Below are 115,252 nucleotides of genomic sequence, written 5' to 3' on the forward strand. Positions count from 1 at the left end.
AGGATGTTTAAATGCATAAAAAGCCCTTTAATACTAACAGACAGGTAGATTTTGGCGCGGCCTTCTACAATGATGAATGATAAGCTGCCAACATCATATCCCACATCATACAACAAACACATTTATCTATGAGGAACAGTGTCCGTAGAAAAAGGGTTGGCAAATATGAAAAGATTTTTAATTATAGGAAATCTGTAGAGAATATGTAACCATAGTTACATCACCGCAGAACACATTGGATTTGGTTAGTCTACAGAAGACAAAATGCTCAATTTGAGGTGATAATTAACAGATTTTTTTTTACTTTTTATATTGTAACCATAGAAAAATAATTCTTATAACAAATGTATTGTATTCACGTAGCACACAGTATACAGGGTTGTAATCTCCAATACACAAGCAAAACACAGAACAGGTGCGGACCCCACAGTGTGTTTTTTATAGGGGGGGGGGGGTGTATCTAATGTCAAACGGCATAAAACATATTTCCGTATCTTCATAAAGAAATTTATTTTTATTTAATAATGGAATATTTTCTTCTGCTCCTAGTACTGGCCCATGTCTGTCCGATCGGCCTTTTGCTCCATTTTGTGGACTGTTTGCAAATAACTAATAGTTCTTATTTGTCTGGTAAGTTATTGGATCTTTGGCAGCCGACGGCATTGCACTGGGGCAGACACTGCTTTTTCCTAGCCATGATCAGTGCTGGCAGGAGGCCAACATTTCTTGGATAAATTAATTTTGACCCCACCCCCCAAACTCATTTTCTTATTTTAATATTGTAAGTGCCGAGAAGTCATTGTAATAATATTTACATTATATGAAAAGTGCCCAGTTCCCTTTTAACTTTTCTTAGGATCACATCGACAGTGCTAGAACCAAGTGAACTGGTAACTCAATGGGCGCTCCATAACGCGCGTCAGGACACTCTTGCCTTCTTTATCCTGAAGCGTGTTTACAGTCATTTTTTGCAATCACTTTGGCCACCGTTTTTGTTTTTACTTGTCATGAATAAATTAGTGAGCGGAGGTCTCTTGAAAAAGCTCAAAAGACTGAACATATGCACAGCAATATAAAAATGGCTTGCTGTGCATACATTCATTCTACACTTTTTTTTTGGAGGGTTACAGAGCGAATGCGCCTTAAAAACCTTAAAAAAAAAGTGTGTACATACCCCTTAGTGTTCCTCCAGTTGCAATCTCCTACCCCATTTGGCATTGGGCATAAGGACAAAGCTGCATACTGGGCTCAAGGCAATTACACAATGCCCAACAAGTATGTTGCACAGGCTCTGTCATGTACAATAGGCACTTTCTGGGCTCTTTAGGTTTGCCATTGCAATGGTGATGCTGTGTAATTGAATCTTTCCATGGCGATATCATATAGGGCAAAAAAAGATAGCAGATGCAAGCACACTGAAAAGTGAACCTGAAAACCTGATTTTTGCTGCCCGAACCACATCTGAGAATCAGACACTGGCTCCAGGATTACAGCAATATCCATGTAGGTTTTCCTCTGAAGCACTGCAACACTTCAGAGAAAACCTACTTTGAAGAACCAGGCGAGGCCTATGCCTTCTCAGATGACTAATCTGAGACAGGTCCCTGGCAGCTTCTCTTCCTGCTCCCCTAGACAGACATCTCTCCCTATACACATGGGCTTTTTCCTATGAGACTAGGGAAGCCAAGGTATGTCTTCTCTGAAATGTCACAGCTTTTCAAAATGAAACATTCCTGACTTTTCCCTGCCCTATTCTCTTAGACTGATCTGGGTGCATCAGTCTTAAGGGAGCAGGGAGAGTAGAAGTTGTCGGCCGGTCATCCTCCAAGATGCGCAGTCCTTCCCCGGCCGGTCATACTCCAAGACGCGCAGTCCTACTCGGCCGGTCGTCTCCCAAGATGAGCAGTTCTCCCTCGGTCAGTCGTCATCTGAGATGAGCAGACCCTCCCACAGCCGGTCATCATCTGAGATGCGCAGTCCCTCCCACAGCCGGTCATCCTCCAAGACACGTAGTCCTCCCAGGCCGGTAGACATCGGAGACGTACAGTCCTCCTAGGCCGGTCGTCATCCAAGACGCACAGTCCTCCCCCGGCCGGTCATCCTCCAAGATGCGCAGTCCTCCCCCGGCCGGTCATCCTCCAAGACGCGCAGTCCTACTCGGCCGGTTGTCATCAAAGATGAGCAGTCCCTCCCACGGCCGGTCGTCATCTGAGATGCGCAGTTCTCCCCCAACCGGTCGTCATCTGAGATGAGCAGTCCCTCTCACGGCCGGTCATCATCTGAGATGCGCAGTCCCTCCCACAGCCGGTCGTCCTCCAAGACGCGCAGTCCTCCCAGGCCGGTAGTCATCTGAGACGCACAGTCCTCCCCCGGCCGGTCATCCTCCAAGACGCGCAGTCCTACTCGGCCGGTCGTCATCCAAGATGAGCAGTTTTCCCCCGGCCGGTCGTCATCTGAGATGCGCAGTTCTCCCCCGGCCAGTCGTCATCTGAGATGAGCAGTCCCGGTCGTCATCTGAGATGAGCAGTCCCTCCCACTGCCGGTCATCCTCCAAGACGCGCAGTCCTCCCAGGCCGGTAGTCATCTGAGACGTACAGTTCTCCTTGGCCGGTCGTCATCTGAGATGCACAGTCCTCCTAGGCCAGTCGTCATCCGAGACGCACAGCACTCCCCCGACCGGTCGTCATCCGAAACGTACAGCACTCCCCCAGCCCGTCGTCATCAGAGATGCACATTCCCTGGCCTGGTAGTCCCCACACCACTTTTCACATTATGTTTTCTCTGAAATGCCAGAGCGTCAACATACACAGCTGCAATAACTCAGCCAGTGTCTGATGCATACTGCCTGTGATTCGGGCAGCATGCATTGCCTGTGAAGTTCCCTTCAAAAGGTGTTGTCCAGCTTAAATACCCCCATTAGATAATTCCAAGCCAATAGGTGGAAGAAGAGAGCCCTCATCTCTTAGCAGAGCAGCCACAAAAAGCACCTCCAAAAGGATCCAACTAGTCAGTGCATTACATGAGCAGGCCATTTATTTCTCAGAACTGCATGTTGCTTCATTTTACCTGTGGTGGCGCTGCAGGGATACTGACCACGTACTGCAGAGTTTCCCATCAGATTACAGCTGAGTGTTGAGATTCCCAGTAACAGGGCGCTCAGTGACCATCTTATTGTCAGGGAATTGATGAAAGCAGACATCCTCAATGTAGAATACTACAGTTTCAGGAGCCTAAATCCACATTATTGTATGCACCATCATGTGGCAGAAGGCCCAGACTGGCCCTTAGCTGACCGCCTGCAGAATACATTGCTCGTAATTCAGCCCTAAATGACAAGCATGCCTCTTATGAGGTGTCGTGAAGGTGGTAGTCTGGCATGGCTGGATGATGGCCCTTATGGAGGCTGTAATGGCAGCTTGGTTAACGCCAAGTTTCCCAAAAGTTGTTTGAAGAATATGATGAATTATCGTGCGAGGATCACTTACTTTTTTTAAATTTCTTGGTGAAGAAATGGATTAGAATGTGCCAAATTAAATAAGGGGTGCACAGACATCTTTGACTGTCCTTAAACAAAAAAAAAATGAAATTGACACCTTTTATGAGCAGGCATAGATTTACACACACACCCACACCCATTTTATGGTCTCACCATTTTTTTCCGCTATTTTTTTACTTTGGAATCTGCACAATTTTGTTGCATTTATTGATTTGCGCCAATTTTTGGAACAGTTTACAAAGACTGGTGCAAATGATTAAAGACAATGAATGAAATGTATAAAAGATTTTGCTTCTTGGTGATTTCCAGTTTTTAGGAACAAAAACGCAAGTTAACTTTACATTACTGTACTTGGCACTGTGAGCATAAAAATCTGAAAAAATAAAAAAGAATCTAAATTATTGAAGAGATTATCTAGGATTAGAAAAATATGATCATTTATTGCAGAAATGGTTCTACACTTGTCCATGACTTTCTGCTATTGCAGATCACCAGAGATAAAACGATTTACCCGTGGACTCGCGTGATGCTGTGATTTGGAATAAAGTCCGCCCATTTTTCTAATCCAAGACAATTAATCTAATAGGGGGAGTTTTTGGAGATTTTTCTTTTCCCAAAAAGGGTATTTGAATTATGTTTTTGCAGCCTTTTGATTTGACCATTCCTACCAATTCCACCAGGATCCACTTCAAAAGACACAACATGCGCTCCCCCCCCTATCAGGCATTTTAGGGTACTGTGCACGAGGCATATTTTTGAGAAGCCGGCATATCCGCATCGTTTTTGAAACGGAAGATGTCGGCAGTTCATCTGTAAGATAGTGGCGACTTCCGAGTGGAAGCCACCTGAAGAATGGAGTGGTCACTTCTTGTAGCCCCTTCATGGCTTTCGAAGCCTGAAGAGGTTAAAAGAAGTGAGAAAAAAGGAAGAACATGTGCACAGTGCAAGTAGTTTTGACAGTTCACATGTTCATTCTTTTCAGCATTTTTTGCAGGCGGAATCCACCTGAAAGACGTCATGTTCACATAACCTTACAAAATGTAGGGGGAAAAAACCCTCAAACTCAAACAGCAAAAAGGATCTGAATAGAAAAAAAAAAAAAGTGTTTTCCCAGAGTTTGATTTTAAAATTCTCTTCAAAAATAAAAATGTAAATCTGCGCCAAAAAAATTCCATAAAAAAACCCTTCTGTGTGAACATTGCCTGTCTTTGGAAGATGTTTTTGACTATGGAAAAGTAAAGAATCGCAACACAACTTCCCTGATAATTATCAATGGACGAATTATTACAATACTGCATTTTATAGGCCACCATTAATACCAAATTTTAAGTTCATGCATTTATAATGAATACATCAATTAAAAAAAAAAATAGGCAGTCATTATATCAAGTGTCAATCACTCTCTCCAAAAAAGTATCAACAGGTACAGATTGTCTCTGAAGCATATAAAGATTATACTTTTACAAAACAGAGTAAATGTCGCTTTGTACATATAGTGTATATACATTGTCTTTTTTCTTTCCATTATAGAGCTATAGACATTTTATCATAAATTGTTAAAAAATATAGAACTCTTATGTGTAAGGTTGTGCTGTAAAGTAAATTCACACATTCTTTAAAACGCAAACCAAGTTAGCATAAGTGCATCACGTAATATTACAAGTTTATCTTGCTGCATTGAACAGCACATGTCGTGTAAACTCTGTAGAGGCGGCCACTATAAAGGCATCCAAATGCAAGCCAGGAACTCCCTTGGACCAGTAACACACTTTTTATGGCCCAAAAAAATCCAAATTATTTTATAGTAATTTTTATTTATTTTTGGGTACTTTTATTTTTTTAATTTAAGGTAAACCTGTAATTTCTCTTTTAAGTGAATATCAGATATCTCCATAATAAAACATTTTTTGAGTATTCTTTCCCTCTAGAATTCCTCCTGGAAGTACATCAATATATTTGACAACAAAGTGCTTCCATTCCTTTTTTTCCCCTTTCTTTCTTTTATACACACACACACACACACACACACACACACACACACACTGTATGCCCCTACGCTGACACTTTTGACAAAAATTGGACAGTCTCCATGTATAGGGTCATCGACAAGAGGAATAATGGACCCAGTTAATGATTATTTATGCATTTCTAAAGAGAAATAATGTAGAGTTCAAAAGCAAGATGCTCCAGAATTGTTATTTTACAAGAAATAGAAAGCTAGATTGTGAGGAGAGTTAATGAATAGTTGAGGGTTTTTTTTTTTTAGCCTTAAAGGGAATCTGTCAGCAGATTTTTGCTATGTAACCTCATCAGCATGTTGTAGGGTCAGAGAGCCTGATTCCAGCAATATGTCACTTAGTTTACTGAGTGCAATAGTAGTGATACAATCACAGTTGTCTCTGCTGCAGATCTAGCAGAGATCTGAATGCTGAGCTGTGTAGAACTCCGCCCACATCACTGATTGTACACTGTATATTGACAGAAAGTGGCCAATCAGTGGTGGAGGTGGGGTTAGACCAGGAGGCACGGGACATTAGTCCTGTAGGGAGTGATACATCGCTGGAATCGGGGGTCTCTGCCCCTACAATATGCTGCTATCAGAATTGCAGTTCAAACAGTACAAAGAAAGGTTATATATATATATATGTATCATAAAATTGTACTGTTTCTCTAGTCCTTTTCGGGAGCAGGCACAAGAAAGCCAAAACTTTGAAGAAGAAAATAAAAAAAAACCACATACATACATACATACATACATACATACATATATATACACACACATACATATTTAAATTTATTTTTTTTGTATATATATTTTTATTACATAAAAAAAATATGGACAATATATCTATTTTTATTCATCTTTTAGATCATTTATTTTTTCAAAAGTTTCAGTTTTCTTTTACCTGCCCTCAAAAAGGAGTAGACAAACAATACAGATGTTGCAGGTTTCAGACACTTACACACTAAGAATAAGCCTCAGATTGGATGGGTTGATCAATCTATCCTCCCACGCGTTTTATTTATTTATTTTTTTTACATTGGCAGGTTGCATTATCATATGATTGGCCAGTATAATGGCTGCCTCTAATGTGCTCCTTAGGCAGAGGGCTACAAGGCACACTTGATCACACAGATCTTGCTCTGATTGAACAGTCACTCCCAACATTTTTGGCAGCTTGCAATTATGCTGCAGTGAAGAAAGAGCCATAATGTCAGGCTGACCCAGATTAATGAGGATGTATCCCTGTAAGACGATTTGGGGAGCACTGCGACACACGTCAGGGTAGTATCGCAAACAACGTTGCACTTTCACCGCTGTCTGAATAGCCCTTTTGTTTTACCATATTGAAATATTTCAGTATTGGTGCTCGTAAAATAAAATGTCAAACTTTTGTAGTAGCGCACTCATGGGTTTGTGCAAAATTTCACATTGCTAAACAGTGAACGCTACTAAATAAAAATACAAATGAATCAATTGCACTTTACACAGTGACGCGATACCAAAGCAAGATCCACAACAGAAATGTTTCTTCGAGAAGTCTCCTTTTTGCAGTTTTCAAAAGGAAAGAAGTCAAGTCATGGCTTGCAGAATTCTTTTTTTTTTCTTTATGTAACTTGTCTTTACAGGAACAAAGATAGGATAGAAAATATGTATTTACTTTCCAAAAAAAGACACGATACACTGTAGACCATTTACCAAATAAATAGTTAATTTAAGAAGATAAAAAGTCCAGAGTCCACGATAAACTGTTCGGCAATTTGATCCTTGCAGAAATTGCAACATTCATTTACAAAAAAAAATTAATTGTAGGAAGAAGGTGAAGGGAATGAAGCGAGGTTCCAGCCTCACTGCGCCAGCGGAGCGCTCCAGTTATATCTCACCATCATCTGAACTGTCACAGCTCTCACTGGTGCTGCTAGTGATGCTCCCGCTGTCACTGCTGCTCCCGCTGTCACTGCTCTCTAGCTGACGGGATCTCGCATGTAAAGCCGCTCTAGCGGCGGCCGCTGCTGCCGCCTCACTCTGCTTCTGGGCTGCTGCTTTCTTTTCCTGTTCCGCGTGGCTCTTCATGTGTGCACTGCGGCTTTTTACTTTAGTGAAGACCCTGGAAGGAAAAAAAAGTACAGTATTGAGATTTGTTGTGCATTACCGAATATCAAAAGGTCACGTCACCTTTTAGTAATCTGCTTATATTGTGTCTTGAGCCTACAAAGGAGCTTAATTTATTGCAAAGCCTAGCCTAAAGGGACTACTGGACAGCCCCTTATCGATGGCCCAAGGATGAAAAAAAAAAAAATATCGAAGTGTTTTTTTGTTGTTTTTTTTTACCATTTTTAAACTTAACATTGAGCTATTGAGTAGGGTTTGTCCAGTAATAGACATGGTCCAAACATTGAAGTTACTGGGGGGTTATATTAATAGCAGGAAAAAGGAAAAAATATCCAGCACTCTTGAAAAATGAAAACTAGTTTTTATTGGTACAAAAATTCCATAAATGTTATAGCACATGAAGGAGGAACAAAAACTGAAACGTTTCGAACAGAAAAAAAAAAATTGTGTTTGAAACGCGTCAGGTTTTTGTTCTTCCTGCCATGTGCTAACATTTTTTTTATACCAATAAAAACTAGTTTTCATTTTTCCTATACAAGAGTGCTGGATATTTTTTCTTTTCTTGCCTACTGATCATGCCGTATCGGATGCGTGCACCTGTTTTTTGGCGAGTTGGCCGTCTCCTTCTTATTACCATATTAATAGAAGTTATAAAACCCTACGGAGATGTCCGGCCATAAATGAATGGTTAGAACTAGGAGAAATCTTATTTTTATTTGCAAGAATCCCTTAAAAAATTGCAGTGAAGACAGATCTATAAAAAGGTCAAACCTAAAGGGTTGTCAAGACCACTCATGTCATATCTCCAGAAAGCTGTTGACACGCTTGCGCGATCAACAGGCAGCATGAAAATGGCCTGTTCTAATAAATAAGACGTGCATGATACCTGCCAATTGGAGACACGTACCAGCAGGTATGAGTAGATGAGACGTGGTCAGCACCACTCACTTCTGGTGGAGAAGTGAGCGGAGCTGGACAAGCCCTTTAGAAGAATGGAGACCTGCCATGAACCCTTTGCAGTATGAGGTTATCACTTGGTGGAAGGTGCGGGCAGCCACAGATTTCTGCTTCACAAAGAGGAGGCCCTAGATAAAATCCAATGGATTGCCGTGGACAAAAGTCATCCACAATTGGACAACTACTACTCAAAAGAGTTTTTATTACTTTAGAATCATGCAATACATCACTTGCTACTCACCTGCCACATTTTTTACATGGGAAAGTGCCCTCTTGTGCTGGAGGCTTGTTTGCATTCTCAGCTTTTTTTGCATCATCTCCAGGAATACTCGCCTTTGGTCTTCGCCCCCTTGGCTTGGGGGTCTTTACTGTTAATGAGATGTCCGGGTCTTGATTTCTTAAGATGAGTGTATCATTTGACTGAGAGAAAATAGACAAAGTTATCCGTATGAATATCTGAACTAGATTTTTTTTTTTTTTTTTTTTGTAGTCTGTAAGAATAAAATGGATCATCTCACAAGAATCTATTGTAACCCATCATCTTCTAAAAGTCACAGTGATAGAGTCCTGTTCTTAATACATAGAAAACAATTTCTGTAGCAATTAAATATCATCACTAACCAGCCTACAAATGTAGACCTTTAAAAAGGGAAAATTATGAAAAATAGGCACGTACATCAGACCAGCACATGCCCTCCCATATTACCTTCTACTAGCTACATTTCCCATCACACCAGGCAGAAATCCAATTCATTTCGCTTGGAGGATTAACGTGATTATTTTTGGATCATACTTTTTGCAACACCTTGCCAACTGGGCAACATATGGTTGGTAGTCTATCATCATACAATCTTGCAGAAGACATGTGAGATGACATGTCCTTACGCAGCTACGAAATCCAATGTTATGTAGTTAGGGCTACAGCAGTAGACGACACTGCAAATAGTAGTAAAATAGCGTAGCCTTAAAGGGGTTGTCCGACCTTTGGTTACAAGTCTGCAGTCGATCTGTGTGACTACAGACTTGTGAATCCTCACATCGCGCGCACTGAGAACATTCCCCAGTTTCGGGAGTAGCGGGCACATGACCGCAAATATGACATTTATATACCTGCAGTCACGCGCCAACTAGACTTGCTTGGCACTCGCTGAATGCAAATGTATTGAGAGAGGCCTGACAAAGCCTAGTCGGAATGTAGCTTCGGGTATGCATACTTGCTGTCTCATGACTGTCAGCTCCCAGTGCCGCAGAATCCTCACAACGTGCAGTGTGCGTGACGTAAGGATTCACAAATCTGCAATTACATAGCTTGACCACAGAATTTTAGCCTAATGTTGGACAACCCCTCTAAAGAGGAGCTTTAACCAAAGTTTTTATGTTGAGCTGGATACATGATGTACTATTGGCTGCGGAACAGAATAAATAAACTTTGGGTGCGTGCACTCTATATCTATCTCTCTATCTATCTATGTACACACACACACACACACACACGTGTGTTTACATACATGTATAGAATATTTGGTTATTTTTTCTTTATTTAGCCTCTCCGTTGTGAAGATATTAGCAAAGTATTTGACACCTGATGAGTTAACTTTTTAGTTTTATTCCGTTCTGCAGACACCATTACATCATTTACCCAGCTCAATATGAAACATTGGGTGAAAGGTCCTCTTTAGATATCTGAGACTTACCTATCCTACCGAAAGTATAGTAATAAAGTTTCGAGACGATCTTTGGGTCACCCATTAATCCTGAGCATCAAGTGACCACAGAGCAAATTTACTGCTGCGTCCCCATTTAAGTTTGGTCTCTTCGGACAATGACCAGTTATAAATCCTCAGGAGATGTCATAATTTTATAACTGAGAAACTAGAACTGCCTGCTCCACCCGTTTGTATTGGAGTGCAGGGTCTCGGGACATCTTCAAACCCCCACCTATTAGATCTTTAAAACATTTCCTATGAATACACATAAATATCTGTCTATGATTGAAGTACCCTTCGTCCAGTAAATTTTTGAGAGTTCTTACTATTTCACTAGCTTGTAAAGTTTGTGTAACTTTTGTTTGGGAAGCCATCTTCTTCTTTTCATCCTCCTCTTCCGTTGCAGCATGCACATTATTTTCCACCTCTGTATCATTGCCTTCCGTGTTTTGGGGAGGAATACCTGGTCCAAGTCGCTGAGAACTCTATCATTTAAAGAATAAAAAAGAATCACAAGGTCGTAGTTAGGCCTGAAGGACATGTTTGGCACATGTAATACACTATGGTTTTCCTAGTGGAGGGGCTAAGGAGGCCGCACCCAATACTGGAGATTCTCTCTCCTTATCCTAGTATTATAAGATATAGGTATCAAAAGCAAGTCCTTAGTCTAGCCAAGAGGGTAAGGCAATAAAATCTTTAATTTTTCAATAGCCATGAAAAGAATTCCAAAACGGACACAAAACCAACGCGTTTCGAGCGGTTTAACAGGTTTTTTTTTTTATACCATAATTAAGAGCAGACAGGCTGCTCGAAACGCGTAGGTTTTGTACCTAATTTTTTCATGAGGTTGCTCTGCTGGAATTCTTTTTATGGCTACTGAAAAATATAAAATATTTTATTGCTTTATCCTCGTAGCTGGATGAAGGACTTGTTTTTAAAGCCTAAAATTGGAACGCTACCCAGGAGCGTAGTCTGTGCCTGGAATAGCGAGTATTCACGCCTGGTAAGCTGGTTTCTCTGTTTTATTCTAAAATATTACTTTCGCTTGGAGAATCATTATGCACAAAAAAATCCATTAATTTAAAAAAATGTAAAAAAAATCTCCGTACACGCTGCTCTGCTCAGAGGGGACGCTCTGTTTTAATTGACGGGAGCACAGCTTCCAACAACTGTTTTTTGTGCAATACTGCATTTTATTACTTTATCATAAAAGCAGTGCTGAGAACAATCACAATAACACAAAAGTATTTTTGTATTATTTTTGTTATGAATATCTTTTAATGATACTCAAACTTTATACTCTTTTTAACCAATTTTGAACTCTGCTTCCTCCTATTTATCAATAACACAAAAGTAGTAGGACTTAGGTGTGTGGCTTTTTTTTGCCGCTTGGTGATGACAGTTTGACATTGGCATTTCTTCTCTACAGATTTCTCAGGTATTAGGGACTCAGACATCACAGGACTTCAAGCGATTAACACCACCCTGGCATTAATGAAGTGCAACAGGACAGAGAGCAGATGTGTAAGAGGAGCTCCTGGCCATCACACTCCCTCCTCTACGTGGGCACAAACCACATGCAGCACTTGGCACGCACCTGGCTCCCACCCAGGGGGACGGGATTTACAACACTTGGTACATCAGTTTGACTCCGAAATGGTGCATTGCTTTAAAGAAACCAAACTTTAAGAAGCCAGCAACTAGTCCAAGTCAGGTTCCCAGCGGCTGCTCTCTGCCCCCATCCTCTAGACCGACAGGTCTCTCCTTATACTAGCTCATAGGGAGAGACCTATCAGTCTAGGGGAGCGAGGCAGGGTGAAGCTGCCTGGCATGGGCTTCTTAACTAGTCATCCTAGTCTCATGGTCGCCAGCCACCATATGTGGAAATGCTGCAATGTTTCAGAGTGAAACACCCATGGCTACAATCACATTCCCAGTGTCAGATTCCTTCTACCAGAGGTTCAAAAGGGGATTTCAGGTATAGGATACGCTTTTTTTTTTTTTTTTTTTTTTTTTTTAGGATATGCATTATACAATCCGCCCAATGACTTAAATGGAAACCGTGTAATGCTACATTTCCCCAGTGGTGACGCTACAACAAAACAAACTAATTAATTGTCAAACTCAGGATGCATTGATCACTTCATTATTGGGGTACGCTTCTCATGAAAATTATTTATCCAAACAGGCACCTTTTTAGTTCACCAACACCGCTCCACACGTCTAATGTTTGACATCACAACAGAACTTGGGATAAAATGACCACATTTCTATTTTAAAGTCTGAATGTTAAAAGATTTTTCGCCATCAACATTTTTAACTGAAGTATCATTGCTTAGATAAAAGTAATACCTTAATATCAATCTCAGAGTCCTCTCTGGGGTTTTTCTCATCAGCCAACGCTTCTACATCTCCGAATATCAGCATGCCGTTGCGTCCTATCTTCACCTGCTTCTTGTAGGTGTAGTAAAACTCTACACATTGAGCCACAGTTTTGGTTTTAATCTGGAATATCCACATCAGATGTGGTTAGTTCACGTGTACAAGTAGTGCAAGTATTCTGCACGAGTACGGTTCACTATTTGGATGTTTCCACATTAAGTTAAGTGACGAATTGCAACTCCACAGACAGACGGATATATTTAGGGAGTTTAGTCACTTGGGTAGCAATCACTTTTTCAGATTTTAAGCAACCTATCCAATAGTGGGTAACCCAAAATGTAGAAGCATATGGGGTTCAATCATCATAGCAGGAGTACAATCGTGCCGTAGAGCCCAATTCTCACTATGTATAATGTACAGAACATCATAAAGGTAAAAAAAATAAAGAAAGTTTCTTGTATTGATGTGCATTGATTATTACTTAGAACACTGAATATGTATTAAGAGCAGACAAATCAGGTCTCTACCTTTGTGTGCTTAAGGACCCAAAATCTAAATTTGAATTAATGGGAGGGAGGGGGGTCCGCCGACAGTAGTGCTCATGTCAGTTGGATGTGCGTTTGAGGACTCACATTCAGCTGAAAAGTATTACAGCACAAAGACCCGCCGGCTCCCTGCACGGAAATACATGACACTGGGCCAATCAGATGGTGGCAGCTGGCATCAGAGTGCCCGTCAGGGGTGGAGTGTCAGCTGCCGTCTCCTGCATCGGCCATAGAAGAGGATGCCACGGTTTGTGGAAACAGAGGACGGTAAGAAAAAAAAAATTCTAATGGTGTTGGATTGGAATGGGGAACATTATTACTGGAAAGGGCTCAGGATGAGGACAGTATACCAGGAAGGGGCCCAGGATGGGAGACATTATACCAGGCTAGGGGACAGTATACCAGGAAGGGGCCCAGGATGGAAGACATTATACCAGGGTGGGGAACATTGTACAAGGAAGGTGCCCAGATAGGAGATATTATACCAGGCTAGGGGACATTATACCAGGAAGGGGCCCAGGATGGGAGACATTGTACCAGGAAGGAGCCCAGGATGGGGGACATCATTATATTGGAGGTGGGGGGAGTGGTGAACCCATGTTTTCATGGCATCTATAACACTACAAGGGCCCATAAATCCGACCAACGATTTTGCAGTAAGAATTTTTTTTTTTTTTTTTTTTAATAAAATAAAAAAATCTGTCTATATATACACACATATACATTTTTTTTATTGCACATACTTTATTTTTTATTTACATGGGGGAACATATTTGCAGCCGGCTACATACCAATTTCTGAACCAGCAGAAAGTCCTTCTTGTAAATGGCCATTCCCTTGTTGAAGAGTCTCTTCTCATTTACAGACCACCTGTCTGACCCTGGACAGAACAATACATAAGTTATATAATAATGTGAGTCAACACATTGAACTGTTGCAACAACAGCAAAGAATAATTAAGAGGCAATTTGCCAAAAAGTCCAACTGCCTAACCCAGACACTTCTTTCTCCTTACCAGAGTAATGATAGTTTTCTAAGTGATGGCCTTTGTGTCTTTTTGGCTTCTTCAATAGCAGCTTGGTAAGAGCGGCCTGTAAAGAGAAGGGACATAGGAATTAAATAGTTCAATGTACTGTAATTTTCAGCAATCAAAGCTTAAATTACACTAATGCCACATATACAGTAGTTTTATGTATCTTACTTTCATTTTTTTTTTTTGCAACATTTTTAGAGTTTATTTTCATTCTTGAAGAAATATTTATTTCAAAATTAGGATCTGGTTTATTCATTTATTAGAAAAAAAAATTAAAATTTTTTATTTTTTTATTATGACGGAGCACAGACTTACCAAAATGTTCCCCTTAGACTCGTAAAGGTAATGAAGTGCTAGCTCCTGATTGGTGCCACCACCCGGTAAGATACTGGAACAGGCGGCTGTCAGCAACTGCTCAACTGCTGGTGGGAAAACAGGGACCATTAGGAACAATAGCATAGACCGTTCTCAATAGACCATAGACGGCTTATACATAGATTAGAGTCAGCCATATTTGGAGCAGCGGTGCCTATATACAGAGAAGCGGAGATCACAGCTATATCTAACATGCATTCTCTGATTGCACTATTATTTTAATAGGAAATGGGTATTACAACCAATTGGGCAACAAAAAGTCCGGATGTTATGTCTACTGATACCTGCCGGGACGCACATGTGATGGGCATCATGCACCTGTATAGTCAATTAGACAGGTGTACAATGCCTGTGGATCGCGCTGGCTTCCCAGCAGGTATCAGTATATGTCTTCACCAACTCTGCTAACCTCCCGATATGTGAGCAGAGCTGGAAGGGAAAAAAAAAAAAAAAATTAAGCTTACTACATTATAATAAGACACAAGAGACATCACGGTGCATAAACACTGCAGCTACAAAGAGGTAAATGAAGGATGCGGCAATGCTGCACCTGGCTGCGACCCAATTATTAAGATTGTATCCTTCAATATGGAGATTCCGAATACGGAATTGCTTTGACGTATAAATAATATTAATACAATAAATATTACGCAACTGTTGCAAAGCATGGAAAAAAAAAAAAACTTTCATCAAGGTAAAGCTTTTATAATATAATGTTGTCTTTATGAGGGAATCTGTCCGCAAATTTTTGCTATTTGATCTGAGTGCAGGATAATGTAGGAGCAGAGATTGCAGGGATGTGTCACTTACTAGGCTGTGTGTTGTAGTTTCAATACAATCAGTGTTTTATCAGTAGGAGATCATCATTGTAGGACTAGCTGTCACATGTCAAGCAGTCCAGCTATGTAACCCCGCCCTCCACAACTGATTGGCAGCTTCCCATGTACACTGTCAGCAAGCTGCCAATCAGTGGTGTGGGCGGGGTTACACACAGCTCAGCATTTGAGCACTGATACAGGTACAGCAGAGAAGACAGGGATTTTATCAAAACTGCAGCAAGCAGCCCAGTAAGTGACACATCACTGGAATCAGGCGCTCTGACCCTACATCATGTTGCTCTCAGATTACATAGCAAAAACTGCTGATGGATTTATTTTAAGGGTACATCCATGCAAAAATAAGAGTACCTGCAAAAGCTACATGTGGAATTGCTGTGGATGTCATCCTATGTATTGCAAAGGGTGATATCTGTAGCACAGATTGACATGTTGTGGATTTAGCATGCCACAGGTCAATTTGCACTTTGCAGATTTGACAAGTTCATCCACTTTGCTGCCACTTCAAAACACTGAAAATTTACTGTCTGAATAATACAAATGGAAAACCTGCCCTGTGTAAACCATCGCATAAACTTCTCAAACACAAGTACAGTTTGAACTCCCGGCAGCTGTGTCATGGTAGACATGCATGCTGTACAAGATAGACATGCAAGCTATATATAGAAGGATATTCCCATACAGATGGCTTGTACTTACATTTTGTATATTTTTAAATAAACTTTTGCCCACCTTGCTTATTCTCCAAATCATCCCAAGGACACCAAACCACGTCCGCTTTATATTTATCAGCAAATGCCAAACTCCTGTCTCTGAGATCCGGAATATCTGCCTGGAACCGCGCACCAATGTTAATGCGTCTAAAAAGGAAAACAGGATACAACTTAATAGTTTTACAACATATCAACTTTAATATGCCATTAACTTTAAAATGTATCAACTGTATTAATGAAAAACAGATCCTGGCAATTACAAAATAAGTGGTTAGCAAAAAAGTATAATTTTTTTTATTCTATTTTCTATACAGAATTATGGGAACAGCCATCCTGCCTAAGATGCTACTTTGTAAGCAACATCCAGTTATTTACAACAGCCACATGGACCATAGAAACCTGGGTGTCAGAATTCCAGTTGTCTTTCTACAGTTTGACCACTAGTGGCTGCTATTGTTCACCTTAATAATTACGCAGCAATCCCACTCCTTACCACTAGAGGCTGCTGTTGTGTTCTGCAATTGCCCTTTAATAAGATGGCAGATTCTGAACCTGTGGGGATGCATCTTGTTTCCCGTTTGGGCCTACTTAAAGCCGAATTGGATCTCTCACTCATTGTGTCTAGCGGTTAGCTTAGCTTCAGTCTCCAAGCTCCTGAACATTCTTTCCTAGATTGTTCTCACCTATCTACGGATTGTTTCCTAGAACTATTTTTGCTAACTACAAGAATTTCTACTACCACTTGCTGTTCTGCTTGTGCTCCTTCGGCCACTGGTTTCCAGCAGCACTATGCCATTATCGTAACACTGGGAGATTATATTTAACTTCTATGGGACATTGTTGTAAGCATGCTCTGTGAGCTATGCAGAGGTCACTGTGCAGAGAGGGAGAAAGAGTTTTAACACTCACCAAGTGTCATGAGGATACTTTCATTATAATCCTGCCAGGGGTTGCAAACGTAAAAGAAAAAAAAACAAGCAAATGGAACCAATGCTCACCCATCCCATAACAAACGCTGCCTCTCCGACAGAACTCCAGCCTTTGTTGATGGGCTCTAGATTGATGCCATTGCGGCAGCAGACAACCACTAGGCTCAGCAACTGTGCTGATGTAGATTGCTGCAGCCAGTCACCATTCTTAGTGTGCAGTCATTTGAGCGGTAGACATGACGACACAACTGCAGCCCATCAACAATGACTGGAGTATTAGCAGAGCGGCAGCACGGGACCCGGGAAGGTGAGTGCTAGTTCCGTTTCTTATTTTATAGGTCTGCAGCCATATGGACTGATACAACTTAAGAGTCCGACAATCCCTTTAAATTCATGCAGTCCCTATGAAACTGTATGTTTCCTCACCGCACCATTTTTAATATCAATGTTTTTAGAGATTGAATTGGTCTTGCGACATTCTGCAACATGTGTGACTTTTTGCATTTAAGACCCCCCAAAAAAAATATTGCTTTAACTTTGCGCAAACGTCATAAACAACTTTTGAAGAATTAGGTGCAAAAAAAAAAAAAAGCAAAAACGCCAGCAAATACCGTAAAAGAAAAAAAGAAAAAATAGCCTTAGTGTCACCATGTGTATATTTTTCATATGAATACAAAGTACCCCAGAAAATAGGAAGTGTAAAGGTCTTTTAAGCAATGTATAAAAGGGATCCTGCCCCCCCTTCACATACTTTTAGAAAATGCACAAATAATATATGATTGGAAAATACATGGGTCGTTTGTTCTGGATTCCACATGGTCACCACCTGGGACAATATAGACGGCAGTGAAAGAAGCAGACATGTCTACATGGTTTCCACTTTGTTCCAGCTGTAAAATTCTTTTATTGCAGCTTAGAATGTGTCATTATGGGCAAAGATGATATGTCTCAATCCTAATACTATACAATCGCAGCTGCTGAATAAGGGCTCAGCGATATATGAATGTGTTACAGAGACAAATTCTCCTGTGTAAATGTGTACTATATAGCTTTTCTTTGTCCATGCACAGTGTACATAATGTAATTTCTTTTAGAAAAACTTTTACATTTATTAATACTTAAAATCTAGAAAGGTTTGTAATGATACATAACTCAGCTCTGCTGTATGTCTAAACTGTAGCGGTCAGTCAGGAGAGGGGGCGTGTCATTTTCTCCCCTGCATGACACAGCCTGCTTATGATTGGTGAACCTCATGCAGGGGACAAAGTACACGCCCCCAGAAACAAATCTCTGTTAACGCCCGCTTGGGCTCATCATAAATTAAAACCTAAACTTTACAAGTGAATATCTCCACAACAGAGAATAAAACTTAAAAATAACTGTTTTACTCAGCTCTGCAGCCACCATTCCATGATGTGGCCAGTTTAACCTGCTCAAACTGGTGAAATTTTCTCTTAAAATGCCATAATAGGGATTATCAAAAGTTTTTTTTTTGTTGGAAACTTTCAACTGAGCTGCAGAATAAACAGTATACAAACGAGAAAATCTGAACCAAGCAACTACGTATATGCCAACTTACGGTTCAAGACTAACAGGCGTTGCTTCTGCTGTCAGTAAAGGCGGCATGTCCTCTCCACTAGCTGCAAAAAAAAATACAATTTAATTGCAAAACATATGTGCTCCATATACTGACCCAAATATATCCAAAGAAACAACTTAAATGGGTTATATGAGAATACAAACAAGGCTTTTAAAACATTACAAAATAGGTTACATAAGGAGATAAAAAAAAAAAAATTACAGCATTTACTTGAATTATAGTGAGCTGCAATACTACACCCAAGAATAAGAAGCCAATTTAACAGAAAACCTGGTCCATGTGTATTGGATCCTTTGGAAATTATGGGAAATTTGTACAGTTCTGCCACATTTAGAAACAAAAAAGAGGAAAATCAGCTCCGGATATCCAAGAATAAATCACTTACTAGATCTTAGCAGGGTTCTTGTGCTGCTTTTTGGTGTGATTGGTGGGGGCATTGAATGTGTGTTCGCAGATATGATGGCATTGAAGTAAAGTCCGGAGCCCTCACGCACAGGGCTGAGGATTGGAGGCGGTGTGTAAGGAGGCAACTCGAAGTTTTTGTCACCAACATGCTCAGGAACTCGAACCGGAGAGCGGAGGTGGCTTTGATAGGGAGTTATGTTGGCGTAAACTGGAACAACAAAGGTGCCAGACTTGGGAGGGATGAACAACGGTTCAGGCCTTGGTCGCTGCTTGGGCTTCCGGGAAGGAGTTTCTGACATCGAAGAGGTCTCATTGTTCTGCAGAGCGGTGAAGATAAGGTGTCAGCAGTATATGGCAAATTATTTTTGCTGTAAAATTATAAAAATGGACACTGCACATGGCAGCATTCTAGCTTTTCATATCAAACATCTACAGGCCATCAATAACTCTACTTCTATGTAAAGCCACCTTCATCCAGCAATGACTTGGCCCTTCCTGCATGTAATATTTTACCAGTTAGAACTTAATATTGTAACATGCAGGTAACTTGGGGCCAAATAAAAGCAGCCATAGAAAGCCACCGGACTCATCATTGATAGTTAACAAGCCACTTGCTTATTCTTGGATCCTTCGTGTCGCAACACTTTGGAAAACCAGTGTGCAATATCTTGAAGATTCCCAATTCTAAGCTCAATGGCTGTATCGTACCATGTATGGCCTGGTCAAGTGCTCGTGTGCATGACTGTTTATAATCAGACGAGTGCAATCCTGGTTTTATGCATAGCACTTGTACCTATGATATTCTATGTGGCTGTCCACATGTCCGATTTTTTGCTCTGACCTAGTGGTTCGAAGAAAAAATTGGGGACATGTTAGATTTTGATCCAAGTGTTGGATGAAAATCTGCAATTCAAGTCTATAGGTCAGTGAGAAACATCGGACTGCAGTCGGATGACATGCAAGTGCAGTCCGATTTTCACGGACTGACAGAATGGAGAAGTTAAGGAAACTTTTTTTTCTCTACACCTCAGGAAAAACTGATGCCACTCTGATCAAACTCAGATGAAAGTCTGATCAGAATAATCAGACGTTTTTTTCTTGGATAGAGAATTGTCGTGTGACCTATCCTAAGAGTAAGGGATCATCCACATGGCAATGCCACATGCACAGACCCTCATTGGAACATTGTTATTGCGGATCCATATGATGGATCTATAGGCACAGTATTTACCTCTGGGAAAACAATGGAGCAAGCCATAAAGCTTTCAAAATGTCTAATATGGCAAGGAGCATAAAGCCTTAGGCTGGCTTCATACAGTTGACATTGACGGACAGATAACAGACTGATGTACTGACTGGTCACTGATCACTACCCAAACTCAACAGCCTTCTTGACATCTATAGAATTTGTTAATAGAAACTGATGACCGTGACTCTGGCTGATTAAGAAGGTCAAAACCTCTGGGCTTACCTGTATGGCAGGCTCTGAGACACCTGGAGGACCAACCCTGTGTCGGGTCACTATAACAGTTGGCATTGAGGTAAACGGCAGCCTTTCAGATAGTACTGCTGCCCTCTGAGTCCTTTCATCATCTCTCTTTTCCCGCCCAGTATCCATTTTCACCGGTACAGATACCGGCATAACCAGGGGTCTCAATTCTCCCTCCCCTCGGGGCTTCTTAGGAGATGATGCTCTTGTAATTTCTACATTGCTTTTCAAAGTCTCATTCTTGTCTCTTAAAGTCTCATTATCCTAAAATATCAAAAAGAAAATCAAGTCAGCTTCAAGCTTTTATTCCATCGCAACCATAAAATATGTTCTGTACACAACAAAGGACGGATAACACTAGAGCGGAGTCAGATGTCAACTGGAAAAGTAATCGGAAATACCAAACCTTTAAAAAAAAGAACCAGTCAGATTAGGAATGGACAGCAGGGCTTAAAGAAGTTGTCCACTACTTGGACAAGTCTTGTTCATACCCCACGCTGGGGGACCCCAATAAAATAAAGCCTATCCTCACTTCCCATGCTGGCTCCGCTCCCGCGGTGGCACCCGATCAGTGCTGGTGTCACTGTCCCCGCCTCCTGTCGAATTGAGCATGAAGAGGAAGTCCGAAATCAGCTGCAGCCCGGACTTCCTCTTCATGTTTGATTTGTCTGAAGGTGGAGACTGACACCAGCACTGATTGGCTGCCGGCGTCACGTGTCACAACAACAGCACGGGAGTCCCGGGGAGAGCGAGTGCCGACGCCGTGGAAACTGTGCCGGCACCACGGGAACATAAGTTTATTTCATCTTGGCCAAACATTTTGATCAAGAAGGGGTTGTCCTAGTAGTGGAAAACCCCTTTAAAAGGCATTGTCAATCGAGCCCGTGGAGGTGGCACTAGATAGGGATTAATACAGAATCCGTGCACTTGCAGACCGATTTATATAAAAGATTCAAAGTTGATTTTCCCGGAAATGGACAATCCACTTGTCATCGGGAGGCAAGCGTGACATTTTCTATAAAAGTAGTCTGATGGTTGAACAACTATTGAATAATTATCTTTATAACATCACAACCATATTCGCTGGTTCAACCTGGCTATACCTAATCAATGTCACTGGGTAACAAATAACATTTTCCTGGGAATACTTTTTCTTTCACCCGACTAATAGGTTTAAAAAATAAAACATCCATCTTTCAAGTGTCTCTTTACAAACTGCCTTAGGAAAAATAAATCCCTGTATGAACACTAAAACCACAATGTGGGGCCGATCGGCTGTTGGGGCGCTGCCATCACTGTCTGCACAGTTTATGAGAAGGCTTGGAAGTCGCTGTTTTCTGCCCCATCTCATGATTGTAGGTCCTTGATGTTTTTGGAAACTCCACTTTTCACGATTATTCTGTTTTTAGGACATCATGAACACTGGTTATGTTGTATTCAAATATTAGATGCCCTGTCTACATGAGTAGTTATAATAAACAAACTACAAAATGCACCAAAATTTGTTTATATATACAGTTCTGTGCAAAAGTTCTAGGCAGGTGTAGAAACCAGGGCTGTGGAGTTGGTAAGCCAAACCTCCAACTCTGACTCCTCAATTTCCATTACTCCACGACTCCCTCATACATGACTCATGTTTAAGTTATAACTTTACTGTAACGCAGATTCAGCCCCGTAAAAGTCTAGACCCTAAGATCAGGAATAGGACAGACATTTATAGGACATTTCATAACTTTCCCAAATTCTTATGAAAAAATATTCACCACAAACTGCATTGAACTACTGTACCCAATTTATTATATATTTTAGGAGTCGGAGTCAGTCTATTTTATACCGACTCCACCAAAATGGGCTCAGAGTCCGACTCCACAGCCCCGGTAGAAACAATGCTGAAAAGTAAGAAAGGTTTAAAAAATAGAAGCGTTAGTAGTTTATATTTATCAATTACCAAAATGCAAAGTGAATTAACAAAAGGGAAATCTAACTCACATCAATATAATGATGAGACTGCCCCTTTCCTTCAAAATAGCAAATCCTTCTGTCTCTTCATGTAATCCCAGACAGACTGGATAATATTGAGATTAGGACTCTGTGGGAGCTATATATCACTTCCAGGACTTCTTGTTCTTCTTACTCTCTAAATAATTCTTAATGACATTGGCTGCATGTTTGGGGTCATTGTCCAGCTGCAGAATAAATTTGGAGCCATTCGGATGACTCCCAGAAGATCGTGCATGATGGATAAGTATATGCCTGTATTTATCAGCATTGAGGACACCAAGAAATTGGCAATATTGAGGACTGTAGATGCAGTGGTCATCTAAGGAAACAGTGCAGCAGATGAAAGACACGTTGTTACTTCCCTTCAAAATTGGAAGATGTCCAGCAGTGCCATCAGCTCAGAACTGGCAATAACTAGTGGGATCCAGCTACACCCATCTATGTCCAGAGAAATCTGTCCAGAAGTGGTGTTCATGGAAGAATTGCAGCCAAAAGCCATACCTTCAACATGGAATCAAAGCCAATCGACTCAACTAGGCATTAGATCACAAGAACTGGGGTGCAGAAAAATGTCAGCAAGTGCTCTGGACTGATGAGTCAAAATGTGAAATATTTGGCTGTGACAGAGGCAGTTTATTCGCCAAAGGGCTGGACAGCAGTACAATAATGTGTGTCTGCAGGTAACAGTGCAGCATGGTGGAGGGTCCTGCAAGTTTGCACCTACAGTTCAGCACATGGAGTTGGGGATTTGGTTAAGATTAACAATTTCCTCAATGTTGAGAAATTCAGGCAGATAGTAATTCATCAGGGAGACTTTGGATTGGCTCCAATTTTATTCTGCAGCACTACAATGACCCCCAAACATACAGCCAATGTCATTAAGGACCAACTCCAGTGTAAGATGAACAAGGAGTACTGGAAGTGATGATCCGGCTCCACAGAGCCCTGAACTCACATCATCCAGTAAGTGTGGGATCACATGAAGAAACAGAAGGATTTGCACAAGTGACATCCACAGAAGATCTGTGGCTTGTTCTCCAAGATGTTTGGAACAACCTCCCTGCTGAGTTCCTTCAAAACGATGTGCTTGTACCTAGGAGAACTGATGCAGTTGTAAAGGCAGAAGGTGGTCAATAAATATTGATATAATGTAGATTTCTCTTCTGTTCATTCACTTTATTTTTAATCAATTACCAAAATATTAAAACACTTCTTTTTTGGAAAGCATTTTTACTTTACAGATGTTTTGCTACACCTGCCTAAAACATTTTGTACAGCACAATATATATGGTCCAAGAAGATAAATCTCAAGCTCTCCATAGCAATTATATTCGTATGAAAGCAACAAATCATATGGAACCCGTTTATATAGGTTGGTGCCCCTTTAAAATGGGGTTTTCCAGGACTTTGATACTGTTGGCCTGCCTTCAATATCAGATGTGCGGTGGCTCAATTCCAGCTCCCCCAACCAATGAGGTATTTCATGAGGTCGCAATGCTCCAGTGAGATCATCAATATCAAAGTCTGAGAATGTCCCTTTAAGTGCAGTTTATCTTTTCAGACATTCCGAATAAATAAAAATTAGCAAAATTTGATTGATGTCAGTAAATCCGGACCCTTCTGATAAATGAATTGCATTTCAATGGTCACCACGGCTGCACAAAATCTCTCCCTGAACCCAGGTAAGATGTCAGTAAGAGATTGCTATATCACATGCATTATTCTTCCTTTTGGAAACGGGCCAGAAGCGTGTGAGCGCATCCTTCGCATCCTTTTCACGTGTTCCACACCACCCTGAAGTTTCATTACTGCACCTATTTATAGCCAGCAAGAAATTCAGTCTCATTCTCACATTGTAAGACAGCGAGCAATGTAATGACAGCAATGCTCAAGCTCACCAGCTTCATGGAGATATTTTTGGACGCTGTCAGTTCTGGTTGCTGTGACCCTGAGAACAGAGCCTGCTATTCTGGCTGTGATCCCAAGAACAGAAACGAGGGCTGAAATTGACTCTGGACTTGTACAATGATCAGTCATAACATTAAAACCACCAAGAATTGAGCAAGGTCCAGTCTGACCCATGAAAGCAAGGACTCTACATGATCTTTAAAAAGAACCAGTCCCCAGGTTGTCCCCCGAATAAACTAAAAGCTCTAAGCCCTCTTACACAACACTTCTGTAACGTGTATAAGCCCCCTGCTCCACCTTATACAATTCTCCCATTTGCTAATCGTTGAGGCCCATCCGATGGGAGTCACTGGTCTGTGCTCCGCGCCTCCTCTCTCGGGTCTTCCCACTGATCGACGTGAATGACATGTCCTACGTCATCCACTCGGCGATGCAAACCTCGAACCTGCGCAGTTGAAGCCTGGCGCGCTTCGTTCTGCTCTGAGGGAGCCAATAACCCATAAGTGAAGCCGGCGCATGTGCTTTACGGGACTCCACAGGGCAAAGCAAAGCGCGCCATCGCAGGTCTGTGCTTCAACTGCACCGGCTTGAGGCTTGCAGCGCCGAGTGAATGACACAGGAACACACAATGGCGCAGGCGCGCTTTGCTGTAATCTGTGGAGTCTAATGTGCATGCGCCAACTTCACTTCTGGGTCATTGGCTCCCTCAGAGCAGAACGAAACGCGCCAGTGCAGGTCTGTGCTTCAACTGCACCTGCTGGAGGTTTGCAGCGCTGGGTGGATGACACAATGTAGAAGACGTCATCCAAGGCCATCAAAGCAGGAAGGCCGGATAGTGCAAGGAGAGAGAAGGTACCAAGCACAGATCTGCGCAATCCATGGAAAGGGAGCATTATGAAAGGTATTTTCTTTGATCTGCGTGGTAGCTGGATATGCTCTCACCCAGTCATCTAGCCATCAAAATTTGGCCCTCGACATTGTCACACTCTTACCTTTTTTATTTTTTTTGCTTCAAAACCCATTAAACTTGGAGTATTGACAGATCACTTTTAGCTTAAACAGTATAATCAATGCTATTCACTTTACCCAACAGTGTTTCTATTGTCATGACTAATTTTGTATATACCTGATATTGTATGAATTGGAGTGATTGGAGTATGAAGGAGTATTGTATCAATTGGAGTGAATTGTGTGAATTGTGCACAAACTGCACGCTAATACATTATTGCAAGTATGACCCAAACGCTGGCCTAAGACCTTGGACATAAAGTTAGAGCTTCTCCAATCTAATAATATTTAAAAAAACTACCTGCCATTTGCCAGAATAGGTTTTTTTTGTTTAATGTCATGTAAATGCCGCTGTCCTCCCGAACCTGGTGTTTTCCTTTAGTTCCTGTGCCTCCCTGCTCCTGAGATACAGCCTCCTCTTCCCTGTACAGGGTGGGCCATTTATATGGATACACCTAAATTAAATGGGAATGGTTGGGGATATCAACTTCCTGTTTGTGGCACATTAGTATATGGGAGGGGAAAAACTTTTCCAGATGGGTGGTGACCATGGCGGCCATTTTGGATCCAACTTTATTTTTTTCAATGGGAAGAGGGTCATGTGACACATCAAACTTATTGAGAATTTCATAAGAAAAACAATGGTGTGCTTGGTTTTAACGTAACTTTATTCTTTCATGAGTTTTTTACAAGTTTATGACCACTTATAAAATGTGTTCAAAGTGCTGCCCATTGTGTTGGATTGTCAATGCAACCCTCTTCTCCCACTCTTGACACACTGATAGCAACACCGCAGAAGAAATGCTAGCACAGGCTTCCAGTATCCGTTGTTTCAGATGCTGCACATCTCTTATCTTGATGGTATGGTGTGGTATATGGGGTACAAAGATAGTGGGGCCATTCTTCATCAATGGAAACCTCAATGCCACTGGATATCTGAAATTTCTACATGATGATGTGTTGCCCTCTTTATGCACTGAAGATGGCACGTTCCCTGAGTTTTTCCAACAAGATGGTGCACACCACATTATGGGTGTCGGGTCCGAGCATTCCTACATGAACAGTTTCCTGGAAAGTGGATTGGTCGTCGTGGGCCAGTTGAATGGCCACCAAGGTCTCCCATTCTGACCCCCTTAGACTTTTATCTTTGGGGTCATCTGAAGGCAATTATCAATGCTGTGAAGATACGAGATGTGCAGCATCTGAAACAATGGATACTGGAAGCCTGTGCTAGCATTTCTTCTGCAGTGTTGCTATCAGTGTGTCAAGAGTGGGAGAAGAGGGTTGCATTGACAATCCAACACAATGGGCAGCACTTTGAACACATTTTATAAGTGGTCATAAACTTGTAAAAAACTCACGAAAGAATAAAGTTACGTTAAAACCAAGCACACCATTGTTTTTCTTATGAAATTCTCAATAAGTTTAATGTGTCACATGACCCTCTTCCCATTGAAAAAAAAAATAAAAGTTGGATCCAAAAAGGCCGACTTCAAAATGGCCGCCATGGTCACCACCCATCTGGAAAAGTTTTCTCCCTCCCATATACTAATGTGCCACAAACAGGAAGTTGATATCACCAACCATTCCCATTTAATTTAGGTGTATCCATATAAATGGCCCACCCTGTACATAATTTTTATTTTTTTTTATCCAAGTGGGTGCGGTTCTCAATTAACCTCCCATATATGGGGACTCTGCCCATTTGGCTAAAAAGACAATATACAGGGAAGATGAGGCGGTGTCTCAAGAACATAGAGGCGCAGAAACAAGAGAAATACAATGCCGGATTCAGGGGAACAGCGGCATTTACACCAGGTAAAAAGAAAATTACACGTTTATAGCGAGTGACAGGATTGGTATACAGACACTTAATAATGACATTATTATTTATAGATATACATTTGACCTCTACTTGCCTTAGTGTTCTCAAGATTTGGCATTTCTGCTGCTTTTTGGGCTAAGGTAAATAAATTGGCTTCTTGTGATATGCGGCGCCTTCTCCGTGTTGATTGGATCACGGTCACAGCTCCTGCCCCCGCGGGCAGTACTGGCACCATGGAGTTTTGTTCGACTGCCGGGACCTCTCTTGGTTTACCATTATGAGGTACGGATGCATTTTCTATATCATGGCGGCTGCCATGCTGGGTTTCATGTACATCTCTCGACATGAGCTGCTTGTACCTCTCCTGGGCAGCCAACTGATGAACCCCTTGTTCGTACTGGTGGTGTGGATAAGGGTTATTTGACTGGTCAACCACAGTGGGAGGTAAAGGTTCGGGTCCTTCTTTGGAAAGTCTTCGGGACCGACGTGGCAATGGTATTTGAGCTTTGGGCAGTACAGACTGCTGGCTCTGCTCTGCAAGAGCTTTCATATACTCCTCCGACGTGGGAACACGTTGTAGCTGGCTCATCACAGGTATCTTCTGCTGGGAAGCTGCATGTTGGCTTAGTGAAACACCCTGCTGCATGCTGTAGGCTGCCTGTTGCTGCTGCTGCGATGGGTAAAAACTCTCGAAAAGTTGCATTTTAGGAAGAGCAGTCTGTTTCTGCTGAGCGACATATGCAGCATTTGATTGAGCATCTGGAAAAACGTGAAATAAATTTGGCAAAGATGTTTTCTGACCCTGATGTCCAAATGCCGTTTGGAATGACTGCAAAGCAAGATGCTGATTTTGATGATGCTGTTGTTGCTGTTGCTGCTGCTGCTGTTGTTGTTGCTGTTGCTGTTGCTGCGCTTGCAAAATGGAGTTTAAATGGGCCTGCTGCCGAGCTAGTTGATGCTGCTCCAACTGTGTCTTTTGAGACATCATCTGCTGTAGAGCGTCTCCATAGATATCCATCTGGGACACCCCCACTCCCTTGTCTTGGCTTCTCTTGATAGGCTCATGATGGTTGTAGTAGGAAGGCATCAGTTGCATAGCATAACTTGCAGCATTTCGCTGCCACATATTTGTTTGCTGAGCTGCCCAGGTGGCCTCGTTCTGATCACCCACATTCCACTTTCCAGGAACTTGCTGCTGGTTAATTCTGATGCCGTCTGGTCTCTCTTGGGTGTACATGACAGCGTTCAGCATATTGTTAGGTGGAGCAGAATAAGTATTCACAGGCTGGCCTTGAGATTCATTAAAAAAAGTTATTCTTTTTCCTGTCCTTTTATTCGAAGCCTTCTGCTGAGGCTGCTGACTCATGGTAATCAAAACACATGCAAATCACAAGATTTCTCCAAAGTCATCAAATTAAAAAAAAAAAAAAAAAAGTTTTTGTAGGTTTTGATTGCGTAGATCTTCTATCACGTGATCTACTCGACTTCATCACCCATCCCGACAAACTGTATCTGCAGAACAGAAGAAAGTGATCAATCAAAATGTAATCTAGTCAACATAGAAGTAGTTTCATGTGCTGCACAGAATTCTGTGTCATTGTTAACACTTTTCTCTTGTACATTTTAGGAGGCTGGTTTTACACTTTCAACATTCACGTTCCAAGCACAGACTGCAATGTTTGGACCAATCGCAGGTCTACTGACCCCAACTCAACAGCCTCAGCCAAGAGACCCGCGGCCGGTCCATTCATTCTAAGACCTGAAACCCATAAACTGGCAAGTAGGAGTAGAGCAGCTCTCTACTGGTTGGATCCTCCACCAGTTACCAAACTAGAACTCCTAGCCAAAGGCTGTCAGGGCATGCTGGATGTTGTTGTTTTTCCACAGCTATAGAGCCACAGGTGGTAGATCAACGACCTAGAATCAGAACTTCATATTGCAATGAAGCTCACTCTTTCGGCTTTCTTACTGAACTAATGCCTTGAAGTATTGCAAGACAGTGGATGTCAATCTAAGTCGACATAAATAAGATTTAAAGAGCAAAACGTATTCATAATCAAATGCAATTTTTTTTTTTATAATAAATATATTTTAATTAACAAACAGCATGTTAATGTCAATAAGTACAATGTAATGTTAATTCACCCACTGATGGCGCTGCAAGGAAATGAAAAACCTATTGCCAGGTACCCACCACCATGTTGATTAGTAAATGTCCCAGCAGCAGGGAATGCAAAATGCTTATAACCAGAAGATCCTTATAACAAACAAGATTGTCTACAGTGGAACATGCCTGAATATAATGAGGGCACAAGAAAACCCAAAACAATTATAGTAGAACACACACACACACACACACACACACACACACACACACACACACACACACACACACACACACACACACAGTATCCCTGTAATGAGAACCCAACCTGCCGTTACCTTTATTATCTTTACCTCCCATTCAGCCATTTTTGTGGTGTTATATTTTAGATCCTGAACTTCCAGCAAGCTCTCCTTCTGTTCCTCTATACTACATTTCCCAAGAGGCAGAGCAGTATATGTCCCACCGCTCACACATGCCCACCCTCAGTGCGTGCCCACTTTACCTACCAAGCACCATCCTGAGACTCAGTCTCAGGATGGATAAATCTCTGCATACACAGTTTTTCCCTCCCAACATTCCCCTCACTTCACCTACTATGTGCTATCCTGAGACTCTGCTGCAGTCAAGGATGTTCCATACAAACTCAGTGCACTGTACGGGAGCCATGAGTCATAAAATGTATGTGTGTATTAGAATGTAATCTAGAATTCTGGAACACCAAGCACCATCCTTCTGGCCAAAGTCACAAGTAGATAAGATTACTTCTGTGTGGAGCCCACACATGTTGCCTCTAAACTTCTTCTCTCCCTTTTGCATACTTCCCCAGTCACTGTAAACTTGCAAAAGATCACAGGTCAACCCCCACCACATGACATCACCATTCAGAACACAATGCAGAGGGGGTGGCTGAGATGTTAAAAGCACAGAGTACTTTGAACAGCTCCACCACCAAATCTGCAGTCAGCAGTTGAAAGCACAGAAGGAAATCTCTACTCTGTGCTTAGATCTGACCATAGCAGGAAATAAGGAGCTGAAGGTCACATACCTACATTGTGACAGCTCAGAACATAGCAGAAGTTTCACAGCAAGTCAATGGGGCCTGGAAAGCCCCTTTAATATTAGAGAACTGACTATTATTAAAGTGTGTGCTATGCTAATGGAACATGCAGGATTCCCTTTAACCAAATTAAATACATTTAGACATCAAATATTCCTGTAGATTCTTGATTTACACCTAAAATATGCAGCTTGGAAAGGTAGCGGAGCACATCCAGCTCTGCAATATTCTGCCCTCCCATACAGGGACACCATCGCTCTGCTTACATCAGCTGTAACAGGATTCCTTCTCCTTTCTCAGCCTATTGTGGGGTGTCCAGTTACAATTATGGTCTTGAATAATATATTACCAGATCTGCTTTCCCCTCACAAATAACTAACAAAATAAAATAATTTGCTAAAATCGCCCTTGAGATATTGAAAAGACCAATTTTTATAGCAGACTCGGTCTCCATAAAACTGCCAAGAAACATTGCACTAAGTTACATTTCAATAATCTTCCATAATCTAGATGAATGTGACTTGTGTGCCGCTAACCAAGGCTATTTGCAGAACAAAATAAAAAATGAAACAGGTTTGCTACAGGAAACAGACTAAGCTGCGATAAATGTTATTAACCGTTTATGAAAAAAAAAAATTGCTGCAAATATTTCTGTACATGTGGTCATTTACAATTTTGACATACATAAGTTTTCCATGACCAGAGCTACATATATAGAGCTACAGGCTACATATGCCTGTGTGTTAAATCAGAGCAATACAGACGTGGAGACGGTATAGAGCGTGCATATGCCTTCAAAAAAAAGGAGTAGTGCACTGCTACCACCTTTAGAGGTGGCCTATCTCCTTCTTAGAGTAATGTGTCCACAAATATGAGATTTTGAATACTTCCAGCCACATTCCGACAAGACAGTGCACGTCTAGTCGGTATGTATGCAAAATGCATACTTGCAATCACGCACCCGCCTTCTCCTGGCACTGGAGGATCCTGACACCGCTCACACTGCATGCTGTGAGGATTCACAAGTCACAAATTGACTGCAGTCTTGAGTCCCAAGCCTGGACAACCCGTTTAAGTTATCCCCCAAACATAGGATGGGCAATAACTTACTGATTGCTGTGGTATCGACCACAGAGTCTCTGGAAAATAGCCTCCAGAGCCCAGGCTTGAATGGAGCAAAAGATGCACATTCTCGACCTCCGCGGCATCAGTCTATGGGACATGTCGGAAATAGCCAAGTGCCACACTGTGTTCAAAATGTGTCTCCGCAGAGCCCGGCTCCTGGATTCCAGATACTTAATCTTGGGATTAAAGAGGGTCCTAGCGGTTGGACCTCCAATGATCATTAAATTATCCCCTATTAACAAGGAAGGATGGGGGGTGGGGTAAACAGTAAAAACACAAACATGAATTTTTCAGATTTCACCTCTCTCATAAATATTTACATCCCGGTCATTGTTTAACGTGTTCATACTCTTGGAGAACATTCAGTATGGATTAGATCTATCCAGTTTCTATGGAGACCACCAAAAACACAGAAAAAGTTTAACTTCCAGGACTACGATTTAAGGATAAAGCAACAGCACAAAAGATGCATCTATTATTTATATCGTTACCAGCAGTAAATGTCCCATCAAAGCATACAATGAACAGATCACCGCGCACGTGCGGACACATCCCTCAATTATAAAGAAATAATACCCAGATTGAGCAGGGATCTTAGGACTTGTCTTTGCAAAAGGCTTCTGTTACCAACGCCCTCCCTAAACAACAAGGTAAGCCGGTTTTTAGTAGCGAGAAGTACAATTCCCTGCTCTGGGGCGAGGTACGCATCGGTGTAAAATGGGTCACAGTGCTTAGTCACATCCTTCACCCTCCGCTTTGCAAATGCTGAATCTCCAGACAGCTCCCAAATGGCTCCATCCATTACTAATTATTAATGAGGCGAGCTTGTGTGTGTCAGTCATGGATGTGAGCAAAAGGACAAACACGCTCAGTGCAACATAACAGAAGGAAACAGTCAGCATGGCCGTACAGAGGGAATCTGCTCACTCACCCCAGGCCTCACTGGTTTTTATTACAATCCATGCAGAAATGGAAACTATAAAAACAGAATAGTATTTTCATCAAATGTCCGCTGACCAACCACAGTTATGGAGGCACACCACCGGCATAGTGAAAGTCAGTATACTCCATAGCAATGAAGTGCAAACTGTGGCCGATGGGATAGTTCTACAGGCTTGGAGCAGCCCAGAGCAAAAATCAATGCTTTTACACAAGCCATAGACATGAGATAATTATCTGCAGACCACTGGAAACTCAAAAAATAAAAAAAAATGGGAAAAAGAAACAAAAAACTCTTGATCTGCTAATGGGTTTGGCCAATCGATCAGTTGACTCTCCCATACAAGGGAACACTCGTGAGCGCGCTACATGATTTGGCATGAACCAAAGAAATGGGACAGCACACGTTGGTGCACGTTCACACAGTGACCATTTAACAAACAGAACCTAAGAAAAACAAAATGAGCAAATGCCGTGTAGCAAATAAAAAAGTAACAGTAAATATATATATATATATATATATATATATATATATATATATATATATATATATAAACATAGGGGACTTTGTCGACACTATTTTGATTAAAAACAAGCGTAAAATCCATCCCACCACAACAAGGTGAACCCAATCAGGATGAACCCCAACACTTGTAGGTCACCTCGCTATGTGTCAGCAGACCTCAAAATAGATCGGGGCATGACAGTGGTTGTCGAAAATTTCCCCAGCCTGGGAAAACCCCTTTAAACCTCATCTTCTGACAGAGGTGATGTGTTGGATAAAGAATGTTATAGCACCCGGTCATTTCCGATTGGCACATATATTGTGCACGAAATTACAAAACTTTCAAGCTTCTTAAAGCGTACCTGTAATTTCATCTACGATTTTAGAACAGGCTATTAAATATAAGGAATAAACACTTTCTGTCCCTTATATAACTTGCATCCCACACTTTTTGCCTTTGCAAGCTCTCTCTTTAAATGTAGTTGTCTCTAAGCTAGTGGGTGAAGACTAATCGCTATGAAATCTACATAAACAGATGGTAGAGCAAGAATCTCTCATATCTCTATGTACTAAGTAGCAGGAGCGAAGAGGACATTTTACAACAGTGTAGCACGGTGGCTCAGTGGTTAGCACTGTTACTTTGCAGCGCTGGGGTCCTGGGTTCAAATCCCACGAAGGACAAAATCTGCAAGGAGTTTGTATGTTCTCCCTGTCCCGTTCTGTCACTGTGCTCCTCCTCCCCTCTCCATAGACTTCAATAGGCAGCTGTAAATCCTGTTTAACCAAGATGGATTTTAGCTGTTCTGCAGAGTTTAGGAAGCAGGGAAAGGAGAAGTGTTTCTAAGTGGAGAAAGAAATGCATTTCTCTTGTACGATTTACAAAATTTGCTGGATAAGTTTTGCAATAGTTTGTAAAGTGAAAGGGGAAGTAGATAAAATGTAATAATAATCCAGATTCACATCTGAAGTCTTTGAAAACTGATACAAAGTAGACAAAAAAATAGTGCACAAGTACAGTAACAGTCAATCAACACCAATCCTTGAATTTAGCTTTTTTTTTGCCTCCATGTGAGGTGATAAGGGTCCATGCACATTGCATAGGGGGAAGGGTTTTCAACGGTCTAGCATACTTACTGTGATATGTCTATAATTGTAGATAATCCTATACAAAACAGACAATATAAATACCGGGTTACTGTCATACAGGAATGTGTCCAATGAACAATGCTCATCTGACATGGCTGTAAGGGATGACGTGTGACATCCGTGAGCGCTATTAATTCACCGGCTCCTTGGTAGTTTACCCTCAAAACTTTTTTTCTTATATATTATGCACAAACTTTTCAAAGCCACAGGGTCTGAGACCATTAACACTTCATACTGCACTTTTTGATGCAGCTCTTTTTTCACAGTTCACTTGTTATATGTAAATGAAATAGATTTTAGAAAATCTCATCCGCAGCGCTAAGAACCTCTTCACACACAAAGCTACAAAATTACGTAAAGATTACAAAAACGATTAATAAGGTCTTAGCTCAAGTTTGCTGAAAAATCACAACAAAAAAATCCAACTTGTATAAAAGCAGCAAGAAGAGAAAGTAATGGGAGACCAAACTTGGGGCCCCGCAGCACCAGATAAGGGAATGTGAAGGCTCTGCAGAAAAAATATATTTGGAGTGGAGTGGGGCCCACATTTCACCTTTTGGACCAAAACCCAATCTTTTACCCTATTATGGAGACAGCTTTGCTAGGAAATCCTTAAGGGTGGGTTCACCCAATGCACCTGTGCATTGAGATTGCTGTAGTGTTGACGCAATTACATAATACAACAGCAAATAATGCACCAAGGGGGCGTTGTGTGAACCCTCCCTAAGGGCAGGTGCACATAACCGTATTTTCAGTCTGACAAAACATCAGATCACACTCGGACTAATGTTATTCTATGGGGCCGCACACATGTCCAATTATTTCCTTGGGCAGACTATAAAAACAGCAGCCTGAACGAGTTTGCTTCCGATATTCGAATCGCATTCAGCCATGGTAAATCATCGGACTGCACTCAGATGACATCTGAGGGAAGTACGATTTCCATAGACTGACAGAATGGCGAAGAAGGAGAAAATTTTTCTCCACCTTCTACGGATCCTATAGAATCGGATCACACTCCGATCAGAGAGTGTCATCAGCATAATTGAACAGATTCTCTCGCCTGAGAGAATATATAGCTGTCTACACCTGCCCTTAATGCTTCGACCCCATTTCACTAGAACTATGCTGCAATGTAGATCTGCAAAGTACTGGTTCTGACTTCCAAGTGGTTTCCAATGCAACTTCATTCAATTACATGATACTGCCATGTAGCAGCGGCACACAATAAATTTTGGCCATGTGACATGTGCCCCAGGAAAAGTCACCATGTAACCCGAACCTTAAGAATGATAACGAAAATCTCTTGTTTGCAACCAATGACATTAGAAACGTTGGGGCGCCAACACAAATACATGTCTAACCGCTGACTCACTCACTCCTGCAGTAAAGATGCTGCAAGAAACAATCCGTGCACCGCTGACCTCATTGTGCAGGTAATGGGCAGAGACTGCAAGAGCTGAATAGGAAACTTTACCCACACACATCCCGTTGGTGGCAAGAGCTTTTGTGAGCGCATGGAACGATCTCAGCTCATTTCACAATGGACAATGAAATGTGCCAATGCACTTACCATATTGTCAGGCTGACCTTGCACAGAAGCGTGGGGCACATTTGTTCAGCGCACAGCAGCAGAATTTACTTGCAGCTGCTCTCTATAATAAAAACCCATTAAATCTGCAACAATTTCAAGCAAAATACAGAAACTGCATGCTGCATCCAGAGCGGACAAGCTTACCCCGTTCCGGCTAGTAAACTTGTAATCTAGTGATTCACGATAAAATTACATTTCCATACTTATTTCTTATTGTTTTGATGTAAATTGGGATGGGCGATATCACACATTATTATGGCCCCCAGGCTCCTCAAACAATAAGCTTATAAATTGATCAACATTTATACTGTAAATTTGCTTTTACAAGCTAGGAACTTGTCAGTCAAAAAAAAAAAAAAAAAAATGTATAAGGATATAGTAATATTTTTTTCAACATGCACTTGGAAAAAGAAGGATAAGGTCTCATTCAGACATCCATTTTTTTTCACGCACCAGAACCAATTTTCAGCAGCATTTGGTCAGCTTTTATCATCAGTCATTTTCTTGTATGGGAGAAAAAAAAAATTGCAAAGTTAAAAAAGGACAGTACACGGACGACGTCAGTGTGCAGACCGTTATTGTCACAGACCCACAGACTTATATAGGTGATTCTGATCCATGACTAGGATAAAAAAAAAACAGACCCGTCGTGATTTATTTTATTTTTGATTTATTTTACAGACACGCCATCCTCAAAAAATTTATAAATAAATAAGTAAATCACCACAGACATGTGAAAAGCTCCACAGATTACAATGGGTACGTGAAAAAAACGGAATGTCTGAATGACGCATTAATCCACCAGCAATTTAATCCTATTGCAGAGTTTTTGGCGTTATCAGGAGCTGGGCAAACAGTAATTACTATATGCTTTACGGCCCATTTAGACGAGCCAATAATTTGTTAACAAGAGCTGGTAGGAACGCTCGTCCCCGGACTGGCAGCCCATATAAACAGGCTGGCAATTGCCCAACAAACGAGCAAAACCTTTGTTCATTGATTTTTAGGCTGGATTAAATTATCAGCATCACATCACCCCAATGTAAACAGGGAACGTTCTACCGATAACCAGATAGTCTATTGGCACAGAACAATCAATGATCGCCTGGTGTGCACAAAATATATGTGGGCAGATGAGACAGTTTCTGTAAGAAAGCAGCCATGTTTTTCAAATTGTACACAATCTTAAAGGGTATGAGGGCACGGTCTTTTCGTTGAGTTTTTGAATTAGAAACTCCTCATCATTAAAAGGGGGATTTGGAAAAAACGCAACAAAAAACCTCAGTACTTTCATGCACAACCACATTTTTGATGTCACCCAAAAAGTGTGCCTACATTAAAAATGAGTTCAGCAACAGATTGGCACAATACAACCATAAAGCACGACATCAGAGTTGGTTAAGCTTTATAACCCCGATCTTCGCGCCTTTTTTTTCTGGAGTCAAAATGGTTCTATTAGTGACTTTTGCGTTTGCATCTCATTTAATTTGCGGGTTTTTTTGTTGTTTTTTTAATCTAATCTTACTTGGTTTCAAGTTGATTATTTGTTTGATAATGTGGACGTGGTTTTCCTTATCCAGATGTTTAAGCTCAATTCATCTTATGTGACTTTTTGAAAGGTTAAATTCTTGAGAAATTGCACTCTAGTATCAAAGGAGATTACAAAATCTGTCTAATTTTATTTTTGCGCTGTTGAAAACTAATGTACGACTTTGAATTTTTTTGCGCAAAATTGGTAATTTTTTTTTTTTTTTGAGCATTTTTCTTTAGTCTGAATTCCCTCCTGCAGCTCATCCCTGCAACAACGTTCATACAGAAAATGCTTTGTGCAAATTGCACCAAGGTAGCTGAAAAAGCAGTGAATATGATTTGACTTTATAAAATATCAAAAATATATTTAATTCTAATAATCTGATGTCTAAGAAAAAGGGAGCACTGTTTGCTGACAGTACAGTATGAGGAGCTTTCACATTGCGATCAGACACTCTGGCTCTGTCAGAGTTTTAGGTCTGAACCACCCACAAAACACCAGACTATAATGGTGCCGACAGAGTGAACGTGCCCTCTACCGTGCATAATTTTCGAGCGTATACGCTTACTGGAGGTGGACACCCAGACGTAGTAGACTGCTGATTAAACGGATACCTTTGGTACTAGTATATGGCGCATTTAGGTTTAAATCTTCCTGATATCAAAAGTCCACCCTGGGACTGAGAAGGGACTGTCCGCTTCTCAAGGATAGTCATCTTATTTGTTGCCCTCCATTTGCCTTCTGCGGCCTCCTTCGCTCTGATCCATGTTCTGTTCCTCCCGCTTTCAAGTGGGCAACAGCAGTGACATGGGGAGTGCAGTGGTAAGCCTGCCCACGTCTCCCCCGCATTTACTATTGTAAAACACAAGGAAGACATGGTTCAGAAAAACCAACGTGCACTCAGCGAGGCCATCTTGAAATCAGGAGGAAAAGTACACCGATTGGAGTGCAGGAAGCAGCAGGAGGAAAATGGAGGACACCCGGTAAGGTGACTATATACAGTATAGGAGAAATGTATAGGTCACTTTCAGTCCCAGGGTGGAGGATCACTTTTATTACAGACTGTGCAGAATCAAATAAAATATTCATAGATTTTGAAGAACTAAAATAGTTTTGCCGATTCGGATCAAAACGCGTTGGTATTTCTGTCTTAGCAGAGGTTCACTTGATACCCGTGCCAAGCTCAGTGTTCTGCTCATTGATGAAGAATAAAGCCGAAAGAATAAATACGTCCAGCATTATATGGACCCTCACACGGGAGGGCAGAGGTCAGATCGCCAGCAAGTCAACTTGTCTCATTGCCAGGAAGAGGAATGCAGGGAGAGCAGCCAAGAGCGGAGCCCGGATGGATTGGTGTTAGACTTTGAGAAACAGCATGCTCAGTTAAAAGGGTTTTTTGAAGTTATCTTTTTTGCTTGATAAGGTTAAAAACATAAACCCAAAGTTTAGCCATCCAGCAAATATCCAGGGCTGTCTCACTCTGCTGCAGCCAATCTCTACTGACAGGTGGCAGCGGTGACCTCATAATTACAGCCCATGGGAATGCTGTAGCAAATCTCTGCTCTCAGTGCTGACAAGACTGCGGTGCCCAGTGATTGTCTGCAGAGTGGTCACCTGCAATGTAGTCATGACATCACAAAAGCAGCCTGTCAATATAGAAAAAGTGATGGAAAGACAGCGCTGGCCCGGTCCGTTTTTTTTTGTTTGTTTTTTTAACCTTGGGAAACCTATGGAATAAAAAACTAATTCTTGGAAAAGCCCCTACACGCTCCTTTCATTAAAAATGTCCTATCACTTAGCTGCTGCAGATTTTTTGGGAAGTTGCCTATTTTTGCATTTTATGAAGCAAAGTCAGATGTCCATAGTCTTAAAGTGGTTATCCTGCGCCACCAGTTTCCACATTGGAGGGTATCGCACACGTGCCCTGATCAATAGAATAGGACACGTGCACATGTCTCGGCAGATGTGCGCCCGATGCACCAATAGGTCACGGGGCCCAGTGTCATCCTAAAAGCAATTTCCTACTATCAATTAGATTGCTTGTAAGATCTTGAGCTAAAAAAAGTCATTGCTCACAATTACTGGTAATTTCCATAGAGAAATTATTAGGTGCTTTATGATGGGCTAAGGAACAAGATAAGAGGTGGACCCTATATAATATTGGAGCAAGGGCCTTCTACCACCTGTGTCCACCCCAACTCATAATATCAGCACTGCTTACTTCCCAATGTGGAGTTATGTGGCACCAGAGAGCATCAAATAATACCTTTAAATTCATTCCCGTAAATTTGTAAAATAATCCCTTTAAGTTAATTCCTGTACATTTGTAAGTGTTCCTCAAGTGCAATTAATCCAAACCAAGTGCATTTGGTTTACAGGAGAAGATAAGGGCCATGACGTGCACATTGAATCCATCAGCTGGTTTTTGCTATGTAATCTAATGTAGGGGCAGAGACCCCGATTCCAGTGATGTGTCACTTAAAGCGCTGCTTGGTTCAGTTGATAGAATCGGTTTTCTCTGCTGTAGATGAATACTGAGCTATGTATAATCCCGCCCACATCACTGATTGGCTGCTTCCGGTGTACACTGTTAGCAAGCTGTCAATCAGTGGTAGGGGAGGGGTTACACCAATTAGCCTGACTGCCTAGCATGTGCCACCTAGTCCTGCAGTGAATCTCCTGCTGAAAAAAACAAAAACACTGATTGTATTGAAACTAAAAACACACAGCCCAAAAGGTACACATCTCTGGAATCAGGGTCTCTGCCCCTACATCATGCTGCTCTCAGATTAAATAGCAAAAACCTGCTGGCAGATTCCCTTTAATGCTTTTTGGGTCCAGTTCACTCTCAGTTCATCCTTGTCACCCAATTTTAAAGTAACGCAATGCAAAAAATAAAACTAGTATTTTAGTGTAAAAATCACTTTAGAAGCTGCTTGTTGTAACATGCATATCTAATATGTACTGTCGGTTTACCAAGTTGCTGTTGCTGACTACAATCGAATCCAAAATTACCATAAATCTGCAACAGCCTAAAATTGATCAGCACATTTCATTTTTAGTTTATTTGTTGAGCAGAAATTGTAATTTTTTCTTTTGCTACAAGGGAAATGTAATTGTTTTTGTGATTTTTTCTTACAGCAGTCAGATGGAGCGTGTTGACATTTGGTGCATAACAAACAGAACCATGTCGGCATTTATCAGGTCTACATGACCCCACAATGCGTGCGGCATTCATTTCTCCTCTGTAAACATGTTCGCTTTTCTTCTCAAGTCCAACTAGAATCTAAACCAGATACCAAGGATCTATAAACAAAAAAAAGATGGTGAAAATCTGTGCGCTGCCCATAAACACTGCAATAACCATGTGATTGTATACGCACAGCGCTGGATTAAAGGGGGGTTTCATCTCCAGGACTTTAGAATTGATATCCTATGCTTAGCAAAGGTCATCACTATCAGAGTGATGGGCACCCGGCACTTCCCCTACCGCTCAATGCTTGCACTTGGTACTGCAAAACTTTCACAAGTGAGAACCTGCAGTACCGTTCCTGGCCACTAGGTAACGTACCATTGATCGGCGGGGGTGCTAGGGGTCAGCACCAATTTCAAAGTAGTTGAAAGAAAACTTTTGGGTTAAGATCTCACATTGAGATTTTGATGGTGCGTATTTTCGCTTGCAGGTACACTGAGTTATGTGCAGATTTTCCCCATAGACTTTCATTAGATGCAGAAAATGCACAGGTTAAAAAAAAACAAAACATTTAGTGTGTTTCCACACACGCAATAAAAACGCATGTTAAAAAAAGCAAGTAACCTAATTGGTGCGGAAAATCTGCAACATCAAAAACTCAGTGGGAAAGTAGCCTTAAAAGGGGTATTCCTATCTCAAGGATCCTATCCCAATATGTAGCAGGAGTAGTAGCACTATTAGCACATTCATCCAATTAGAAATGTAGTATAGTTTGTCTGATTCGCTCACCATGTCTCTTTCCTCAAGTGCAGGACACTGCAGGACCTTAGGTATCCATGGTTATGACCACAGATCTAGTGACAGCTAGTTGCTAGCGGTCGTAACTATGGATACCCAAGGTCCTGCAATGCCCTGAACTTGAGGAAAGATCTAGAAATGTAGACTAGTTCTTCTGATTTACTAACTGGAGATATTTGCTGCTGCTACATATTTGGATAGGCTCTTGGAGTTGGGAATACCCCTTTAAAGGCTTTATTCACACAACTGTATTTTTGATCAGTATTTTTATACAGAATAGGTGTCAGTCTTTTAATTACAGTTGTTCTATAAGTTACACTCCTGGTTTTGGCACATAAATACTGACGTGTGGGTGGAGGCCTCGGGCCTCCGGTTGGGGTGGGTGGAGGCCTCAGGCCTCCATCTGCTGTCACGTGTGTGTAACTCTCTCTATTTTTCCACAAAACCTAAATATTTAAGATGACAACAGTAAAAGAAAAGCGTAACAAAAAAAAAAAAAAAAAGTTTGGTAATGATATAGGCTTCTGATCCAGCCATTTTTTTTTTTTTACCAAAAGTGTCAACCAGTACTAAAATTACACACATTTAACAATGAAATCCTATTTATTGACTTGAGATTTAAAGTCAGAAAAATGGGTTTATCTTACATGTCCAAGTGCTTCAAATCAGTGTAGAACCACTTTTCACCTTTTATTATAAAGCATGTACAAATTTTGATTGGTCAGAAAGGAGTGCATTAAAATCCTAACCTGCTCCTGGAAAAGCAGTGCTACCCAGCTGCAGTTTTTTTTTTTTTGTTTGTTTGTTTTTTTTAAATAAACTGTTCACTACTTACCCTCCTCGGGTCCACCACCGAGTCTCCCCCGCTGATGCCAGAGTCTGTTATTGTCTTCGGTGCTGACATCATGTCGACAGCGCTGCAGCCAATACCTGAGCTTAGAGTGGATTGTGCCATCAACTCAGGCAGATCTGCTAAGCTCACTGATCAGCTGCAGCATCAAAGTGACGTCAGCACTGCAGACAATAAAAAGACACTAGGGAGCAACGACAGAGATTTAATGCTGGACCCGGGGAGGGCAAATAAGGCATCATTCAGACATATGGGTTTTTTTCACATACGAGAAAAACAGACCAATGACTTTGGTAAGAGTGTGGTCTGAGTGTCATCAGATAGTCTTAAATCTGGAGGAAAAAAAAATGAAATAAAAACTACTTTCCCCATGTGATGGCAGCAGAGTGCGGTCCCCTTTTTTCACAGACCCATAGACTTTGATTGCCGATTTTGATCCAACCCCCTGGTCAAAAATCGGACATGACTACGCAATTCTCAATGGACTGGCCGGTCCGTAAAAAAACTAAATCACAGACATGTGAATGGCCCCATAGACTATCACAGGTACGAGGGCTAGCCGTGAAAAAACACGGACAGCACTCTTACACGAAAATCGGACGTCTGAATAATCCCTAAAATGCATTATTTATTTTAATTGGTGGATAGGGGTTTACAAAACACCAAAGAAAAAAAAAATATTTAAAGACAACATGCCCATTATTACCCTGGATCACTAACACCACTTAGTCTACACTTCCCCTTCCCCCCCAAAAAAGGCAAAAACTTAATTTTTTAACAGCTCCCTACTGTAGTGTGTGAGCAACAACATAAAACAAGAAGCGATTAGAACCTGTGGATACATTTACATTAAACAAGTTATTGTGTAGCGCCGGAGATGGAGTTCAGTCTTGGGTATGGATCACTTTACATTTAACATCTTCTTAGGTCTTATTTCATGATGAGCGATATCTCCTTTAATCACCGAGCACACGGTTAACGCTAAAACCTGGTTACACAAGAACAATGTCTAAATGCCAAGTCATTTTGCCGTATGTGACATGTGATGCGGATTGATGTTACAGAAAAACCTCTTTGTTGTGCTTTCCAGCAGCCGTGCTCGGTGCATCACACACGTGGCATGGAGCAAGCCTGGATAATCCTCCTCCAGAGCCTCACATTTCCTCCACAATATTACTCAGTCTTCTTATACACCATTTACTTTTAAAAGAGAATTGTTAATTCCAATTTTGCAGATCCCTTTTCATACCGATAAACCAAAATCACATGCAATAAGAAAATTGCTTAAAAGCCGCACGGCAAACTAAGCCGAAGACATTCTAGTAATGGTTATGGCAAGAAGGTCTGGAGCACATGGCAAAGGCATGTGCACTGTCACTACAGCTCTGTAACGTGGTCCCTCAGGGATGCCTTAAAAGAATTTCGAGAGGTACTGTGTCTTCCTATGAAGAAATGTTCTTAGAATTGTCTTTACCTTAGAATTGTGTGATACATTGTGGGATTGAGCATGCAACAATTTTCCTGGAAATGCTTCTCCTTAACAGTATCCGTTTTGCAACAATGCGCGAACCAAGTCTTAGATACAGTGCAGAGGATTTTTTGGCAATAATGTGGTTAAAAAAAAAACAAACAAAAAAAACCCAGCTAATCTCCAGGTCATTGGGTTGCATGTACCATACAAAATCTTTTGGTGGGTGTTTCATCACAAGCCTTCATGAGAAGGGCATAACGATTTGTCAACTTCCCTTTTTCAGGATCCAGTCTAGATAAATCCACCTAATCCATAGGCCAAGGCTTCTCCATAAACACATGATACTGGCAGGTCTCCATATGCCACTCCTAAGAATCCCAGAAATGTTCAGCTTGGCCTCAAAATAGGGAAGTTTGATAAGTTTCTGCAAGGTATCTCTTCTTAGATGAAACAAAAAGGATTTTAGTTGTTGGATTCTTTTGCCCCCCCAAAATATTCCTATTGGGTTACTTATATAAATTCTTACTTTACTGGTTCACCTTTATTCTGAAAAGAAAAAGGAAAATTGTAAAAAGATACTGAAATGGACACTTTGCTAGTACCAAAAAGCTGCATTTTTTTTCTGTTAAAAAATAGTGCAATGTGTGAGATTTATTTTTCCTTGCAGATTTGAACCATCAAAGCATAGCATTATTTTTCAAATCTGAGTTTTTTGCAGCATTTTTCACTCAAAACTAGGCTGTGTGCACACGCTGCATTTTGTCGTTTTTTGCTTTTTTTGTGCGCACTTGTGTCACAAAACTTCAGGGGTTTACTGATGCCAGCAAAGTGAATGACATTAGTTAAGTCTCTTGCACACGTTGCTTCTTTTTTTTTTTTTTCTTGAGGATTCGGAGCAGAATCTGCAGCGTGTCAATTCTTTCAGCATTTTTGCTGCAGATTTCACCCATACTAATGAATGGAGAAACATCTTCAATGAATGGAGAAACATCTATTTTACGCTGCGTTTTTCCTTCCAAGAGATGCAGAAACGGTGTAGAAGTTTCTGTACCAAATACTTAACGTGTGCACGTACCCTTAAGCGGGAAAAAAAAAGGAAATAAAAAAATGCATGTAAAAAATTTTCCTGCCAAGACTGTTTTTTGGAGCAGAAAAATCTGCTGCAAAGCCTCAACGTGTGCACATAGCCATAAGATAACTGCAAAGAAGACAAAAAAAAAAGTCATACACTCAACAGGAGGCGGCCATTGTGGATGTCTATAGGATCTGTCAATCCATATCCTCTACAAAAGGGAATCTGACTGTGGTGGAAAAGCAAATTCTGCTCAGCCAGGTCCAAATACTAGGTTACGATCCAATATAAAAGCTATAAATAAAGCACGTGGGGCAATATTATCCATAAATAGATGTCTATAGCATTAATATTTTTTTTGCGCTCAATATAAACTGAAAAGGATAAGAAAGAGTCAAATACTTCTGACACTAGAAGAAACGTCTTAGATTAATAAGCCCCAGAAGAAGCAGTGTAATAAGATACGGTTGTGGCATTTCGCTGACTACTATTTCCGTTTATCTTTAGTAGGAATTGTTAGAGCAGAGCAATAATGACCAGGCTGGAGAGAGTAGAAAACGGGGGATATTGAGGGGAGGTAGGGGAAGGAACCCTACACAGGAGATGTCGTCAGTCCATCCTGTATTGTGACAATCCGACAAAATATTAGGATATTTTCCTACGTTGTACTTGAAAAGCATGAACTGGATTACAATAAAGCCATGAGCATTGGCTATAAGGGGCACCTGCTGAAGAGACCCCCACCGATGGCCTGGCCCCTGTGACTTGCAGCCATTAACAGTCCACATAAAAATTGCATAGCAAAGTTATATGGACAGAATATAGAATGACTATCACAAAACTATGCACAGATTCTGTATGGTGGACTTACTCTGCACTGCGGGGTGCTGCTACGTAGGCACTGTACAGTGCACTATTTTTCACTGGCGGACACAGGCAGAAGAGGTCCCTGTGCAAAAACAGTACATGGGCCCATTGCAGTCCAATAGTAGAGAAAAATAGGTAAAGGCAGCACTCATCGAATCTTCAGGGAAAAATCCTTTTTTGTTCAAATGCAAAACGTGGTGGAAGGCGGCATGTGGCACGATCCCCGGAGGGAGGTGAGGGGGAGAGGGGAGCAGGGGACAACCTTCCAGTGCTTCTCCGGGGGGGGGGGGGGGGATCCTGCCACATGCAAACCGCCACCATGTTTTGGATTTGAAAATAAAGGAGTTTTCCATGAAGATTCGGTGAGTGCTGCCTTTACCTATTTTTCTCTACTATTGAACATAAACTTGGCTATCAGCACCACCAGACGAATCTCCAAGCACATGAGCTGAGAAGAATACAGGTGTCTGCAGAGAGTGATGAAGGGTGTGGTGCCGTAGCACTTCTCTCACCCTGAACTGACCTTTGCAGTCCAATACCTCATCGTAATCCAATTCCACCAGCTTTTAAAGTAGAACTGGACCACCTTACCCCTTAGGTTTAGCCTGCGGCAGCACAAAGATGCACCAATTATATGTCCGCCCCTGGTCACACAGCGGGGGGCCGCACGACGCCCCCCAGATACAGCGAGACGCCACACGTAGCCATCTATACACAGCGGGAGGCCACACGGCGCACCCCAGATACAGCGGTAGACCGCACATAGCCATCTATACACAGCGGGAGGCAGCACAGCGGGCCTCCCAGAGACAGCGGGAGGCCGCACGCAGTCATGCACACACATAAAAATATACTGACATATACATACACGCATAAACACATTTGAAACACAAAAATACATATAAACAGACATCACACAATGATATCTGCCTACACACACACTCACACACCATTCCCCGGCTTGGCTCCAGTCGTCCAGCTCCTCTCCGATGCAGCAGTGCAGGGCGCACACTGCGTGATGTCATGCTAGCAGACACGGCTGCGCACAGGGCAGTGTCCCCTAGCTGTAACGCGGCCAGCCCAGCACACAGGGAAGTTAACAGGTGCAGTGTTGGCCCGGCCTAAGAAGAAGAAGCAGGGACCCTGCGCAGCTGCTGGGGGAGCGGTCCTGGGGCCCCCCCCGCCTCTGCCTGCCGGTATGTGCCACAGATATTATAATGAGGGCAATATGGGCTGGCCATGGAAACCCCCGGAGCATCGGGCGGTAGCCCAGATTGCCCTCATTATAATCCGCCTATGTATACACATTAGATAGCGGTTGACCGAATTATTGTTTTGCAAACTGCCATCTCTCCTAATTCCTAAAATACACAGTGGTAAACTCAACATGGAAAAAAAAAAAAAAAAAAATCCATGTGAACAGATGTATTTTCTCCAAGAAACATTTTTTTTTTTCACAAATAATTTCACGTTCTTTTTTTGCGCTCTCTGCGAGTACAAAGGTTTTTATGCACATCATCTGAACAGCCCCGAAGAGACATAGTCATTAATAATATTAAATTCAGTATTACAAAAGGTCGTTAATTTAATGTCTTCAGACGGACTACAGCTTTATGCAAACTAATCATTTCATTAGCAGGAGCTGACTTACAGTTTAACAATCTACCTATGTTGCAAAAGTACATGTGACACCCAACACCTCATATTTCAAGTTCTTCAAAGCCAACGAGAGGGTGGAGAAAACATAATAAAAGGGTTGCTCCACTTTAACATAGTAAAAATAAAAAAAATAAAACACACGGCATGTGCTAGATTGATTGGAATCTTCTAAAAGTTTTTTTTTTCTGCACCAGCAAAGTCATGATGATAAATTAAAAAAAAATATATATGGTCATAGTATAAGAGTGCTCTGCAAACAAATACCAGATTTCTTGTAAGAACATGTTTCAGTTCTTGATTTCATAAAAGTATGATGGGGTTTGTATGGCCGGGCGACAAATCTCCTAAGCCAGAGATTTGCATACCCATTTCAAAGGAACCCCAACAGCTGTGTCTTCAGATCTTCCCATTGAGAAATCATTAAATTATTCGTTTAGTGAGATTAATTCAAATCAGCGGTGAAACTTTTAAAAAGACACTGCAAACATTATTTGGAAGAACCGTAAGGGCCTGTGCACATATTCCAGATTTGGCGCCTTTTTTTTTTCTGCGCAGATTTGTCAAAAAAACTAAAGGGTTTCCTGATTCCAGCAAAGTGAATGAGGATCCAGAAGTCTCATGCACACGTTGCTTATTTGTGTCTTGCAGATTTAAATCTGCAGAGGGTCAATTCTTTCAGCTGTTTTGCTACAGATTTCACCCATACTAATAAGTAAGGAAAAATCTTCACCAAGAATGCAAGTAAAAAAAATAAAATAAAATAAAATAAAATAAAAAAACTATTTTACGCTGCATTTTTCCTGCCAAGAGATGCAGAAATTTCTGCATCAAATATCCTTAGGCGAGTTTTTTATGCTGCATGGTTTAGAAGAAAAAAAATGCAAGTTACCCATTTTACTTAATGGGAGCAGGAAATCTGCAACATGAAAAACTCACCAAAAGCACATTGTGGGAACATAGCCTAAGAGTTCGTGCACATGTTCTGCACTTGCAGCAGACAGTAATGACCCAAAAATGTGTCTCTTGGCAAGAAAACGCTGCATCAAGTTCTTTTTTATGCGTTTTTTTTCCCCCATTCATTCGAATGAATGAAAAACACTGAAAGGCCATGTTCACACACACGCTCAGCATTTAGTCAGTATTTCACATCAGTATTTGAAAGTCAAAACCAGAAGTGGGTGAAAAATACAGAAGTGGTGACATGTTTCTAATATACTTTTCCTCTCCTGATTTACGGATGTAAAATACTGACCAAATACTGAACATGTGAACGTGGCCTAAGGCTATGTGCCCACGATGCAGAAATGCTGCATATTTTTTTTCACTTCTCCATGGCAGGAAAAACGCATGCGGATTTTATATGCATTTTTCCTGCCAGGGACAAGCGGATGTGAAGCGTTCTTCACATGCATTTCTGCATGCGGGTTATCAAGCGCTTTTCCAAGCGATTTTAGCATCACTTGGAAAGTGCTTGACAACTTGGTCACACTATATAAATCCATGCAACCGGCATGGATTTATAGTAGTGTGACCAAGTTAGTTAAAAAAAAAAAAAAAAGTTTATACTCACCTTCCGTTGTCCTCCCGGTGTTATCTCCGCCGCGTCCGGTCTCTTGCACTGCTCGCGGTGGTGTGAAGGACCTGCGGTGACGTCATTCAGTCATGTGTCAGGTCACATGACTCAATGACATCATGGCAGGTCCTTCACAACAGCGCGAGCAATTGATTTCAGGACCACGGGGGAAAAGAAGGAGGTTGGGACATCTCTGTGTTTATATACCTATGGGACGGCTTGTGCCAGCCGTCCCTTTTACTTTATTGGTCCCGTCGGAGACTTCCTATTTCTCTCTGGCCAGTAAAGGGCGGCAGAAGGGACCACCAATCACCACGGCCTGGGGAGGGGCACTTTCCTTAATTAGTGCAGTGCCTGCCAAACTTCTTACAATTCCAGAAAACTGGATGTGATTTATAGAAATCTTATGTCAACTGTGGGTTTTTTTTCCTTCCTTTTTTTAAGGCTGCGGCAGGTTTCAGACCTGTAAGGCCATGTTCACACGTTCAGTATTTTACATCAGTATTTGTAAGCCAAAACCAGGAGTGGGTGATAAATACAGAAGTGGTGACGTGTTTCTATTATACTTTCCCTCTGATTGTTCCACTCCTGGTTTGGGCCACAAACACTGATCGTGTGAACATGGCCCAACCTGTCATTTTCCATTGCGAGTATGCTGAGTTTTAGGCGCGGATTTTCCTCATAAAAGAATCGTTTAATCTGCAGGTAAAGTTGTTCACTGTGGAAACACACTAATACCGCATGTAATCCGCACAAGACTATCGATAAAGTTTTTTTTGCAAGTCAAATACCAGGAAGTATCAAAAACAAAACAGCTTTATTTAAAACAAGAGACAAAAACGCAATAAAAAAAAATGCAAATAATCTAATAGGAGAAGAAAACCTGCAACAACAAAAAACTTGCCAAAATACTCATGGTGTGAACATAGCTGTACTTTCTGAAGTAACTATACCCTGAAGGAAATCACTACATGCTTTACTGGGCAATGATAAATAATATGATGAAAAAAAAAAAAAAAGATGTAGAGTTCAGATTTTTCCGGTAGACTTGTGTTAGTTGCAGAAAATTTGCAGGTAAAAAACGATTATGCGTTTTTAGTGAGTTTACGCTGCAGAAATTGCATAAACAAAATGCTTGCAATCCGCACATGACTATTAATAAAGCTTCGTCAAATACCAGGAAGTATCAAAAACAGAGCAGCTTTATTTAAAACAAGACATAACAAGAGACAAAAACGCAATAAAAAAAACATAAGTAACATCAAAAACCACACCAAATACTCATCATGTGAACGTAGTCTTAATGGCAGCCGCCCAGGCCTGTGCCCGCCCTCCTGTGATCGGCTCATTGGCTGAATGCTATGGAAAGATGTGAAAATCTATGGAGGGGGCAAAAATGACTTGGACGAGACATTGCAGCTCCGCCATAAAACAACTGCACAATGACCACATTGATAAATGCCACATGCAACTTTTATTACTGTCACAAAGGTCAAGCAACAAAGAAATATCGCATTTCACCAACGGCTGGTGACAAAGGTCTGAAGGAAATGGTAGTTACAGGGTGACATCACAGCAATGAGACGACTACACCGAGAATTATTTGTATGGATTCCCAGCATAACAAGACATGTTATAAGTAAATCCGCCCACACGCCAGTGCCGACAAGCACATAGCACATGCCAGTAAACACGCCCGTTATCTGAGGAATGTTCTGCACACGGATACACTATATACTGAGCAAACTGCAAGACTAGAGGCCCTGAATGGCTGCGTGCACTACAGCCTGCAGCAAGACTACAACTCCCAGCATGCAGGAGCCAATATCCAGATCAGACTTTAGTCTTTTTTTCTTCTTTCAGGCAGCATCTATTTCTGCAGCTGTTGTTCTCTTACAGCTTTTGCAGCTGTTAAGCAAGAGTAAGACTGTCCAGGGTGCAGAAAGTCCTCGAAGTAGTGCAGATTTCAACATGATTCCCAGAACATTCCCAAAGTTTTTTGCTACAGGACCCCTTTTTAATATTGAAAGGATAAAACAAAATAATCTGCGTGTTTAGCACGGTATGTAACAATATTAATCTTGGAAAAAAAGCAATCATGATTCTGCAAGAAAATGAGTGTCACCAGCAAAAAAACGTTGCTTGGTCTGGCACTATTCACATTGCGTTATTGTGCAATGTGAATAGTGTAAGGTGCATTCATCTGAATGCCCCTAACAACCGACAAGCTCTTTAAGGGTCCATAGAATGCAATAACGCAAATGGAGTTCATGCAAAGTTATTTCCGCAGTTTCTTTTCTGCCACGGACCGTCATTACCAATGAGCACACAAATTAAGCAGATTAATTCTGTGCCCCTCTGAAAACACAGGGAAAAAAAAATCAAACAAATTAAGTTCATTTTTGCATCAGTGCAGTCTATGAATAATGTTTTTATTTTTATTTCTTTATTTTTTTTTAGGTAGATTCAGGCAGAATTCCTGAACACACTGCAGAAAAGCAGTGCGAACATAGCCTAAGACTAGATCAGCCAAACAGAAGCTATAAGAAAATGTATCACGGTGGCTCATGCTGTATGGCAAATTGGGTGCATCTAGTTAGACAGGTGACACTTGAGTATGGCTGGCATACTATTTGCACGTTGCTCCATGCACCCTTCATCTGTCACATCTGCCAGTACGGTGCAAACAAGTGTGTAAAATATATCTGGTGCAAGGCATGTGACAAAAGGATTAGCAGCTGGATGCCCCAATCGCCAGCCAAGACTTGGCAGCTGCAAAATAACCCACCACCCCCAAAAAAAAAATATATATATATTATATATATATATATATATATATATATATATATATATATATATATATATATATATATATATATATATATATATAATTGGCTGTATACCAACTTCCATGAAGCTATCAATCTAAACAGGTTCTCCACTGTAAAAGCAGCGACTTAGAGCAGCACATGACCGCTTTAATGCAGCTCGTCCACACATCAGTCTTCTATTGTACTTTGTAATGGACACTGCCATGGTTCTGCATAGTACAGGGAAAAGACTGAAATGCTGCACAGCAAAGCAGCTTCTGGCTGCACAATACACACAGCACACTCATTATTATCATGCAAAAAAAGTGCCAGACTAGCCCACAAAAAGGAAGCCAGAACATGACCATAGCAAGTTGTGCAAGAAAGGGGTTCATAGAAATTACAAATTTACTGTACCCATAAATCATTGTGTACACCCTACACCCTGGAAATAACGGGTTTGTCAAGTTTTGTCAGGCATTCAAAATCATTACCACACATCCTTGTTGGATTGCTCTGGGTTTTCCCGTAAAAGAACTAGGTCTTATATAGATGTCAACTAATGGAGAATGGCAGATTCTGAATGGGCACGGTGGCACTGGCAGACACAGGCAGAAGAGGCCCCTGTGTAAGAACAGAATACGAGTCCTTTGCAGCATAAGAGCTCATCATAATGCACAATTCCACCTGCTTTGGGAGGTGGATGTGACCCCCGTACCTCTTGGGCCCCTATGCTGACACATAAGTTGCACCAACGATATGTCCGCCACTGAATAGTGGCCATATTTAGAGGACTGTGTACATGAGAAAATTATTAAGTTTCAATTTAGGATTGTCCCAAAATCAGTTTCATATGGAATTCTACCAACCATATATGTCTATGGTGACAGACTATAAGGCTGTGTGCCCACGTAGCATTTTTCAAGCGTATATGCTGCGGAATTTCCGCAGCGTAAACGCTTGAAAAACGCATGTATATCCGCACCCCATGGTCCCCAATGGGATTCCGCAAGTTCTATGCACATGCTGCGGATTTTTCCGCAGCGTTTATGCCGCGTTCAAAAATCCGCAGCATGTCATTTAATTTTGCGTTTCCGCAAGCGGAATTGCCTTTGTCCAATGCATAAAAAACGCAAAGGCAATTCCGCATGTGGAAAACGCGCGATAAACGCGTGCGGAATTCCGCATGCGTTTTTCCGGGAGAGGACTTGCATTTATGCAGCAGAAATTTTCTGCTTCATAAATGCAACGTGGGCACATAGCCTTAGTCCCATTCACCTCCATGGGACCCCATTATGGAGTTGTACAGCAGTTGTACATGATACAGCCAGGTGTATTATGAACAAAACTCACAGGTTAATCTAATCAAACAAAGGCAAGTAAAGATTTCCTGACCAAAGCCAATAATTCATGTCAGAATAACTGATCAAAATCGTCAGACAAAGAAGAAATTTTAGTTCCAAAACTTATGAAACTTTTCAAGTGTAGCATTTTAAAACATTGGGAAATTCTCAACATGTTTTTTGCCAAATGTGATGGTAGTCACAACAAAGTGAATCAATAAAAGCTTATCTGACGTGTTACAATGAACTGACTGACCCTACGTACCTGTACTGGACTTAAACACCACAGTGCCACAATAAAAATGTGAAGAAGAAAAAATATATAAGATCATCTCTTGTACCCATTCAACTCCCCCCATGCACAGTCTAGTTGGCAAATAATAACATCCGCAGCAACCTTACTTTAGAAACTTTTATACCGGAAGTTGACCACTAACATCAGTGTCATCAGTAAAGTGTCACTCATGTGACACCAGCTGTATAGACATGGCACAGAAATCCAGATACACAGATGTGACCGCGTGCCACTGAAAAGCTTCCTGCCAAGTCACTGACCTCTAATGCTTTTTGGGTTTTTGTTGCTAAATTATGTGATTAGAGCCCTCAGCTATGAGGTTATTCGTGACATAGCCACTTTAGCCACTCAGCACGAAGGCTGCAATGTCACATTCTAACATCAGATCTAATGATTCATAATTCTGTTAGGTTGTGACAGATTTATTTATTATGCGCTGCTTATATGACACCATCATATTCTGCAGTGCTTTACAGACATCACTGTCCCCATTGGGGCTCACAATCTACATTCCCTATCAGGATGTCTTTGGAGTGTGGGAGGAAACCCACACAAACACGGGGAGAACATACAAACTCCTTGCAGATGTTGTCTTTGATGGGATTTAAACTCAGAACCCCAATGCGAACTACTAAGCCACCGTACTACCCCAAAACATAACTCCACCATGATACAACAGTCACCCAAATAAAAAAAAAAATGCTGGAATTTTGGCCACAAGCAGCATCCAATCTTGCCATCATGTGCAACTGCAAATTATCAGTTTCTCCTACTGGTAAAATTACAGTTCTAAAATAATTGCACAACAGCAAGTTGAACATAATTTAGGATTGTGCAAGAGTTGAAATAGCAGAACTCAATGTCAAGGAGAATACCTAATCTAAAAATTCCGCAAAAGGATAAAATAAAAAAATAAAAAAGTTGGCATATTTCCAAAGTCAGTGCGACACGAGCCTAGGGAGCATTGCAGCTCTGCTACATTCACTTTACTGGAGCTTAGCATAACCCAAGGACAGGTATGGCACGGTTTCTGGGGGAAAAAAAAAAAAAGTAGCAGATATGTTTTTCTAATCCTGTGCAAATTTTTAACTTCTGAGGACCTTCACATTTTTTTTTCTTAGTTCACCACTTGCATAAAGACAACATGCTGTTGCAAAGAGCTGACAATGACAAACATGCAGCAGGACCTCCCACACATACACACATCAGCATTAGTTTCTGTTCCGGTTGCTTTGTGACCCAATATCAGCAACTGTCAGGGCCGCTCCTAGCTGAGCTTTTCTCCCCAGACATGTTTTACCGGATTAGAGTGAGCCAGGAAAAGTGACAAGAGCATATTTTCCTGGAATGGGCAGCTGCACCCTACAAGTCACGAATCCCAATGCGTACACAGGGGAAATTAAAGGTTTTGGGGAGGGGGAGCTTTCGACATGATCCCATAAAAATTCTCACTAAAAAATGATTGCCTAGGGAAAAATATTTGCCCAATTTCCTAGGAAGTCCCCATAAATCCATTCCATCTGCTCTGCTTCAACGTATAAGAGCACGAAAACTCAAATAATCTACCATAATACTTTACCACTTGACAGAGAAGAACCTATAGATTGTGATGTAAATGTTGATCGCTAGATTACAATCTCTAGGGTTTGTTCCGCCAATGTTTAAAGATGTCTCGGTCAATATTGGTTGCGCAACATATGACATGTTCGCCCTGATATAGCGCCAGCATATTCCATGTGCAATGTAAAAAAAAAAATGTAATATCAATGTCAAGGAAGAAAAACTTAGCTGTGCAACTGTACGGATTTACAAATACATGTCACGCTGCTTTCAAAACAGGAAACTAATATTACAGGAAATTGCAAAGTCAGAACAGAGCGAATGCAAGTGCAAGAATGCATGTACACCTACAAGCGCTCATTCTCTACAGAAATGACTGCGTCCTCTGTACTTCCCATACAATACCTTGTCTGATTCAGAGTGGAAGATATGAGCTTCATTATGCAAGTGGAAAAGAGAAAATGGTACCAAATCTACTAATTTCAGAAGTGTGAAGGAAATCATGCTAAATACTCTACTTATCCTAATAAAGTCTCATCACGTGGGTTCCCTATAATCAGTTATTATCCCTTATGGAACTATAAAAAGCGCTAGGAAAAAAAGTATACACGTTCTCCAATTCATTTTTTTTGGCTAGGGTACAAATTGAGATACCCTTTAGAAAAGTTTGACCTGCACATATGGAATATATATAGAAACAACCCCCTTAAAAAAAAAATTAAGTTTATCTTATGATGCAGCATATAACAAGACCATTTTCCCCAGTACAAAAGGCGATACTGTAATGTGCACAAGGCTTTATCTGTCCTGCTTTTATTTAAAACAGACAGTAATCTGTGGACAGCCACCCCCCCTCCCAACCCCAAACACATGGACTGTAATTCACTGCAAAGACTAGAAGGCCCCTCATGCTGGGAAGGACAGTAGGAGGGACTGAGAAAGCACAAAGTCAGAGGCATTCATCAAGATCTGAGCTGACTACTGCATGCTACACTCCAAAAAATAATACTATTACAAGTCAGTAGCACCAGTCCCTAAAAAAAGAAGGAAAGAACCCTCTTCCCCACAACCTCATGCTCATACAGTATTTTTATGTTTCAAGTTCTGATTACAGAGTAAATAAATATTTATCAACAATTACAATTCTGAAAACAAAACCTAAATACAAAGTTGCAGTTCCCTTTGACAAACCACTTTTGCAAACCCTTCCAAAACTGATGGAAAAGCATTTACCTGCAGTCCTGTGTAAATCTACACATTGGCAATGTCACAAAAGTGAAGCAAAAGCACAAACCTATTTGTATCCAGGTACAAAGAGGAAGAGAAAACAACATGCACATAAAAAAAGCAAACCACAAAACTCAAGTTCACCCCTTTATACTTAATGCACATGTTACCCAACCCCCTCCAAGTCTTCCCATAAACTCACCAAGTTCCTGCAAACAGGGGTAGAGCCAGGCTGAACATATCCAAGCTTTCCTACAATCGGAGGAAGAACCAACCAGTCCAGCAGAACCAGGGCTGACGAGTCCACCTCCAAGTCTGAGATCAGTACAAGAATGAAGAATCCTGCTGAGATCTGTGCAAGCAGCTCCAGCTACAAGGAGACTGTGTTTTCCCAGATCTTGCTATGCAGAGCCAGTAGCTGGGTGCAGAGTGGAATGACTGCATGGCTCTGACTCATCAGCTGAGCTCACTGCTTGCAACAACAACACACAAAATCCCCAGCAGTGAGAGTGTGAGAGGGAGGGAGGGAGCCACTGGGCTGTTCAATTACACAACACAGGGAACCCTCCCTCACTGTAAGAAGATTTACTCTGTGCTGCTCCCTGCAAACATCATTTCCTTCTCTTCAATTCTGAAAACTAGTTTTTGCTTTTTAGAGGCTTGGCAGTTTTTTTCTTTATTTTTTTATGGTTTGCAAATAAAAATGAACAAATATTCAGTAGGAAGCAAAAGGTTAGTCCTTACTTTCCCTATATTTGCACATTTGAAGAAAAAAAATATACCATATATATATATATTTTCTTCAATCTGGGTGCAGGTCATTACTCTCCCTAGCTACAGCTATAAACTAACCCCTCCCCCCAACTTCCTAACAAAAAATACAGAAAAAAAATGGCCCGCACATCTTTAGTGTTAAATAGGTCATCCACCTTTAATGCAGCAGCCACAATAATATTCCTGTCCAACCACTACACATATACCTCCACACTGTGCCAGTCATTGCACTGGTTGACCATCCGCTGCAGAATACATCATAAGCTTATCTTTCTCACTCACAAAGCTTTTCACAGTTCAGCACCACACTACATCTCCTCCCTCACCTCTGTCCAGGGCCGGCATTAGGGACAGACAGACTAGGCATCTGCCTAGACCCCCAACCAATGGCACGCTGCCGTGAGTCAGGGGGACACCAGCGCTCGCCCCCCTCCCCTCCTTCCGCATCGCACATCCAACTATCAGCATCTATGATGCCGTTACAGTTGAAAGCAATGATGGAGGAGAGAGCATGTCCAGGCATTGTAGGGAGGTCATACAGGCACGTGGAGGCCACACACAATACTGAGCCTCATTTTGACTTGTTTTAAGGACATTACAGCAAAGTTGGATCAGCCTGTAATGTGTTTTTCCACTTTAATTTTGGGGGTGACTCCAAATCCAGGCCTCCATTGGTTAATAAATTTGATTTCCATTGATGATTTTTGTGTGATTTTGTTGTCAGCACATTCAACTTTGTACAGAACAAAGTATTTAATGAGAATATTTCATTCATTCAGATCTAGGATGCGTTATTTGAGTGTTCCATTTATCTTTTTGAGCAGTGTATATGCTACTTTGTAACGTCTGATATTGTCTATACATGGTCCCTTTAATTGTAAAATGCTTCAGAATGTTCGAGCTATAGAAATAAAAATAATAATAATAATAAATATTAAATAGGCAGGTGCACAAATACTCTGTGGGCAATATACAAACACTATGAATCGGCACGCTGCAATAGATTTATACATGAACGTCAATATTGCAACAGTTTTTGATCAAAAAGTGCAAAAGCCACACAACCAAGTTAAGAAGTACCTTTTAAATGGAGGGTCTTTAAACACTTGTGTGTCACCTCTCTATGTGTCAAGCCCGGCCTGTAATTAAAACCTAGTTTGGATACATAAATGGTGCTGAACTCCTTCTCCATATAATAATAATAATAATAATAAAAAAGGCCCACACACCTTTAGTATTAAGTTAACGTACAGGTGCACAAATACATCTTGGCCAATATACAAACGAGCATTCATTTTTTGCAGTCTGCTGACGTGTAGTGTGCATCAGGGGCGGACATACCATTGGTGCAACTTGTGCATCCATACTGGGGGTCCCCTACCACCTCTAAAGCAGGTGGAATTGTACATTACGATGAGTTATTGGACTGCATAGGGCCCATATATTGCTCTTGCACAGGGGCCTCTCTTTTGTCTTAGTCAATACTGGCGTGTATATATAAGTTTGTATATTGGCCACAACGTATTTGTGCAGCTATGAATTAATTGCCCATGAGGCTGTAGAGTTCCGGTAGAGACACGTGACCGGTCCGTGTGCCCAGTCCAAGAATGACTCGGTGCATGTCCTATTCTGGTCCATTTTGGTGACTCAGGCTTGGACATTCAACTCTACAGAAGTGAGAAAAGAACAAAAAATATTGAAATGCAGGCTGAAGCTAATCTAACCATGTGCAATTTTTCACTACAAGAAAATTGGACGCAATCATGAGAATATAACCAAAGGCCCTATTCAAAATAATAATTTTCACTTGCAAGTGCAGATTGGGAAGCACCCATACTATTGCAGATGGGCCAGGCTGAGAAAATAAGGAATGCTGAAGCGCACCGTATTTATAGGATTCGGATCTGTGCTTTATTTTGTAATGAAAGCAAATCTTTTCAAAACTACAAAAATCTGTTTTATCCTCAGACCTCAAATCGCAAGTTGTTAGTACTGATTACTACAACATTTACAGCAGTCTAGGGGATTTGTTCGCTGGATCTAGAGTCCTATCTGCAGCTAGTTATGGAGCTGGAAGGAAACCAGAAACTGGAATTTCCCCTGCATTCAGCATGGTCTGTTTGCAACACAGCAAAATAAGTCCTGTTTGTTTTATTAACCATTTCCTATATAAAAAAAAAAGGAAAAATAAAAGTCAAATAAAAACTTTAAACTCTACTTTTGGTTTGTATAACACCTTTAGGGTAAGTTCACACATTGCGTTTTGCAACTTTTTTTTCCTACACGAAAAACCAGAGTGGTGGAAGGAAAAACACTGCCTAAACGCATTTTTTTTTTTTCCTTTTATTTTTCACCCATTCAGTTTAATGGGTGAAAAGCATTGCAAAAAAACACTGAAAAAATTGACATACTGCACCCTTGGCAAAAACGCAACATGGCTCAAACTCTGTGTAGAAAGAAATATGCAGTGTGCGCAGGAGATTTCAGAAATCTAATTGATAAATTTGCTGAGTAAAATACGCAGGGAAAATGCCACATGTGAACCCTTGGGCTTCATTCAGACAAATTTTTTTCTTCTTCTTAAAACGTAAAAATAAAATTTCATCAATGCGCTAGATCAGATTTTCATCAGTGATTGGTCAAATTTTACCATAAGTGTTTCATCAGCAATTTGCTAATATGTCAGAAAAAAAATCTTGTAAAGTTCCTCCAACTCATTACAATGTTACACACAGTGCGCTATTTGTAATTTTTACGGACCCATAGACGCATGTGTGTGATCTCGATTAGTGATGAGCGAGCGTGTTCTATTAACCCCTTTGGCGAGCACGCTCCGGTGCTTGCCGAGTATTTTGGCGTGCTCGGCATTTCTTTTAGTGTCACGGCTGTTTGACAGCTGTCACACATGTAGAGTTAGCCTCAGCTAAATTAGCAATGTTAGAGCAATCTCTGCCTGTGTGACAGCTGTCAGACAGCCGTGACACTTGCAGGCGCGGCGACATTAAAAGAAATGCTGAGCAGGCCAAAATACTCGGCAAGCACCTGAGCGTGCTCGCCTAAGGGGTTAATAGAACATGCTCGCTCATCACTAATCTTGATCTGTGGCTCAGATCAAAAACAGATGACATCTCAGTGATTTTTTTTGTATGAAAAACATGGATAGAACGTATACGTTAAAAAAATGGACAACTGGAATTGGCCTTAGGTCGATTCCATACAACGATGGTCCAATTATAAACCACGTTGCATGGACTGGTCGTGGGTCTCCTGGCCTGAACTTTATAGTCTCAGAAGGCATATATAAGGCTATCTAGTTTAGGTCAGGAGACTTGCGACCTGTCCATGCATCAGTCCATGCTCCGACTAAGGAACACAAATGTGTGAAATTGTGCTTAGGACTTCTTCAGACTTGTGTTTTGTTCTTTTTAGTTAAATGCTTGGTGGAAGTTTCTGCCGCTTTTTACTGTTCTGTGCTGAGTCACTCCATTGCAGAGATATTCACATTTGTTTATTTCTGGAGCGCACTATGTGAAATCTCTGCCTGCAGACCAACTGGGCGAGTCTTCTCTGGGAGCGTGCGCTGTCACTCCTCTCTCCTAGTCACTGACAATCGCAGCTCGACAGCATCGGAGACTCCTAGATCAGCTGCTGAGCTGTGGCTGGCATTGTCTTTGAGGAAGAGGTGACCACATATGACGAAATAAAAGACTCTCGTGAAATTTATGCTTGTAGTGCAACCGGGCATTTCTTCATACTGCGCTCCAAAAGCTGCAAATGTGAGTATCTCTACAATGGAGCGACGCAACGCAGAATGGAAAAAAGCGGTAGAATCAGGGGAGCTCAGGGATTTTAACCAGATATTGAACTTAATATTTTTTTTTTTTAGCAAGTGACCTCAAACTGATAAAGAGCATTGCAGCTTATATTCTGACTTGAAAGCATTTGGGAGGTAATATTAATCGCTGTGACTGGTACTGCTCTATGAAAAACGACAAGTCATTTCAGAAAGTCACGGTTAGTTTCACCAAGCAAATAGTCTTCTCTCCCACCTCATACTCCTCAAATGGAAAATCATGATGAAAGTAAGATTGCTCCATTATGCAAATGACGATTGTAGCTACTTAAACATATGAAAGTTTCCATACCTATAAAACTAAAAAGAAATGTATTTAGTAACCATGTTTTCAGTGGTGGGCGCATAGTTGCCTCTTTTATGTACTTTTGGCCTCACGAACATGATAAAGTCATGAGCACGTTATCCCTAAAGCTATGGGCACTCTATGTGGAACATTATTATTATGGTTATCCAGAAGTTTATTTCTTTACTATGGGCCTGAGAACTAACAGGCAGTTAGTTGCCTGTTCAGCCGACACAGACCTCTCCTGCTGGCTATTCTGCGCTTCCACTGACGTCACATCGGCAGAGCAGCGGCTTCTCTTACGCTCTGTTGACAAGGAGCGACTGTCGATGCCATGCAGATTGCTAGCCGGCTCCCTGCTGGCTATCAGAATGATGCGACCAGTCACAACCAAGCGCCTGGAAGAGGAAATGCTGCTCTGTTGACATGGAGCAATCAAATCGCCGGCAGTAGCGGTTGCTGACCGCTCAGAGTCGGTGTCGGGTAGAACAGACAGGTAGTTGGTAACTTTCTGCCTGGTCGGTTTTTTTTTTTTGGTCAATAGTAAAAAAAAAAAAAAATTAATAAATATAGTCCTTGATGGTCTTTCCCACACCTTGCGTGACAGGTTAAGTGAAACACTGAGGGTAAGGGAGCTCAGACACTAGGGAAAGGGGGAGTGGAGACCTCCTCGGCTGATCTGATATCACCCTGCCTCCCCCATCGTCCTTATATTGGTTCCTCACCAATGGCTGCACAGGAACCTAACACAGTGTATTTCCCTAGAGCTAAGCCCTGGCTAGGGAAGGGGGGGGGGGTGAACACTAGTCAGTCCCCACTAACAACTAAAGACGACAAGGTAGACAGACACGGGGGAAAATAACTTAGCTTGAGCCAACAATAGAGAGATTACACACACGTCCTCTTAGCACCGAGAGGAAGTAAACAGACTGCACTAGCTCCAAGCTTTCACAAGGGAACATGTGAATATCACCGGCACCTCCCTATCACAAACTAAGTATTTAAACACCCAGGCCAGGGTGTTAATCAGCAAGAGGGAGGTAGCCGCTGGATCCTAGAGTGAGACAGATCTAAGAAGGAGTCTGTAATGCAAAATGAAGAGATCTCCTGCAACCAACTGCAGGGCGACTGTCTCACATCTGACACACTTGTGACATAACCCCCTCTAAAAACATAGATTTTACCCTGAAATCAGTGCTTCTACACCAGACTATCTCCCTAATGCAACATTCAATGAGGAACGCCAATTTTTTCTTTTGGCCTTTTTATACATCTACATACAGGCCAAGAGAACAGCATTGAAATCTTATACTGATACAATGATGCAACTATGAATTCTACATTTTGGTTACTAATTAAATCTTTCACAGCATTAGGTTAGCAGATGATAGATTTGAAACCGTTCATCCTATTTAGCACATACAACAGGATTATCAGGCTCGTTGGAAAAGGAACTTTTGCATGGAAACACACTTTCAAACACTGACAAAGCGACCGACAAATACATCTCTACCAAACAAAACTTTTCATGCTTTTTCTATCATTCTTACTTCTCCCTTAAACCAGAAGAACGAAAGTGTGTTGTTGGAAAATTAATACACTTCTTTAATTTGCTATATCCTCCCATGAATTACTAATAAGGTCACATTCAGATGTTCATTTTTCTTTTTTTTTGGGTGTAAGAGAAAAGAAAGCGTTTTTTTTTGTTTTGTTTTGTTTTTTTTACATCAATGGGCGGATCCAATTTTTTACTAATTTTTGGTCCTTGTGTTAGGTTTTACCAACAGTGTAGCAGCCATTTTTCACATACGCAGAAAGCCAAAAAGCTCTTCCTTACCCTCAAAATAATAAAAACAGACTTCGCTTAGATGACAATTAGATGGCGACTGAATGCTATTTTTTTAGTTCCTTTTTTGTCCCCTTCACCGATTTGATCCAAAAACAAAATGATAAAAAAAAAAACACATCTCCATTTTTTTTTCTCCGGACATTTTATTCATTAAGCAGCCCAAAGGAAAATCTAAGATTTGTGCTGCTGTGGATTGGCATCCAGTTCGATCCTCCATGGCAGCAGGGCCAGGAAAATCTCCACGTCTGCGGATGGCATCCTTGGCACGGGTAGTACTCATGCAAAATTAGGACTTGTGTTGTGCCACCATATTATTATGTCGCCAAGGTCAACGTCAGAGGCTCCCAGAATGCCAGCCGCAGAAGTGAACACTGGGCTTATCTGGCTGTCACAGTGGAATGGGCTAGTCACCAGATCAGGGCAGTGCAAATTATTTTACTCAAGTTTACTCAATTATTTTTTGAGTATGGTTGGGGTGGAGAGAAAAAGAAAAAAGTCACAGCATGCATTAATCCTGTTAATTTTACAGATGAGAAAGTGATAATTTCAATCATGCATAGCTTGTATGCTGGTGTGCGATGAGAGTACAAGGATAGATTGTGACTAGTTGGTGAGTTGCCATATTTGTCTTAAAAGGGAATCTGTCAGCAAGTTTGTGATTTGAGAGCAGCATAATATAAGGCAAGAGAATCTGATTCTAGGGAGTGTCTTATTTGGCAGTGTTCTATAGTTTCAATACAATCAGTGTTTTATCAGCAGGAAATTATCACTACAGGACTAGGTCTCATGTGCAAGCCAGTTCAGCTAATCTGTGTAGCCCCGCCTCCACCACTGATTGGCAGCATTCTGACAATGTACACAGGAAGCTGCCAATCAGGAGTGTGGGCGGAGTTATACACAGTTCAGCATTTGCGCTTTGCTGCACTTACAACAGAGAAAACAGGGATTCTATCAAAACTGAACCAAGTAGCTCAGTAAGTGACATCGCTGGAATCAGGGTCTCTTCCCTTACATTATGCTGCTGTCAGATTACATATAAGAACACTGCTGAAGGATTCCCTTTTAAGGGGAATCTATCAGTAGGACCAATCTTCGCTTGCGATCACTCCTCCTGTAACTGTTAAATGTTATTTTGTATTGTTTTTACTGTCTGTACATGCCCCTGCTTAATTGTAGAGTGCTGCGGAATATGTTGACGCTATATAAAATTATTATTATTCTCCTAAGCCGTCTATATGGTCATGCAGGTCATATAAAAGCTGAATGAAATGACACCTTAATATCTGCTGCTATCTGATGCCTCATTCTAGAGAAATCCACATTTTTTATTATATGTAAATGAGCTCTTAAGATCTATGGGCCGGACATAGATCTCCTTGCGGATATCAAGGTATTATTTTATGTTTTGACTTGCAGGCCTATATAAACTTTTTAGGAGGATTGACCCTACTGACATATTCCCTTTAACAGAAATCTTTGTAAAATTGTTTATAGGGTTAGAGTAAGACTTCTATGAACATGGGGGCAAATTTAAAAAAAATAATAATTGTATACCCTGCTTTTTGAGTGCAGCTTGGGGCGACAAACAAAGCACAACCCCCAAACTGCAAATCTGAGAGAAGTAACTGTAGCACCAAAGTCCTTTTTCCAGACGGGATCCCTTTGCACATAAAACAGACACCAGTGTTATAAATGGCACATGGTTGTGGGGGCACGAAGCTTCAGGTTACAACACTGGTCAGCAGACGACTTTGTATGACAAATGGGCACAGACTACAAGTTGTTATAAGCGATGCATCAGCTGTTGTATCACTGTGCAGAGGATCCTAATAGACAAAATACCAGATTAACAGGAAGAAAAAAAAAAAGTCTAAATTTTTCTCTTTGCACTTAGATGATGAAAGTATTTTCTGGACATTTTCTGCAGCCATTTCAGCTCTTTAGCACAGCACAAAAGCACAAAAATTACTATGAAAATATTCACCTATTGACAGAAATGCAAAGTGCTTACACGCTGCCAACAGTCCTGAGTACACACAGTTTCAGGTTAACCATCCTTCCCAACAAGATCCTTATAGCAATTTCTCATCCAATATTTTGCTTGTTTAATAAAAATGTTGCAAAGTTGTTTTATTTTATGGAAATGTAGAATAAGTGAAAGAAAATAAGTCAGGAAAAGCGAGAAACAACTGCAAGTTTTTCATTGCCCACAGCAATGGGGGAATATACAATTTAGGGCCCCTGCAGACAAGCGTATGAGAAACGGTCCGAGTTTCATCCAGAAAACTCGTATTACTTTTTTCTAACTTTCAGCCACGTGTCCATTTTTTGCGCCCGTGTGCGGTCTGTTTTCATACATCTACACTAAAAATATACATGATTAAATACAGTTTCCTAGGTTTCGAATGGAATTGTATCCTTAAAACTCAGATGCCACTTGGATGTTCCATGTGAGATCTGATATATATATTTTTTTTAACGCACCCATAGACTTGACTCGATGAGTCTCATCCAAGACTCGGAATAAAGTAGCTCATGCTGTGATTTTCTATTTTTCATGGACAAATCAGACCAAAAGAAAAAAAAAGTCCCAATGAATAACATGGGTCAGTGTGCTATCTGATCAACAATCGGATCGCACACATCTAATTTATACGCTCTTCTGCATGAGCCCTTAACCAGACTTGGATCACTATAGTAATCTATGCAATGCCAATTTAAGTAAAAACCGAGTCCTCCAACTTCCCTTTGAAGTATGTATACCCACCATTTATGGCAAGATCATGCATATTCAGCCTATCCAAAAGAAAAAAAAGTGTACGTGGGAATAGAGGATGATTGCTGCCAGAAAGAAGGTTCCCATATACCATAAGGCTCACCCATACACATTAGAATAATGTTGGCTGAACTCTGATATCAACAGGTTTGGTTGATGGTCTAACATGTATGGGGGCACCGGCCGACAGATGGTCAGGAGAGATGTCCATCATGCATGTCCAATTTTGGACTGCTGCCCATATTGTTTTAAACAGAGATAAGCCGCAGGCTGGTATCTTTCTAATAGAGAACACAGGAGAGCACAGCCGATTGAGTGCTCCTGTGCAGCGTCGGACTGAGGTGCCAAGGGCCCACCAGTAACCAACTCCAGGGTCCCCCACTTGCAAATGTGACTTTATCCTCAATCACTAATTCATATAACAATGAACTGGGTAGATTGTTAAATTAATAAGATGCGGCCTTTGTCTGTACATAGTGATTCAAGTATATAGTGCTAAGTGCTGCTCATCTACTATATAATTGTCTTAGTCTGTCTGTCTGTCCTGGAAATCCCGGGTCGCTGATTGGTCCGGCCACGGCCAATCAGCCATGCGGCATTTCTGACAAACATGGCGGCCGTTAGCGGCTCATGTGCGGCACGGAGGTCAGCGGCGATGCAGCCAGGAGATGCAGCCGGCTACTCGCAGCATAAGTCCCCTGACCGCAGGCGCCGCTGACCTACATGCGGCTATCGTCGGGAGATCAGTGGCTACGGCAAGCGTGACGCCCCTCCCCTCCCCTCCCCTCGTCCCTCCCCCCGCTTGATCAGGACCCCGGCACCCGGCATCATACTTACCCCTCCCCTCCTCTCCTCTCCCCTCCCCTCTCCTTCCGTCCCTCCCCCCGCTCGATCAGGACCCCGGCACCAGCGTTATACTTACCCCTCCCTGTGCCTCCGCAGCAGCTCCTGCGTCTTCCGCTGATGCTCTGTGACGTCTCAGGTCAGAGGGCGCGGTGACGTCTTTACACCGCGCTCTCTCCTGACCGGTCACAGCGCACAGCGTGAAGATGCCGGCTACGCTGGAGTCCAGAGAAGCAGCTGAGAAGGGAGGTGAGTATTGGATTTTTTTTTTTTTTTTGTATGGGGCCATAGGGGACCTGCATGGGGCATTATATGGGGGAAAGGTCACATCCTACATGGGGCATTATATGGGGGAGAGGTGACATCCTGAATGGGGCATTATATACGGGGGATGTGACTTCCTGCATGGGGTATTATATACGGGGGATGTGACTTCCTGCATGGGGCATTATAAAGGAGGGTCGGGAGACATATGCTAGAATACCCGATGCGTTAGAATCGGGCCACCATCTAGTACAGTATAAGAGGGCCCACCAGAGAATTCTCCTGTGGGCCAGTCCAAGCCTGCTCCTGTGTATGCGAGAGATGGCTGTCGGCCAAACGATTGTCTCAAGCATCGGTGGGCAGACAGCCATCTAATGTATAGGACTACCCTAAGGTGTTGCCCAAACCAGTGTTCAACTGACTGCCATTTCCCGGTTACCACAGTGGAAACACAAAGCTGCATCAAAAGTTTTATCAAAGTTAAGTAACTGGAGATTAGTTGTGTTTTTTGTTTTTTTTAATGTAGATATAAAAAGTTAACAAAAAAAAAAACCAAAAAAAAAAAACCACACAACTACAAAGTAACCTAATTTAGCTAATGGGTTCAGAAAATCGGCAGCATCAAAAACAGACCAAACACTCATCGTGGAGACTTAGGCTAAAGGCTTCACAGAAGTATTCAGGGCTGCGGAGTCCTTGTTGCTAGGTACCATGTAGTACTTTTTAGATAAGAATATATCTGCAATTTATACAGAATTCTGTGGGTGCAGAATTACACCTTCACACACAGAGGGTACAATGCTGTTGTATGGCTGAGTTTACAAGTGCAAAAAATGTGTTCAGCTCACCTCCCATAGGCAATTAATCATAGATCCATGGAACAAGAAATCACAGCGAGAGAGGGATAGATGTGCATCAGGAAAAAAAAACCCAGATGAAAACATCACAAAACAAAATCACACAAAAATCATCAATGGAAATCAAATGCATTAACCAATGGAAGCCTAGATTTGGAGTCACCCTCAAAATTAAAGTGGAAAAACACACTACAGGCTGATCCAACTTTGATATAATGTCCTTAAAACAAGTCAAAATGAGGCTCAGTATTGTGTGTGGCCTCCACGTGCCTGTATGACCTCCCTACAACGCCTGGGCATGCTCCTGATGAGGTTGCGGATGGTCTCCTGTGGGATCTCCTCCCAGATCTGGACTAAAGCATCCGCCAACTCCTGGACAGTCTGTGGTGCAACGTGACGTTGGTGAATGGAGAGAGACATGATGTCCCAGTTGTGCTCAATCGGATTCCGGTCTGGGGAACGGGCTGGCCAGTCCATAGCTTCAATGCCTTCATCTTGCAGGAACTGCTGACACACTCCAGCCACATGAGGTCTGGCATTGTCCTGCATTAGGAGGGACCCAGGGCCAACCACACCAGCATATGGTCTCACAAGGGGTCTGAGGATCTCATCTCGGTACCTAATGGCAGTCAGGCTACCTCTGGCGAGCACATGGAGGGCTGTGCGGCTGTCCAAAGAAATGCCACCCCACACCATTACTGACCCACTGCCAAACCGGTCATGCTGAAGGATGTTGCAGGCAGCAGATCACTCTCCACAGCATCTCCAGACTATGTCACGTCTGTCACATGTGCTCAGTGTGAACCTGCTTTCATCTGTGAAGAGCACAGGGCGCCAGTGGTGACTTTGCCAATCCTGGTGTTCTGTGGCAAATGCCAAGCGTCCTGTACGGTGTTGGGCTGTGAGCACAACCTCCATCTCTGGACGTCGGGGCCCTCATACCACCCTCATTGAGTCGGTTTCTAATCGTTTGTGCAGACACATGCACATTTGTGGCCTGCTGGAGGTCATTTTGCAGGGCTCTGGCAGTGCTCCTCCTGTTCCTCCTTGCACAAAGGCGGAGGTAGCGGTCCTGCTGCACTGTTGTTGCCCTCCTACAGCCCCCTCCATGTCTGCTGATGTACTGGCCTGTCTCCTGGTAGCGCCTCAAGCCTCTGGACACCACGCTGACAGACACAGTAAACCTTCTTGCCACAGCTCGCATTGATGTGCCATCCTGGATGAGCTGCACTACCTGAGCAACTTCTGTGGGTTGTAGAGTCCGTCTCATGCTACCACGAGTGTGAAAGCACAACCGACATTCAAAAGTGACCAAAACATCAGCCAGAAAGCATTGGTACGGAGATGTGGTCTGTGGTCCCCACCTGTAGAACCGCTCCTTTATTGAGGGTGTCTTGATAATTGCCAATAATTTCCATCTATTGTCTATTCCATTTGCACAACAGCATGTGAAATTGATTGTCAATCAGTGTTGCTTCCTAAGTGGACAGTTTGATTCACTTGGAGTTATATTCTGTTGTTTAAGTGTTACCTTTATTTTGTTGAGCAGTGTATAATATATATATGTATATATATTAGTAATAATAATCACGTTAAAACAGGCCATCCTGAAAATAACTACTGGCCTATGCATCTTGAACCATGGCAAGAATACGAACCGTACAGATAGACCGATCGTGTGCATGAGACCTCGCTAACTCAACCAATGTTCATCTTTATTGCCAAAAATAACCATCTGGGGACTAAAGTAAGGAAATTAACTAACATTCTTAGTTGCATAGTACTGCAAACTAATCCAAAGCTCAGTATGTGCACAATGACACTGATGTAAGGTATATTCATGCAGTGTACACACACGTGGGGACTAAAGACAGATATCAGCTTCTTTCCTATTCAGCAGGTTTCACAATGATAAAAGGATATTCTCCATGTCACATCTGGGCACACTGTATTGTCTTCTTGCCAGCTAGATCCTTACAGCAAACACAATGATGCGTCTGTTTAAGTCAAGCAGCTCTTTTTATCCGCTGAATCCATGGGGGCAGCAAACACCATTTCTGCTGGAAAATAAATAAGCGATGTCCGTCATCAGCATCGTTTTTAGAACCTCTCCTCTTACCCGCTACTTACAGTGAAAGGTGCATTATATGTGGGTTGTAGCCACTGATGTTGACCAATAAGCTAAAAAGGCAAATCTGCTGGAGCAATATATTACAGTAATGGCTTCATAGCGCGTCAGTTTCTATGCTGTACAAATCAGCATTATATGGGTATATACAGTAGTGGTAGGTGTGTTACATTAGATAGAAAGATTAGGTCGTTCCCACTGATATTGGGTAATAGAAGTTTGCCAGTCACATGCCAGGAATGAAGCACCATTATATTGATCTGAAAGAAACCTTAAAAGTTAGTCTGTCAGCAAGTTGTCATGGCAGTAATTCGCATGCGCCTCAGCGCCACTCGACTCACCGTGGTCACCACGCTGCTTCTCCTAATGTCAAGCCGACTTGCTGAGTTTGCCTCTTGCACCACTCCTCAGCACTGCTGCATCCTGTCTCCACATGGATGTAGGACGATGCAGCCAGATCCTGCAGGAATTTAAACCTGTTGTGTCCTGCAGGATTTGGCCCAGCCAATCACCAACAAGCGCCGCCCTCCACACCTTTGCAGAGCTTAGGAACTAGATGCAAACTGGAACCTATCAAGGTGTTATGTCGTTTAGCACCCCCATTACTAATCCGGCTTGTGTTCTCGTCCTGTTTGCTGTCTCCGCTCCAGACCTCAGCTATGTATCCTGAACCTATGTTGCCTGCCCCGACCCAGGACCATATGACTACACTTCTGTCTTCAGGGACTGCCCTGGAGCAGTACCTTGTGTCATCACAGGCTCTAGTGAATACCCGGAAGACACTTACACTACCGTTCAAAAGTTTGGGGTCATTTAGAAATTTCATTATTTTTGAAAGAAAAGCATTTTTTTTTTTTCAATGAAGCTAACATTAACAATGTATGGAGTGTATTTCGGATTCATTTAATGTGGTAAATGACTATTCTAGCTGCAAACATCTTGTTTTTATTGCAATATCTACATAGGTGTATAGAGGCCCATTTCCAACAACCACCACTCCAGTGTTTTAATGGTACATTGTGTTTGCTAACTGTGTAAGAAGGCTAATGGATGTTTAGAAAACCCTAGAAAACCCTTGCACAAGTATGTTAGCCCAGCTGAAAATGGTTTGGCTGATTTGAGAAGCTATAAAATGAACCTTCCTTTGAGCTAGTTGAGAATCTGGAGCATTACATTTGTTTGTTCTATGAAACTCTCAAAATGGCCAGAAAGAGAGAAAATTCATGTGAAACTCGACAGTCTATTCTTGTTGTTAGAAATGAAGGCTATTCCATGCGAGAATTTGCCAAGAAACTGAAGATTTCCTACAACGGTGTGTACTACGCCCTTCAGAAGAGAGCACAAACAGGCTCTAACCAGAGTAGAAAGAGAAGTGGGAGACCCCGCTGCACAACTGAGCAACAAGACAAGGACATCAGAGTCTCTAGTTTGAGAAAAAGATACCTCACAGCTCCTGAACTGGCAGCTTCATTAAATAGTACACACAAAACGCCAGTGTCAACGTCTACAGTGAAGAGGCGACTGCGGGATGCCGGCCTTCAGGGCAAAGTGGCAAAGAAAAAGCCATATCTGAGACTGGCTAATAAAAGGAAAAGATTAATATGGGCAAAAGAACACAGACATTGGACAGAGGAAGATTGGAAAAAAGTTTTATGGACAGACAAATCAAAGTTTGAGGTGTTTGGATCACACAGAACAACTGAAAAGATGCTGGAAGAGTGCCTGACGCCATCTGTCAAGCATGGTGGAGGTAATGTGATGGTCTGGGGTTGCTTTGGTGCTGGTAAAGTGGGAGGAGATTTGTACAAGGTAAATGGGATTTTGAATAAGGAAGGCTATAACTCCATTTTGCAACGCCATGCCGTACCCTGTGGACAGGGCTTGATTGGAGCCTATTTCATCCTACAACAGGACAATGACCCAAAGCACAGCTCCAAATTATGCATGAACTATTTAGGGAAGAAGCAGGCAGCTGGTATTCTATCTGTAATGGAGTGGCCAGCGCAGTCACCAGATCTCAACCCCATTGAGCTGTTGTGGGAGCAACTTGATCGTATGGTAAGCAAAAAGTGCCCATCAAGCCAATCCAACTTGTGGGAGGGGCTTCAGGAAGCATGGGGGGAAATTTCTCAAGATTACCTCAGCAAATTAACAGCTAGAATGCCAAAGGTCTGCAATGCTGGAATTGCTGCAAAGGGAGCATTCTGTGACGAAAGCAAAGTTTGAAGGAGAAAATTATTCTTTCTAATAAAAATCATTATTCCTAACCTTGTCAATGTCTGGACTATATTTTCTAATCATTTTGCAACTCATTTAATAAACAAAAGTCTGAGTTTTCATGGAAAACACAAAATTGTGTGGGTGACCGAAAACTTTTGAACGGTAGTATAGTCCTGCCCGTCCAGTGTAAGCCCGGCCCGTGGTGCAATGCGTCCACACCCATGAGCGTTACACTAGTTTGTTCTATGAAATCTGAGAGCAGCATGATGTATGGGCAGAGACCCCGATTCCAGTGAGGTGTCTGGGCTGCTACTCCAGTTTTTTATAGAATCCCTGCTTTGTCTGATGTAGTGGTAGCAGAGCTAAGACTTCTGAGCTGTGTATAACCCCGCCCACACCTCTGATTGGCAGCTTCCTGTGTACACTGTCAGCAAGCTGCCAATCAGGAGTAGGGGTGGAGTTACACAGATTAGCTGGATTGACTGGCACAAGACATCGAGTCCTGTACTAATAATCTCTTGCTGATGAAATACAGATTGTGTCAATTACTAGGCTGTGTGCTGTAGTTTTAATACATCACTGGAATCAGGGTCTCTGCTCCTACATTATGCTTCTCACAGATTCCCTTTAAAAGATGTTGCCCTAGCATAGAATTTAGTGACATAAATGAGGTTAGAGCATCTCTGGAAATCATCTCTTCTCCCCTGCACTTTTTTCATGCGGTTGTATGGACAAACATTACAGTCAATGGCTAACCTCAAAGACCATCACCTACATCATTTAACTAACCTTGATCCCCACCTGCACATTGCTTAGGTTATTACAACTTTAGCATACAGGAGCAAATCGACTGGCAGGACACTAGTCCAGTGGCCACATCAATAGTCCATGGCTGTCATACGCGAGCCCTGAGAACCTTTTCATACTGGCATTCCCAATGCCTCTTCTGATTAGTAGGCCCGGCAGAACATCATGAGTCACCCCACAATGAGGATATCGTGCTGGACCTACAAATCAGATGAGGTGCTGTGAAAATCGGCTGGTGGGAAGCAGTTTGCAGTGCATCATATCTGCCTTGTATGAACATACGCCTGTCCAGAAATAAGAGATCACCAATAGCACTAACCATACCATAGTCAAATAAAGTATTTAACCAATTTCTACTTTAATTGAAGCACAGCTAATTTGCAGTGCAATTGCATTAATGCTACTACTTACAGCGCATATAAAAAAAAAGTCTACACACCCCTTTTAAAATGGATAATATAAGAATAATTTCAGAACTTTTTCAACCTTTAATATCACCCATAATCTGTACAAACCCACTAATAAACTGAAATCATTGAGGGGTACAATACTAAAATGATGTGGCTGCATAAGTATGAACACCTTCTTATAACTGGCTAATTCTGAGAGCAATCACATCCCCAATTACACTTACACTCATATTACATACTATTCAGTACACAGCTGCCATCATTTACAGCAATTTTGATTAACTCAATAAAAAGTTTAGCCATTCTAGGAAGATGTTTCTAACATTTGCCTAGTTGCATTTTGCAGTAGAAGCATTGGTTTATAAACAGCTTACAACACAGCAAAGGGATCTCCCTGTTGAAAGTTGTCAGGAGAAGGGTACAAAATGTTTCCAAGGCATTAGATATACCATGAAACACTAAAGACTGTCTGCAAGTAGTGGCTAAATTTGGCACAACAGTAACATCACCTAGAACTGACAGTCCCTCAAAAATTGGTGAAAACACAAGAAGAAAATTGGTCCAGGAGGCAGCCAAGAGGTCTACCGCAACATTAAAGGAGCTGCAGGAATTTTTTTGTTGTGTCCTGCATGTGACAACAGCCTCTTGTATTCTTCATATGTCTGGCCTGTGGGGTAGGGATGGCAAGATGGAAGCTTTTTCTTGCAAAGAAAAACACAAAAGCCCGGCAATGTTTTGCCAAAGTCTATATAAAGTCTACCATAAGCATGTGGGAAAACGGGTTATGATCTGATGAAACCAAGGTTGAACTTTTTGGACATAATTCCAAAGAGTATGTTTGGGAAAAGCCAACATTGCACATCACCAAAAGAACATCATACCCACAGTGATGCATGGTGGAGGCAGCATGCTGCTTTGGAGCTGTTTTTCAGTAACTGGAACCGGGGCTTTAGTCAAGGTGGAGTCAATTTTGACCAGTTCCAAATAGCAGCCACTTTGGCAACAGAACCTTCAGACTTCTTCTAAAATGCTGAGCTTGAGGATGAATTTTACCTTTCAACACGACAATGACACTAAGAATACCTCCTATCAACAAGAGAATGGCTTCATCAGAAAAAAAAGTTATGGAATGGTTCAGCCAGACCTTAATCCAATTGAAAACTGCGGGTGACCTTAAGAGGGCGCTGTACACAGGAGATGCTCTCGCAATGTGACAGATTTGGAGCTACTGCAAGGAAGAGTGGGCAAAGATTGCTAGTTCTACATGTGACCCAATAAGACTGAATGTTGTCATAAATTCAAAGGGTACTTCAACAAAAGTATTAATTCAAGGGTGCGTATATTTATTATTTTTTTAGTTCTTTAATTTTTCTTTTTCCACTTGAAAAAATGTTCAGTTTATTTTTCAATTTGATTGTACATATATGGATGATATTAAAAAGGTGGAAAAAGTTCTGAAATTATTTTTCGGGGCATTTTAAAACAGGGGTGTGTAGACTTTGTAAGTCCAGTGTATAACTTAGAATGCAGGAAAAACTAGAAGGTTGTTCCACAGATGGAAAGATATAAATTGCAGCTTTAAGTTTTAACATGGGGATGTCTAAAGAAACGACAGTGGGAATAATTTATATCATCACATAACATTTTCATACAAGATAATGTGTCCCCTTTAAAGTTTAAAACCCCAGTGTCTACTATTATATTTACAAAATATAAAGTCGTTTTATTTAACCTTTGCTGCTGTAGTTTTTGTTTGGCGGTACACACCCATGGAGGCAAAGCGCATTATGTAATCCCTGAAGTTACATTGTTTGTTCCACACTTTACTAGTGTAACAGATCTTAATCTTTTGTTTCACCTGCAGCGACTGCAATATGGAAAAGTCAGCAGAGCTGCACCTAAAGCTGCGGCAGCCCGGTTTAGGTCTGAGAAAATGGGAACTCCCAGAGAGAATATATACAAAACTTTTTATATTTCCTCAGAATTTAATGCAAAACCCAAAACATTTTTGGTAACCATCTAGTTCCTATAAAAATGTTTTTCCAAAGTTTTATTAGATTAATTACACAGACGCTGGAAAAATCCCAGGAAGCCATAGGCTTTTACTGCAGGAGTCCAAGTAGTATTTGTTGTACACAGCGTACACAGCAATTCTCTATGTCTGAGTAAACGTCAAAAAGATAAAGAAAATCTGCAGCAGAGATGATATAATCTCAGTAGGAATCAGGGGTGTAACAATCACGGTTGCAGAGGGTGTGAGCCTGCCGCTGGAAATTTCACCTGGATGTGCACCCTCAGATGCACATTCAGGTGAAATGTATTGCAGTGCAGAGACCCACCGGTCCCTGCAATATATACAGCACCAGCCAATCAGAGGCTGGCAGCTGATGTCTGCATAGCAAAGACGTGCGGCGTATGGCAGCAACGCCTGGCACGCGGAAGTCAGCTGCTAGCTCCTACGTCGACTACAGAAGAGGATGCTGCATGTTGTAGTAGCAGACGAAGGGGAGTAAAAGTGTTAGTTTAATTTTAAAATGTGCTGGAGAAGGGGACATTATACCAGGAAGAGACCTAGGATAGGGGAGATTATTACAAGAAGGAGCCTGGATGAGGGACACTAGTACATGGGGGGGGGCAAACACTTACCGTATGTCTTTATAAGATTTAGAACACTACAAGGGCCCATACATCTGACCAGCGTGCAGTTGGAAGCCCAAGTCTAAAATTATGCAACTGGGTCCATAGGACTGTAGTTAGAGCACTAGTAAAGAATTATATATTTAAAAAGATATATATTATTATCCATATATTACGTGCTTCTATATACCTGATTTTGCTTTTATAAGTAATGTTATACTGTGCACTGGCTGACTGTAGAGGAATATAATTAAAATTACTAGTAAAAAATATATTTTTTATTTTTTTGGAGGGGGTGGGGGATGGGGGGAGGTGTTTTCTTTGCAAATTGTTTGGACTTGGAACAGACCTGTCCTTTCACCCAAATGTCTGTTTCAGTAAATACTTAAATTCCCTTTAAAATACCAAATCTGGACATTTTTCTCAGAACCCTACATTCCCATGTACTACTTCCTGGAAATGTATGGATCAACTGAGACCAGTATAATAGGATTCTCCTTATCAATCAGGCGTGTCAGTACACAGATTGCTGCCAATCAGTACCGCGGGTCAGTCTGTGACATTCAGACGGAATGGTAATGATCACGTGTCAGTTCATATATTTCTATGCCGAATAACAGATACTGCATAACACAGATTTAGGATTACACTCCACAATAGTTATTTTACAGAGCCAAAATATACATTTACTAATATTAGATGGATTCACTAATTGCTACCATTTCATTAAAAATGTATAAAATATTTTGCAATGGATGCAGCAATAGAGGGGTTTAACATTTCTACAGTATTTTGTATTATTATATCTGATGAACCAAATGTGAAACCAGGAGATATAAGGCCCAGGTTAAAAACCTATGAGATAATAATAGAAGAAAAAAAAATGCCTGAAATACTAAATATTATACAAAAACATATTTAAAGCTAAAACCCATAAAAAGATTGTAAAACATGAGGTTTATTATGCAATTATTGTTCAGAATTTTAAATTATTTAGCTTTGTATTTTTTAGAAATATGGAAACCATCATTATAATTCCGACTAAAGGGAACTGGGCACATTGGATAACGCCATTAACCTACACTGATGCGCTGTAGAGCCAGCTGTCAGTCAAAGTGCCGGGGCGGACTTACAGATACCACTCAGTGCTGTTAGCGGTGGCTGTAGCTGCTCCAGCAGACATGAATAACTGAAAGCCGGCGTTTCTCGAGAGGATTAAAGTCAATTTTCTCCAGGGAGCTACGCTTTCATGAAGGCGGCTGGGCACCTTTCTAAGGGAGCAGTCAGGCTGTCGTGTAAATTGGAATGAGATAATCGGTCCGCAATGCTCGGACTGGCCGGCGGCTCTCCCGACCCAAGCATGATAACTTCATGCATTTCTCTGCAGCTGTCATGCTCGGATCAAGACAGCCGCCTGCCAGTCTGTGCATTGTGGTCCGATTTAAACGGCCGTCTGACTGCGCCCTAACACTACTAACCTGGAGGTCAATAGCATTATTGGACAAGAGACAGGTTCCCTTTAAACAATCTTAGTTATCTATGGGACTGCCAGAAATTGCCGAGCACTGTTCTTAGCAAGTCCCCTATGCAATGAATGGAGTGGAGCATGTGCGCCTCCTCCGCGATCAGGACAGGGTTGCTGTGACTTTTCCCAGCATCAACAGTTTAACAGCAGGGATGAAGGAAGCCTGACCTGTATGATCATCTGATGTGTATAGGGGGCTGCAGACTATTCTGATGTCATCCGTTGGAATTTTAATGGCTGATCCTTTCATAGTGGAGGGAGATAAGTGTTTGGCATCACCTTTCTCTTCTCACCCATTGAAGAAAAAAAAAAAAAAAAACGTTTGATCCATGTGTATGGGGGGAGTCTGGAGAGAGATCGGTCTGACAAATGACAGCTATTTCGTGTCAGATATGTCCTTATCTTATTTTTCTCGATACCCCAAGTATAGATCTCCTAGTGAAGATGTATCAATGCCTCCTATTTTATTAATTAATGCCTGTTTTATTTAGGAGGAATTGTAAAACCACAATTTAAAAATAATCATAATCTGTAATTTGGCTCCCTAATTAATTACATAGGTAATTCTCAGGGTGCACTATTAAAACACTAATTTCGTCATTTACAAATCCTATTCTCCTAAGGTGTGACCTACACTGGAATGAATAAAAGCCTAAATAATGGGAGGTAGGATTCCTGGCTCTATGAGCTGTCCTGTGGGCGTTTCACCTTTAACATTAAAGTGCTTTCCAATTGTAATCATATGGTGATTGCAACCACAATCCAGCTCTATTCACACAGGTCAGATTAGTTGCAGAATGATCTGTGACTGTTCCATAGGTTCAAGTTTAAAAACCCCCAACAGAATTGTGGAACAGATTTGTGATTGCAGAAAATGTATCTAAGTGTGAACATGCTCAGAAGAGTGGGATACCACACGTAACAGTTATAATCTATGGTGCTGCTGACATGTCCGTGTTTGCATGGACAGTATGTCTGTGAAAACCACAAGGAAACAGGTCTGTTTTTTAACCAGCAGCACGGGTAACAATGGCCAATACAAGTCTATGGATCTATGTAAATCACGTACAGCAACACGGATGACACCTAAGTGCTGTACGTGTTTAACATTTCAAATTATAGGAGAAGCTTTGGAATTGATTTTTTTTAAGCCATAAAGGAAAAAAAAAAAATAATAATAATATAGATGGCATTCTGATGACACAGATACTGTTTTTCCGGTACCGGTATTATATGGACGTGTGAAGGGAGCACGATTTAGTGAAAAAATATGGGAACATCTAGGACAATATCTGAGGAGGCGAGTAATTTGGATAGTTTCTCCTCAGATGGCAACTGACAAATGTGTGGCTGTATCATTAGGGTTCGTTGACACGACTATTTTCAGTTCGAGTGCTGTCCGTGAAAAAAGCAGACAGCTCTCGGATCAATGTTATTCTAAGGGGCAGTGCAGATGAGAGTTTTTTTTTTTTTTCAGTAGCCAAATATGCAAAAAAAATAAAAAAAATAAAATGTCAGCCTGTATTAGATTCTTCTATAAGGCTATGTGCACATGGCCAGTACTGTCAGCGCTTTGAATGCAGCATACACCATGCGGTGTCCAAAGCGCTGCACACACGTGAATCCGCATGTGTTCATTGAACCATGCGGATTCACCACATCCTGTACATTGCAATGATAGAATTTCTCTTGCGGAGACTAGCGGCTCCGCAAGAGAAATTGACTCAGGGCTGTGGAGTCGGAGCCCATTTTGGTGAAGTTGGAGTCGGAGTCAGAATAAAATGGACTGACTCCAACTCCTAAAATATAGAATAAATTGGGTACAGTAGTTCAATGCAATTTGTGGGGAATATTTTTTCATAAGAATTTGGGAAAGTTATGAAATGTCCTATAAATGTGTGTCCAATTCCTGATCTAAGGGTCTAGACCAGTGATGGTGAACCTTTTACAGACCGAGTGCCCAAACTGCAACCCAAAACCCACTTATTTATCGCCAAGTACCAACACGGCAAATTAACCCAAATACTGAGGTTTTAGTTTAGAAAAAACAACTGATACAGAGAGTAGGCGAGGGCAGCATAGAGCAGCCACAGAAAGGAGCAGGGGTATGAGACTGTAGAAATAAAGAATGTGCTTACCCCCCCCCCCCATCTTGGTATATGCCCCAAACCATGTATATATTCTGCCTCCCCCCCCCTCAATCCATGTATATATGCAGCCTCCCCCCCTCAATCCATGTATATATGCAGCCTCCCCCCCCTCAATCCATGTATATATGCAGCCTCCCCCCCTCAATCCATGTATATATGCTGCCTCCCCCCCTCAATCCATGTATATATGCAGCCTCCCCCCCCCTCAATCCATGTATATATGCAGCCTCCCCCCCCTCAATCCATGTATATATGCAGCCTCCCTCCCTCAATCCATGTATATATGCAGCCTCCCCCCCTCAATCCATGTATATATGCTGCCTCCCCCCCTCAATCCATGTATATATGCTGCCTCCCCCCCTCAATCCATGTATATATGCTGCCCACCCCTCAATCCATGTATATATGCTGCCCACCCCCCCCTCAATCCATGTATACAGTTAGGTTCATATATATTTGGACAGAGACAACATTTTTCTAATTTTGGTTCTAGACATTACCACAATGAATTTTAAACAAAACAATTCAGATGCAGTTGAAGTTCAGACTTTCAGCTTTCATTTGAGGGTATCCACATTAAAATTGGATGAAGGGTTTAGGAGTTTCAGCTCCTTAACATGTGTCACCCTGTTTTTAAAAGGGCCCAAAAGTAATTGGACAGATTAAATAATTGTAAATTCACGACCTCTTCATCACTAACCAGCTTTCCTTCCTCGGCATCACTGAAACCTGGCTCACCCCCTCTGACATGGCCTCTCCTGCTGCACTTTCCGGTGGGGCGGGGGGTATGGGAGAGGTGGAATCCGCCGTACGAAAGCACGGTGGAGGAATAGGTTTCCTCCTCTCAGATAACTGCTCCTTCACCCATATCCCACTGCCGCCCTCAATTACTCTCCCCTCTTTTGAAGTGCACTGTGTGCGCGCATCTACTCCCCCTCCAACCTCCAACTGGCTGTCATTTACCACCCCCCAGGATCAACCACCACTTTCTTTGACCACTTCACCACTTGGCTACTTAATTTCCTCTCCGTTGACATCCCCACTATCCTCACGGGCGACTTTAACATCCCCATTGACACTTCCCTCTCAGCAGCCTCTAAGCTTCTATCCCTCACTTCCTCCTTCGGTCTTACCCAGTGGTCTTCCACACCCACCCACAAAGACGGCCACACGCTGGACCTCATCTTCACCCGCCTCTGTTCCCCATCTAACCTCTCTAACTCACCTCTCCCTCTCTCTGACCACAACCTACTTACATTCTCTACCCTCTCCTCTCCAGGTCAACAATCCCCACTCCACAAACTTGCACACCCTCGCAGAAATCTCAGACACCTTGACCTACACTCACTCTCTGAATCCCTTCTCCCTCTTACAGACATTAGTTCCTTACATGATGCAGATGTTGCTGCCACTTTATACAACACTACAACAGCTGCAGCTCTCGATTCGGTCGCCCCCCTCACACATACTAAAACTCGCACAAACAGACAACCCTGGCACACCAGCGTAACTAAAGAACTGCGAAGGGCCTCCAGGGTTGCCGAGCGTAGATGGAAAAAGTCCCACTCCAATGAGCACTTCATTGCATTCAAACAATCCCTCACTACCTTCAAGTCCACACTCACTGCAGCAAAACAAAAATACTTCGCATCCCTCATATCCTCCCTGTCTCACAACCCCAAACAACTATTCAACACCTTTAATTCTCTCCTCCGTCCCGCAGTGCCTCCTCCCTCTCCTCTTATTTCAGCCGAAGACTTTGCTTCATTCTTCAAGCAGAAGATTGACACCATCAGACAAAGCTTTTGCCTAAAGCCCCCACAGCCCCTCCCCACACCTACTCAACCCTCTTCCTCCAAAACCACTTTCTCCACCATTTCTGAAGATCAACTTTCCTCTTTACTCTCCAAATCACACCTCACGACCTGTAAACTTGACCCAATCCCGTCCCACCTTATCCCAAACCTTACCACTATCTTCATCCCAGCCCTAGCCCACCTCTTCAACCTGTCACTAACAACTGGTGTCTTCCCCTCATGCTTCAAACATGCCTCAATCACACCCATCCTCAAAAAGCCCTCCCTTGACCCATCCTCTCTGACTAGCTATCACCCCATATCGCTTCTCCCCTATGCCTCAAAACTACTGGAACAACACGTCCATTCTGAACTGTCCTCCCACCTCTCCTCCTGCTCCCTCTTCGACCGCACCATTCTACTGAAACTGCCCTGACTAAAGTCACCAACGACCTACTAACCGCCAAATCCAAGCGACACTACTCTGTCCTCCTCCTCCTAGACCTGTCATCTGCCTTCGACACAGTGGACCATTCCCTCTTACTACAAACTCTCATCTCTCGGCATCACAGACTTGGACCTATCCTGGATCTCCTCATACCTAACAGACAGAACATTCAGTGTCTCCCACTCACGCACCACCTCCTCATCTCGCCCCCTATCTGTCTGTGTCCCCCAAGGTTCAGTCCTAGGACCTCTGCTCTTCTCCATCTACACCTTAGGCAGCTCATAGAGTCCCATGCCTTTCATTATCACCTCTATGCTGATGACACACAGATCTACCTCTCTGGACCCGATATCTCCTCCCTACTAACCAAAATCCCACAAAGTCTGTCAGAAATTTCATCCTTCTTCTCTGATAGAATTCATCATCTTTCCGCCATCCAATTCACCCCCCCCAACTGACCTATCTATCAATGTCGATGACTGTCCACTCTCCCCAGTCCCCCAAGCTCGCTGCCTTGGGATAACCCTGGACTCTGAACTCTCCTTCAAACCACATATCCAAGCCCTTTCCACTTCCTGCCGACTCCAACTCAAAAATATCTCCCGGATTCGCATATTCCTCAAACATGAATCTGCAAAAACACTAGTGCATGCCCTCATCATCTCCCGCCTCGACTACTGCAACCTCCTGCTCTGTGGCCTCCCTTCTACCACTCTTGCACCCCTCCAATCTATCCTAAACTCTGCTGCCCGACTAATCCACCTGTCCCCCCGCTATTCCCCGGCCACTCCTCTCTGTCAATCTGTTCACTGGCTCCCCATTGCTCAGAGACTCCAGTTCAAAACCCTAACCATGGCATACAAAGCCATTCACAACCTGTCTCCTCCATATATCTCTGACCTAGTCTCCCATTACATACCCGCATGCAACCTCCGATCCTCACAAGATCTCCTTCTCTACTCCCCTCTTATCTCCTCCTCCCACAATCGCATACAAGATTACTCCCGTGCTTCCCCCCTACTCTGGAACTCTCTACCCCAACACATCAGACTCTCGTCGACCGTGGAAACCTTCAAAAGGAGCCTGAAGACCCACCTCTTCCGACAAGCCTACAACCTGCAGTAACCACCGCTGCATGACCAGCTCTACCCTCACCTAATGTATCCTCACCCATCCCTAATAGATTGTGAGCCCTCTCAGGCAGGGTCCTCGCTCCTCCTGTACCAGTAGCTGTCACATTGTGTTCAAGATTATTGTACTTGTTTTTGCTATGAATACCCCTTTTCACATGTAAAGCGCCATGGAATAAATGGCGCTATAACAATAAATAATAAATAAAATGTTCATTTCTAGTACTTGGTTGAAAACCCTTTGCTGGCAATGACTGCCTGAAGTCTTGAACTCATGGACATCACCAGACGCTGTGTGTCCTCCTTTTTGATGGTCTGCCAGGCCTTCACTGTGGTGGTTTTCAGCAGCTGTTTGTTTGTGGGCCTTTCTGTCTGAAGTTTAGTCTTTAACAAGTAAAATGCATGCTCAATTGGGTTGAGATCAAGAATATTCCACTTCTTTGCTTTAATAAACTCCTGGGTTGCTTTGGCTTTATGTTTTGGGTCATTGTCCATCTGTAGTATGAAACGACGACCAATCAGTTTGGCTGCATTTGGCTGGATCTGAGCACACAGTATGGCTCTGAATACATCAGAATTCATTTTGCTGCTTCTGTCCTGTGTCACATCATTAATAAACACTAGTGACCCAGTGCCACTGGCAGCCATGCATGCCCAAGCCATCACACTGCCTCTGCCGTGTTTTACAGATGATGTGGTATGCTTTGGATCATGAGCTGTACCATGCCTATGCCATACTTTTCTCTTTCCATCATTCTGGTAGAGGTGGATCTTGGTTTCATATGTCCAAAGAATGTTCTTCCAGAACTGTGCTGGCTTTTTTAGATGTTTTTTAGCAAAGTCCAGTCTAGCCTTTTTCTTCTTGATGCTTATGAGTGGCTTGCACCGTGCAGTGAACCCTCTGTATTTACTTTCATGCAGTCTTCTCTTTATAGTAGATTTGGGTATTGATACGCCTACCTCCTGGAGAGTGTTGTTCACTTGGTTGACTGTTGTGAAGGGGTTTCTCTTCACCATGGAGATTATTCTGCGATCATCCACCACTGTTGTCTTCCGTGGGCGCCCAGGCCTTTTTGCATTGATGAGTTCACCAGTGCTTTCTTTCTTTCTCAGGATATACCAAACTGTAGATTTTGCCACTCCTAATATTGTATCAAATTCTCGGATGGGTTTTTTCTGTTTTTGCAGCTTAAGGATGGCTTGTTTCACCTGCATGGAAAGCTCCTTTGACCGCATGTTTACTTCACAGCAAAACCTTCCAAATGCAAGCACCACACCTCAAATCAACTCCAGGACTTTTATCGGCTTAATTGAGAATGACATAACGAAGGGATTGCCCACACCTGTCCATGAAATAGCCTAGGAGTCAATTGTCCAATTAGTTTTGGTCCCATTAAAAACAGGGTGGCACATGTTAAGGAGCTGAAACTCCTAAATCCTTCATCCAATTTTAATGTGGATACCCTCAAATGAAAGCTGAAAGTCTGAACTTCAACTGCATCTGAATTGTTTTGTTTAAAATTCATTGTGGTAATGTCTAGAACCAAAATTAGAAAAATGTTGTCTCTGTCCAAATATATATGAACCTAACTGTATATGCTGCCTCCCCCCCCCCCCTCAATCCATGTATATATGCTGCCCCCAGGGCCAGCGTCAGCACCCGGGCAAATGCCGGGGCTCTGAGCAGGCAGAGGGGCCCACTGGCGGTCGCGCTCCCCGCTGGGCTATGGGCGGAGGAGAGCGGTGTCAGCGCCCGCCCTTCTCCGCCACTTGCTCAGGGCCCCGGCAGCTGGATACTTACCTCTCCCCGTGCCTCCGCAGATCAGCTGTCTTCCTGCTCTGCGCTCCCTGTGACGTCTCAGGTCAGAGGGCGCGGTGACGTCTTTACACCGCGCCCTCCCCTGAGCCGTCACAGGGAGCGCTGAGCGGGAAGACGCCGACAACGCTGGAGTTTGGACCCGAGCAGCGGGCAGCAGGTGAGGAGAAGGGAGGTGAGTATTTGATTTTTTTTTTTTTTTTTTTTTTTTAAATGTATGGAGGCATGGGGCAGTATAAAGAGAAGGGGGGGGGGTGGCATCCTCCATGAAGCATTATAAAGAGAGGGGGGGGGGCATCCTGCATGGGGCATTATAAGGTGGGGAGCAGCCTGCATGGGGCATTATAAAGGGGGGGCAGCCTGCATAGTGCATTATGTGGAGGGGGGGGGGGGGGGGGGACAGCCTGCATGGAGCATTATAAGGGGGGGGGGGCAGCCTGTATGTATTTCTCCGCCGTATCTCTGCATCAGGAATCATGGTATGTGTTAAAGGGGCTGGCCCTGGCTGCCCCCCCCCCCCCCCCTCAATCCATGTATACATGCTGCCTCCCCCCCCCTCAATCCATGTATATATTCTGCCTCCCCCCCCTCAATCCATGTATATATTCTGCCTCCCCCCCCTCAATCCATGTATATATTCTGCCTCCCCCCCCCTCAATCCATGTATATATTCTGCCTCCCCCCCCTCAATCCATGTATATATTCTGCCTCCCCCCCCTCAATCCATGTATATATTCTGCCTCCCCCCCCTCAATCCATGTATATATTCTGCCCCCCCCCCTCAATCCATGTATATATTTTGCCTCCCCCCCCTCAATCCATGTATATATTCTGCCTCCCCCCCCTCAATCCATGTATATATTCTGCCTCCCCCCCCCTCAATCCATGTATATATTCTGCCTCCCCCCCTCAATCCATGTATATATTCTGCCTCCCCCCCTCAATCCATGTATATATTCTGCCTCCCCCCTCAATCCATGTATATATGCTGCCCCCCCAATCCATGTATATATGCTGCCCCCCCCAATCCATGTATATATGCTGCCTACCCACCCCCCCCTCAATCCATGTATATATGCTGCCTACCCACCGCCCCCAATCCATGTATATATTCTGCCTCCCCCCCCCCAATCCATGTATATATACTGCCTTCCCCCTCCCCCCCTCAATCCATGTATATATGCTGCCCCCCCAATCCATGTATATATGCTGCCCCCCATCCATGTATATATGCTGCCTCCCCCCTCTCAATCCATGTATATATGCTGCCTCCCCCCCCCTCAATCCATGTATATATGCTGCCCCCCCAATCCATGTATATATACTGCCTTCCCCCTCCCCCCCTATCTTGCTGGCACCACTGTTCAATAGCATACAAATAAAACCCAAAACCATAACACTCCTACTCACCTTCCTTCTTTTCCCACGCAGCGTCCTCTCCTGTAGCCGGCAGCTGACTCCAGCGTCCTAGAGACGGGGGCGCATGACGTCACTGCCATGCGCCCGGTCGCTTGAACGCTGACATCAGCTGCTGGCCTCTGATTGGTCAGCAGCGTGTATTGCGGCACACGGACCTGGCAACTCATGCGCTGCAATACACTTCAGCTAGATGTGTGTCAGAGAACGCACATCTAGCTGAAGTAGGGGCTGGCGTCAGCGGGCTCTGAGTCCTCACCCGCCGGGCCCGGTCAAGGAGCGCTAGTGCTGCGGCGATGGCGCGCGTGCCCCCTATGACACGCGTGCCATAGGTTCGCCAGCACTGGTCTAGACTTTTACTGAGATGAATCTGTGCTACAGTAAATTTAATCACTTACACATGAGCCATGTATGAGGGAGTCGCAGCCCTGATTGACATGCTGCGGTCTAGAAAGATGCGCCGCTTATCCGTGTACGCAGGAGCACGGAGACGCATAGTGGGCATGGGATTTCTTGAAATCCAATCCACTATGCTGTAACATCTGGCCGCTGCGGATTGCACACAGCGCAGCGTGTAAGCCCCAGCGATTACTCATCGTGTGCACCTACCCTTAGTCGGATGAGACTCACCAAGTCAAGTCAATGGGTGCAAAAAAATCTAAAATAAAATTGGATGCCATACAGAGCCACAGTACAGAATCAGATTTTTACGGATACATTGCAATTCTGTAACATAGGAAACTGTAAATGGTCCTGTAAAAAAAAAAAAAATAAATTTAAAAAAAATGGACAGTACACTGAGGACAAGTGAGAAAAAAAAACAAAAAAACCTTTTTTAAGCAGTATAGGGACGAACGATAGGGTCATGTAAATTGAAACAAATAAGTACTGACCACTGCTAAATGGTTGATGAGCAGTCCTTAAAAGGCAGCTAATCTGTCCTTGTAAAAAGGAATCTGTCATCAGCAAATTTTTGCAGACACAAACCACAGACTAACCACAATAACTATATTGGGGTCCGTTTGGGTGTGTTAATAAAAAGAAAAAAATATATATATTGCCTTTTCCTTCTGGGAAAAATGACGGAAGTTGCAATGGAAGCTCAGATGCAAAGGTGAACCTGAACATAAAATAGAACAATAAATAATGGCAAATCTTGGCATAAAAAAAATCCAAACAGTAAAAATGATAAAGCTAAAGAACTGAACCCACCACTTTAATGCAGCACAATTAAAAATTGATCAATTATTAGTAATGATTTTCCAGAAGGACGTCTTGTGATTCCTGAAACAATTGTCAGAGTTGGACTATTTTTACCCTGAACACTCAGGTGATGACACACAAACATAACTATAAAGTAAAGGGAACATGACAAAAGATTGTAGGTCAGAGGACAGACAATTGGCAATCCTCCCATGGGCTGAGCTCTGAGCCGAACTATTTGCAATGCAAATCAGCAAGATTGTCCTGCAAAAGTAACTTTACACAATAACCACAGCTCTCCATAAGCCAAGACTAATGACAGGCTGCCATAGATAAAAGACAGACAGTCTGTGGCACTAAGGGAGTCTGACAACTGCTTTTTGAAGCATTAACCCATATCCTCATAGCAATAAAATATAATCATTTTCCTCCAAGCAGCTCCACCCAAGCCACAGTGCAGAGTCACGAACCGGAGTGTGGACAGAGGAGAACCAAACTTTACTTACCTGAACTGTGCGATGCTCAGACACATCGGGAACGTATGCATTAAAAGGGGTGTCTACACAGGTCGGGGGTGAGGGGGGGGGGGGGTATAAAACAAAGAAACAAACAAAAAAAAAAAAACCTGAACATGAAATTTCAGAAATCTCATTCACTTTGCTGGTGCTGGAAAACGCAGGTTATTTATTTTTTTCACACTTGAGTGCAGCATGTGAACAAGTCCTAATGGTTGGCAGAAAATCTGCTGCGGGGATTCGCCGGTATGAGACCTGGTAACGGAGGGTATGTATGTGTTATACATACTCCCGGCCAGTCGGCCAGTCGGCCGCCTCACTCCATTCACTTGTATAGAGCGAGGCCGCACCCCGACTAGTGGCGCAGACGGCAAGTGGGCGCGTCCGACTAGAAGGCGTGGCCCACGCTCAATGCAAGTGTATAGAAGCAAGGCTGCACCCACTGGCAGGGGGTATGTATAACACAGCCTCCATTACCGGGTCTCATACCAGCTGGGGGGATTCATAAGTCTGCAGTCACACAGTGTAACTGCAGACTTATCACTTTTGACCGGACAACCCCTTTAAATTGCAAATTTCACCTTTTGCAAAGTAAAGTGTGAAATGTGCGACTTCCCCACTCCTTTTTTGCAATGATATCTGGAGCGGTAAATACATAGCCTTACTACAGTATCAGCATTGTGGAATTCTGCAAAATCTTATCCACAAACAGCATAGAAATTCCACAGCGGATCAATTTATGCTGCAGATTATACACTAGCAAGGCAAAGAGTGAAATGTGCAATAAATCTATAGCATTTCCAAAATTAAGCACAATTTAGTGCAATTTATTTATTTTTTTTTTTCAATATTCTGCTGCAGGAATATTCACACCATGTGCAACCTATGTAGACACTAAAGATTTTGCAGAATGCAATTTGGCATATTAAGGGTACAGTCACATGCAGCAGATCTGTTTTTTGTTTCAGAAGTGGTCATGATTGAAATTCGGTTCCAGCTTCATTCTGGATGCAATAACAGGTCATCAATGTCTGATCGGTTGGGGTCCAACACCTGACAGCCCGCCCACCACCAGTTATCAGTGTTGGTGATGACCGGAAGTACTGATTTGTGGAGCTGCTTCGTCTTCTGGTAGTGGCTGGGGCTTGGTACTGCACATTAGCCTCCTATTCAACATCAACAGGAGGCGGATGTGTAGCACCCTGCGGCGCCACTACAGGTAGACTGAGCAACTCAGCAAGTAAGTACTCCTGGACAACCTCTAAGTCATGTATGCATGTAATCTAAACCTAGAAAGGAGTTATATCCAGCAAGAAAGAAGGAGAAAAAAAATAAAAAAAAGGTAGATTTGTTCTAGTAGTGCCCCTCTGTTCCTAATAGCTTGCCTCTGATATTGCAGCCAAGAATCTGTTTACACTGCATATGTTAAACTTATCCACAGAGCTATGTTAAACCAAAGGAGTGGAAAACAGCACCATTTTGGTCTTCCTCTGGCTTAAACACATTTTTTTCTTCAAGAGGTTGTCCAGCCTTAGGGTACAAGTCTGCAGCCACGCTAGGAGACTGCAGACTTGTGAATCCTCACATTGAGCACACTGCACGCTGTGGGGATTCTTCACCACCGGGAATGGCCAGCGCATAACTGCAAGTATGTGATTTGAATACATGTGGTCACGTGCCGACTAAATGAGCGTTCAATGCAAAAAAAAAAACATTTACAGAAGAATTTTTAATTTACTTAGAAACTTAAAAAAGGTACATCTTATCTAAACAATATATTTTAGTATTAGACAAAATGTAAACATCTTATGTACTATGAAAAAAAAAAAAAAAGGTCATTATTTGGCACAAGAATCACATATCTTCTTATGGTGCTCATTGCACAGAAATTTCTTGCAATTATCTAATTTGGTTTTTCAGTCACTAGATCTCACATACAAATGACTTCAACTTGGCACAGGATTTGGGCTACTTCCAGAAAGTACTATACCATTAGTCGGTCCGTTGGACCTCAAGCACCTTGCTGCGGCACGTTTAGTTGATGTCGCGTCTCAAGATGCAAAGAGGAGGGAGGGGAGCCCGAGCTAGGAAGATACCGAAACGGATGGTTATTTATCTTCCATGCTTGCGGAAATATGACGAAAACAAACTCACTCGGGTCCAATGGACCCCACACAATTAAATAAAGGCTCGTTTACGTACGGGCAGAAATCTATCTGCTTATGTGCCACTCCGCTATATAGCAAATCTATGGTCACGCATTTAAAGGTGCTTGTGCACAGGCCAATAGAACTGTAGAGACACACAACGCTCAGTAATATCATCATACTGTCCTCATACAGCACGCAAAAAATAATTTGCATCCTATAAAGGGAACATACGTATTGAATCTGACTTACAGATATAGTTTCCAAGGTTAATAATGGCAATGTATTTGAACATGTAGCACTTGAAAATAGAATTAGTCCTTACCGGTAATTCGGTTTCTAGAAGCCTTCCACGACAGCATTGGAGGATGTTGTCCACGCCCTATCGGGGGACAGGAACACAGAGGTTAAAAGCCCCTCCCCACCGTCAATCCCCAGTGTTTACCAAGATCACCTGGAAAAATGGTTACCTGACAGCTATAAGGAATCCATAGGGAGGGAAATTTGTGCCGTTGTGGAAGGCTTCAGGAAACCGAATTACCGGTAAGGACTAATTCTATTTTCTCAATACGCCTTCCACGACAGCATTGGAAGAATACCAACAATATTTTTATTAGGGAGGGACAATAGCTTGTAGGACTTTCCTACCAAAGGCTAAATCCCTAGTGGATGATAAGTCTAATCTATAATATTTGGAAAATGTATGAAGGGAAGACCATGTAGCTGCCCTGAAAATCTGCTCAGTAGAAGCACCCGCTCTATCGGCCCATGAAGTTGATGTGGATCTGGCAGAATGAGCCTTTAAGGCAATCGGTGGATTCATCTGTTGGTTGTTATAGGCTTCCCCAATTGCCTTTTTGATCCAGTTTGCTATAGTGGATTTAGCCGCCTTCCTTCCTCTGTTCTGCCCCGAGTGCTGTATAAATAGGTTCCCATCCAATCTCCAAGACTCAGTTTGTTGAAGATAATAAAGGACAACTCTGCGGACATCTAGGAGGTGGAACTCTGCTTCCTTTGAATTGGAAGGTTTCTGGCAGAAGGAGGGAAGGATGACTTCCTGGGAACGATGGAAATCCGTAACTACCTTTGAGAGAAAGGAAGGGTCCAGGCGAAGAGTAATTCCATCTTCGGTCACATTCATGTATGGTTCTCTGATGGAAAGGGCCTTCAGTTCTCCTACTCTCCGTGCTGAAGTGATGGCTACTACAACCCCTGGCAAAAATTATGGAATCACCAGGTACGGAGGATGTTCATTCAGTTGTTTAATGTTGTTGAAAAAAAAAGCAGATCACAGACATGGCACAAAACTAAAGTCATTTCAAATGGCAACTTTAGGGCTTTAAGAAACACCAAAAGAAATCAAGATAAAAAAATGTGGTACTCAGGGAAATTTTTTTCAGACCAAGCAGAGGGAAAAAATTATGGAATCACTCAATTCTGAGGAAAAAATTATGGAATCATGAAAAACAAACACACAAAAGAACACTCCAATACATCACTAGTATTTTGTTGCACCACCTCTGGCTTTAATAACAGCTTGCAGTCTCCGAGGAATGGACTTAATGAGTGACAAACAGTACTCTTCATCAATCTGGCTCCAACTTTCTCTGATTGCTGTTGCCAGATCCGCTTTGCAGGTTGGAGCCTTGTCATGGACCATTTTCTTCAACTTCCACCAAAGATTTTAAATTGTATTGAGATCCGGACTATTTGCAGGCCATGACATTGACCTTATGTGTCTTCTTTCAAGGAATGTTTTCACAGTTTTTGCTCTATGGCAGGATGCATTATCATCTTGAAAAATGATGTCATCATCCCCAAACATCCTTTCAATTGATGGGATAAAAAAACTGTCCAAAATATCAATGTAAACTTGGGCATTTATTGAAGATGTAATGACAGCCATCTCCCCAGTGCCTTTACCTGACATGCAGCCCCATATCATCAATGACTGTGATTGCGTGAAATTTGCATGTTCTCTTCATGCAGTCATCTTTATAAATCTCATTGGAACGGCACCAAACAAAAGTCCCAGCATCATCACCTTGCCCAATGCAGATTCGCGATTCATCACTGAATATGACTTTCATCCAGTCATCCACAGTCCACGATTGCTTTTCCTTAGCCCATTGTAACCTTGTTTTTTTCTGTTTAGGTGTTAATGATGGCTTATGTTTAGCTTTTCTGTATGTAAATCCCATTTCCTTTAGGCGGTTTCTTACAGTTCGGTCACAGACATTGACTCCAGTTTCCGCCTACTTGTTCCTCATTTGTTTTGTTGTGCATTTCCTGTTTTGGAGACCTATTGCTTTAAGTTTCCGGTCTTGATGCTTTGATGTCTTCCTTGGTCTACCAGTATATTTGCTCCAGATTTTAGACACAGCTGACTGTGAACAACCAACATCTTTTGCAACATGGCGTGAGGATTTACCTTCTTTTAAGAGTTTGATAATCCTCTCCTTTGTTGTTTAAATTGACATCTCTCCTGTTGGAGCCATGATTCATGTGAGTCCACTTGGTACAACAGCTCTCCAAGGTGTGATCACTCCTTTTTTGATGCAAACTAGCCAGCAGATCTATTTTGATGCAGGTGTTAGTTTTGGAAATGAAAATTTACAGGAGATTCCATAATTTTTTCCTCAGAATTGAGCGATTCCATAATTTTTTCCCTCTGCTTGGTCTGAAAAAAAATTACCCTTACTGAGTACCACATTTTTTTATCTTGGTTTCTTTTAGTGTTTCTTAAAGACCTAAAATTGCCATTTGAAATGACTTTAGTTTTGTGCCATGTCTGTGATCTTCTTTTTTTCAACAACTGAATGAACATCCTTCGAGCCCTGTGATTCCATAATTTTTGCCAGGGGTTGTAAGGAGGCAGACTTAAAAGAGAGAGTCTGCATTGTGCTAGAGGATAGAGGCTCAAAGGGAGAGAGGGTTAAACCCTTGAGTACCACATTTAGATCCCAAGATGGGACCTGAGACTGGAGAACCATGAAGAAATACAGCAAGATAAGACTTTGCCAGCAATGAATAACCTTGTAAGCCCTCAGAATCCTCCTGGATGGAGAAAGAAGAATGTTGTGAAGAAAAAACGGAGAGTGGTGGTCATGGGGGATTCCCTGTTAAGAGGAACAGAGGCCGCTATCTGCAGACCAGACATAACCTCAAGAGAAATGTGCTGTCTTCCAGGAGCAAAAATTAAAGATGTGTCTGACAGGATATCAAGACTCTTCAGACCTACAGATCACTACCCATTCCTGCTAATACATGTGGGGACAAATGATACCGCAAGAAAGGACCTGGAAACCATCTGCAGTGACTTTGAAGACTTAGGCAAGAAAGTGAAAGAATTGGGAGCGCAGGTGGTCTTCTCATCCATCCTCCCAGTGGATGGCCATGGAACAATGAGGTGGAATAAGATTCTACAGGTGAACAACTGGCTACGTCGATGGTGCCGTCAACAAGGATTTGGATTTCTGGATCACGGAATGAATTACCTATACGATGGACTACTTGCTAGAGATGGGGTGCACCTTACGAAGACTGGAAAACATGTATTTGGAAGTCGCCTTGCTACACTAATCAGAAGAGCTTTAAACTAGAACAATGTGGGAAGGGAAGCAAAAGGCCAGAAAAAGCCATACAGCTGACAAATACTATTGAGATCTCTGCTACTGGAAGTGGAAAGGAAGAACAAAGACAAAACAATTTAAATAATAAAAATATGGGAGGAAGAGAAACCAATCACAAACTAAAATGTTTTTATACAAATGCACAAAGCATGGGCAACAAACAAGGAGAATTGGAACTACTAATGCAGGAAAAGGAATATGATGTCATTGGAATCACTGAAACTTGGTGGGACGATACACATGATTGGAATAAAAGGCTAAAAGGATACAACTTATTTGCAAGAAACAGACTTGATAAACGAGGAGGAGGTGTCGCATTGTATGTTAGAAAAGCGTGTATCTGCACAGAGATTGAAGCTTCAGAGACTGGGAGTTCTGTGGAAACTGTTTGGGTAAGAATACAAGGAGAGAACAACGGAAAGGACACCATTGTAGGCATTTACTACAGGCCACCTGGGCAAGCTGAAGATATGGATGAACTCTTTATGCATCAAATGACCAAGTTCTCCAAAAAATATGACGTAGTGGTCATGGGAGATTTCAACTATCCAGACATTTGTTGGGAATCTCTCTCAAGTAAAACTAACAGGTCAAGCAAATTCTTATCCTCTCTTGCTGACAACTTTATCTTCCAAAAGGTAGGGGAGAAAACAAGGGGATCTGCTACTTTGGATCTAATCCTTATAAACAGGGAGGAAATGGTTGAGGAGGTAAAGGTGGCTGGGACCCTAGGAGGCAGCGATCATGCTATTATAGAATTTTGGATAACTAGAGAAGGAAGACATGTGAAGACTCAAACTTCAAGGTTAGATTTTAGAAAGGCAGATTTTAAGAGACTCAGAAAGAGAATAGGAGGGATCCAATGGCTGGATGTCCTTAAGGACAAAAATGTCCAGGAAGGATGGGAAATTTTTAAAAATGAGATTCTCAAAGCACAATCGTTAACAATCCCGAAAAGTAGGAAGAATAGGAAGCATTTAAGGAAACCAGGATGGATGAACACAGAACTTAAACACATGCTAAAAAGAAAGAAAGAAATGTTTATTAAATGGAAAGAGGGAGGCATATCTAAAGAAGATTATAATGCAGTCTGCAGATCCTGCAGGGCACGTATCAGGTTAGCTAAAGCTGACAATGAATTAAGGCTTGCAAGAGATGTCAAAAGCAATAAAAAAGGATTTTGGGGTTATGTCAAAAGTAAAAGAAAAGTCAAAGATGCTATAGGATTTTTACAGGATGAAAATGGAGAAATGGTAAGAGAGGATGTTGAGAAGGCCAAACTTTTTAATTCCTATTTTGCATCTGTTTTCTCTCAGAAAGAAAATGTAACATCAACTGATCTTCACTGTCCTTTTAAAGGAATAGAAGAATCCAAGTTATCTGTAAACAGAAAGATTGTGAGGGAATATTTAGCTAACATAAATGAGTTCAAGTCTCCAGGTCCAGATGAATTACACCCCAGAGTACTGAAGGAGATCGTAGAAGAAATTTTAGAACCACTCTCCATAATCTTTGAAAATTCTTGGAGAACAGGAGAAGTCCCAGAAGACTGGAGAAGAGCAAATGTTGTTCCTATCTTCAAAAAGGGGAAGAAGGTGGACCCAGGGAACTATAGGCCGGTGAGTCTGACTTCTATACCAGGAAAGATCTTTCAACAAATTATTAAACAACATGTATGTAAGTACCTGGATAAGAATGAAGTGATTAACCAGAGTCAGCATGGGTTTGTAACTAACAAGTCATGTCAGACTAACTTAATTTCCTTCTATGACAGAATCACTGACTGGGTGGATCAGGGAAATGCTGTAGATATAGTATATCTTGACTTCAGCAAAGCATTTGACAAAGTATCTCACACCATCCTTATTGAAAAAAATGACCAAGTATGCAATGGACCAGGCAACTGTTAGGTGGATTCATAACTGGCTTAGTGATAGGACTCAAAGGGTGGTTGTAAATGGCTTCACATCCAGCTGGATGAATGTCTCAAGTGGGGTACCACAGGGCTCCATCCTGGGACCTGTATTGTTCAACATCTTTATCAATGATTTAGATGAAGGAATTGAGGGTAAACTGATTAAATTTGCTGATGACACAAAGCTAGGAGGGATAGCTAATACTAGAGAAGAGAGAGAGAGGATTCAAAAAGACCTAAATAAACTGGAGCAGTGGGCAGCAACCAACAGAATGGTTTTTAACAGGGAAAAATGCAAAGTACTACATCTGGGCAATAAAAATGAAAAAAGCATATACAGAATGGGAGGAATAGAGCTAAGCAACAGTACATGTGAAAAAGAGTTAGGTATACTAATAGATCATAGACTGAACATGAGTCAACAGTGTGATGCAGCAGCAAAAAAGGCAAATACAATTCTGGGATGTATTAACAGAAGCATACAGACTAGATCACGTGAAGTCATTATCGGTCTTTACTCCTCTTTGGTCAGACCTCATCTGGAATACTGTGTACAGTTTTGGGCACCACATTTTAAAAAAGACATAGACAAACTGGAGCAAGTTCAGAGAAGAGCGACCAGAATGGTGACTGGTCTGCAAACCATGTCCTATGAGGAACGGTTGCAGGATTTGGGAATGTTTAGCTTGCAAAAAAGAAGACTGAGAGGAGACTTAATAGCTGTCTACAAATATCTCAAGGGCTGTCACATTGTAGAAGGATCATCTTTATTCTCATTTGCACAAGGAAAGACTAGAAGCAATGGGATGAAACTAAATGGGAGGAGACACAGATTAGATATTAGAAAAAACTTTTTGACAGTTAGGGTGATTAATGAGTGGAACAGGCTGCCACGAGAGGTGGTGAGTTCCCCTTCAATGGACGTCTTCAAACAGAGGCTGGACAGACATCTGTCTGAGATGATTTAGTGAATCCTGCTTTGAGCAGGGGGTTGGACCAGATGACCCAGGAGGTCCCTTCCAACTCTACCATTCTATGATTCTATGATTCTTGGGTGAAGTCTGAGTGCTGAAGTTATGAATCTCTTGATCCACCTATGAGAGGCCAAATCTTGGTCGAATATGGAACTTAGGGCTGAAATCTGCACCTTAAGAGTGCTGGGTTTGAGACCCAACTCCAATCCACTCTGTAGAAAATCAAGGATCCGAGCAATGTTGGGATGTGAGGTATCCGGAATATCCGGTGCGTACCAGGATAGGAATTTTTTACATATTTTGCCGTATATCGTATTGGTTACTGGCTTCCTACTCTGTTGAAGAGTTTTATAACTTCTTCCGAGAGACCTTTGGATCTTAAGATCTTTGCTTCAGTAACCAGGCTGCCAGGTTTAGCCACTGAGGATTGGGATGGAACAGGGGGCCTTGAGAGAGAAGGTTGTTGACCTGTGGTAGTATCACCGGACCCTCTAGGCAAAGTTCTGTGATGGCCCCAAACCAAGGCCTTTTGGGACACAGAGGGGCCACCAGAATTGTTGCCATTCTCTCTAACCTGGACTTTCTGGATGGTTCTAGCTATCAGCGGTATTGGAGGAAACGCATAGACCAGCTTGAAATTCCAGGGATGGGCTAGTGCGTCCAAATTCATGGCATTGTCTCGTCTGTCCAATGAAAAGAAGAGGGGAAGTTTTGCGTTTAACCGACTGGCAAAGATCTAACTCGGGGAGACCCCATTTTGCTACCAGCGACTGGAATATCTGAGGATTCAAGCTCCAGGCTCCATTCTCCTGGCCGGATAGCTTTCCTGCTTAGAAAGTCTGGTTGAACATTGTTTGAGCCTTTCATGTGGATTGTTGAAAGTGATAGGAGATGTTGTTCTGCCCAAAAAAATATTCGGCCTGCGATCTGTTTTAGGCTGTGTACCTTCGTACCTCCTTGATGACGAAGGAAAGCAACTGTAGTCACGTTGTCTGAGAGAATCTTGATGTGAGAGCCCTGGATTAGGTTGACTGCCGCTCTGAGCGTTTTTACTACTGCCATTAGCTCCCTGAAGTTGGAGGATCTGGCACTGATCTCGGGACTCCATCTGCCTTGAAAGGGAATCTGGGCCACCATAGCTCCCCAGCCTCGTAAACTGGCATCGGTAGTCACTGTAATTAGAGGGTCATGGGTCCAAGAAATCCCCCTCTGAAGATTTTGGGAGCTTAGCCACCAAGAAAGAGAAGCTTTTATCCGACCGGGGATCCTGAACAGTTTGTTTAGGGAGTCCCTTTGTCTGTTCCAGGATCTTAGGATATGATCCTGAAGGGGCCTTGAGTGGGCCTGAGCCCACGACAACGATTGGATACAGGCTGTCATAGACCCCAATACAGACATTGTCGCTCTCATCGTTGGATTCTCTAGGTGTCTGAAATTTGAAATTTTGGATCTGAGAGCTGTCTGATGCTCCAATGGTAGGAAGGACATCTGTTTGTTGGAGTCCAGCAAGACACCAAGGAATTTCCTCCTTGATGAAGGGAGGAGTTCCGACTTTTTTAGGTTTGGAACCCAACCTAATGACTGAAGGGTTTTTAAGGTTATAGAGACGTGAAGATTGAGAGTCACCACTGAAGGAGCGACAATCAACATGTCGTCCAAGTATGGAATTATGCAGACGCTCTGTTTCTGGACGAGTGCAACGACTTCTGCCATAATCTTCATAAACACCCGAGGTGCTGAAGAGATGCCGAAGGGCAGTACATTGTACTGGTAGTGAACTGTTATATTGTCCCTGAGGACTGCAAACGGCAGGAACTTCCTGTGGGACGGATGAATCAGCACATGGTAGTACGCATCTTTTAAATCTATGGTCGCCATGACGAAGTCTTTCCCTATTAGGGGAATAGCTGATTTTATAGACTCCATCTTGAATACAGACTGTATTTGATGTGATGGTTTAGGGACTTCAGGTTGATTATGATGCGTGGAGTCCCTGATGGTTTCCGTATCAGGAATATTTTTGAGTAGTGACCCATCCCCTCCCCGCCAGGGGGGACCAGAGACACCACTCCCGAATTTAGAAGGTTTTTTAGGCCGACCAGTAGGAGTTCCTGAGCCCCCCCCCCCCCCAAGAAGGAAGGGACGTGACCCTCAGGATCTGAGGGGGGCGACTCGAATTCCAATAGAAGACCCTCCTCGATGGTATCGAGGATCCACTGGCAGGAAGATACTGCCTGTCACTGGGGAAAGAAATTCGAGAGAGACGTCCCCCTACACGGACCAAGTCATTGCCTGTCCTGCTGCTGGTGTTGTTGCTGGGGTACAAGGATGTTGCGACCCTTGCCGCCTTTAGGATAGCTCCAGCACCCAGATTTTCCCTTTCCTCTATACTGTGAGGGGCGACTTTGGGAAGGCCGAAAGGAACGTTTCTTAGCTTGTTTCTGTTCGGAAAGGGTTTTCTTCCTGTCTGAGGCCGTTTCCAGGATTTCATCCAGGGCTGGGCCAGATACATATTTTCCTTGGAATGGAATGGAACAGAACTTAACTTTAGAGGTGACGTCCCCACTCCATGTTTTGAGCCATAGTGCACGGCGAGCAGTATTGGATAGGACAGCTGCTCTGGCCGCGTTCCGGACTGACTCAGCCGAGGCGTCCGCTAAGAAACCTGTGGCTTTTTGAAGGAGAGGGATGGAGTCTAGCAGGTCTGCCCTGGACGTGCCCTGAGACAGATGTTCCTCTAGTTGGGTCAGCCATTTGAAGAGGGATCTGGCCACACAAGTTGAAGAAATATTGACTTTGAGAGAGGCAGAGGAGGTTTCCCATGATTTTTTAAAGGACGCTTTCCATTTTTCGGTCTAATGGATCCTTTAATTGGGACGAGTCCTCAAAGGGAAGTGAGGTTTTCCTCACTACCCTTGCCACCTGGATGTCCACCTTAGGGACTTCCCACTCAAATCCTTCACCCTCTAGCGGAAATCTATGTTTTAATTCCTAAGGGGTGGTGAGACGATTTTTCCGGGGATTACCATTCCTGTCCTGTCTCTAATGACCTCATGAACAGGAAATCCAGTCTCCTTTTTTGATCTAAGGCCCCTAAACATTTTGTCCTGAACAGAACAGGGAACCTCCACTTCCTCCAGCGCCATAGTGCCTCTAACTGCGTCCAGTAGTTCCTCTAAGTTTTCCGAGGAAAAATAATATCTACCGGTTTCTACTTTTTTGGCAGGCCCTACGTATGCCAATTCCTCAAAATAATCAGAGGCTGAGCTACTAGCGTCCATAGAGTCCACATCTGAATCTAATTCTTGAATTTCTCTCTTCTTAGGGGGGGGGGGCTGGAGGAGGAATAGACAGGCAGGGCAGCAAAAGAAGCTTGGACCTCCTGTCTAACAACCTGGACCTCCTGTTTATCTGAGCTTCTCGATCAGTGAGGGGTTTTCTTCTCTAATTATTTTATCCGTACAGGGCTGACACAACTTATAGGATGAGGACAGTTTTTTTTGTACAGATGCCACATCTACGGAGCTGGTCTTTATCCTTCTTAGAAGCGGGGGCCTTGTCTTCCTAAGAAAGGGGAAGAGAAGGGAACCCATCTAACTAGAAGGAGGGGAGATCTAGTGTCATCTAAAAAAGAAGGCTGAGAACCCCATAGTGACCACCCAGGTACTACTCACTGTCGCCGAGGGCATGCTGGGCTCTGCAGATGCAGGGATACTGGACCTGTCACCTTCCATGGTGGGAATAGCCTTACGTTTTGGAGTCTTCAGGCGGGTCCCCTCCCCTTTCCGGTCACTTAAGGGCCAATCCAAGGTTGGTATGGGCCTTGACGGTCTTGGATCGAAACATTCAGCGTCCCACGTGTAACGCCCAGACCAGAGCGATGGGACCCGCGGTGACGTCACCCGGCGCGCGCGCTCAAACCATCTGTCGGCTCCCGAGCGCTCCACCACACGCGCCTCAGCGTGGAACGGTCAGGCCGGAAGCGGCAGGGCCCGCGGCGACGTCACTTCCGGCGCATGGGCGACGATGCCACCGCGCGCGCTCACCCAGGTCGCCAGGAAAGAAGAGATGCTGGAGAGCAGGAACGGCCTCCGGCATGAACGATCCCCTAGGCTTGCTTTACCCTGTGTGGGGAGCAGGAAGCCAGAATGGTCCCAAAGGGAGCAGCATGGAGGGAGGAGGGAGCACCCCGACCGACCACTGCCCAGCAAGTACAGGTAAAATACAGCGCTGCCCTGCCGCCCCGACAGCACTGCAGGATCTCTCCATGCCCCAAGGGGGATTGGAAAAACACTGGGGATTGACGGTGAAGAGGGGCTTTTAAACTGTATGTTCCTGTCCCCCAATAGGGCGTGGACAACATCCTCCAATGCTGTCGTGGAAGGCGTATTGAGAAATTGTTGATAAAAAGTGATAACAATGCAGATAAAAATCGTCCAAGTTTTCTGGACGGCCCCGACCTTAGGCTGAATTCTGATTTCCAAAGTTTATAAACTGACCATAAATTTCACTATTTGACTGAGCTAATCTAGGTAAGAGGCATCCAAAAGTAAAACAAAAAGCAAGTAACAAGAATTGTTAAGGCAACGTGCATCATGATTCACTGGTACAACACTATGTATTCACCCTGGCAACATTTTATCCATATCATAGGAATATGGCCATCATGAGGATACCACAGTCTATATGGTATTACTGCCTGGTTTTGCTACATGGTACAGATATAAACCTACTGGATGGAAGGCCAATATACAGTGGGGAAAATAAGTATTTGATACACTGCTGATTTTGCAAGTTTTCCCACCTACAAATAGTGGAGAGGTCTGTAATTTTTATCGTAGGTGCACTTCACCTGTGAGAGACAGAATCTAAATATAAAAAAAAACAGAAAAATCAAATAAGTATTTGATCCCTTACCAACCAGCAAGAATTGACTCTCACAGACATGTTAGTTTTTCTTTAAAGAAGCCCTCCTACTCTGCACTCATTACCTCTGTTTGAACTCGTTACCTGTATAAAAGACACCTGTCCACACAATACATCACACTCCAACCTATCTACCATGCCCAAGACCAAAGAGCTGTCGAATGACACCAGGGACAAAATTATAGACCTGCACAAAGCTGGGATGGGCTACAGGACAATAGGCAAGCAGCTTGGTGAGAAGGCAACAACTGTTGGCACAATTATTAGAAATGGAATATGCAAATTGCCTCTTCAGAGAAAGAGAGGACTTGAACTCTATAGCGCCACTTATTGGAAGCAGCAATCCTACAAGTCATAATCAACCCTTTAATGAGTCGTGCAATATGACTTAGGATAAGAGCCAAATCAGAATCTCAATTTGCAGACAGCCCGAAACACAGTGTCTGCAAATTGAGATTCTGCTTTGGCTTTTATCATAAGTCATATTGCACGACTCGTTAAAGGGTTGATTATGACTTGTAGGATTGCTGCTTCCAATAGGTGGCGCTATAGAGTTCAAGTCCTCTTTTTCTCTGAAGAGGCAATTTGCATATTAAATTTCCCTGAAGAGCATTGCACGGCGAATAAGCCTCCTTACCTTGACAAGCCAGAGCCGGTATGTCACTCTCCACAAGGAGAAACATTACCCCTTAGACCTTAGAAGATGGAAGAAACATGAGATCGCTCACGTCACTCTTCCTCGGTCTGGGGCTCCATGCAGGATCTCGGCTCGTGGGGTAAGGATGATTCTGAGAAAGTCAGGAATCAGCCCAGAACTACACGGGAGGACCTGGTCAATGACCTGAAGAGAGCTGGGACCACAGTCTCAAACATTACCATTAGTAACATACTACGCCATCATGGATTAAAATCCTGCAGGACACGCAAGGTCCTGCAGGACACGCAAGGTCCCCCCGCTCACGCCAGCACGTGTCCAGGCCCGTTTGATGTTCACCAATGACCATGCGGATGATCCAGGGGAGGCATGGGAGAAGGTCATGTGGTCAGATGAGAACAAAATAGAACTTTTTGGTATCAATTCCTCTCGCCGTGTTTGGAGGAAGAAGGATTAGTACAACCCCAAGAACACTATCCCAACCATGAAGCATGGTGGGAGACACATCATACCTTGGGGGTGCTTTTCTGAAAAGCGGACAGGATGACTGCACTGTATTGAAGGGAGGATGGATGGGGTCATGTATTGCAAGATTTTGGCAAACAATCTCCTTCTGTCAGTAAGAGAATTGAAGATGTGTCGTGGCTGGGTCTTCCAGCATGACAATGAAGAGAAACACAAAGCCAGGGCAACTAAGGAGTGGCTCCGTAAGAAGTATTTTAAAGGTCCTTGAGTGGCCTAGCCAGTATCCAGTCCTGACCCCAAATAGAAAATCTTTGGAGGGAGCTGAAATTCAATGTAGCCCAGTGACAGCCCCGAAACCTGAAAGATCTGGGAGAAGATCTGTATGGAGGAGTGGGCCGAAATCCCTGCTGCAGTGTGTGCAAACCTGGTCAAGAACTACAGGAAACGTCTGACCTCTGTAATTGCAAACAAAGGTTTTTGTACCAAATATTAAGTTCTGTTTTTCTATTGTATCAAATACTTATTTCATGCAATAAAATGCAATTATTTAAAAATCATACATACAATGTGATTTTTTTCTTTTCTTTTTAGATTCTGTCTCTCACAGGTGTAGTGTACCTACGATAAAAATTAGGACCTCTCCATTCTTTGTAGGTGGGAAAACTTGCAAAATCAGCAGTGTATCAAATAATTATTTTCCCCATTGTAGATGCATTCACATATATGCCGATAAAATAGTTTTGGAGGTGTGGTCCATGGATTTCGTGGGGTGTGGATTAGTACGCAGAATATTTCTTCTGAAGGCACACCCTAACGAAATAGGCTGCACACACCCATGTAACATCTCATGGTATAAAAATGATTAACAATCTACATTTGCTAATGAATTGGCCCCATTGCAAAAACTACGTATACAAGAGCCAGTGATGCCGTATGGAAGAACATCAGCACAATGGCATTTTATAGCAACCACTTTAATCCAAATCTGTTAGAGATGAAAACTATGCCCCTAAGAACTTGTGCAGATGACAATTAAATCGAACAGGTGCTAGCCGAGGTTTTGATGGATCACACTTGTACCAATGTTATTCTTTGTGGTCGTGCAGATGTTCAATTTTGATCCGAGGGTTGGATCAAAATCAGCAATGCAAGTTTATGGGTCCTTGGAAAACATTGGACTGCACTCAGATGACATCAGAGTGCAGTCTGATTTTCAAGGACTGACTGAAGGGGGAGACTTTTTTCCTTTCTTCTTCTTCTTTCTCCAACTCTGAGAAAAATGGATCAGACTCTGATCAGAGTCCAATTAGCACAATTGGACCGGGCGTGTGACCTTAGCGTTCCCTTAATCCCAGTTGTTGACAGCAGTTCCCAGGCAAAATGCCACTAAGGCCTCATTCTGATTTTTCTGATAAATTACAATCAGGGTTTTAGATCTGTGTTTGGCTAGTTTGTTAGTTTTTACCATCCTTGTTTAATCAGTGATTAAGTGACAAAAGACTGAACACGCGCACAGCATGATGTTTTTACATCTACGTACATATGCAAATTCTTTTTTAACATTCATTAAGCGCTTTCTCAAGCCAGTTACTGAGCGGACCCACCTGGAAAAGACTTGGTGTGCACATACCCTACGGCCACTTTCACACTATAGTGTTTTGGTAATTTTTTTGCACAAGTATTTGGAAGCCAAAATATGAAGCTGCTCCAAAATACAGAAGAGGTGTAAGTGCTTCCATAATGATTCTCTCCCCATTTCACTCCTGGATTTGGCTTACAAATACTGATGTGTGAAAGTGATCTATGGCAGAGTTTAGATAGACAAGGTATCTTATCAGTCATCAACATATGCAACATTATGCAATGAATAAGATTTCTTGGCAGTAAACGACAAAACGTTAAAAAAAAAAAAAAAAAAAAAAAGATACATTTAATTTAATTCTTTAGACTTAATTATCAAGTATTACGGCCATTTCTTTACACAGATTCCTTCAATTTCAAATCAAAAGTTTGGCAAAACAATGTCTGCATTATAGTTTTGGGCGGAATGATCAAATAACCACATTGTAAGCAAGTGTGTGATTTATTAGATCTAGGAAAAAAACATGTTGCTTTGCCTTTGGCTACAACATGGTATTGTAAGATTGACGACTCCTTAGTTGTTACGGTTAGAAGGGGGTCGTCCATTCACACCATATTAATGACCGATCCATGTGTCGGTCATCAATATCATATTGAAGATGGATGTCTGACACGGCCAATAATCAAGTGCGACACCCACAAATCAACAAAATGTTTCACCCAAACTGCTTAAAATAAAAGAACAAAAATTATTGAAGTTGCACAAAATTTTATTTATTTATTTATTTTTTTTCACATTAGTCGCAGATAGCTCCGGCAGGATAGGGCCTGACTAAATCTGCAGCATGTCAATTCTTTCAGTGTTTTTGCTGCAGATTTCACCCATACTAATGAGTGGGGAAAAATCTGCAACGAAAACATGCGCTTTTTGCAGCTGCGTTTTTCCTGCCAAGAGATGCAGAAATTTCTGCAAAAACTGACTTGGTGTGCACACACTCTTAAGCTATGTAAAGACACTAAGTCGGACAATACACTCTTGCAGCTGCAGAACATCTTTAAAACTTAATTAGGTATATTATTAATATATGTAAAAATATAGATGCAAATTATATAATCAAACTGTACCGAGCATGAAGTGTGCTGTAAATTTACAATATAGTATATTGCAACTAGATTATGTTGAAATTTGATCTTTGGACTGCAGGAAAGGGCAGCATTGATGGTCTGGTTACACATCTACACTGCCGGGTGCAATGCTTATAGAAAGGAACATATTGCCCCAGTAACAATAGATTGAAAACGACCTACAAAGCTGATGTGGATTCATTTCACTTTGTGCATTTATTTTATTTTTTTTTACTGCAATGCCAAGAAGATTGAAGCAATATTTCTTCCTCACTGGTAACGCCTCCTTTCATATAAAATTCTCAGAGATCTATGTCCGGCCCACAGATCTTAACAGCTTATTTACAGATAAAGAAAAATGTGGATTTCTCTGGAATAAGACATCGGATTGCAGATATCAAGGCATCGTTTAATTCAGCTCCCCATGACCTACACGCCCATATAGACGGTTGATCCTGCTGACAGATTCACTTTAAATGAATGTTCAACTAAGCCATTTCCCCAACTCCCCTTAAAATATACTGTACGTTTACGACTATAGCCATAAGGTGCCACAGACATCTGACACGGCTTATCTTCTGAGGAATAATACATTGAGCTGGATAAAACAAAAAAAATAAATAAAAAAACCACGTGCACTAGATCTTTGTGTCTCCTTACAGAACATCATGAGACAGACTGCTCCTTACAGAATAAATAGTTTGTTGATCCTGCAGAGATCGCAAGCTCTGCAGACTATTATCCTTTGTACAATCACTTTCACCATAGGCATCAAAGCTGCTTGCTGTTCTGACAAAAGTATTTTCAAGTTATGTTCAAGTAGAATGCAATTATTGTTTAATTAAAGGTTATGTAGCATAGCTATAAACTCAATGTGTTCTTTTTTTTTTTTTTTTATTCACCATCTGTAAAATTTCCGACCAGTCAGTGGATAAAAAGACTCATGTAATTTACCCAACTTCGTTACAATAAATTAACCTTGAGGATTATGCTACATACTGACATTGGTGTATTATGGATCGGCCTCGGTCTCCTGACCTGGACTCCCCAGCTCCATAGGCATAGATGGGGGGGGGTGTTGGGTTCAGGTCAGGGACCCGTGACCGGTCGGGGCATCATGCATTCAGGTAGCAGCCGTGATCAGCAGCGCTCTAGTGACGCTGTGATTTCCAAATTGCCCATGAAAAAAAATAATTTTATTTTGGAGAGGTAACGACTTTTTCCACCAGCAAGACTGCATGGCCATAACAGAGAGATTTTGCAGGATGAAGCAGAACCGCAAAATCAGATTTATTAGGCAATTTGGGAACCACAGAGGCACCTTGCCTTACCATAGTGCCAGATCACATATGGACCAGCCGCAGGTCTCCTATCACCAATTCTACAGCTTCATTCAGACATTCGTGTTGTATCCACTTTTTTTTTTTCCCCCCTTTTCACAGACACAAAACGTACCCATTATAATCTATGGCGCAATTCACATGTTCGTGTTATTTTTCACAGACAGTGTGTCTGTGCAAAACTCACAGGAACAGGTCCCTTTTTTTCCCAGTATAACAAATAAAATGGGTCCGTGAAAAAAAACGTACAGCACATGGATGGCATCAGTGCCCCATCCCGGTGCTGTCGTTATTCAACATTGCAAAGTATTGGAGAAGCTTTATCATTTATTTATCCATCCGTGAAAAAAAAAAAAAAAAAAAAAAAAAATTATATATTATATATATATATATATATATATATATATATATATATTTATTTATTATAAAAGGACACAGTACCATTTATTTCACGTAAATGTTTAAACATGTAAGTGTGAATGAGGCCCTAGACATATATACAGGCTGTTGAGCTCTAGTCCATGCATGAGTGAATCCTATCTAAAGACTTTGCCCAGGATAAGAAAACTATGGCTGCTTTCTTCCCAAACAGTGCCACCCCCTGTCCACAGGTTTCAAGTGGTATTGCAGCTCAGCCTCTTACTTTAGTAAAGATGAGCTGTAACACCAGGCATAACCCATGGAAGAATGTTGTGTATTTCATGTCTAAAATTTATCAGTTTTGCCACCGGAAAAATATACATCTTTGTACCGTACTAACCAGTAGATAGACCATCAACCACTGAGGTCTCTCAAATCTTAATATTTTTCAGTTTTGCCATAAATGCTCTCGAAATGTCTATATACGTAGAATAGGTTGCCCGTCTGCAACATAGTTACACTATTCCTGTTTACTTGAAAACTTTAGTTGCAACTTTTTGCCTTGCTGTAGTAGAAGGCTAAACACCTACCATGAGCTTTTGATGTTGCAGATTTTCTGCACCCATTATGTAAAATAAGTTACTTGCGTCCTTACCCCTAAGATTGCATTTTTTTCAATAATAAGCAACTTCAAAAAGCGACCAAAAAGGCATTGGGAGCACAGCCTAATAATATGGACTCATGCATGCACATGACAAAGGTATTGATGGTGGGAGAAGTCATCGTTTAGTGTTTACAATAACACAGACCCTTTGGCTGTGTGCCCACGTAGCGTTTTTCAAGCGTATATGCTGCGGAATTTCCGCAGCGTAAACGCTTGAAAAACGCATGTAGATCCGCACCCCATGGTCCCCAATGGCATTCCGCAATGTCAATGCCCATGCTGCGGATTTTTCCGCAGCGTATATGCTGCAGTCAAAAATCCGCAGCATGTTCATTAATTTTGCGGAAGCGCTGCGGAATCAATGTGCGGATGGTACCCAAGTCTGGAGGAGAGGAGACTCTCCTCCAGACCTGGGTACCAAAGAACCTGTAAAAAAAAGAATAAAATAAAGTTTATACTTATCTTCTGATGTTTTCCCTCCGTCGCGCTGTTGTCTGAAGGACCTGCCACGTCATTGAGTCATGTGACCCACCACATGACTCAATGACGTCACCGCAGGTCCTGCACACAACAGCGTGAGCCGCTCAAGACTCCGGACGGGGCAGAGAATGCATCAGAAGGTGAGTATAAAGTTTATTTTTTTATTTTTTACCATTCTGAACAAGTTGTCAAGCACTTTTCCAAGTGATGCTTGGAGAAGTGCTTGATAACCCGCATGCGGAAATGCATGCAAAGACGCCTCACAAACGCTTCTACCTGGCGGGAAAACCGCATGTAATATCCGCATGCGATTTTCCCGCCAGGGAGAAGCGTAAAAAATATGCTTCAGGTCCGCAACGTGGGCACATAGCCTTTATATAATTTTTGGCACTGCACATTGAGCCGATGACCTATTACACATAAAAAAAATGCAATGAATAAGGAGTACGGCAATTCATAGGAAGCCATAAAGTAGTAATAATGCAATCCACAAACCTTTCTGAGACTTGCAACAAGTTCCAGTATCATCCTCAGAGTATTTATTCTCTGGACAGTAAGGGTTTGGCAGTCTGGGGTGCCCTCCTGCCCAGCGAGCTGCAGGCACCACACCAGCTGCCCCTGTCAATTGCACTGTGCAAACTCCACACAAGCTGAAAAAGTTCAGGACAGTGAAGTAAATAGCAAATCCCTTTAAAAAAAAACAAAAAAAACACGCAACCGAAAATCTATAACCAGGCAGCCCAAGGGGGTGCACAACTGGGGCCCACACCCTGAGCGGCTACTAGCAGAGATCTCCCCAGCCACAACTCCCAGTCCATAAAAAAAACAACAACTTGTTTTCTGACTTTGTTTAACTCCATAGAGTCGTCACTTCCTCGTATTCGGTTCTCGCCTCCCCCTCCTCCTGTGCTAAAATGAAAGCACAGGAATCTGAGTGCTGCAGGCATTGCCCTGACTTGCTGACGGTTGCATAGACTTTGTTACAGGAGCCATGGAGAATGAGGACCCCTCTGTCACCACTCTAAGGTGAATAAGTTTGTAAGAAGGTCGAATAGTTTATTGCGAAGTTTGGTTTTAAAAGTAAAAAAAAAGTTAGATAAACTTGAAAAAAATAAAATAAACTTGCAGGCAGCTGTAGGGACACGTGCAGACACAGACAGCCAAAACGCCCTGTGCAAGAACATTATAAGGGCCACTTGGCCTCCAGTTATCAAGCAATAGGGGCATGTTCACACGTGACAGATTTTGTGCAAAAAAACATGCATAGAGATACCGGCATCAGTAAATCAGCACCAAACAACAGATTTTGTGTAACTGCAGAAAAAAACAGCATGTAAAATAAAACAAACATTATACTTATCTCTTCCACCCACTTTGACTGGAACCAACAGTTTTAACCCAACCCGGCCTCCTGTGATAATTTCTCATCCCATGCAACTGCTGCAGCCATATACACTGCTCAGAAAAATAAAGGGAACACTCCAATAACTCATCCTAGATCTGAATGAATGAAATATTCTCACTGAATACTTTGTTCTGTACAAAGTTGAATGTGCTGACAACAAAATCACACAAAAATCATCAATGGAAATCAAATCTATTAACCAATGGAGGCCTGGATTTGGAGTCACCCCCAAAATTAAAGTGGAAAAACACACTACAGGCTGATCCAACTATGATGTAATGTCCTTAAAACAAGTCAAAATGAGGCTCAGTATTGTGTGTGGCCTCCACGTGCCTGTATGACCTCCCTACAATGCCTGGGCATGCTCCTGATGAGGTTGACACTTAGTTTAAATAATACTAATAAAAAAAGTTAGAAATCCAGTAAAACATCTTCATTATTAAGTCGGCCTAGCATTACATTTTTGTAATTTAAAAAAAAAATACAAAAAAACAACAACACAGAAACAGGTACAGATTTACCTTCTGTTACCCTCATGGATCCATTACTGGCTGCACCAATTGTCAATATTGGCTCCGGATTCAGTGATGTCATGGAACCGCTGAAGCCTGTGACTGACTGCAGTGGTCAGGGCCTGGAATGGCATGTCATGTTTCTCTGTATGTTACTGTAAAAGATGATTATTTGTACACTATAGGGGCCAACAGAAGAAACCACACAAGGTACCATCAAACCTGAGGCCCATAAACATACAATCTTGTGATATTTTTGCACCCAGTATACAAATGAGGGCATGTCAGTGACTCGCCCCCAGGGCCGTGGGGTACTCGGCAGCCGGGCCCTGTGGCTGCTTGCGGGGGTTATCAGGGTGGCTGGCCCGGTCCGTGAACCAGGGCGGTCAGTGCAATGAAAGGGGGATATTTTATAGGGGATTTGTCGTGACACCACCTGTGGTGTCTGGTGAGGATCACCAGCTCTGCAACAGTCCTCTGAGGCAGGTGATAGGGCAGCTAGAGATGGAACGGCTCCCCACAGGTGGAGCAGGCCTCAGGGCAGTGTAAATGAATGAATGGAGGTGCGCTGGGCGTTGTAGTGCAGGGAGGGAAATGGCGCCAGTGAAAGAAAGGGACGGAGGCAGTCCGATGCAGTCATCCAAGATTTACTCACAGTTCTTAGACAATCCACAGGTGCACAGTACTGGTGCAAGCCTCCCACGTCGCACTGCGTTCACCGGGCAGGGGTTCAGTCCTTCCTCAGGCAGCTTGGGTGTACCTGGCAGAACCCCACTTTCTTATGTACCTTTCTAGACCGATTTCACGCTGGGTCTTTCTCCCTCCTGCCTTGCGCTGCGCTTCCCACTGTGAATCCTGTTCGGGTGCTGTGAGGTCCCCCCTATCCATCAGAGTTGCTCAGACCCGCTTGACCTTACTTGGATTGGAGTGGGGGTTTGGCTAATGGCTATAGAAGTCAGAAGCCTCCGGTTTTTCCAGCAGATACTTGAAGCTGCACGACTGGGCCAGGGGCCGGTCCCCTTCTTGCGGCCTAGATCCTCCTGACACTTGGCAGGTTCGGGGTGTACGAGTGCCGCCTACACTCGCCGTACCCCCTAGGATCCCTTCTGCAGAACGGAGCCTACTCCCTGCTCCCCTCCTGGTCCTCTGTCCTAGGCCCCTGTGGTGGAGCAGAGCTCCTAGAGAGACTCTGCTCCCGAACTGTTCCTACTGACACACTGTCCTCCAACTCAACTCCTTACGTTAAGATGTCTACCCTTTATATATCTACTGTATGAGTGCTCCCATGAACTACTTCCTCCACCCACACCCACTACTGGTTCCCCCTGCCTTTGGGTTCCCCCCACCTCAGCCAGGGTCAGGGCTCTGCAGAAAACTACATTGCGTCTTGCCCCTCCTGCTGGTCTGGAGTAGTGTAGTGTTGGATGCAGGTGTTGGGGTTCCGTGCAGAACTCCCTCCTTACCTGAGAGGAGATAGCACACCTCTGGGTGAGGTGCAGTACCTCTGCGGCGACTGAACCCTCAGGGGCGCCACATTAGTGCCACTGATCTTGCACACTGGTGTCCTGGTAATCGCTTTGCATGTCCAATGTGCGGCCCAATTGCTTATTTGTAATAGTGCCTTCTTCCACATATGGGGAGACTTACTGCACAATTACTACTTGCAACTTTTTAATTACAGTTTTATACAGTCAGATGGCACAGATTTCAATCACTCAAACCCAGTCTAAATTTATGGTGGTCCAATTGTGAGCGTAATGTCTGTACACCCAGCACCTTCCATCAGGTCTGTCTTAAAAGTTTCTTTCCCCTTGCATCCTTGTTGCTGTTCACAGGCTTGCATTGTAAGCAGTGCACAAGCCCACGCAGCCTCCCACTGCTTTTCCGAGGGTGTTTCTGCAAGCTGCTCTATACTTTCCCCTTTATCAAGTGGCTGCTGGTTCTCACCACACTGTACTTCAAAACACAAGGGTGTACAGTGAAGGGACTGCTAACACCACTGCTGCCTGTGACCACTAGGGGGAGCAGTGCCCAATATGTAAACACATAGGTGCAATCTCCATACACTTTTAGGGGGCTCTATAACTTTATGTTGTGGTCATAAATTGCAGAAAAAAATAAATATATAGATGAATGTTGGATGAAGCTGTCAATTTTTGGTGTGGCCAACCATCTAGTGTGTAAGCGAGAGACCAATATACTCATGTGGAACGTGGAATAGGGTTGGTAACCATTTATTACTAATTTGGAGTTTATACTTTTTGGAGAATTCTGTTCCGGACTCTTTTAAAAAGGTCCAGCATTAAAAACAAAAACATAAACCAGATTTACATTTAAGAGATTAAAAAAAGATATATACACACCCATACATTATATATATATATTATCCGAGCATAAGGCTTCAGTCAAATGGCTAGTATGCGGATGCATTTTTTGCATCTGTATAGTGGCTAGTTGATCTCAGAAATTTTGCATTCCAACAGTAAAAGGCTACGTTCCCACAATGAGTTTTTGATGTTGCAGATTTTCTGCACCCATTAAGTAAAATAGGTTTTCTTGTATTTATTTTAAAAAATACACAGCGTAAAAGTCACCAAAAACTCATTGCGGGAACACAGCCTACCACAGACGCTAAAATAGAATTGTTGCCTGAACAATGTCTAAACTTTATATATTTTTTTTAATTGATTTGCATTTGTATTGACCACTCTTATAGCATAACTCTAATGACTATAGATGTACAAGTTTGTAGAATTTTTCGGCATCCACACTGCAAATTACAAACGTTTCTTTTTTTTTGTTTTAATAGTTTCAAAGAATTTTCGCACTTATTGTGAATACAAACAAGTTTGTAGGTAAATACCTTCCGGAGTGATCTTGCATCTTCTGAGAGTCAGACGACTGATCACTGACTACTAACCACTCCCTTGGGCCACATATACTCGTATTAGGGCACAAAGGTGAAATTATTCTTCAGGGATGGATTCACACTCGCTATTTTAACCACTGTTTTTAATGCAGATATTCCCTTCCGTACAAGCGACTGATAATTTTTACATTTCCATTCACATGAATTCACAGGAAGGAAAAAAAAAAAAAAAGCATGCATTTGAAAATTCACAGCACGTCCACCAAGACTATAGTGCGGATATTTTGCATAAATCCTGACAATCACAAGCATTTACCTACCCACATAATAACCTCAGTGACTGATAACCCACAGAATAATGAGAGGGACTTTCCAAGCGTCCCAATGAGAGCCCTTTTTTCTAGGCTGGCCAGCAATTACACACTTCCTCTTTACACAGTTGCTGTTCCTCTGCTTTCAATTGCTGTTGCAACTTAGGTTTGTGAAACTCTTCATCCTTTGATACATTTTGACAGTTTTGTAAATAAATATGTTCATAGACCTCCATTAGAGGGGTTTACAGGATTGAAAACTAAACTATAGAGCTTTTAAATGCAGCACCAAGGCAATTGTGCAAAAAAAAAAAAAGTCAAAGGCAAAAAAATTTGGGTGGAAAATCTGCAACAGATTTGTTTGTGTGCATGTAGGCTAAGGTTATGTGCACACAATCAGGATTTGCTTGCAGAAATTTCTGCAACGTTTCTGCACCTATTAACAGCAAAAACGCTGTGGAAAATCCACAGCGTTTTCAATGCATTTTTGCCTGCGGATTTGCCATGCGCTTTTTCCAATGCATTGTATAGGAAAAACGCACAAAGAATGGACATGCTGCTACTTTTTCTGCACATTAAATTCTGTAAAGAAAAATCCAGCTCGTGCACAGATCTTGAAAAAACTCATAGGAAATGCTGAGATAAGGTTTACAATGCGTTTTTGGGGCCAATTCCGCGCAGATTTACTGCATCAAAAGCGCACTGTGTGCACATAGCCTCACGGTTGATTTACACACTGCAGATTTTATTGCCAAAATGTCAGTGTTTGGGTATGTGCCCACGTAGCGTTTTACAAGCGTATTTGATGCGGAATTTCCGCAGCGGAAACGCTTGTAAAACGCTTGGTAATCCGCACCCCATGGTCCCCAATGAGTTTCCGCAAGTTCTATGCCCATGCTGCGGATTTTTCCGCAGCGTTTTTGATGCGCACAAAAATCCGCAGCATGTTAATTAATTTTGCGTTTCCGCATGCGGAATTGCCTTTCCAATGCAACAAAAAACGCAAGGCAATTCCGCATGTGGAAAACGCGCGATAAACGCTTGCGGAATTCCGCATGCGTTTTTCTGGGAAAGGACATGCAGAAGGTCAAGTCTCCTCTTTACTCTCCAAATCACACCTCACCACCTGCGAACTTGACCCAATCCCATCCCACCTCATCACTAACCTCACCTCAGTCTTCATCCCAACCCTAACCCACCTCTTCAATCTATCACTAACAACCGGAGTCTTCCCCTCATGTTTCAAACACGCCGCAATCACACCCATCCTCAAAAAGCCCTCCCTTGACCCTTCCTCTCTGACCAGCTACCGCCCCATATCACTTCTCCCCTTTGCCTCAAAACTTCTAGAACATGTCCACCTTGAACTGTCCTCCCACCTCTCCTCCTGCTCCCTCTTCGACCGTCTACAATCTGGCTTCCGACCGCATCACTCGACTGAAACTGCCCTGACCAAAGTCACAAACGACCTACTAAATGCCAAATCCAAGCGACACTACTCCATCCTCCTCCTTCTGGACCTGTCATCTGCCTTTGACACAGTGGACCATTCCCTCTTACTCCAGATTCTCTCATCTCTTGGCATCACGGACTTGGCTCTATCTTGGATCTCCTCATACTTAACAGACAGGACATTCAGCGTCTCCCACTCACGCACCACCTCCTCATCTCGCCCCCTATCTGTCGGTGTCCCCCAAGGTTCAGTTCTAGGACCCCTGCTCTTCTCCATCTACACCTTCGGCCTGGGACAGCTCATAGAGTCTCACGGCTTTCAGTATCACCTCTATGCTGACGACACACAGATCTACCTCTCTGGACCCGATATCTCCTCCCTACTAACCAGAATCCCACAATGTCTGTCCGCCATCTCATCCTTCTTCTCCGACAGGTTTCTAAAACTCAACATGGATAAAACAGAGTTCATCATCTTTCCACCCTCTCATTCACATCCCCCATCCGACCTATCCATCAACGTCAATGGCTGTTCACTCTCCCCAGTCCCACAAGCTCGCTGCCTTGGGGTAACCCTGGACTCTGATCTCTCCTTCAAGCCACATATTCAAGCCCTTTCCACCTCCTGCCGACTCCAACTCAAAAACATCTCCCGGATCCGTGCATTCCTCAGCAAAGACTCTGCAAAAACA

At 42.5% G+C, this 115,252-nt stretch overlaps 1 protein-coding gene across 3 annotated transcripts; it reads right to left on the bottom strand.

The window, feature by feature from the left end:
• Positions 1-5,509: 5,509 nt before the first annotated feature.
• MIDEAS (mitotic deacetylase associated SANT domain protein) lies at positions 5,510-108,905 on the bottom strand. 3 transcript variants are annotated; one of them, XM_073638844.1, is made up of 13 exons: positions 108,507-108,905; positions 27,417-28,834; positions 20,563-20,844; positions 19,072-19,408; positions 18,666-18,726; positions 16,177-16,304; positions 14,549-14,655; positions 14,216-14,291; positions 13,992-14,080; positions 12,626-12,778; positions 10,600-10,758; positions 8,809-8,987; positions 5,510-7,605 (listed from the first exon to the last, which is right to left on the bottom strand). In XM_073638844.1, the coding sequence occupies exons 2-13, from the start codon at positions 28,686-28,688 to the stop codon at positions 7,371-7,373; spliced, it is 3,078 nt and encodes a 1,025-aa protein (XP_073494945.1). In that variant the 5' UTR covers positions 28,689-28,834; positions 108,507-108,905; the 3' UTR covers positions 5,510-7,370. The 3 variants fall into 3 exon arrangements, with proteins under 3 accessions (XP_073494945.1, XP_073494946.1, XP_073494944.1); XM_073638845.1 differs by lacking the exon at positions 108,507-108,905 and adding an exon at positions 56,247-56,553 and having other exon boundaries at positions 14,549-14,652; XM_073638843.1 differs by lacking the exon at positions 108,507-108,905 and adding an exon at positions 56,247-56,553.
• Positions 108,906-115,252: the final 6,347 nt, after the last annotated feature.

The sequence above is a fragment of the Phyllobates terribilis genome, unplaced genomic scaffold (assembly GCF_046119375.1).
Source record: "Phyllobates terribilis strain yellow unplaced genomic scaffold, ASM4611937v1 Scaffold_7__3_contigs__length_470593459, whole genome shotgun sequence".
Lineage (NCBI taxonomy): Eukaryota > Metazoa > Chordata > Amphibia > Anura > Dendrobatidae > Phyllobates > Phyllobates terribilis.

Coding starts and splice junctions, on each gene's coding strand:
- MIDEAS (XM_073638844.1), bottom strand. CDS start 28,688: ATGAGTCAGCAGCCTCAGCAGAAGGCTTCGAATAAAAGGACAGGAAAA. Junction 16,305..18,665: donor ACGCCTGTTAGTCTTGAACC/GTAAGTTGGCAT, acceptor TTTCCTTTTTAG/ACGCATTAACATTGGTGCGC. Junction 14,292..14,548: donor AGTCTAAGGGGAACATTTTG/GTAAGTCTGTGC, acceptor TTCTCTTTACAG/GCCGCTCTTACCAAGCTGCT.